Source organism: Heterocephalus glaber, unplaced genomic scaffold (genome assembly GCF_053883595.1).
Source record: "Heterocephalus glaber isolate CG9 unplaced genomic scaffold, H.glaber_assembly_v1.0 deba00001509, whole genome shotgun sequence".
NCBI classification, from domain to species: Eukaryota; Metazoa; Chordata; class Mammalia; order Rodentia; family Bathyergidae; genus Heterocephalus; species Heterocephalus glaber.
The window spans coordinates 30,468,816-30,612,994 of NW_028258325.1; the positions used below are offsets into that span (position 1 = coordinate 30,468,816).

A 144,179-nucleotide genomic window follows, 5' to 3' on the forward strand; every position below is an offset into this window, starting at 1 on the left:
ATTACGTGCAGCTCCCCTGAAATTATCACTGTGTAGCCACCCCGCTGCCTCCCAGCCATCCAGCCCTGGCGACAGGCGACAGATAGTGCGCCCGCCAGGTCCGAGCACTAATGCCAGAAATGAGGAGGAAACACAAAGCCCGAGAACCCGAGGGTGACGAATAGATTTATGGGGGTGGGGGTGCATTTATCGAACATACACACTGAAACTTCGAATCATAGGAAATGTTCTTCCCCCAAAATAAAGAGGCACCAAAGTTCCCCGGGACGACAAGCAAACTAGTTTGCTCCCGGGATTTCCTGTTTCCGGGCGCCGCGGCTCGGGAGGTCGCCAGCAGGATCGCGGTCGCTGGCGCCGCGCGGGGCAACCTCGGTGCGGCCCGGGGCGCAGGTGACGGTGTTGGAGCCCGGAGCCCGGAGCCGCCCGAGCCACGTGACGCCCGGGCCCAATGACCGCGCCAGGCTGCGGGGCGAGCGAGCGCGGCGGGCTCCGGGAGGCGCTGAGCCTGGGTTCCCCGCGCGAAGCCATGGGGCGCCGCCACCCCGGCCCCAGGTAGGGACCTCTCCCGCCCTGGAAGAGGAGGGCAGGGCGCGGCGCAACTGGGCTGTGGGTGGGAGTCCCCGACTTCTCTCGTGGCTCTTTCTCATTTCTTAATTTCCTTCTGCCCTGGGGGGTGGGGGTGCATGTGGGGGCGGGGGTGCCGCAGTTTACTGACTTAAAACGTGTAATTCAATAAAGGCGCGGTAACGGAGGCAGAACGGGGTCGGGGAGGTCTTTTGCAAATACCCAAAACTAAAACCAAGACGTTTGGAAAACTTGGCGTCGCCCTGGTTGCATGAAACATACCTTGCTTTTAAATCTCTAATTACTGAAATTTCAGCAGTGTCTAAGAACTTGAATTAGAAAAATTGCAAGAGATTTCGACTTGTTTCTGTGTCCTCTTCTCGCGTTTAAGCAGCTGAGGGCTTCTGAACCGAGCGGAGATAGAATTGCCGAGCCCCAGTTGAGGTGTCGCTGTGTTCCGGGGTTCGCTCCCCAACCCCGCGGCGGCCGGCAAGGTGCAGTTAAATGGTTACAAGCTGCTAAATATTTAATAATCATGCAAGCATCTCCCAGGTCGATCACTTGGATCTCACTGACCTTGGCAACCCTAATGAAGTGAGATCTTTACGAAACTACAAGCAAGAGTTTTTTCCAGCAGCACAGGGCACAAATCAGTGTTTTTGCCCCAGCACCGTAATTAATCAAACAAAACAAAAACTTCCATTAGTGACTTAGTACGTCTATATATTTGGCCTGAGATTTAGAGGAACGTGACGTTCCATGGGGTGGTTCAAATCATTAAAAACTAGGATGCTTCTCTTCTTCCTGTCACTTGTTTGTGGGAGAGAATTACTCACGGTTGTAGGAGTTCAGGGTGGTTGGTTGTAACCACGCTATTAGGAGGAGTGATTACTGGAGAAAGGAAGAGAAACAGGAAAGTTGAATGAGAAAGAAACAGAAGTGGGTGCTCTTTTTAAAGATTACGGATTCTGTATTTGCTGTTTCTTCTACCATTTAGTCTTGGTTAATACTGTTTTAAGCAGGAGAAAACAGATGTTAAAGCTTTCTGCATATAAACACCAGTGCCTTCTTTACTGATCCCTTGCATAAAATCACTGCCCTGAGGCAAATAATTGAAATAATTTGAAGCTCTGGAGGTAAACAAGAGTTCCTGGGCTTTTTGTACTTCTCTGGAGTGTGAAGAGCCAGTTAACTGTGAGCTGTGTAGGTCACCGGGGAGAGAGAAATGGAGATACTGACCCTGGAAGGGGAAGTGCAGCTTATTTCTTCTCTTCCTTGCCCACTCATGTCAGTCCTCAGATGCAGCTCCTTCATTTATTCTCCAACCTATTTCATGTCCCTGGCTGCAGGGCCTCATATGGTTAATGATTTTAAAGATTTAAATACTTGATGATATCCAAAGATAAATATGGCCAATCTTAGCAATCTGTGTTCCAAAGATCTTTTTGTGTGTGTGTCTGCAATTTAAAACAACAAAAACTGGCCTAATTAAACATATTCTATTACCCTAAAAATGAAATAATTCCCCCGACTTCTCACCTAGCATCTCCCTGAGCCTAGAATCACAACCTTGCTAAGCTCTGGCCAAAATCCAGTCTCAGGCTAACACAGAGCAGGTGCCCTCTACTGTGCTCCTGGAACTACCTGACCCCTGGTGCCCCAGGAGCCCATTCACTAGTACTAAGAAAGGACTCCCGTTTCCTAATACTTCAATACCAACCTTGCAGGTGCTGGTTTCCTCTTTCTGGGCTGTGTTTCAAATTCTTGTACTTGTACAACTTCTTGATTAAGTAGTATGTATAGTACCTTATGCTTATTGGCATCCTTTTCTGACCATGAGACTGATTATCTGGCTGCAGACAGACTTCTCAGGTACATAGAGAAAAAGAATTGGGAGGAGCCAATTGGTCTATTCCAGGGGAAGGCAGGCTTGGAGCCCTTCACCTGTCTGTAGGTCATTCCATTGGTCACTCTGTTGTCCTTTTTACAGTACTTGCTCTTAACCTCTGAGCCATCCTACCTCCCTAGTTATAGCTTTTCTTACTATGCTTGTCCCCAAATGCTACCGAAAATAAAAAACTGAAAATTAAATGTTTACTTATACCTTTTTCACCTGAGAATATTGTGATTGCACCAAGGTTAGGCTTTTCCATAGGATTAAAGTCCATCAAAATGGCCCTATCCGAAAATATACTTAAAACACCACACTGATGAATATGTGTGTATTATGAAACAGATAATTACAATAATTCAAAATTAGATTCAGATGATGTCAGGCATCTTAGACACTCCTGAGGTGCAATGACTGTCACTAACATAAGACAAAAGGACTAGGATGTCTCCCCTTCAGCCAGGAGCTGTCACCCCTCTTCTATGCACTAGTGGCTCTCCGAACTTAAATGAAACTCTGCTGAGCTTGGAGAGAGCACATGTGGAGACCAGGACACACCAAGCAATTGACAAGGTGTTGAGGACACAGGCCCTGTCTTCTGGGATCCTGCAGTCATTGGAGGGTTTTAATTAGGGAAGATCACTCTTCTAGATAGTTCCCTTGGGCTACCCTGGGAAGAATGAAATGAAGAAAATATAAACAAGAACAAAGGCAGCTGCTGCTGCAATCCACAAAAGAGGGAGAAGTGAATGGATTCAAAAGATATTTAGGGAAGCGTTGGTATTTACGACTTCAATTGTAAAAAACTGTTAGGCAACTCATCTTTGATGTTACATTCCATGTCATTTCAAAATATATTTTTCCCGGGTAGTTAAACGTAAGCCACATTTTAGCACAATTCTCTTCCCACTGATTACACTTACTCTAGAGCTACACATAATTTGTTTCCATCACAAAACAAACTTCTTTTGACCAAAAGAAAAAAAAACCCACATATGCATTTTCAACAATCCATTCTTTACATAGACAAGTAGTTGGGCTATTCAAAAAGAATAGTACCTATTAATATCTCAAAATTTCCTTGAATCATTTATGTAATATAGGTAACATTCCCACTGTACAGGAGAAATTATTTTCCCTTGGTTGCAAAGCTAACACCTGGTAAAGCTAGTATTCAAATCTGTGTGTGTGTGTGTGTGTGTGTGTGTGTGTGTTTCTCCAAAAACTACCCCCCAGACACACACACTAAACCAATAGACTTTACAGCTAAAAGTGGGGTCCATGGCCCAGCAGCATCACGGCAACTAAGAGCTTGTTAAAAATACAGTCATCTCCAATTTCCTGTCTATTGAGTCAAAATCTGCATTTTAATATCTCCCAGATAGTGCACAGCTATAGGGGAGTCTGAGAAGTCCTGCACTGCAGGGAGGATGAAGACAGTGACTTGCATTAACATAGACAAAAGAGGGCTGAAGGCTTTCTAAGAACAGAGACCAGGCAGACCACAGGCCCTGAGCCTAGAGTCAGCTCCACAGGTTTGAGGGCAAGTGGTGCGTTTCCCAGAGTACAGGGAAGTAGCATGAGCTGGAGGGCATCCTGTGGATCCTGATGAAGGCTGCTTCTTAGGGAAGCTCAAAAGGAAGGCACGGAGGATGGCTGGAGAGGACAGGCAATGGGCACTGGGACCCCGAGTAGATTTCACAGTCATCCACGTGTGCTGTGAGCACAGCCCAAACTGAGGTAGGAATGAGGAAACGGAGGAGAAAGGTCCAATGTGAACGTCATCTCAAAGCATCCCATCGACTTGGTGTCAGCTTGGATTCTAAGGGGCAAAAAAAGAGAAGGAAATGAGGTTGGTTCTGGGTTGCTATGTTGTGAATTGTGTTTCCTACCCTCAGATGGAAATATTGTCTTTGAATTCTTTGCTACTGAAAAGATACCTTCTAGTCATGGTGGCTTTGTTTGTTTTAAGGCAGATGCTCTCATCCTTTGAACTGTGGCAGTTTTTTGGCTGTTGCTAAGAGGCAATTCAAAATTGAAATTTGAAATCTGCGTAACCATGTAAACAGTGGGAAAGTGGTTTTTTTTGGGGGGGGCACAGACAATTATTTATAATGCAGCAGTTACTTGTGTAGTTCTTGAGTTTACCAGACTTTCTCAACTATCTTGTGACAGGTATTCAGGTGGCATTATTATGCCCCTTCCAGAGTCAGGGACGCTGAGACTTGGAGATGTAACCCAGCCAAAATTTGGACCCAGGTCTACCAACTCCAAGCCCAGTCTTCTGTATTCACTAAAACATTCTGAGATCTGCTGTTTGATTTGGGGGTGGTATTATCAAGCCAGTGAGCCTTTGGTTTGATTTCTTCTTTAACATACACTGAGCCAATCTCAGAAAGATGCTGAAAGGTTTATATTGGTGATTTCGAAGTAATTATTTTGTGGAAACTCGAAAATACTTCAAAAAAAACCTGCTTTCCTTCCCCACCTGATTTTTAATTTTATTTAGTCCATATTGTTGATCCAGTGACAACAAACCACACTTTATATTTCAAACAGTGTGAGCTGTTTGGCCGCCCTTTCCTTGGACGAAAAGATTTTGACTTTTTTCAAATCAATTCTTGTATTTCTTAAGCAACCAAGTTGAGGCTTTATAACTATCCCTAGATGACATGCCAAGCAATAGGAAGACCAAGGCCTAGAGAGAGGAGGGCTCTGTTAGAGGAGATCCCCAAGTTAGGGGTAAGCCTGCAGCTGGGACCCAAGTTTCTAAGGCCCCAGGCCCCTCTCTCAGGAAATTACTTCAGAACAGTTCCCTTTCTTGTGATGGTGTTTGCTGGTGAGTGACAAGCAATGTGGGAAAGCTGGTGGAGCTCCCATTTTAAAACCAGGATGCCCAGAGTTAGAATCTGGGTTTGGTAGCTGCCTGGCATGTCACAAAATGCACCAGCTACAGACAAGCCCAAAGAGAACCATAAAACAGATAATTGGCTAGAAAATCAAGATGGGGTTTACAGAGTACAATTTATTTACAGGTTCCTTTAAATTCAATGGGACAGGTTTTATAATTGTCACTAGGATTTGGTTTTGGTGAAGAGAGCCAAGTGTTCTAGGAGTGGATGTAATAAAAGCTTCAAGGATACACTGCAACTTGGAAAGAGGCCCAGCCCCAGATCACAGGAAGAGCCCTAATCCCTACGCTTAGAAGATGAGGCTTGCTTTCTGCAAAAGGAAAAAGCCAGCACTTCCTGGTGTCTCTGCCCAAGGCTAAGCTGAGGCTCCAGATAGGTGCAGCAGAAAACAGGAAGGTGGCAAAGTCACAGCTCACTGGTGTGGAGCAGGAGGGTTATTTCTTTAATACCTTGCCGTGATTCAAGGATTTAACAGATTCATAATGAGGCCGTCATTCATATGTCTTGCTGCCAGGCGGCTCTGAACCACTGGCGATACACGTGTGACTATCCCATCAGGTGGCGTGGGACAGTCATGCATGTACTCCCACCAGGAACATGTTAATGGGCCAAAAGGAGTCTTACTTTTATGTAATCCCTTCCCCTCAAAAAGCTAAAGTAGGTACAAACTCCAATAATGAATGTCAGCATACTGTATACCTAAAATGTTCCAATAAAATTAATGGGAACAAAAGGTAAAGTAGCTTTGGAGAACAAAATTACTGAAATTGCAATCCTTGACGGTCATCCTTTAAGAGCGAACTGGATGAACAAAAAGCAAAATAAGCAAACAAAGAAAAACTGTAGAATTTACTGATGGGGCACTTTGCAGGGCCCCTGAAGGCAGGTGACTGGGTGAGTCACCAGGACACCCACCTCTAAGTCGGCAATCATCAGGGTCACCCTCTCCCACACAGATCACCATGTACACTGTGAGCATGTTTCTTCCATTAAATCCCTTACTCCTGTTTGCAGGTGTTTGGCATCTCCTTTCTTTCATTAGCACTGGCTCATTGAAAAGAACTGGGAGGCAGAGGTTGTGTCTTATTTTCTTCTTTCTTCCAGTCACAAAGCTGTTTGGTTGCATGGAGCCTCAGAGGAGAGGACATGACTCCTGTTTAGTGGGGCCTGGCTGTTGCAGAAGGGACTGAAATGAGGGCTGACTCTCATCAGGTTTGAATCCTGGCCCTGTTTATTGTGCAGGACCTCAGGAATTTCACCTAATCTCCCTGGATTTATCTGTCACACTGGGAAACTAACTACTTCCTTGAAGGTATGTCTACCTAGCAGAGCCTGCAGCTGGCCAATGCCTAATAAATCTAATTCTAAGCCTCTGTGGCCTCCAGAGCTAGAACATAAAAGGAGTAGTACAGATCAGACTGCAGTCACGGGGGCCGGGAGGGAAGGGGGGTGTCTAGCTCCTCATGTCTTTCATAACTCACCTCACGTTTACCTGTGATACATCCACAGGAAGCAGGAACTTTCAAGCTTGAACACATGGGAGTGCCCCTGAATTTCTAACTAGATACGTTTCCTTATTATAAAATTACCTTGATACCTGCCCAGTGATAGTTTGAAATGCTTATGAAATATAACTATGCTTCAAGCATTGTAAAGAACGTTATGTCAAATTCTGTGTTTGTGTCAGTGTGGAGGAGAATTACAAGGTCCTAGAATGAGGAAATAAGATTAAAGTAGAGTTCTTGGGGAAGACCGACTTTTTTTCATGCTGAAACAGTGAGGATGAGAGTGCTGGAGACACAAAAAACTGTAACAAGGGAAAATGAGAACTAAGGAAGGTGACCTTTCCTTGGTCCTTATTCCAGGCAGAATTTGCAAAATAATCCAATTGAGATTTATAGCGTTTAAAAGAGAGGGCCGTGAACTTACTTGGGTGTTTTATGTATTCCTCACCCTTTATTTTGTGAATTTAGCTGGACTTTTAAAAATATTGTAAAGTATTCTTGCTATGTAGGGCCCATTCCAGTTAAACCTACTACCACAAAAATTTTGGGGGGTGGGGTGGGGGTTGTATTCTTTTATTATTAATGTGGCATAGAATACAGACTAGATGCTCTTTTATTATACAAGTGTCTATGCAGGCCAAGTACCGTGTCAGGTAGTGGGGATACAAAAATGAATAAAACAGGCTTGGACGTGGCCTCAAAGGCACAGGAGTCAGTCCAGTATCTATGCACACATATAGCTCCCTGTCCCAATGTAGCCTGCAGGGAGGGAAGAACCAAGTGCTGTGAGGGGCAGAATGGAGCTATGACCGAAGGCAGGTCAGTCGCCTGACCAAGAGGCATCTGATTAAGATGGGAGGATGTGTGGGGTATCAGTAGTAGTGAAGGAACTGCAGGGATGGAGCAGTGCAGGGCATACTTAGAGAACTGAAGTGGATGGTGTTCCAGGAAGCGTCTGCTTACAAGGAGAACCAGGAGAGACAGGAGGCAGCTGGACTGCACAGGTCCTCCCAGGCCGAGTGCTATAAACTGACCTGTACTTGCTTATCTGGCCCTTTGGAGTTACTAGTCCTGCTTGGTGACTGTTGAAACCTCCAGTTCTGAGGTATGTGATGATATAAATCTTCCTTGCAGCCTTGGGATTTGGCCTTAGATTAGCACATTCCCCCATCAAATAGTAAACAGGAATGAAAACAACTGAGCATCCTGTTTTGGATGCCTGCTGAGGTCCCTCCTGCTCTTTTGGTTTGGTTTTTCCAAAAGTATCTTTCCTGGAAAGTTTGTTGAAGGCACATTGGACTCTCTTGCAAAGAAACATAGAGCTGATCCTAAAATTAAGTTTAATTTTGACCTGGCAGCTGGTCAGGATGGATTTTCAGAAAGGAGCACTGGGAAGGTCCACGCTCCTGGATGACTGCAATCAGCCATGCCCATCCAGGAGTGGGAGTGGTATACTGACATTATTTCCACAGTCAGGCACAACTCACTTCATCAAGGGAAAATAACTGCTAACATCATTTTGCTAACCAAGAAGTGCTTTGTGTTGATGTGAGATAAAGAAGTGAACAAACCACCTCTGGACTGCAACCTTCTGATAACATTCTTACTAACCACCTCTAAAGGATGTCATTTAGTCTGCATCCTAGGGTACAGACCATTAATACTACACTATCTATGCTGGTTAATCTTCAAGCAAATTATAGATGAAACAACCATTGTGGTCATTGGTGTTTATCAAAACAACAGTGAGACGCTATTGAAGGTTTTAAACTGAGGAGTGATAAGATGTACATATCTGCCTGCAAGGTAGGAAATGAGAAGGTAGGACTTGAAGACAAGGAGAGTTTGAAGGGACTGCTGCACAGGAAGATGTTGTTCATTTTCTACTTGAGTAAAGTAGAGGCAATTTTATTGTGAGAAGTGGACGAATTACTAAAATGTTAGGTGAGAACACCATGACCTGCCTATCGATTGGAAATGAGAGGTGAGGAGGAGGGATCAAGATTGAATTTTAGTACCTGCATGTACAAGGAGTTTTGTTGCAGTGTTGTCATTTTTTAAAAAGGCAAAAAAAGATTTATATGTCACCAATATACATTAGTTAAGTACAATTTATTAGTGTATTACTCTGCACTGATTAAAAAATGAGATGCAATGATATAATGGAAAAGAATTCAGGATAAAAATTTGTGGAAGAAAAATGCACTTAGTGTTTCATTTTAATAAAATGTTAATGATTATAATTATTTTGTGTTTCATTCTAATAAAATAGTAATGATTATAATTAGTACCTAATACAAAATATCTGGAAGAATAAATTCCGAATAGAGAGGACAGGGCCATTTGCAATCTGTATTTGACATTTTTGTACTCTGGACTTTTTGCAGTCTCCTCTGTGCTTTTGTAATCAGAAAACAAAACAAAACAGACTTAACAGAAAGTGAGCCAACCACCTTGCATTTACCTGCTTCTACCATGAAAGCCTCCTATCACTGTATCTCAAAATGATTTTTCTCTCTTCCGAACAAAGAATGTTAAATCCAGAAAGGGCTTTAGAGATTACTTAGTTCAATATTCCCATCTCACAGATGAAGAAACCGATCCAGAAAAGTTAATGGCTTGGCTAAAGTCACATGACACTAAATTGATAGCAGAACCAAGACTAGGGCCCAGGAATATGTTGAACTGGACTCTAGCATTCTTTCTAGTACAAACTAGGTCTTCTCTAGCACTCCCTGTATCTGTGGAGAGCTTGGCTTTTATTGGACTGGCAAGTAAATGAACTTGTCTTTCTCCTCCAGGAAACAATGCACTCAAACCTGGAGAGCCAGTGTGGTGTTTAACACATAGTATAAAGCAATCATTAAAACAATTGACAGACTTTGGTTAGACTTCAGATCCAAGACACAAGACTAAAATGGAGAGAAGGAAAAGACTCCCACATTTGTCTTTCACTGGCAGAGTTCTCGCAGCCTTTCTGTCTGTCTGTGTCTCTGTCTCTTCCCCACCCCGAATAAATTAGGGTCACTCACCCAATTGTATATGCTGAGGAATTAGACTTTGGATTTTTTTCTACCATCATAGGTACACTTCTCACTGCAGCAATGTACTGATACCCTGAACTTCCTAAAGGAAATGGCAAAGCATACTTCTAATTCACTATTTCAGTGATTTCCCCAGCGCTGTATTAAGATCTCTCTCATCCCATGACTTCATAGGTGTTTTTCACACAGTGTGTGTCGGAGATTGTTTCTCATCTCACAGAAACACAGCCCACGTGGCCTGATTGTGAGCTTAATGGAATGTTTCAGACCTCTTGATGGGGTGGTGGCAATGGCCAAATGGACACTTCTGGATCCTTATTCACTGGCATATACCTCCTCTTGGGGTAGCAATGAGAATGTGTGGCTTCCTTAGGTTACCCCCAACCTGTCAAATACCCGTGTGTTTTCCTCCCAATGCTGAGGATTGAACTCAGGGACTTTGCGCTGAGCAACATCCCCAGCCTTTTTATTTATTTTTCTATTTTTAAAAATTTGACACAGTGTCTTACTAAGTTACTAAATTGTCCAGGTTGGGCTGAAACTTTCTATCCTCCTACCAGCCTCCCAGAGTGCGAGGATTAGAGGCAGGTCAGGCTAGGGCTACCCTATCTTGTCACGGGAAGTTAACACCCTGGGGGCAATTAGGGAGTCACCCAGCCTGTCAAAAGCTGTGTTGCCTTTGCCTCTCCTGCCTTATTCTTTTCTCCTCCTTCCCTGAAGCCAATCTGAGGACTTTTGTCTCCACTGAGCTCCACTTGGCATCTGGTGTTCATCACCTAAATGAGCCGCTGTCTTTAGGAAAATATTCTACTCTGCTCCCCATTTTGCAAATTTGGTGAACGCATTTCCAGTGTTCTATTAATTTATTTCAACTGAATATTTTCCGTATCCCACTAAACATTTCCATTTTTTAATGTGACGATCTGCTCAAATTTTTAGACTTTGTATAAGCCCTATTTATACAAAGTTTGGTTTTGAACTCTTTCAAGCCACTTTGTCTTCTATTTTGAACCTTGTGTGAGTTGATGGTGCTTTTAAGTATTGAAATTATTCATGTAATGCTTTTATACATTTCTACTTAAAACTAGGAAAAGACAAAACAGTTAAGTATTATAACTGACATGCCTCTAAATTGTACTACACAAACTAGTATTTTGATATACCCTCCCCTTGTTGGTTAGGGTAAGTCTGCTTTCAGTAAGCTCATATTGTACTTTAGACAAATGTAGAAATTTCATTCTCATAAGTATCTTGAATACTAACCTCATGTAGAGGCTGAGTGTGGTCCAGGGAAGAATGCACATAACAGAGCATAGTTCATCATGGCACATAAGCAAGAAGGAATATGATTGAATGGCAACTCTGAACTAGAAAATTCCAAGACAAGTGTAGAGAATTCCAAGATGATAAGATTATTACACATTGGAGAGGTGATTAAGAGAATTGGTATTATCTCTGGATAACCCAGACCTGGACTCTGAGCAGAACGTGAAAAGGTTATGATTTTCACTGTTCCTTTTCAGCTATGCCCAGACACCAGCAACAACTTACAGTAATCTTGGTATGATTACTGAATTCTCCAATAAAATGCAAAACATGTTGGATGGACAATGGGGTGGACTATTTGAATCAGCGTGTCCTGAAACTCCAGAATTGCTATTCCCTGTAGCTTGACCTGTTTCCTGACTTCTTATATGAGCAATGATCAAATTCTTTCCCAGATACAGCCTAGTGTTTTTATGCCAATGCTGTGACATTTGGAGAGATATAGCTTGTATGCCTAAACACTGGAACATTATGATTAACAGAAATAATAACTTCTTATTAGAAATAATAATAACTTCTTATTGGAAATTAAAATTTCCATGAAAGAGTTACTTTATGTCTGTAGGTATAATTAAAGACTAGACTTGTGTCTCTTAGTACAAATTGTTAACAAACATTTGAGTGCTTTCTACCAATTTTTTGCTTGTTTCATAATGTTTTGAAAATATATGAAAAATTAATTATCTCAGAATCAAAGGAAATATTTTCCTGCTAGGAATTCTCAGTTGAAACTGATTAAGAAATATATGTTTCTGGTAAAGATACAGAGGGACCCAAAGAATAAGAGGGTACTGTGCCTTTAAACTTGAAGACATTTTATAATTGTCCTTGAAGTTCCTATTTTCATTTGTTTGCTTTGGGCGGCACATGGAAAAATATTTGCCTACTGTATGGTACTAATCTTCATGCATGTGTTCAACAGTTACCTTTCCCATGAAAAGGTAGTAGGTAATTCACTAGTGATGCCTTTTATTTTTAAATGTTCACAAATGTGTAAGTTCTTCTCTGAAAATTGATAGTTCATTTTACACTTGGTAGTCAGGTCTAAGAGAAGATGGCTCTGTAAAACTTCAAAAGTATGAAACTGCAGAAAATAAACACTGAGTGTTCTAGTTATATATCATCCCAGACGCTACTTCTGTTATGTGATCAGTACTGTCATTATAAGCCAGGTGTTATCAACATTTTAATGAACTCTAATATTCAGCCTACATAACATTGTTTGGAAAGTCTTAATTTTCTTGTCTAAATAGGCCTTTTTTCTTTTTTTCTTTTTTTGGTACCAGGGATGGGACTCAGGTCCTTGTGCTTGCGAGGCAGGCAGTAACTAGGCCTTTTTTTAATGGTTAAAAAAAATCTCTAAATTGTTTTCAGTGGATTAGGGGCAAAGTATGTTTCTTTCCAAGAATAAAAATTCTAATAGTTTAGAAATCTTTATTCACTTGACTAATATGTATTAAGCATTTCCCATATTTCTCATGTGTTAAAAAGTGTATCATCCTTCTTGAAATCTCATAGTGTTTTTCCCCATAAATGCAGAACTTTAATTTGCAAATAAAATTCTCTAATACTGTTTTTCCACACCATGCATGTAGTATTTTTTGAAATAAAACTTTAAACAAAATAATTTTGACAGTTTATAGGAGCTGAGAACAATTCAGGAGCTAAGAACCACAAGAGGATTACAGAGCTCTGCTCCCCAGGGGCAGTGAGGTTTCATAGGATGCAATCCGAATTAAAGTAGGGAAGTAACTTAATTGATTACAGTTAGTGTTTGCTTTATGTGGTCCTAGTCTGATTAGTTAGCTGCCTGCCTCTAATTGGCTGAAGATCAACTATTTGTTACCAAAACAAACAAACAAAAAACTCTCTCAAATTAAGTTTCAGTTTGTTTGCTTACTCTGTTAGTTTGTGCTATAGTTTGTTTTGTAGGAATGCAAAATATGGATATAGCTTCAGGATGTTGGCTTAATTTAACAGTCTATAAATGTATACATCATGTTTATTGAGCACTAATTACATGCTAGGCATTGTGCTCCATGCCCACCAGGATACAGAAGTGAAAACTTCTGTGAGCCACTGTTTCCCGATGTGGCTTATAATAGCCACTGGAAAAATGGAACATTAATCCTTAAATGTAAACGGAATTTAAACTACAGTGCAATAAGGAAAGATTAAAGGGTTTGTTCCAGCCTTTAGGAGTCCCTGGAGACCTGAAGGACGGAAGAAGCAGGGAAGACTTCACAAAGAAAGTGGCCTGCTAATGGGAGCTGAGACCTGTTGCTAGAATCAGAAATGTTAGCATCGCTTCCACGCCTACTGTAACCTCTACCCTAACCAGAGAATCAGAATCTCTTGAACTGAGAATCAGAGTAGAGGCATCTCGGGTTTCCTTTCTGATTCTCTGATCTCTGATTGGTATGACCTGCCACTTTGCTGGGAAGTTCTTGGATGACCTTTTCCAAACCTGTCTACATCACAGCCTGTCCCTGGCAGACACTGGGCACAGTGGGTGGGACTCTGCCCATGTCCATGTCCGCAAGGTCTTCTACATCTGTATCAATCTCCTCTTCATTCTTTATACTCTCAGAAGATAGGGTGTCCTTTTTTATTTCAAAGTCAACCTTTCACATGGATGCTTTTAGGATTCCTCATCCTCTGGGAGAATTACTCCTTTACCCATTGGCTCTGTCTCTGTCCCGAGTCCGTGACCTCTAAGGACAGCAGCAGAAGAAATCAACTCTCAGTAAATGCATACATCTCTTTTCTTTTAATTAAAATAAAATACAAATACAAAATCTTTTTTGAGTCTTTTGGATGCCCTTTCCATACCTCCTCCTTCTCTTTCTCCTTCCCCTTATTAAAAAAAAAAAAATGTTTTAAAAAGTGTACAGAGTTCTTGAATCATTGCTGATTTAAACTGCAATTCCCAATTCTGCACTTCCAGTTCACTCTTAATATATAACTATTCAGTTTCTGTCCACATTGTGACATAAAAATTTCACAGACCAAATGAAATGGTCACATTTTACTCTTTTACCTTATATACCTCCTCACTAGCTTTCAGGCTATGGTTGTTGATACAGCTTCCTCTTTGAAATTATCTTTCCTTCCTTTTAACTTGTTACACTACTGTATTTCTCATTCCTGGCTACTCCCCTGCTTCTAGGACCTGTCCCTATTTCTCTACTACCTATTAGCAAGTCTGACCCTGAGGTTTTCATAATTTGAAATCTAATCCAAGGACCTGCACATATCTCTGCATTGTAACTCTGTCTGCAAGGAAAGACGGACAAAGGACTCAGAGTACGATTAATGGTGCCTGGATACATTGATTCAGTTCCATTGGCAGGGCAGCCTGTGCAAGACTTCAGAATCAAAGATGACCTCAGAATTGGGTAATTTGAATCTTGGGGACATAGATGAGAAGACTGAACCCTTTTTAAGGTATAGATTCCCCATTAAGGCAGTTATACACAGGGAAAACTAGATCCTCAATCCCAGGCTAGCTCTGGTAAAAATGCTCTAAGAAAATAATCCCAAATTTCATGGGAAAGCAAAATTCTTTCCTTATAAGATAGGGCTTTAATTCTTGGAAAATTTAAAATTAAGTGTAAATTTTATGGGCTAAATAAAACCCAAAGAATTTATACTCTTAGATAAATTTGGGAAAATGTCTTTAATAATTCAAATATTCATAATATTTAAGATAATTTGTTAATATGATTAACCTTGTGATTTCTAATTAATACATGTCATTGGATAACAGATTTAGACTTTGGATTTTTAAGTTGAAAATTTTAACAATTTTGCTGTGTTTTATATTGAAATGTTTAAGAGAACTAAAGATTCTTTTTATTTGTGAGTCTGTTTTATAACATAAGTAAATCGCTTCTCAGCCTTTTGGCTAAGATCAAGTGTATAACATAAGTAAGTACCAGACAAGGGGTTACTGGTCACAAAACTGAATCTTTTTTAAAGTCAACTATTTTACATTTGTAAGCACAGTTTAAAATGTTACTTTAGCCAAGTAGAAAGATTATTGTTAAAAGGATTGACAGAGCTCAGAGAATGTCAAGTAAAATATAAGATTTGTAGTTGTTCTCAATTCAAGAAAAGATGTCTCTTTTGGATTTTTAAAAAATATTTTTAAAACTCAAATAGCTGCTGATAATGTCCTGTGGGACCCTAAGGGACACTTGGAAACCTTCATTGCTACTTTGTACTCCTAGTCATTGGTGTACTCCAGTGTGGGTTAGGTTCCTCATCCCTAGTTCTTTCCACTTCTGTAGATCCCTGACCTAGGCCTGGCAGGGTTCGGGTGCATGCGCCACTCATGGCTCATATGACACAGTGCCCACATGCCTGTCCCCAGCCCTGCCCTCTCCCACAGCCATGAACCATTGAGAATGGCTTCCCTTGGGGCAAATCCACCCTGCATGTCTCCATATTTCATCAAATTCAGCTCACCTGGAAATGTACCCATCACTGCTCCAACTCCAGCCCCACTACTTTGCTCTCTTTCTGTTACTGTCTCAGATACTATTAACCAGTGTTCCTTCCCCTCAAGAGCAAAGGCTGTGGTTTGGCTGTCTTTCATTCATTGATTCTTCCCAACCTGACAGCAGTAGGTATTCAATACCAAATAAAACAGGAATGATGTGTATACATGTTGTAGGATGAGTAGAAGACTCCACTATCATATTGGTCACACCTGAAGTTGTCTTTGTCCAGAAAGCAGGAATAGCTAACATTTATCAAGCAATTACTATGTGCCAGATATTCTAGGTGATTTATATACAGTAAGGGGTGGACTCAGAGAGGTTAGGCCAATTGCCCACGCTGACAAAGGTAGTGACAGAGGTGGACCTCAGCTCAATGCTGTGTGACTCCAGAACCCTTTTTTAGTCCCTTTTGTGTACCCAACTTACCTTAGAGAAGCTGCTTTCACTTTAGATTTCCTGGGACTGAAAATGTAACTTTGAAGAGCAAGAGATACTGGGAAATTTGAATGGTTATAAAAACATAGTCAATTTATTTTCATTTCCTTATAAAACATCTTACTTCACATTTTCAGGCAACTCAAAATACCAAAGCTTAATCATTTCAAAGATCAATACTGTCACTTGATGAAGGTACGTCAGCAGAGTCAGCTCTCCTAAATTTCCTGGTTTATGGTTTAGGAAAATTCTTTCTCGATGGTTCCATAGGCTGATAGACCACGAAGAATACGTTTCAGTCAAACTGAACACAAAGTTTGGCTTTGGAGGAAGTACAACCACAGAATGTCTATCAAAAAATAAAATTGAGAAATCGTCCTTCTAAGATTTCCTTCTTCCTTCTCCTTTGTGCAGTTCATAGAAACAATGCTCCTTTTTTGTTGAGTTTGGATCTGAGCACTTCAAACGCAGCGCAGCACAAAATCAATAAAGTAGTAAAACTGGAAGTGCTATCTTTCCCACATCCACCTCACACAGACCTCCAACCACCACTGCCTGCCCGCCCTGTGGTGAAGAATAGTTCCTTCAAATGCAGTCTGCCAAATGCAAGCTAAAGATTGAGATAACAAGGGTCCTTTGCCCAAATAAACATTTTCATAGCATCCTGCTCTATAGTTTTCATTTCTGAATTAATTCTGACCTACTTAAAACTAGCCTATGTCTTCTAAGGTGCTTAATATTTCGGGAACTTTAATTTCTGTTCAGGAAATTACAAACAAAAATATATCACTTTGAGCAATACCTATGAATTATTTATTTAGAAGATCAGTTCTTTGCACTCCTCTGTTTAATTGAGCCACATATGCAAATTTGAAAATTCAAGTGAGTTTAGATAAAGATCTAAGAACTATACATACAATGCCACAGATTAGATTTCTAGAAAGGGGTTCCAGTGAGAGAGAACTTTTTACTAATAATGTTTAACTAGAGCATGCATAATTTTCAGCATTGCTTGTGATTGTAGCCAAAATCCAGACTGGTCTTGTTATTGCAAAATAGTTTTTCCCCAATTTCAAGAAGAAAAAAAAAAAAAGAACTATTTTTTATATAGTGGAAAATCATCACAAAACCTAAATAAAGTATACTAGAAAGTGCGAGGAACAAAACATAATTGCATCATGTTTCCATTCTATTTATCACCGTATCCCTAGGACTGCTAATGTTCTTATATTCCTAAAAAGATAATAAAAACAGAAGTATTTCAAAATCATATGTAGACTACTTAATCTCAGGTCTTCCTTAAATTACTCCAAGTTCATAGAAATCACTTGTCTCTGTTCCTTAATCTCTCAAGATAATATATTGCCTGTTGTTATAATAGAAAAGCCATACTCTTCAGCATCTTCCTCATTATTAGATGCATATTAAATTCTTAAAGGTCAAATACCTTGACTATGTCATCTGATCTTCATGTGTTCATGCATGCACATATCAACTGCTGATGCAGGTTGTTATGGTTTTCTCTGGATGCCCCTCAAAGCCTCACATGCTCATAGGTGGGGCTTTGGGGGAGCTAATTGGATCATGAGGGCATGATATTCATACTGCTGAGTTTATAGCTAAATGTGATGTTGGGAGGTGAAGTATAGTTTGAGGAGGTGGATCACGATAGGACATGGCCTGGAATGGTGTATTTCCCTCCCTCCCTTCTCCCTTGATACCTCTCTCTCTCTCTCTCTCTCTCTCTCTCTCTCTCTCTCTCTCTCTCGTGCTGCCATGCCATAAGCAAGTCTCCTTTGCCATTTGCCCTCCTTTGGAGCCAGCCAACTATAGACTGAAACCTCTCCAAACTGAGCCAAAATAAACCCTTCGTCCTTTAAATTGTGGGTATTGAGTATTCTGTCCTGGTGGCAAGAAAGTAACTAAGACACAGGATAACACTGTGGTCTAAAACACAGTCTTTTATATTCTCTCTGGATTCAAATCCCAGTGTTAGAGCTTCCTAAACTGTGAGTTTCCATTATCTGTAAAATGGGGATAATATCATGCTAATACATACATGGTGTTCCTTTTGACCTAAAAGCTAGGAATCAAATCAGTGCAGCTATATGTAAACTTCTATGACTTCTATAATTAGAAAATAATTTTTTAAAATATATGTTAAAAATAACAAAGTGTACTACTACATGATAGCTACCTGTTAAGGTGACTATAATCAAAATGATGGCAATAACCAGCGTTGGTAGGGGAGTGGAAATATTGGAACACTCTTACACTACTGTTGGGAACTTAAAATGATGCATCCACTTTGGAAGACAGTTTGGCAGTTCCCTAAAAGGTTAAATGTAGAAACACTTATTATCCAGTAATTCGTCTAGCGGGTAAATAGTCAAGAAAAATAAGGATATGTATCCATATAAAAACTTGTACACTAATTACTGTTCATAGAACCATATTCATAATAGCCCAAAAGTGGAAACAACCTAAACATTCACTGACTAATGAATGAAAAACTGTAATCCATCCATACAGTAGACTATTATCAATAAAAAAGAGCAAAAAAATGCATACTGCAACAAGGGTGAACCCTGGAAACATCATGCTAAATGAAAGAAATCAGACACAAAAGACCACATTGTATGATTCCATTTATATAAAAGGTCCAGGATAGACAAATACAGAAATAAGTAGATGGATGATTGCCTAGAGCTAGAGAGAATAGAGAAGTTGGGAGTTGATGAGGAAAGTTGATGGCTATGGGAATTCTTTGGATAGTGATGAAAATGTTCTAAAATTGATTGTGGTGATGGTTGTACAACTCTCTATGTACAAAAATATTAAAATCATGTAATATAAATCGATCAGTTATAAAGTATATGAATTATACCTCAATACAATCATTAAAAAATAAAAGTGATAGACCTCTGAGTAACTTCACTAACCATCTAAGCTTAAATGTTTTTAGTCAGTAGGTTCATAGATCTCTGTTAATTACCCCATCACAGAAGTGCCCTGAAATCCCTGAGCTTTGCCATGTCAGAGGCTTTGTTTGAGAATCCTCTTTGCCTAGAGCAGCAGTTTTCCATGTGTAAAAATAGGGGAACTTCAGCTCTGATCTCTGTTTGGTTCTTTTGTCCCTGAATGTAAAATTTATATACCCACATTTGGAAATGCTCAGAAAAGTATGAGTTCAAAGTAAAAATTCAAGAACACAAGTAATCCTGTGATCTGAGAGCAGTATCCCTCCCTGGCTCCTTTCCAGGTTGGAAAATCTGATTTAGAACTTAGAGACCACATTCTCACGCTGAGTACACGTATGAACCTCCTCTCCACAGAACCATATCTAACATGACCTTTTGGGCCTAAAGTTCTCATCTTTCTATAGGCAATTTCCAGTCTTATGTGGATTGGATAGTGTCCAAATGTAGTATCTATTTGTATTATTTTAAAAACATTCATTCCCCTGCCATACCTTCTTTTTACCACCCTTAGTAGTCATCCACATCCTGCCTCACCATTTATGTGAATTTTTTTTCTTCATATGTTGCTGACATTTGTACCAGGTTGCGCTCTTATTTATTATTTACCAAGTTCCAATTTCTCTGGAAATAATGGAATCAGAAGGAAGTGCTGCCCAGATCTCCAAGCTTGGAATCCCACTCACCAATGGTGGAGTCTTAGTTTGTGTCTGATCTGATACGACAAGTGAACAGAGTAGCCTGTTCTTTAGTAGAAAAAAAATGGATTCATTATTTGGTTTAACTCCATCAAACTAGGATTGGCCCTCAAAGGAACAAATACTTCCCTTGGCTTGGATTGGGCACACCTTAGATAAGGAATCAGACTCTTTACACTTCTGTTTGTTCAAAATGGAAATGCCTGTTCACAATTTGCCTTATAAAATTTGTTTCCTGAGTTGGTTTTTATGGCAAGGAAGTTAATGGATAACAAGATGTGCAGTTTTTCATGGGGCATCCATTTGCATAAAGAAACATGATAGAAGCAATCTCACCTCTGAGCTCCCTCGGTATTTCTGTCTCCCCTTCAATCAACACTCACACTTAAGTTTATTGCTTAAAATTTTTTCATGTGAAAGTGTCTCTCAATTGCTCCAGTGGCTATAATTCTTTTCAAGTGTGTCCTGTAAATATTATTCTTTCCCCCCTCCCACAGAACCCTATTGAAGTTTACACCCTAACTATATCTTGGTTAATTACTTGCTGGTAGGCTCAGCTAGCCTTTCTTCTTGAAGTCTGGGCATTTGTGACCTAGTCATTTAGTTTTGTGTCTTTCTGAGCATGCGATCAGAATGACACAGTCCCCAGTAAAGCAGAAAAGTCACACCTGCACAATAGCTCTTTCAGGACACAATGAAAACATGAAGCAGGTTGATTAAGGTATGTGGCTATGTATTATATTAGTCTCTCAAGTTGTCTGAAAGTTTGAAATTTTTTCAAAATCAAAAGTTTGAATAAAAAAAATGAGTGAAACACCCAAGTTACTCTTCAGAACTTAGAACCAATATCATATCCTTTTTATATTGAACTTCAGAGAGATGTGATTCATTTTAAAGGGTGACTATAGCAAATATAACTGTATGTTTCTGAGAACCCCATACCTTTCCCTTTTAATCCTGCTTACATTCTTTGTAAAAAAAAAAAAAAATTCTTTACATTGTGTTCCAGTAATGTCCTCCTAAATCTCAATCAATAAATGAATGGAGTATCTCACAGAAGTTCTGCAAACGCAGAATATGTTGTCTAGAAGTTTTGGATTCAAGCGTAACCTAATTGTCACACAAATGTAAATTTCCAGTAGTGACAAGTGAATCAATAATAAAAGGATTTAACCCAATAAGGAAAATAAAGGTAAGTTCTCTGAGGAAGAGAGTGAGACTTAACCAGGCAGAAGGCTCAGCATGAGCAAAGGCCCTGCAGTAGGCAGGCCCAAAACAACGTGAGTCTAAAAGCAGACTCAGGAAGCTAGACCCAGAAAGGAAGATAGTTCAAAATAAGCTTGAGGAAAAGGGTAGCAATTTTGTCTTCCCATGTTAGGAGCAATAGGAAGCTACTGAATTATCTTTCAAAAACAGGGGCCTAGCATAATCAGACCTGTGCTGGAAAAAATTATTCCATCTGTGTTGTAGAGAACTGACTGGAGAGCTCCCAACAGGAATGTGCAGACATGTCAGAAAGGCTTTATAATGGACTGCTCGGGAGAGGCTCAGGATACAGGAGCAGGTCAGTAGAGATAAGTGAGCTAATTCAAGATATATTTAGACAAGAAGAATGCCAAGCAGTGTGGTATAGTCCAGGTTTTGATGGAGGTACAGATAGAAGTGAACTGATTCAAGAAATATTTAGTAGAAAAAGTCCTCAAGAGTTGGCAGTGGATTGGAAATTAAGGGAAAAGGCGGTGTCAAAGATGACTCCAGATTTTTATGAGTCATAGTAATAATATATACATCAGCACTTTAAATGTGCTGAGAAGTCCTACAGCAAAGAACCTTGGCTATTTACTCTAGCACTTTGTGAATTCATATGAACTCAGAAGCCTCCTTTTGTTTTTCGGGTAACATTTACTAGCTTCCTGGGAGCGTACTGTCAGACAACTCAAAGTTGTCTCAGAGTCAACCTAAGTTGACTTTTTTATTTTGAGCAAAAAACATCACTCGCATTTTTAAAAATCCCTATGTTAGTCTTCAAGAACTTGCATAACAAAATACCATCAGATTCAAGTGACAGAAATTTATCTTCTCACCGTTCTGGAGGCTGGAAGCCCAAGATCAAGATTTGGTTTGACCAGCAGGTTTGGTTTCTCTGGAGGCCTTTCTCCAGCTGCCCCTTCACCTCCTGGACCCTTGTTCTGTGTGTTGTCTGTGTCTGACCCTTTTGTATAAGGATACCTGATTGGATTAGGACCTACCTTACAGGCTCTTCTTGCCTTCATTACCTCTTTACCAGCTCTATCTCCAAATACAATTACATTCTAAGTGTGTTTGTCCATTCTCTGTTGCTGGTAGCACAATACCACAGAGTTGGTAAGTTGTAAGAAAAGCAGTTTATTTTGGCTTACAGCCTAAGGTTGAGGGGCTACATCTAATGATGTCTTCTTGCCAGCAAAATCTCAGGACATCAAAAGGCAACACATGACAAGAAATAGGGATCCTGTGTGTTTTCTAATCTCTCTTCTTATAGCCACCAGTATTCAATCATGGGGGCTCCACTCTGATAATTTTATTGAATCCTAACCACTGCCCAGATGCTTCCCTATAAACACAATAGTCAGATTATCTCCATACTCTTAATATCTCATAATGGAAATTAAACCCCAATATAAGTTTCAGGAGGTGCAAACCATATTCAAACTATGGCATTAAGAACCTGGGGGTAGGAGCTTCAAGTTGTGAATTCAGCCCATAACATGCCCAGAGGCATAAACTTCTCATCTAGAACTGATGCCACCATTGACCGTCTATACCCCATGTCACATGCAAGTCTGATGGTCCTGTGTCGTGAAGAGTCATCCCAAAATGCTTCTGTCCTTAGCATCCTTCCCAGTGAGTCACAATAACGTGCTGTGGTAAGATTTCTATTACAAACGTTTCTTATTAGTAAACCTGTACCATACCAACAAGGGCAAGGAGAAAGGAGCCAAGAGCATTCCTGATAAACCCCAAACCCATTCATTAAACATGAAGATGGGAGTTCACGAATGGGGATTACTTCTGGATTTTTCTTCTAACCAGGTGAAACCAGCATTTCACCTTAAATCAGAAGAGCACCTAGCCCAGGTGAACACCAGTCTGCCTGCTAATGGTGCCCAGGGTCCAGCATCTGTGCAGCCAGCTCTCCTCTGTATTGGCTACATACTGGGAACTCCATGAGAAGCATGGGAACTTGTAAATTTAAACTCTACTTGCTAAGAAAGGAAGTCATTCCACTCTATGTTTCTTATCATGGTAGAATGACTGGGAGGACTATGTTGATAGAGCATTCTATCTTAGGTAAAAAGAAAACACTCTTTTCATGTAAAAGTAAAGCCATCATTCATGCCATTACATCCAGTGGGTAAAGCAGTGCTGTCATCTGAATACTCTCATCTCCCCATTGTTCACCCAAATTTCAAGGTGGGTCATTTGAGGGGTGATGATGTCATTGGATGGAGCCTTCAAGAATGAGATCAGTGCCCTTAGAAAAAAAGACATCAAAGAACTAGCCATTCTCTGCCATGAGAGGACAGTCTGTGAAATAGAGAGGATCCCTCACCAGGCACCAGTGGTGCTGACACTTTAACTTAAGACTTCCCAGCCTTCATTGCTGAAGAAATACACATCGTCATTGTCATCTTCATTGTTATTGTATATGATTCATTTTATGGAACTTTGTTATCAAAGCCCAAACAGACTAAGACAAATAATCAGGTCATCAAAACAGTGTGGATATATTGCATCAATAATTCATAAAGCCAACCCAAGAAGTGAATATTTTATGTTGCATACTGTTGCATATTCAATATTCTCCACCAGCCCCAAAGTCACCTTCAGATTTCACAGGTTTCTAGTTTCAGCCAAGCCTTTAAATTTCATTACATCATCGTTAGTGGAGTTAAGTCCCAAATGAATCACAAACCAGTGAAAACTGACTGCTTATTTGCTGATTGGATAAAATTTTTGTTAGAGGAAGAGCCAGGATTTCCCCCCAAAATTCTGTTAAGTTTTAGATTCTGTCTCCTGCTTTTTGGAACCTGGATACTACCAGTGGAGTTATTTTATGAAATATGCCCACTACCTCACACTAACTTCACAGGCAAAATAGGATTAGTTTGCACATCTGACAGCTGTTGCCCAAAAGAGTGAACTTTTGACTGGAGTGTGCAAGAAACCAGGGTTCTTCCTGCAAACAGCACAGGGATTCATGAAAATAAAAGGAACTAAACAGATTTCCCTGTTCACTATGAGGTTAGTCCAATTCTATTAGGTTCTACCTGTAAATGGGCAGCACCTAGACACTGTTATATGAATCTGGTTTGAATTGTGGCCTCTAACTATGACACACAGTCAAGTTCATAGACCATTGATATGTCTTCATTCCAGACATACATATACCTCTTTTCCTCCCTAGTGTAATCATTCCTCATATCCTTGTATTCTACATCCATGAATTCAACCAACTGTAGATTGAATATTTTTAGTTTTATCTATTGAACATGTACAGATTTTTCTTTGCCATTATTACCTTAAAATACAGTATAACTATTTACATAACATTTCCATTGTATTAGGTATTATAAGTAATTGAGGGATAATTTCAGGCAGAATAGGCATAAGTTAGGTGTAACTACTATGCCATTTTATTCGAAGGGACTTGAGCATCTATGGGTTTTGTTATCTACAAGGTGTCCTGGAGCTACGCTTCTGCACATACTGAAGGATGATAAGAGATATTCACAGAACTCATATTCTTTCTAGCACTGCCACATCAGCACCTCATCATTTTATCAATGTAAGTGGAAGTTTAAAGCCTCTGATTCCTGTTGTTAGGTAGAGGTGGATATATTTTTTCCTACTCTCTTCTCACATAGCCTGATAGTTACATTCCTTGTTTACTAGTTTCACACAAAACTGAAACCAATCCCAAGCACGCCACCAAGCAGCCTTCAGGGAAATATATTCCAGAAAGCTTCATTGAAACCACTTATTAACTGAGATTCAAAAATGTCTAATCATTCTACTGAGCAAGAAACACTAAGACCAAACTAGAATGCAGACTTTCAAACACCTAACCTTGGTCAGCAGCTTATTGAGAAAGAAAAGCCACAAAAGAGCTGGGGGTGCCTAACTTGGGCAGCCTTCCTCATGCCCCAGTGCCAGATGGCAGTATCATATTGCATCAAGTATGAGTTTGAACAAAGGGAAAAGGAACAAAGTTTTTCTCTGTGTCAAAACAGGATTAAAGTTTCTGTTCCCCTAAGTGACTTATAGAGTGTATCCTCTTTCTAAAATATATTTCCATAGCTAGGTGTGGTGATGCAGAACTGCAATCCCAGCACCATGAGATGCTGAGGCAGGAACGTTGCAAATCCAAGCCTAGGTAGAGCACCTACCTAGTTAGTGAAACTTTGTCTCGTGAGTTAAAAAAATTAAAAGTTAAAATAAAAAAGAAAGCCTGGGGGGTAACTCAGGGCAAAGGCCTTGTATTCAATCCTCAGTACCACAAAAAAAAATCCCTAAAACTTACAAGCACGCACGCACACACACACACACTGTCCTCATACGTTCATAACATATTGGATTCATAAATTCTACTAAAGTAACCATCAAAGATGTTATCTCCCTCTTGGACATCCATTTGTTCTAGTTTCTTTTTTTTAATTTTTTTTTTCCTTTATTGGTACATTTGAGGCATACAATACAGTTACACTCATCATTGGGAATCTTGTATCTTTACATGATCTATCTTGGTTCTTATTTTATTTCCATTCCCCTGCCCTCCCTTCAACCCCTCTACCCCTCCCTATTTACAAAGACTGTTTCCATTTTTTCCTTTTCTCATTTGTTCTAATTTCTGCCTGTCTGTAAATTCTGAAGACATAACTTATCCTGGAGAGTTTTGTTAAACACTAACGGAGCTCTTATTTTCTGTACAGCTCTTATTTTCTCTACCTTCTTATTTTCTCTCAGTGCAATGCCTAGCATACTCCAAGTGTGGCAGAAGTAGGGTCCACTAGGGGGTGATTGCTGGTGGTTTTTACTGAAATGGAGATTAGGTGTATGACATTTCACAATCCATGTATTAAAACAGAGCAAGAATGGCTGGGGATTTAGCTCAGTGGTTTCGCCGCCTGCTGCGCAAGAGCAAGGACCGGAGTTTGATCCTGGTACCAAAAAAAAAAAAAAAAAAACAGAGCAAGAGCCATATGAGATACTTTGCATGTTTTGGAATAGCTTTCTTCCCCTGAAGATAAATGAAATACTTCCAAAAGGCAATAAGATATTCACCCACCCACACTTAGCTTTATTTAGTATGAATAGTTCCAAGCTACAGAAAAGTTCAAAGTATTAAGTGTGAACCACACCCTAACTAGACTTTTTTTGGGGGGGTGGTTGTTGTTGTTTTGGTACCAGAGATTGAACTCGGCTTCACAAGTCTAACTTTTATATACAGTATTTTATTGGTCACTTATTTCCAGTACTTCCCATCTAGCCATCCCTCCATCCATTGATCCATCTTTTGAAAAAAATTATATTTCAGAGTATGTTGCAGGCATCAGTTCATTTCACCCCTAAACACTTTTAAATGAGTAGCATTAGCTATGAGTTCAATCTATATAATCTGTCTTCTTTCCCTTTTCTTTCTCCTTCTTGTTTCTTTTCCCTCCTCCTGTGGTATAATTTGCCTACAGTGAAATTCACAAATCTAAGTATACCATTTGGTGAGTTTTAACAACTCCATACACAGTGTAACCCATGTCTCCATCAAAATATGTAGACAATATTATCACCACACTAGGAAAATCTCTTGAGCCCCTTCCCAGGCAATTGTTGTTCCTGGCCCCACTGAGTCAGTCGCTCTTCTAATTTTTTAAATCTCCACATATTAATTTAGGCCATTGAAAACTTCACAAAAACGAATCCTATGTAAGTACACTCTCTTTTGTATAAGGCTTCTAATTTTATTCGGACGATTTTGAGATTCATCCCTGTTGTTGCATGTGTTTGCATTCTTTTTTATTGCTCAGTACTGTTTTATTGTTTGAGTATACTGCAGTGTTTTGTATTATTGATGGACATTAGATTATTATATCTAGTTTGGGGCTATTATAAATAAGGTTGCTCTTAACACTCTTACGTATATAAATTTTTTTCATTTCTAGGGTAAATATGTAGGAGTTGAATTGTTAGATAAGAGAGATGCTCCATATCCTTCTTACCCAGGTCTACTGGGCTCAGATTTTCTTGAAGCAGCAACACCACAGTCAACTCAAGTCCTGATTTTTTTCACACACAGTAGCAGAACAAGGTGGAAATAACGGTTATTTTTAGGGCCTAAATGTTCTTGTTTTTCTTACTCTTGAAAGCAGTAACATTCCTAAAAGGCCAAGTCTCAACCAGTGTGTAACAATAAGTTGGGCATGAATTGGTGGGGAAAACACTTTGGACACTAGATTCACAATATCTAGCCTGTCTTGTTTGTAAAGCAATCTAGAATATGTGCTGTTTATACCAGACTGTCCATCCTTTGAATAGTTTTCATCATGTGCATCCAGCAGAAAATGAACTCAAGAAACTCCTCTCTTATCATGGACTAGAGCATATGGTTGATTACTGCTATTCCCGAAACATTGTTCAGCCAAATGCATCTTGTGTCAGTTCTCTCTGTTATCCTCTATTGCATCCATTTTAAACTTCTCTCTTCTAATCAGATCTCAGCCCCAGTCACCTTCCACTCTTAGCACTACTTTACAGTAGTGATTTTCAGGGCCACTATTGCCTTCTGGGAACATCTGAAAATGCCTGGAGACATTCTTGTTTGTCACATAGTCAGGAAGCATGATATTGGCATATAAATCATCTGTACTCATCTTCTCTTCCTTCCCTCTTGCTACAAGAATTCATGTCCCTAATTCATAGTGTCTATTCACAGAAATTAGTTATTTCAAGCAAAATGAAATCCCATCAATTAATTTAACATAATTGAATATTGATTTTAATCTAATTTAATATAGGGATAAAATGTTTATAGTATTCTTGGAAGGGCTGAAATATCAGTCTTGATAACTCCAACACACACCTAACCCTCCAGGTGAGCTGCCGGCATTTACCTAATCAGAAAGGAGGGCAACTGGAAATGATCCCTGGAGTTCTTAGTTCCAAGAACACTGCCGTAGCTGAGCTTAGTTTCTAAGCTATACAAATGGCAGCTCCAGAGTCATGCTGTGCCTGATGGATCTGTGTAGGCCCAAAATTACCACAAAATGCCTCTAGATGTCCACAAAACATCTGGACACTGGAGTAAGGCTAAAGACCCTGTGGAACCACACAAGCTGGCCAGCAGAAGTAAGCAAAAGATCCCTACTGTAACACTTCCTTTCACTACTCTTGCACGTGATTATCTCAGTCAGTACAGAAACCCTACCCCAAACAATTCCAGGAAATACGAATGAAGACACAAAGCTATAGTTCACATTATTTGTCTCCCATCTGTCTAAGACTCAATAATCCTTTGCTATCCCCTCCTGTGGTACTTGCTAGTAAACTTTGTTCAATTGATTATCTTGTCTCTTTCCTCTGCCTTCAACTCCTCCCTTTGCTACAACTGTCTCCAGCAACATAACCAAACAATTTGAAGACTTTAGGACAATCAACAAAAGCAAACAGCAGGTAGGATTACATCAGACCAAAAGTTTCCTCATAGTAAACAAAATGAAAAGATAAAGTATGGAGTGGAAGAAAATATTTGGAAACCATAAATCTGGCCAGGGGTTAGGTTAACATCCAAAATATATAAGGAATGCCTACAATTCAATAACAAAGCACTGATTTAAAAATGAGCAAAGGACTTGAATAAACATTTCTCCAAAGAAAACATATAGATGAACATCAAGTATATGAAAAAGTGCACAACATTAGTAACCATTAGAGAAATGCAAATAAAAAACAATGATATGCAATATTACCTCATACGTGTTAGAGTATTATCAAAATAAGCAATCAAAATAATAAATGTTGGTGAAGATATCAAAATATTGGAGTCCTTATATGGCTGCTGTATAAGCAGTATGGAGATTTCTCAAAAATTAAAAATGTAACTACCATATGATCCAGCTATTGGATTTCGATGTCTATGTCCAAAAGAATTGAAATCAGAATCCAGGAGAGCTACCTGCACTCCCATGTTCATTGCAGCATTATTCACAGTAGCCAAAATATAGAAACAACTTAAATCTTCATCAATGGAATAAGTAAATAAATCAATATATATATATACAATATATATATTATTCAGATTAAAAAAGAAGGAAATCCAAATGATGTTTGTGACATCATGTATGAACTTAGAAGACATCATGCTAAGTGAAGTAAGCCAGTTAGAGCATGGTTCTAGTTAGTTCCATGGTTCTACTTACATGCAGTATCTAAAACAGTCTAACAGATAAAGCAGAATGGAATAGGATTAAAGAGAAGGTGAAATGAGGAGTTGTTAATGGGGAATTCTACACATATAAAGTTTGGTTATACAAGATAAGCAGATTCTAGAGATCTGCCATATGTACATTTAAAACTTAGAGGGTTAGATCTCACTGTGAGCAATAAAATATTACAGTAAAATAAAAAAGCCATGTATTAGTCCATATTTTTCCTTTCTAAATTCTTTTATATATTATGATCTCTTTAGGAGGAGGGGAGAAATGTTTTACATTTTTGTTTTTTCTTTGCTTTATTTTGCCTTTGTTTTATTAAGTTTTGGGGTAAAATAGCTCAACAGTTAAAAATACTGTATTCCAAGCTCCCCAGCCTCCATCCCAAGCTCCTAGCGCAGTGAAGCTCAGCCAGTCCCACCACCCAGAAAGAAGCCCCCCCACCGCCATCCCAAGCTCCTAGGACAGAGAAGCTGAGCCAGTCCCAGCACCTGGAAGGAAGCTCCCCTGCTGCCATCCCAAGCTCCTAGGGCAGAGAAGGTGAGCTGCGTTGGAGCCAAAAGCAACCCCCTCCCATCCCGTGGAAATGAGAAGACACATAAACAAGCCTCAGAAACAGACTTCCAGATCACCTACAGAAACTCTGAAGGGAAATGAGATGGAACACTCTGATACTCAACCACCTGGACTCTCTGAGCTGGCATCAAAAGAGGATCTGGGAAAAATGAAATCAGAAATAATTACTCAGATAACAGCAAAGATTGTGCTCATGGTGCAAGACATGATTAATAAATCTAGAGAGGACACAGATAAAAAAATAGAGGAGCTGAGGAACATGATGGAATCCCAACATACAAAACAAATGGAATCCATAAAACAGATACGAACAGATTTCCAAGAGATTAAAAACTCCATCGAAAGTCTGCGCAGCAGAATGAACCAATGTGAGGATATAATTTCACACATAGAAGATAAGATTGCAATTAGTGAGGAGGAAAAGAAAAATTGCTTTAAAATTGTAAGGGAACACGAGAAATCAATCCAGCAGCTGCTAGACGATGCAAAGAAGAATAACATAAGACTGACTGGAGTCAGTGAAGAAAGAGGAGAGAGTGCAGAGTGCAGATGACATAAAAAAAACTGTTCACAGAAGTGATGGCAGAAAACTTCCCAAGGAGGGGAAAAGAACTTGACATACAGATAAGTGAGGCATATAGGACTCCAAATAGCCTTGATCAAAAAAATCTACACATAGGCATATAATAGTTAGGATTCCAGAAATCCAACAGAAGAATAAAATTCTACAAGCAGTGAGAGAAAAGAAACAAATCACATACAAAGGAAAGCCCATCAGAATCACAGCAGACTTCTCAATGCAAACCCTCAAGGCAAGAAGAGCTTGGAGTGATGTATTTCAAGCCCTAAAGGAAAACAGCCTCCAGCCCAGATTGATGTACCCTGCAAAACTATCTTTCAAAATTGATGGAGAAATAAGATACTTTCATGATAAAGAGCACCTCAGGAACTTCATGAATACCAAACCGGCACTCCAAAAAATTTCAGACAATACCCTAGGAAAAGACAATGAGGATCACAACCCCAGGAAACCCAGCAGAATGAATCCACTGGGCGTGACAAATTAAATGCAAAGAGGGAGAATCCAACAAAAATAAAAAGTCATGACAATGCTTTTAAAACTTTTGACTTCATGTCCCTAATGAGTGTATAATTCAATCTTGTTATTGTACTAATTAGTATTTTTCTGATTCTACAATTGCACACCATTCCTTGTGCTATACTGGCTATTTATCATCTTCTTATGTCCACTTTTTAATTGAGTTGTCTATTAATGAGCTCTAAGAATTCTTTATATATTCTGCTCAGGTTATATGCATTGTAAATCTGGTCTGTTTAAGGACTACTTTTCATTTTAATGATGTCATTTAAAGTTCTAAATTTTGATGGAATCTCATTTATCAATTTTTTCTTTTATACATCATGTTTTTTGTATCCTAGGTAGTTTTTGCCTACCCTGAATTGATAAACATTTTCCCTTATAATTTCTTCTTAAAGTTTTATACCTTTAGGCTTTCTTATTTAGGTTCATAGAGCCCTTCAAGTTATTTTCATATATGGAAAAAAAGAGTTGAGGTTAATTTTTTATATATGGATACCAGGTGTTCTAGCGCTGTTTGCTGAAGACATTATCTCTTCCTCGGCTCTTGAATCGAGTTTATATTCTATAAAATGCTAATGTTAAATAATCTTTCAAAACTCAGTGGACCATATATGTGTGGTTCTATTTCTAGATTCTCTGTTTTATTCCAATGATCTATATGTCTTTCCTTACGCCAACACTGCCTTGATTACTGTAGCTTTAGAAGAAGTCTTAAAATTGGGTGCTAAATGTCTTCCAACACTGTTTTTGTTTTTGTTTTGGGGTTTTCTGGGTCCTTTGTACTCCTACATAACTTTTAAATTTCAATATCCAGTTCTTCATTTATAGCAAGTATACACAGACCTGACTTTTTATATATACCTTGTGTTTTCTAATCCTGCTAAATTCAAGTACAAGTTCTAGGGGCTCCTAGAGATTTCTTAGTATTTTCTCTGTAGATGATCATTTCATCTACATATAAAGATTTTGCTTCTGCCTTGCCAATCCTATCATAGTAGTGTCATTTTATTGCCAGACTATTTTGGTTTAGACCTATGTTTCAAAGTCTAATGGACAGATGAAGAGTAGGCATATCTGCCCTTGTTCCCCACTTTAGGGAGAAAGCATTGTATCGTCTCCATTCATAGAAGTAGTTTTTGTTGGAAGTATGGAGTATATGTCTTTGATCTGTTGAGAAGTTTCTGTTCTACTTCTAGTCTCTTGATAGCTTTTACCATGAACAGCTGTAGAATTTAGTCCAATACTTTTTCTCCAACTAGTGACAGAATCATATGGCTTTTTCCTTTCCTCTGTTAAAATGATGACTTTTAGGGGTGGACCTTCCAATGCTGAACCAACACTGCCATCCCTATAATAAAACCACTTTCTACATACTGCCAGGTCTGACTTCTAAGAGTTTCTTTTGTTAAACAAATTTCTATCTGTGTTCATACTTTTTTCTTCTATTATCTTTATCCAGTTTTAGGATTAGCACAATGTTGATTTCCTAAAATGAGGGGAGAAGTGTTCCTTCTTTTTTCTGCTTTAAATGTTTGATATAGTTTATCAGTTAAAATGTTTATGAGCCTGCTGTTGTCATATGGGTAGGTTTTCAAGCTAGGAATATACTTTCTTTAATAGGTGCTATTCAAATTTTATATTTCCTCCAGAGTTAGTTTCATTAATTTGTCTTCTAAGTTACTTCTTAGAAGTTGTCAAATTTATTTCAAAAAAGATTTTTGTAATATGCTTTCTATATCCTTTTAAATTCTATAAAATCTGTGGTAATGTCTCCTAGATCTTAATATTGTAATTTTAAAAATGTACAACTGATACTGTGTAACAGGAAGAAAAGGTCTAAAAGACCAGGGGAATTGGGAGGGGTAGGGGAAGGGAAAAAAGGGAAAGGAAAAAATATGAGAAGAGGAAAAAAATGGAAACAAGGTCTTTGCAAATAGGGAAGGGTGGAAGGGGTGAAGGGAGGGCAAGGGAAGGGGAAAAAAAAATAAGAACCAAGAGATTCATGTAATGGTACAAGATCCCAATGTTGAATGTAACTGTATTTTATACCTAAAATGTACCAATAAAGTTAATGGGGAAAAAAATACTGTATTCCTAGGATGAAAGTCTTTATTTTTTTCAAATGTAAACTATACTATGATTTGGCAACATGTAATATAATGGTTTAACTATAAATATTTTAGTATAAATAGAAAAATGCACTGTAGGAGGCTGAAGCAGGAGGATTGCAAATTGAAGCCAGCCTAGGCAACTTAGCAAGACCCTATCTCAAAAGAAAAATAGTATAAAGATCTGGGGATGTAGCTCAGTGCAAAGGCCTGGAGCTCAATGCCCAGTACCACAAAAAAAAAAAGAGAGAGAAGAAGAAAAAATGAATGAGAAAAATAAAAGACTACATTCTTGGATGAGAGAATTACAGGGGACTATGTGATCTGCTCATAGAGCTCCTATAAGTAGTACATCAACATATTTTCCCATTTTCAGCTCAACAAACATTCATTGAGCACCTTCTCTGTGTGCCAGATATTGTTGAGGACCTGGGATAAAAAAAAAGGAATGAAAATGTGTCCCTAAACCAACTGTGGGACTCCACGATTTGACACTAATACAGAAGTTTTTCCAGCACATCCAGAGTGCCAAATAAATCTAGCAAGGAAAGGAGAGCTTTAGTGTCAAATCCCAAACTGGTACAAACGAGTGTAACCTGAGATTATACCAAATGGGATTTCAATAGTCAATGCATAGTATGTTCCTTGACCTTTTGAGATCAGCCAGACCAAATTTTTCTTGGGAAATTCTCTCCTCTTATATGTCCTATAATTATTTTTTTTTGGTACCAGGGATCGAACTCGGGACCCTGTGTTTGTGAGGCAGGCGCTCGAACCACTGAGCTAAATCCCCAGCCCTGTCTTATCATTCTTAATATCAAGTTATACAACTTTAGAAAAAAAAGAAATATGGGAAAAAAGAGTGTTAGGAATCAATCTAAAGGTGTTCTGAGTCAAATTAATGATTTGCATCTTGATTTTGAGAAAGCAGATCAAAGATCCATGTTCAATGCTCTGCAGCTATTAACGTGTTACTTCTCATAGCCCATATGGAATGACTATTATTATTCTCAATTTATGGATGGGGAACCCTAGGCATAGACTAAGTGACCTACCCAAAGTCACAAAGGTATTTAAGTATTGGAAGGTCTGACCTGGGCAATCTTCATTTTTCTCTTTAACGCTGAGCTCGTGCCCCAGCTCCGCCCACCTCTATTTTAGTATGGTGTTATTAAAGACTTCCTGTTCTCCCTTGGCTTGTCCTAGAGACTTGTACCATGAGTGGCTTGGCTTGTGCTACCTATCAAGATTAGCAATGATTTTACTGCCAACCTTGCCAGCATTTACAGTACATTTTCTTTGTCTCTCCCATATGTTCTCAAGCAGAACTTAACTCTTCGAGATGGATAAATATTAACTTTTAGATCACCACTGCCTGACATCACAGGCCAGAGTCTAAACAGTAGGGAACTTTGGACTCTTCCAGTACCTCCTATCACACAGACAGAGGGAGACAGAAATGCAGGCTCAGGGGTTTCTCAACAAATCTGTAAATGTTTCTGGTGCCTCAGTCTCCTCCATTCAAAACCATTGGGTCGTGACTTTACTACCTGTTACATTTTAGCCACTGAAATAATTAGAAAATTCTTGCAGTTTCACATTTCTGTGTTTGTGTTCGAAAGTACAGGCACAGCTTCAAAAACATACTAGAAACATAGACATGTAGCGTGGTGGTCAGGGGACATTACAAAATATCTAGTCCAAGTCTCTCAGATTATAAAAAAGGAAAATGAGCTCCCCCAAAATCATTTACCAAGGTCACAGATTCTGTTTTGATGAAGCCTTTTTAGCTCTATCTAAACTAGTATACTTCAATTCATTTTTTTAAAGTTGGCCACAATTATATACTAGAATGTATACTATATGTTTGTAGTTATATACGCTGTATACTATAGTTTTAAAAGTTTACATATTTTAACAAGTTTTCTTAAGGCAGAGAAGTCTCCAGCTCCTCTGCCACCCATTCCCTTTCTCAAAGACACCATTTTCAGCTCCCTACCCACCCTTTAACTCTGTTACCTCAATATTGAGTATGTATTGCTGTCTCCTGATTTTTCATTTGTTTGTCTGGGGCACTGACTTTTCCCTATGGAAGATAAGGACCTAGCTATTTAGCCTCTCTATCCACACTTTATCGATTCCCATTCGTGCAAATGAGTTATATCTCAATTTTGATTAGAAAAATACTCAATTTACATTATTCATATTTTTATGATGATAGATGATATTCAGAAATGGGGCATGTCCTAAGTTCCTTCTCTTTCCAGCAAAACTTAACATCCTGGAGTTAGTAATTTTCTATTTGCTTTGTTTTCATCTGTTTGTTTTTCTTGTGCATGTTTGTTTTCATTCCCTTCCTTTCTCTCTCTACCCGCTTCCCTTTTTGAGACATGGTCTCATCATGTTGCTCAGTCTGGTCTCAGTTGATAGGCTTCAGAGATCTTCCCAACTCAGCCTCTCCAGTAGCTGGAACGACAGGCATTTGTCACCACACCAGCTTGTGCTTGTAAAAATGCACTTACCTTTCACTCATAGTACTGAAATATTTGATAGCCGTCTAGTCTCTCAAGATGTTCAGTGATTCTAACCATTTCCTATCACGGGTCTTTAGTTCTGTCAGTGCCATGCATCTGACCTGCTGATCAGGACTGCTTATCTTCCTGCCTGGTTATCCTCAGATCTTCTCACCCCTCTCTGTGTTGGAGCTTCTATTTTTAGACTTCTTATCTCTTTGTTCATTTTTTTGCTGCAATAACAGAATAATCAAGACTGAGTAATTTATAAACAATAGAAGTTTTTTGGGCTCACGGTTCTGGGCACTGGAAGTCCAAGAGCATGGCACGAGCATATGTTGAGGGTGTCTGGAGTGTCATGACATGATAGAAGGACAATCAGGTAGATATGAGACGAGGAAAACTGGGACAAACTCACTTTCATGACAAATCCACTCCTATGATAACTCATTGCTCTTACAATAAAGACATTAATGCATTGATGAGGGCAAAGCCCTCATGACCTAATTACTTTTTGAAGGTCCTACGTTTTAATACCTTTATAATGATAATTAAATTTCAACTTGAGTTTTAGAGGGACGTTTACATCTTGGGATCATGGTTTTCTTTTCTCTTGTTTTAGCCCTCGTTGTTGTGGAGCACATCCTCTATTAGCTTTCAAAGAAAAAAATATATGGAGGAAAAAATTATTTAAGTACGCCACTGTCTAAAAATGTCTCTATTCTACCTTCTCACTTGATTGTTTGAATGATTGCACAGATAATTGTATGTTTGGAATCACTTCCACTCAATTTCTTTTTTCTTTTTGCCTTCAGAATTTTGAAAACATTACTCTGTCATCTACTTGTTCACAATATGACTGCTACATCATTTTCTTGCTTCATGATGCAAAAATAGACAGGTCTATATTTGTTTTATCTCTATGAGTTTTAAATACTTATTGATGTTTTCCTTTTACTCCACAGTTCTTTCTCCTTCCCAATTGTTTTTCATTTTCCTCAGCTACTTGATGATTTATGGTGTGCTGCTCAGAGGGAAGAGTAGAGGACAGAAATCCAAACCTCTGAACAACTTAGGGACAATGGACATGGCATCTGATGAGGGAAACATCTTAACGACCCCACTGAGCCAGTTGTTAGGAAATATCCAATGTTAGGGTCTCAGGTTGCTCAGACCCGTAAGAAGGATCTTTCAAACTTTCAAACTCTTGCCTGGAGGGAAGATCCTGGCTGCCAGTGTTTGGGAGCCACAGGTGAGGAGCAGATAAAGAAGTTGGATCCCTGAAAGAAAGAAAGAAAGAAAGAAAGAAAGAAAGAAAGAAAGAAAGAAAGAAGGAAGGAAGGAAAGAAAAGAAAGAGAAATCTCAGTATGCTGCATGCATATTTTCTTACTCTTCCTAGCTTTATACAGTATCCACCTTCAATATTGACTGGTGTATCCCTCAATCCAAAGAACTGATTTATCCTTCACCACAAAGTATACTTCTAGGATTCTGCTAAGGTGGAGAAGGCATGGTCACCCAGGTGCTTGCAGCAAGGGATGCACAAGAGAGTTAGCTGTTTCTTTAAAAAATCTCCCCATTTGGGTCACAGCCTCACCACTGTGGCCAATCCCAGAGCCTTTTGAGGACCCTCCATTGCTGGAAATTGATCCCTGCCAGTTCTGCTCAAGCTTTCTCAGGGCTGCTGAGTAGACATTTATTGGGCTGCTTTCTGCCTTCCAAAATGCTGTTTTCACCTCCCCTAGTTCTATTATGAAGTATATAGTGGTATCCCAATTCATGAACTTAATTCATTCCATGATTCTGGGGAAGATGGCCATGCTCATGTTTGTATGGGTAAGTGAACAGAAGCATTTGTGAACCGAGGTACTGTGTTACTGTATGTGTGTATATAATTATTTAATATACTATTTTTAATAAGAGTAATAAGGAGGCCAAAATTGATGACTGTGTTAAATCCACTGCCTTTACCTGATATTGCAATACATATTTAAATATATGCAGAGACCCAAGAATATGTAATTGCTTATTATAAATAGGTGTGAATTACAGAATTCCAGTATATTTTAAAAATTGTTTATCATAAAAAAACTAATTCATTTGTTAACATCAGTTTTCCTTAACCCCACTTCTCAGCATATTTGTTTAACGATCATTTTAGGTAGTATTTTTCTTTGTCACATTCTATTCTCTGCTGTTATGCCACAGGCTAGTCTATAGAAAAAATAAATTTATTTCTCACAGTTTTAGAGGCTGGAAATTCCAATGTGAAGGTAGCAGCACTGGTGAGGGCCTTCATGCCATGTGATCATGGTGGGGCTGTCATGGATGAGAGAGATCACAAAGGAGAGGGTAGGAACAAAGGAAAACGAAGGAACCCAAATGTGCTATTGTAAGAACCCACTGAGATCCCAGTGGCCTTTATCCTAAAACCTCTTAAAGGCCCCCTCCCTTAATACTGTTATAGTGGCAATTAAATTTCAACCTGAGTTTTGGAGAAGAAATTTAAATCATTACACTTCACAAGCATTTATCCATATCTGCTTTGCCCATGATACTGTAGCAGGTAATAAAGAGCTTATAATCTTCTGTCTCTTTTTTCCTGAGAGACAAGATCTACTGAGAGGGAACTATCATGATGTAAATGATGAAAATTCAAACTACAAGCCTTTTATAAACTACCTTAGGAATAGATGAAAAAAAGCATTCCTTAAACCACATTTCCCAGCCCCAGAGGGACTATGCATACTGCCTCAGCTGACAAATCCCCTGCTCCTGAGATCTTCACAACACAGGGCAACAGAGATGACAACCAATAGACTGACCTGATTGAAGAAGAGACCAACACTCATGCAGATAGTTTCACTTCAGGACTGAAGTGTTACCACAGAAACTGGGTGAGAGACGACCTTGGGAGACAGATTTGGGGAGGGTAAGAACTGAACACCAATCTCCTGCGATCCCCTCAAAGGCACAGGATCAGCTCAGGAAGATCACGGGGCCTGTATTCCATTAGGAGAGGTTAGGCTTGGAGTATGTCATAGTCAAGTGGGCTGGTCCTGAAGAAGATGACATTTAGTCTAGTGGTACCTTATGCTTGAGCTTTGCCGCCAGATGTAATATATCCAGATATCCTACATCTAGCAGAAATTAGTGGTCTGAAGAACTTTAAGGCAATAAGTGGGTGACCTAATTTTCTTCACTAAAATCAGAGTCTTCTTTGTTCTTGTTAAGGGTTGTTCATGAGTAGTTCCTAGGATTTGTCAGTATCCAGTTGATATTCAATACCATTGTTGTTGAATTTACTCTTACAGCCAAGGTAATATAGTAGTGACTGACAATTGCCCTTCTCTCTGTGTCAATATCTGGATTTCTTAAGGGTCATAAACAATAAAAAATGGATATATGTACACAGGATCATGGGAAAGCAAGGCAATAGAAGACCCCCAAGGTCTTCCAAGTCTTTGAGGGCAGATCAAGGGGGCACAAATAGAAAAGAAAACACATACCAGGAAGCAGAACTCTTCAAGAATGTTATAGAAGAGATGAAGAAACTAGTGAGTTCAAAGAAAAAAGGAACCAAAAATTCATAGAAATATCACTCAACATGCCCAAAGTAGATTTGGAGGAAATAAGTAAAAATAATTGAAGTCCTGACCAAAACAGTTCAAAATATGAATGACAAATTCACCAAAGATGTAAATCCACAAAAAGATATCAGACAGAAATATCTGAATTAAAAAACAGTATAAAATTAATAAATTGCAGAAATGACCAATGTGAAGATGGATTATCTCAAAGTGAGGTCAACATAGTACATTAAGAAGTAGTACTTGGGGCCGGGGATTTAGCTCAGCGGTTTTGCCACTTGCCTCGAAAGTGCAAGGACCCGAGTTCGAGTCCTGGTACCAAAAAAAAAAAAAAAAGTAGTACTCAGTGAAGCTCCAAAAAATAAAAGAGAATAAGAAAAGACTATCTACCAGCTACTAGATGATCAACCTAAGAATAATTCAAGTTACAGGAAAGCTAGAAGATAATACAGATAGAATTATTAATATGTTCACAGAAATCATAGCAGAAAATTTCTCAAATACAAGGAAAGGGTTCAACATACAAGTAAATGAGGCTTCCAAAACATCAAAAAACTATGATGAAAAAAAGAAGCTCACCAAAGCATATCCTTATTAAATTGCCAGATAGCCAACAAAAAACCCCAGAATTTTAAAAGTTGTCAGAGAAAAACCAAAAATCACATATAAAGGATATAAAGGCAAGCCTATTAGAATTGTAACAGTCTGGCCTGGGGATTTAGCTCAGTGGTGCCACCACCTGCCTCGCAAGCAGAAGGACCCGAGTTCGATCTCCGGTGCCAAAAAAAAAAAAAAAGAGAACTCAGAATTGTAACAGTCTTTTCAACACAAATCTTAGAGGCAAGAAGAGTTTGGGATGGAATATTCAAGCCCTAAGAGCAAATAACTTCCAAGCCAGATATACATACCCAGCAAAGCTTTCCTTCAAAATAGATAGAGAAAAAACATTTTATGAAATACTCAGCTCAAGAGATATATGAATATTAAACCAGCACTCCAGAAAATACCTCAGAATATCCTAGACAGAAAGGACGAGACCAATAAAGCTAAAAATCCAGATAAAATGAAAACATCAAGCAAAGTGTTTTGAACATAACAAAATGACAAGAAAAGAAAAATAAAGGAGTAACCAACAGAGAAAGAGTACAATGATAGTAAAAACTCTCCAATTAAAATACACAGATTGGCAAACTGGATCAAAACTCAAAGTCCAACAGTCTGTTGCATTCAAGAAACACATCTAATCCTAAAAAGACATTCATAGGCTAAAAATCAAAGGAGAGAATACAATATATATCAGGACACTCAAAACAAGTAGCAGTTTTAATCTCAGACCTGGTAAACTTCAAGGTAAAATTTATTTATTTTTATTTTTTATTTATTTATTTATTTTGGTACCGGGGATCGAACTCGGGTCCTTGTGCTTGCAAGGCAGGCTGCGGAACCGCTGAGCTAAATCCCCAGCCCCAAGGTAAAATTTATTAGAAGAAACAGAGAAGATCACTTCCTACTACTTAAGAGAACAATCCAACAAGAAGAAATAATATTTTTAAATATTTATGTATCAAATACTGGAGCATTTATCTTCATAAAATGAATACTGCTGAAAGTAAAAGGTCAAATAAACGCTAGCACAATCATAGTGGGGGATCTTAATACCCCACTTTCAGAAAGAGAAAGATCAACTAAACAAAACATCAATAAAGAAATATCACAGCCAAATCACACCCTTAAACATACAGACTTCATAGATAGCTACAGTGTATTCCATCCTACTACAACAAAGTACACATTCTTTTCTGTAGCACACAATGCTTTCTCCAAAATAGATCATATACTAGTCCACGAAGCCTGCTTAAGTATAGAGTTAAAATCACCTCTTGTGTACTATCAGATCACTGTGTAATGAAATGGAAATCATAGAAAATATAGAAGCATCTGGAAAGTTAATAACACACTCCTAAGCAACCAAAGGGTTACAGGAGAAATTTTATAAAATTTGGAAGTTAATGACAATACCTGTAAAACTCACTGGTACATTTGGGACACTAAGAAAGCAGTCCTAAGAAGGAAGTCTTTTGCAATCAAGGCTCACACTAGGAAAATGGGACAAGGTCAAATAAATAACCTTTTGAGGAACCTTAAGATACTTGAGAAACAATAATAATCCAGGCCCAAAATGAAATTAAGGAGGGAAATAATACAGATAGAGCAGCAATCAATAAAATTGGGACTAAAAAAATAATAATATAAAGAATCAATGAATCAAAGAGCTGGTTCTCCAAAAGAATAAACAAAGCAGATAAACCCTTACCCAAACTTACCAAGAGAAAGAGAGAAGAGACTCACCTCAATGCAATTAGAAATGAAAAAAATAGCAATCAGAACAGACACACTATCCACAACATAGTAACTACTATGAAAAACTGTTTTCCAAAAAATTGGAAAATTTTGAAGAAATAGACAAATTCCTAGACTCATATCAATTACCAATGCTAACCCAAGAAGACACAAAAATACTGAACAACCCAATAACAAGCAATGAAATTGACATAGTAATAACCTACCAACTAGAAAAGCCCACAACGTGATAGATTCCCCGCTGAGTTCTACAAAACCTTTAAAGAAGCTATACCATCTAAATTCCTCAAACTCTTCAAAGAAATTGAAAGGGACAACATACTTCCACATTCATTTATGAAGCCAGCATCACACTGATTGCAAAACCAAATAAAGACCCAACTGAAAAAGAAAACTATAGGCTAATCTCCTTAATGATCACAGATACAAAAATCTTAAACTTGGTATTAGCAAATAAAATGCAACACATCATCAAAAAGATCACACAACATGACCAAGTAGGTTTCACCCCAGAGATGGAAGGATGATTCAACATACACAAATCAATAAGTATAATATATCACATAAACAGAAGCAGGGCCAAACATAGATGATCATATCAATAGATGCTGAAAAGGCTTTTGACAAAATCCAAAACTTTCATGATAAAAACCCTGAAGAAAATAAGTATAGAAGGACCATACCTGAATTTGATAAAAGCTACTTATGACAAATCAACAACCAACATTATATTAAATGGTGAAGACCTAAAGGAATTCCCTCTAAAATTAGGAACAAGAGAGGGATGTCCCCTATCACCTCTTCTATTCAACATAGAACTCAAAACATTAGCCAAAGCAATTAGGGAAGAGAAAGAAATTTAAAAAGATGTAGGAAAGGAAGAACCCAAATTAACAGTTATTTGCAGGTGACATGATACTATACATAAAAGACTCAAAGAATTTCACCAAAAAACTCATAGAATTAATAACCAACTTCAGCAATGTAACATACAAAATCACACAAAAATCAATAGCATTTGTGTAGACCAATAATGAACTTAATAAGGAAAGTATGAAAACTACCATTCACAGTAGCATCAAGAAAAATGAAATACCTAGAAATTAAAGTAACCAACAAAGTGAAAAACTTATACAAAGAAAACTACAGTACTCTGAAAAAGGAAATTGAAGAAGACATCAGAAAATAGAAAGTCTGAGATGAGATTGAGTGAGGCCAAAGCCATCATCAACCGCAGAGAGCCCAGTTGGTTCAAATGGACATGATAGGCTCAGGAAGAGGATAAGAATGGGCCCTAAATATCAAAAAAGGAAAGCGATTGGAAGGGAAAAGCCAAAGGACTTCAGCATTTCTGACAATTCCAGGCATCCAAATTTAAGGTGGACTAATTATAGGCATTGAATTTACAATTCTAAAATATATTCTCTCTGAAGAAACTAAAATTGGAGAGTGGAGGGGAAAAGGTTATTTAGATTCTGCAAATATTTGCATGTTTTCTTTGGGATGGAAAAAGCATAGCAATGAGACAGTGATGGGGAAAAGAAAAACTGATGATGCAGTCCTACAAAAGTGTCTTTAATTTTTATAGTAGCCCAGTAGGTAGATGCTGTTATCTTTATTTAATGTGAGTAAAGCTGAATTTAGATGAACCAGATGAACTCAGATGAACTTAGATGACCAGACATTGAAGTCAAAATTGTATTGAACTTTAAAATAGGTCTTTAGAGCATTGAAAAATGAATGTTAATTGAATTAAGCACAGATAAGAGGGAGCTATGTGGGTATCAGAAGCCATAGGCTTCTGCTATGTGTAGATAACAGAAGCCACAGGGCCGCCTGAAGTGGGTGAGAATTAGCTACTCCTCAACATAGTCCCTGCCAGGATGTAATCAAAGCAAATCTCAGATCAAATTCTCCACATAGATTCTTTTTAAAAAATTACAGTGACTAGCAAGTAAACTCAAAGCAATACATCAATCTACTCTGTAAAACTTAAAGTCTCGAGTCTATTGTTTTATATTCTCCTACCATCACCCTGTAGAAAAGATACCATCATCTCTTGGTATCTGCCAAGGATTGGTTTTGTTGCAATACCCCTGTGGATACCAAAATCATATGCTCAAGACCCACATAGTATCTGCATATAACCTAGACATATTGTTCCATGCACTAAATCAACTCTAAATTACTTATAATGCCTAATACTGTGCAAATGCCATCTACATAGCTGTTATAGTTTAGGGAATAAAGCCAAAAATGAGTCTGTGCACGCGCAGTACAGACACAACTGTTGGGAGGGTTGAATTCAAAGATGAATCCACAGATGTCCATATGTGGGAGGTCCACTGTATTTGAGTGAGCCTGACAACATTCCAGACACAGGATGCTATTACTCCCAATAATCACCATCAGGCACCAGAAGTCATGTAATCCACTGGCAGCTTACACGACCAGGAGCCCACCCTCAAGCCACATGCTTAAGAGTCTGGATGGCAGGCTTCATTAGATTCTTATTCCCTTTTATTACAGAGCCCCAGAAGCTCACCTGCATACCTGAATGCCCTAAGTGGTGTCTATTTCTTAAATTTATTTTCCTAATTGTTAAGCTATTAATTTTACCCAGGGAGACCATTTCTGCCATAGATAAGTTCATATTTTAATCAGTAGATAACTACAGTCTCATCACTTCTATGTGTTGACTAGTTCTGATTGGATTCTAGTTGGTCGCTCCTGATGTGTAAATTGTTTACTGTCCCTGGTGTTTAATAAACTAAAATCTGTGCATTTGTATCATGTTCTCGATGGTGAAATAAATTAGAGGTCAAAGCAAAGGAGACCCTGTAAATCTTTAGCCAAGACAGAAGATGCAGTGGAAAGTCAGTGGAAGACTGAGTTGCTATCATACTAAAGTCCAGTGCTATGTTCTTTTGTGCTTAGTTAAACAGATTGTTTCATATGTGTTGGATATGGCTTCTCAATCAGATTATAAAATCATTGGAGAGAGAGGGTAAGTCATATACTTTTTTTATACTTCTATAATGACCAGTATAGTGCTAGATATATAGGTGTGTGTATATATATATATATATATATATATATATATATATATATATATGTATGTTTTGGCTCTACCAAAACAATGTGTGCATTAGGAAAAGAAAAGCTTGTATGAATATTTATTGAGACATCATGAGATTAATACAGGTTACCTTTGGCCTCTACAATTACAAGAGGTGCTCAAAATGGTGGCTGTTAGCTTCCAGGAATTTATTCTTATGGCAAACCGCTGGCAAACTCTGTAGATCTAGAATTAATCCTTCTTAACCATTAAAATCTACATCAATATCTTTCAAAATTCTTGAACCTTAGGATCCTTTTATATTTGCTTTGAAATTCTAAACTATCTCAATAGACTAAAGACCTAATGGTATTGAAAAACTGCCTGACTCACGTGAAATGACTCAGCAAAGTTTGAGACTGCGACGAGTGATGGAAATGGTATACATATTTATGTAGGGTATTTTTTCCCTATCAGTGCCACAGATAATGGTTCCAATATCTTTTCACCTCCATCAGGAATAAGGACAAATTATGAAGCATAACATGCAAACATAAATACTGATATTTGGCTTCATTTCAGAACTTTTTAAAGTAAGTTTGTTCATGTGCATCAAATTTAATTATCTGGACCACTAACTCGCATAACACAAGGTTAGCATTGGGTTGATTTTCATTCTGGGTACTGGTTGAACACTAATGGCTGAAAAGCACTGTAATATTTGAATCTGAAGAATGTTGACTAAAGAGATTGCAGGTTGCCACTCTTGTACTCAGCAAGGAAAGGTACACAGCCCTTAGTATTTACTATGCAATCACCGCACCTCCTAGCAGGGAGTGCTGAGTGTTTGGTCTCGTTAAGCAATAGCAGCTAGCACACAGCCAACCTGCGGCCCCACCCCGCTCCAGAGGGCCAAGGGCTGGGTTTCCTGCTTTGTTTTTAACCATTGCACAACTGTATGAAGTTCTAAGAATCTTGAGATGCAAGATTTTGGTTGCTTTTTAGGGGGAAAGAACTAGCAGAACAGCTCCAGTGCACTTCTGATGAAGTCAAAGCCTCCTAGTGAGATAAGAAAATCCTTAAAACAAAAAAACCCCAGTTCTTTCTGCTGCTGTTCAGAGAGAGAAAGGAGCTTACACTAATTCAGTGTATTCTTCTCCCCGGCGAGGATCATCCCACTACTGTCTAGGAAGCAAGGGTTAGGGCTAAAGTACACTGACCCAATAGATTTCCTTAACAGTCTTTCCAAGTTCATGCACGCACAATGGTATGACAGTGTGAGTTCAGACTCACAGATATTGTTGTTTAAGGAACTCTTCTCATGAACACATGTAGTTCCAGTGTGCCTTGTATAAACTGTACAAGAAGAGAATTCTACTTGGCTCCTGCTTAAGGTTGACACATATACACAGACACACACACTTTTTATTATTACTTTTAAAAATTTAATGTAGGTAATTTGGCTCAGGGCTCATACTTAGAGATTTTCACTTTGACAATTTGCCAGTATTTGGTTTATCATATATTTTACGTTTTTCTCAATTTAGAGTGTTTCTACTTAAAAATCCATATTCTTAGATTCTTATGAAACTTGATGATAAAGCAGCTAGAACCAAAATCTCTTAATTCAAGCGATGCTAAATTTAACAATATATTAACTCAAGTCCTTACCCCCCTTAAAATGTTTCTGAGCTAAATTCCATGACTTCCCCAGAAATACATTGAATTGTCTTCAATAATGTGTTAAGTCACTTACTTTAGATTTATATACTTTAATGTGTAACTATTCTATTTAAAAATATTTCTAGCTTTGAGACATATATTTCTTCCTTTTTGTTTTCTCTCAACCATATGACCGTATACTATTAATTCTATGTATAAGAGTATATTTTAGGTTATTCTGACTCCAGGTGGTTCTGCTATCCCTTCTGTGCTTGAAACTCCTAGTATTTGCTGAAATTGTCTATGGCTTAATTATTAACCCTCAGTGAACCTGAAAACAAAAAAATCATATATATAATATATAATATGTATAATATAATAATATATATAATAAGTGAAGACCAAGAGTATCTTACTCCCTTGAGATTTGGTCTAGTTAATAACCAGGCCCATAGGTGGGTTTTTTGTTTTTTTGTTTGTTTGTTTGTTTTATTCTTAGAAAGACATACTATCATCTGGAGGAGGGGGAAATGGTACAGGTCAGCTTGCTACCCAACCATTTGGAAGAGAGAAAGAAGTTGGCTTCCTCATCAGTGTTTTTTCTATAGCCCCTCACTTAACCTTGGTCAAGTTGAGGGAGAAAGAATGCCATGTGGCAGAGCTACCATTAGGTGTTTTCCCCAGACATATGGCACACTCCATGGCCAAATGCTTTAGTTCATTTAATACAACAAACCTGTAAGATGGGTATTACCCTAATTTCACATATAGAAAAGCAAGGTAAACCTTTTTGGTTTTGTATTGTTTTGCTTTGTCTTTAAATTTCTGCTTTAAAAAGTGGATATAAAAAAGGATCTAAAAAGGTCTAGAATCCTAAAATTAATCATAAATGTAGGACAGCATAATTCTGAAAGTTTCAAAAAGTCTTTGAAAGCTTTTGTCTTCATGTAACAGGATACTATTATCTATATGCATTACACAGAAGGCACCTGAGTCTTCTTAACTTCCAACATCTAATGGACATCTCATGATTCATACATAAAATATGTACTGTTGGAAGTTATCCACTGGGTTCATGCTAAGATTCTCCTGTTACAAATTTATATTGACTTGGTTTTGGTCCTTCCTGAGAAGAAATGAGAATAGTCATCCCTGTCCATGTATTCAAGAAAACCAATTGTGCCTACAATTTCTCAGACTCATGCTGAGTTATATCTGAAATCTGCCTCTCCACTGGGCATGAGGAAGTAGGAAGTGGCACCCTGACTGACTCATACTTGTCCAGGAGTGGAACCCCATCCAGTGATTCTGACATGGTCTTCATGATAAACATCAAGTTATGAGGATCTGCTGTCTCTCAGGCATGATTTTAAAACCTTTGTGTACTTGTCTCTTAGCTTTATCCTAGTACTATGAGCTATATTCTTGCCATTCTACAGGCCAGGACACCAAGTACTGTCTTAAAAGTCACATGACTATGCTAGAGTCATTTTTTTACCTCATATACTTTCCACCAAGTGTTAATATCCTATTAAGACCTTCCAGCCAAGCACCCTACCTCCTTGAGATTGATTAACTCACAAGTGAGGTAACTGGGCCTTCAGGTCATGGTTAATGGGAGGGTAGTAGCCTGTGGCCAAGGGAAAATTGCTTAGGAAATGCATTTGCCCTTCAAGCTCAGAACCTTGAAAGCTTGTACTAGATCCAGCCAGGACTGGCTGTGAGATTTTAGAATTTCAGAAATTTTGTGAGACTTTAATAGTACTTAAAATTAAATTATAATTTTTTAAAAGTTAATATTCAAAGCATTTTCTAAATATTTTTTACTATTTTCTATACTCTTCAGGTTCCTTACTCTATTGTATTTGTATAGGGAAAATACCGTATCATGATGAGTTACTGTACATCTCTTTCCACCTGCAATCAGTACTTAACATGGCTAGCCTGAAATCAGTCACAGCGGGAGCACTTACCCAAGGAAATTGGCGAATACTATAAATCAGGCCTGAATTTTTTTTGCTTGTCTATAATTAAGAATGTGATGAAAATGTCAATGTGAGTAAGCTTAAAAGTACATTGACTCAAGCCAGATGCAGTAAAGAATGCCTGTAATCCTAACACTGTAGGAGGCTGATACATCTCAAGTTGGACCTCAGCTGGGACAACTTAGTGAAATCTTATCTCAAAATTTAAAAAGTGGAGGGGTTGGGTGCATAGCTCAGTATGAAGGCTCCGGATTCGATCCTCAGTGTTTAAAAAATAAAGAAGTAGATTGAATCTATGACTGTTATATGACAATAACACAAAACAATTCCTTGAGGATATTTTTCTTCTATTATCCAAAACTATTATCTGATTCAGCAAAACTTTGCTCACATCATTCACAAACACATGAAACCCCTACATAGGTTCATCATTTCACTTTCTTTTAAATTGTTAAGTAAAAACGTTAACCAACATTCATGTCAGAAATTTAGCTACTCATCAGTTACCACGATATGTTGGCAATAGGTAGAAGAATCTGACAAAACTCATTGAAGTCATTCTCTGAGAGTCAATGGTCCACACAGAATTTATTGTTTTTTAAAGTATCATTTATTATCATTTCTACATTATACTATATATATCATTTATTTAAAGTAAACACGATTATTTCCAGTTGTTAAACATTTGCCAGCACACCACTGCCTGCAAGATATAACTGGTTTGGAAATGTTTCACCCGCCTGAACCACAGAGCGGAACAATGGCTTTCCCCAAACCACGGCACTATTTTGAACAGAGTTGAGATAGGAAGAAAGCTTTCTATCCCATTGTTGAAAAATGGAAGATACAAAGTATGCTGACTACTTCTAATGCATTTTCCACCCTGGTCCACTAGCAAGAATGAATACTGTCAAGAAGTCTTCAGATTAATCAAAAGAAGGTGGCAAATAAGTCATGCATTTTGCTGTGGTGTGTAGGACAAAATGTTAATTTCGTTAATGAAGATTATAGGTTCCATTTCTAGTTATCACTGGCTTAAGTGGTAGGAGTTGCCTCTTCAAAGAACACAGTAGTCTATGCAGATTATATGTTCCTATATCCAGCTTAGAAAGCATAAAGGACTGAAAAATTAGGAATTTAAACCCATCATATATTTACTTTGTTGAATAAATTAAAAGTATGGTAAGAGTTTAATAGATTCTAGTTTTGTTTTGCTTCTACCTTCAACTACTCTCTAGAAATATTCTTGTGATCTGTGGATTGTCCTGCATATTTTTATATACTCAGTCACTTAAGTCTGCTTTAATTGATTTTGGATTGTTTCCACAAACTGTTTCCGCATTACATTCTACACTGCAGAAGGTGGGGCTATTTTGTTGATTTTAGCTTAAAAATTAGCAAACTTTCCTTGACCTACAAAATTTTGAGAACTTCCCTCTTTCCTTGCTTACTCTTATGGAAATGTAATATTTATTTAATAGAAAAATCAATGAGTGAGTGAACGACTAGAAGTCCCTCTAATGTTTTCTGGAAAATTGCTTTCCTTCTATGGGAGATAAGTATTTAGGAAGAAAGGATAAAAGTAATACTTGAGCAAGTTATATTTGATTCAGGTTTGAATAGTCACCTAATGGAGACAGATCACATCTGCAAAGTTCTGTGCTCCCTTGAAAAAGTATGTAGATTCCCAAGCAGGGATGGGAAATACTTATAATGCACATTTACCTAGTCAGGCAGAACTTTCTTCTGGTTTTGATATTCAGCATACACCAGGTTTTTTATTTCCTTATGACCATTTTACCTAATTCATCCTAAAGGATGCTGAAAAGAAACCTGGATGAGGTTTTTGGTCTCTGGATTTTGCCATTCCTCAGGGGAAATATTGCTGGATTTTTTTGCTTGTTTGTTTTTTTTCCAGTGGTATTTAAAGAAGTAAGGCATGAAAGTTTTTTTTCCTGTGAAAATAATTGCTTCAAGCATGATACAATTTAAAGCCAAGGCTGCAGTCTAATCAGAACATGTAGATAATCCTTGTCCTGGAAGATGAACTCACAACACTGATGTTGTGGCACCACAAAGCCACTTAAATTCCCAGTTTAAGTCACCTATTTTCAGGAACATCATGTGAACCCATACCTGCAAGGCCACAGTTGTGGACTTGACTAGAATCGGGCATCTTAACTTTTAAATCATTCCTTGGCCTCTACTTCTTTTAATCTGACCACACTACCTTAAATCTGGTAGTATGGGGGGAGAATTTTAAGGGCAGTCAATTCAAGCTTTATTGAGCACCTACTATGTTTCTGGCACTGGGATAAACACTGGGCAACTCTCTTATGGAACTCACATTCTAGCATTGAACATACTAGAGTAAAATTTTTTTGTTTTTTTCAACTAAAATCAGTAAAATGCCATTATATACCCAACAGTCTTTACATCTTTAGAGTTCAGCTGTGAAAAGTTCTAACTGTCTTTTGTGAGAGGTACAGAGGGTACTGTTGGAGTTGAGAACCAGGACAACCAATCCAGCCTAGAGGTATCCCAGATGCTTTCTGGAAGAGGACAAGACTGAGAAGTCAAGAGTCACCAAAATGCTGAAAGGAAGGCTTTCTAGAGAGGACAGAACACATGCACAGTTCCAATAAAAACTCCCAGTGTGGAAATGTGAAGTGGTTTTGTTCCAACTCTTCTGCCCATTGTTGCTGCAGGAATTTTGCCAATGCAATGGAGACACAGTGATGCCAAGGGCGGGGCCATGAGGACCAAGAAGAGAGAGGGTCAGGGCTCGGCAGGCAGGTGCTGGGCTCTCACCCCAGGCCACCTCTGCCTGGTTTCCTAACCACTTTTCAGATTTGTCACACCTACCGGAGAGGTACCTGGTCAAAAAATCTGTAAGTCACTTCATTTTGATTCCATGATTACTGAGAATTAAAAATCACGACCTCGTTTCCTGTGTTTTTCCAGACAGTCACCCTGAGATTCAGGAAGGGCCATCAAGGTCCCCACTTTATGGGTGAGGGAGTGGGTTTCCTCAGCAGGAGTGGCATCACTGAGCCCATGGTCAATATGGAGCACAAGGATGGACATGTATTTCCTGGGACTTGAGGATATAAGGCAAATTCCTTAGCTTGCTAAACCTTTGGGCTTAAAAATAACACTGACCTCTCGAGCTCGTTGTGAAGATTAAATAAGACAATGCACATAAAGTCCAAGACATTTAGTTAGCACTCAATAATATTTATTAGTATAATTCCATTATGAATAACAGACACTGAATCAGGTTTTGTGGTTATAAAATTAAGACTTGGGACCAGCCAGAGAGACAGATGTCTGCATAACTGACCACACGGCCATGGAACAGACTCAGAGTAAGCAATTATCCCAGACTTTACATGATTCCTCTTGAGGTTGGGGAACAGGCCAGAGCAGAGTGCATTAAGGCTTTGACCTGGGAGATGAAATTTCACTCGTCGTAAAAGGGTAAGCCAAGCTAAAGAGGTGCAATTGTATGAGTTCATTGCTCCATAACAAATTACCCCAAAATTTAGCAGCATAAAACAACAAACATTTGTCATCTTATAGTTTCTGTTGGTCAGGAGTCCAGGCACAACATAATAGGATGACTCTGGTTCAAAGTGTCTCTCCCAGGGATCCCCCGAAGGGTCACCCAGAGCTAAATCACCTTCAGGCTGCACCGGGGATGGAGAATCGGCTTTTGTGCTAGTTCAGTGCTTGCCAGACCTCTGAAGATCTGACTCCACACTCGCTTGCATGGTGACTGCCTCACCTTGGTTGCTCATCATGTGCTTTTTTTTTTAATCCCATAAGGCTGGAGTCAGCAAGATTTTTCCATAGGGGGCCATATAGTAAATATTTTAGACTTTGTGAGTGATAAGGTGTGTGTCTGTTGCAACTATTCAACTCTGCTGCAGAGCTTGAAAGCAACTGAAGACAATATGGAATGGATCGACGTAGCTTTGTTCCAATAAAATTTATTTCCAAAAGAAATACGGTTTAATCTATGGAAAACTTAAGTAATGCATTTCCTCCCATTAATACATGTAGTCTCAATCACTTGTGTGGCTGGCCAGCTGTGAGGCAGAAAGGATACGCTCATGTCAGCTGGACCTTTTCCTACCAACTCAAGAAAAGAGAGGCCCAATAGCCCAAAGACCAGCAGACCAGTAGCAGCATAATCATAGCTCTGATGATAAATTGTTTACCCTGTACCAATACAAAGTATGGTACACAGATATCAGTTCTTAAAATATTTTTTTTTTTAGTTCTTAAAATATTAAGATATGGATACTTAAGGACTCACAGATAGTGACATCCATGTATAAGACACAGTGGAAATAGATTCTCACTGCCTCTCCCAGCCCAGGGTTTCCCTTACACAACTGCACAGGAATCAGACCCTAGTATTTCCTTTTGCACTACATTTAAAGCACACATACAACCTGGTTTTTTGGGATCAACTGTAGGGTGAAATTGAGATCTCTCAGAGGTTGAACAGGTCTAGATGACTATTTTGTTGTTTTTGAGGTCTTCAGTAGCAAAATAATGACAAAATAAGTTTATATAAACTGAAGGATATTTTAAATGCTCACATACATGTTTGCAGTTTGTTCGGCACACATACACAAAGGTGACAGAAATTTTCCATTATCAAGAAAAAGTATTAGTTTATGGGGAAGAGCAGAGGATTTATTACAGAAAAAGGGGAGCTGAAATGTAAAGCTGTATGATGAACACTGTCTTTTCTCAGTGCTGTCAGTGTAGCTCCGGATGGGCATTTGGAGATACTGTGGAGTCTACCTTGGAAGCGCTTCATGAAAGGGAGCCGTGGGTTAATTGACCTCATTTGTCCTATGTTCCCTGCCTACTTCTGTCATGATCAGCTTGACTGCATGCAGAAATCATAGTGAATACTCCATGGCATAAATGAAAAGCCTTCAACTGAATCCTTGCTCTGCCATTTACTAGGTACAGTAGTGTGTTACCTATGAGAGTTAGTTAAGCTGGCCAAACCAATTTCTTTATCTGTAAAATGGAATTAGCAATAGTTATAAGGGCTGATTGAATATGTGGTGTTTAAATATTTATTACAGTAAAAGACACATTGCCATTAATCCTCTACACACCCCCCCTTGCTTTAAAACACACTTATCCTATCATTGGCACATTCTGAAGCCCCAGTTCTGGAAGTCCTCTTTTGTGTCTTTATGAGGCATGATCAAAAATACAGTGAATGCTGGCACCTGCCTCGAAAGGGCAAGGTCCCAAGTTCGATCCCCGGTACAAAAAAAAAAATAGACAGTGAATGCTGCTGCTGAGTATCCTTGAATGGAAAGGCAGGCTCATAAAAACACTTGGCTATGGACTCATCCACCTTATTTACTAGATCTGACACTGTATGACTTCTGGCTCTTCCCCAAAGTCAAAATGATGATGAAAGGTAAATGTTCTGAATTGATTTATGATATCAAGACAGCTACAACAGCACATCTAAAGATACTTATGAAGAAGTACTTCCAGAACTGCTTCAGAAAGTGCCAGGAACATTGAACAAATGTGTTTGAAGCAAGTGGGAGGATTGTGAAGGAAACTGATGGCAATGTGGCTGTTACTGTAATAATTTTTTTAATTTAAGCATTCACCGTAGTAATTTTTATCACACTGCCTATTTCATAGAGTTGCTAAGAAGAAAATGAGATAGCAAGTGTGAAGTGTTAAACATACAGTGGATGCTCGAGGATCAGAAATCATGACTGCTTTCACAGTCACTACCACCAACACCACTACTACCAGCCCATCACCAGCACCATTACTATTACTATTACCACCACCACCACCATCACACCTGTACCACCACCATCTAGAGCCCCAAGCCATGGTCCCAGTGAGGAGCACTGTGGCTGTCACCTCCTTGAGCACCCTAAATGATTCGCCAGTACTCCCAACTGCAGTGACTTAGTCCCTGGGTTCTGCCTCACTCAGTCCACTCCCACTCACCCTCTCCTGCCCTGGAAAGGATCATGTGCAGGACAGTTTGCATGTCTGTGACAAATCTCTGAATGCCCTACCTCTGAGAAAATGAAGACAAAATAAGGACTTTATAAATAGAAAAGATCATATCCAAAGGGCATGAAGTACCTACAGATTTACAAGATGACTCCTACTGCTAAGATAGACACACTTTTCTGTCTCCCACTGTGAAGAGCTTGTGCTTAAAGACTTAAGAAGAGTTGAGAATTGGCTTGGATTCCCTGCGATCTGTTGTGTGGGGTCTTAACCTATTTGGAACTGAAAAGAAAAGTTTCTGCCTGCTACAGGTAATTGCAGGTTTTCCTGACCCAGAGTTTGGAATTGTGGATCAAACACTCCTGGCTTGTGGTGGAGGAACTTCGCCTTTGGGCTGTTGATTAATTACCTGGTCCTGTAGTCATCTTTACTTGATGACAGAAGAAAACTATAAGAGAATGGAAGGGCAGGGAAAATCAAAATCATATCACACATTAAAAATATGTAATGTTTATAGTCAGCACTGTGGATTTTGAACTGGAAAACTGCAAGGAAAGTGACTTTGTCAACAATGGGAAGTTCCAAAATGTTGTGCTCTGGAAAAGAATGTTTAATTAATTGATGCCAGGTCACTCTGAGTAATTTGTAGCCCTTTAAAATAATCATTATGAATATTATATATTCTCAAGCGAAAGGCCATGTTACCAGGGACTTGGTCAAAGGCCTGAATCTGGTACCCAGCAGTCTAGATTTATTTGTCCTCTCACCATCAAGAGTATGAAAAAAGCCCATAGAAGTGGAAAAAGTAAGTTTATTCACAGTTTGGCTAAATTGAGAGGGCAGCTATTCTGTCCTTCCTCCCAAGTACTCCCATTTATAGAAGGAGTAGAACAAAAGTCAGAAAATATGCATATACAGATTTAGCCAATGTTGGGCTCAGAGGGTCCAGGAAACATGGACTTTTTCTTTGTGCCAGGGCTACCAGCAGGGGAAGTTTCCACTCTGAGCATCAGAACCTGGAGAGATAGTTTATAAAATCCTAATTTTTAAAGATCCATTTTAACCTCTCAGTTATAGCCAGAGGTATAATATTAAGTGGGAAACAGTAGGACAGAAAGTAGTTAAATACTGTGTAAAATTGTTATGCAGGTGGACATAAATTAAAATATACCATGGGAGAGATCGAACACATCACAAGATGAGGTAGTTATGATTATGTTTGACCTTTTGTCCACTATTTCCCCAACATTTGTGGGTTTATATGTATATGTGCATGTATACAGTAATATCTATTTTATACTTACATTGGATATCAGTTATATATTATGAATGTTCAAATATATAGACACAGCATAATATATATTTTTTAACAAAACAAGGTCTTTAAGCATTTGGAAAATATGGGAGCTGTTTATAAGCAGAATAGATGCAGAAAGAAACAACATTTTTGTACCTTAATAAAAATACTTAGAATTTGACATATACTGAGGAAAAAACTTAAAATCCATCACTAGATAAGCAAATTTTACACTGGATATTGCAGAATATAGAGTTTTACTTCAGTAACTGGGATCTTTCTTTTTCTGTAGCAATTCTACATATAAATCATAATTTTGTTCCCCTGGTTGAAAGGATGGACCTCTTTGATCATGACTTTGCAAAGGAAAAGATATTTCCTTATGCAAAGTAGTGGTTAACTTCTCATAACCTCCAACAACAAAGGCCCCTGTGTGAGGCCCAGGAATTCCTCTTGGAATAGAAGGTCAACCCCCACTGAACCCTTTCCAAGGAAGATGTTGCAAAGCTTGCACAGCTTGTTCTGAAAAAGGAGCCCTGCATGCAGTCTTTTCTTTCTATTCAGATATTGACCCTGCTTGGGGGTGGGGGAGGGAGAAAGCCATCAAAGGAAAACAGAAAACAAACCTGAATGCATTGACCAATTACAAGGAAAAGTGAAGTCTTGCAGCCACACTCTGTGCCAGCTCAGGCTTCTCATACTGAGATTTGAATCCTGTTTGGAGAGAAGTGGGTTGCAAGTCAGAGAAGACTGTAGACAGAGATTGTCCACAGTGCAGTATAAACTCGGGGTAGAAAAATCCCTTGAGTGTGGGCTGTGTGGGCCGGCTCAGTTCACCTCTGTCTTGCCCAGCAGGGAGACCAACATGTGCCGTTATCACAGGCTGTGGGCCCTTAGTATGGCTTTCGGGGCCCTCTCCACACCCACATTAGCCCATCCTCCTGGCTTTCCCTCCCACCATGCTGCTCTCCCATCACCCACACACTTCCCCTCCAGTCACCTTCCCTCATCCTGCAACTCCTCCCAGACCACGATGGGAGGATTTATGGGGCTTGGAAAATGTCAGTGAACTTCACTCTCCCCCTTCTTTGAACAGAAATTCCCCTTCCTATCGTAGGTACTTTAATACTTGGGCAATGATAAATCCTTTAACGAAAGCTGGAAAATAAGGTAGTAGTAAGAAAACAATCAGAAATAAGGAGATCCTGCCCTTGGAGCCTGCTTGTTACATGCTGGAGATGAACAAGAATGGCAGCTACCGTCTTTTGCATCTACACCTGCCTGTCCCAGTTCACCCTTTACGTATACAACCATGTGAAGGAAGAGATCCACAGAGAGGTTGAGAGGTTTGTTTGAGGCTACACGGCTCATAAGTAGTAAAGGTCAGATGCAAACTCTTGCTCAAGAGCTCACCCCTGCTTCCACTATGCAGAAATGCCTTTCTGAAGATTTGTAGGCTTCTGATCACCAGCAACATTTGCCTTGACTTCTGTGGCTAGTTAAATAGTATTGCAAGCAAGAAATACCCCTTTCTCTGCAGCTCCAGGGGTGGCTTCACCTGGAAGCTAAACTGCTAGCAAGGTAGAAATTCCATTCCATGTCCAGATGTTAACTTAGCTAGTTAAATATAAAGCTCTGCAAGACTACTTACTAAGAGACCATGGAATGTGATGCCTCCAATGTTGCACTTGAATATGCCCCCAAAAATCACCATGGCAGAACTTCTAGACCAGAATATAACTCTCTGCAATGAGGAGGATGTTGTGTCTCCATGGTTCAGGACAGTAACACCAGCCACACTTGACTTTTGAACACTTGAAATACAGCTGGCTTTGAATTAGTGAACTTTGAATTATATTTATTTCTGAATAATTTACATTTAGATAGGCACATATGCCTAGAAGTTACCATATTGGACTGAGCAACTCTAAAGTATTCTGAAAGGTTGACAGCGCTTTGTCTGTCATCTCTATTACAATACTAGGTCATACATATTTATTTGTTTATGTTTTGCCCATCTCATTAGACTAAGCTTGATGTCTTGTTAATTCATCCTGCTATGATCACCTGTTAGCGCATGACCTAGCCCAGAGCAGCAGCTGTTTAACAATAATTGTAAATTAAATGAATGGATGTGGATTGGCTTTTTCAGAAGCATTGCTCTTGCTGCTTGCAGTCATTTAGTTTAATCCTTCTTATGACTTTGCTTTTATGACCAGACCGGTTCCCAGACCTTCAAATTAAGCCTAGACTCCTCACCTATGAGTACGTTTTTCTTTTCTAAAAGGAAATCACTTTTGAGCTGATTATTTCGGTATTTACCTTCTACTCTCTAAAGTAAGACTTCTATACATTTCTTATAGTTTTTTTCCAGTTTTAGGCATTATGTTCCACTATGATAGAAAGCCATTCTGATCCGAGATCTTTATACTTGATTCAGCTGCCACCTCCTGCCCCCACCTATAAGGAAGGGTCCCATCCCCCCTAAACTGCCATTGACTAATTTTGTTTAGGTGAACATTTACTGTAACTATGTAAATATTTTTCACAACTAAAGGAGGTGCAGTAAAATCTAATTATATGTCCTTTCCTATACAATCTTTGTTCTGGGGGTAACAAATGACTCAATTTGCATTTACTGAGTGTTTTCTATAATCACCACTGATTCAACCCCAATTCCTTCCCTATTACATAAATCTCTCTTGGAGACACTTTAGTCTTTCTCTCTCTGTGTCTCTGTCTCTGTCTCTGTCTCTTTCTCTCTGTCTCTCCAGCACTGGGGATCAAATCAAATCCAGGGCCTCATGCACGCTAGGCAAGTGCCCTGCACTGAACTACACCCCACCTGAATTTCATCTCTTCAAAGGTTGTCCAGAGCCTTACCAATCTATGAGCTGGACTTTCTGTTAAGTGCTACATAACATAGTTCTGGTCAGCAAAGCATCACCTATACAATGGTGATCCTATTATAAGATCTATTATAATCTATATAATAATCTATATCTATTATAGTCTATTATGAGATTATAATAGAGCTGGAAAATTCCTGTCACCTAGTGAGATCATAGCCATCAAACATAATTGGTAGTGTGGGCAGGCTTAAAATTAGTGTGTGTGTGTGTGTGTGTGTGTGTGTGTGTATTTAATGAGTCTAAAGCCATTCTGATCCCAGTTCTTTATATTTGATCTCTTTTTCTTTCTGAAAACCTATAGAATCTTCACTTTGCTCCCAGTTCTGAATGATCTCAATGACATGTCTTAGTGTTGGTTCCACTTTTATCTATTGAATTGGGTCTGTTTTTATCTATAGAATGGGTAATGCTGTCTTTTTACTCATATCCTTCAATTATGTGAAATTTTCTCCAATTATTTTATCAATGAATCCTCCCATCATATTGTGTGTCTTTCTAAAACTCCAAATCTTTCTATTCAGTTTTCTACATCTTTCTCTTTTGTTAAAAAGAGATTGCTCAGCTTTTTCTTCCAGATTCTCTACTGAGATACGCATTTTTGATGTTTTAATCTCTAAGAACTTTTTTGTTGTTATTTTCTGACTTCTTAAAAATATAGCTTTCAATTCCTTCAGATGCAAATGACATAAGGATATCATTGTTAGTTGTTTTGCTTTGGTTGGTTGGTTGGTTGGTTTCTGTCTCTATCTTTGTGTTAGGGACTTTGCTCCAACATCCTGAGGACAACGTGAGGGTGGCTGTTCCTATTCCCAGAAGGGGGAGAGGCAAAGGCCCCAGCTCAGCATCCTTTCACTCAGCCCCCTCAGTTTTCAGATGGAATCCCCACCCTCTACTCTGAGTCCTCTCCTGTGTTTTGGGTCCAGAAACCCCACTTTACCATCTTCAGACACAAAACCTATATTCTTCAGCTGAGATGGAGAGTGGAAACCATCTGAGGCCAGCAGTGCAGAAAAGGATTTAGGAGCCCAACTTCTTAGACATTTTCTTATTTTTTTAAAATTAATTTTATTGGTGCATTTTAGGTATACAATATAATGACATTCATCGTTGGAGATTTGTACCATTACATAATATATCTTGGTTCATATTTATTCCCCATTCCCCTGCCCTCCCTTCAACCCCTCCATCCCTCCCTATTTACAAAGACTTTGTTTCTATTTTTTCATTTTCTCATATTAAATCCATTCCCTTCTTTCCCCTCCCAACTCTCCCACTTGCCCTTCCTCTTTGGACCCTTTCCTCCCACTTCACACCATCTTCCATACCTTTTGATCCGAATTTACACTTTCAGCTTCTCACACCAGAGAAACTATTCAGGATTTACATGTCTGTTCTATTTATTTCACTTAAGACTATGCCCTCAATGTGCATCCATTTAGCAATAAATGTCTCTAATTTCTCATTCTTTATGGCTGAGTAGTACTCCATTTTAATAATAATTTTTAAAACACACACATTTTCTTTATCCAGTGTCTAGTTGATGGTCAATTGGGCTGTTTCCAGTTTTACCTATTACAAACTATGCTGCTATCAACATGGGTGCACATATATCACTGTGGTATGATTCTTTTAATTCTTTTGGGAAGATACCCAGTAGAGGAATAGCTGGGTCAAATGGGACCTCTAATCCTAGTTCTTTGAGGTATCTCCATACTGATTTCCGCAGTGGTTGCACCAGTCTACACTCCCACCAGCAGTGGAGCAGGGTTCCTCTTTCCCCACAGCCCCGCCAGAATTTGTTATTGGTTGATTTCATGATAGCAGCCATTCTTTCTGGGGTGAGGTGGAATCTCAGCATTGTTTTCATTTGGATCTCTCCAATGACCAGTGATGTTGAACATTTTTTCATATGTTTATTTGCTATTTCTACTTCTTTGTCTGAGAAATGTCTGTTCATTTCAGATGCCCATTTTTGGATTGGATCTTTAAATTTGGGAAGTTCGATTTTTTTCAAGTTCTTTATATATTCTAGACCTTTCTCTAAGGAACAGCTGATAAAAATTTTTTCTCACATTGTGGGTTATCTCTTTATGCTGTTGGTGGTTTCTCTTGCTGTGCAGAAGCTTTTTAGTAAAAGATCCCACTTATTGTAAATAAGGATTAACATGAATAATTGATAATGTGAAATAGGAAGAAAAGGTCCAAAGGGGTAGGGGAAGGAAAGAAGGGAAAGGAAAAAATATGAGATAAGAAGTAAATGGAAACAAAGCCTTTGCATTATGGAGGGCTGGAGGGGTTGAAGGGAGGGCAGGGGAATGGGGAAAAAGTGAGAACTGAGATACATCATATAAAGTTACAAGTTCCCAATGATGAATGTAAATGTATTGTATACCTAAAATGTACCGCTAAAAGAATTTAAGAGAAAAAAATAAGGAGATCCCAATTGTTGATTCTTTGTGCTAGTTCACCTGAAACTGAGGTTTTGTTCATGAAATCTTTTCCTACGGCAGTGTCTTCAAGAGTTCTACCTAACCTCTTTTCCAGGCAGATTAGTGTTACTGTTTTAATATTTAGATCGTTAATTCATTTCAATTTTAGTTTAATGCATGATGAGAGATATAGGCCTAGTTTTAATTTTTGGCAAGTTGAAAACCAAATTTTCCAGCACCATTTATTAAAGAGTCTATCTTTCCTCCAGTGAGGGTGTTTAGCTCCTTTGTCAAAAAATGAAGTGGTTGAGTATGTCTGGAGATGTTTCTGTATCTTCTAATCTGTTCCACTGATCTTCAGATCTGTTTCTTTGACAGTACCATGCTGTTTTATCACAATAGCTTTGTAGTATAGTTTTAAGTTGGGGACTGTTTCATTTTTTGATTTCAGTTTTTGATCTTTTAGTATGATATTGGGTGTTGGTTTTTCATAGATGGCTTTTGTCAGGTTGAGCTAGAGACCATCTATTCCAATTTTCTGTAGGGTTTTTATCATGAATGGGTGTTGGATTTTGGTGAATACTTTTTCTGCATATAGATCATAGGGTTCTTGTCATTGGCTCTGTTAATATACTGTATTACATTGATTGATTTGCATATGTTGAACCATCCCTGTATCCCTGGGATGAATCTCACTTGGTCAGGCTGTATGGTCTTCTTGATGATCTTCTGCATTCTGTTTGCCAGTATCTTTTTGAGGTTTTTTGCATCTGTGTTCATTAGGGAGATTGGCCTATAGTTCTCTGTTTCCACTGGGTCTTTCTGTGCTTTTGGAATCAAGGTGATGCTTGCTTCCAGGAATGAATTCGGGAGTATTGCTTCCCTTTCAATTTCATTGAAGAGTTTAAACAGTAGTGGCAATAGTTCTTCTTTAAATGTTTTGTAGAATTCAGCAGTGAATCCATCAGGACCTGGGCTTTTCTTCATTGGTAAGTTTTTAATTAGGTTTTCAATTTCATTAATTGATATTGGGTTGTTTAGAATTTTTAGGTCTTCTTCATGCAACTTTGGTAATTTATATGTATCTAGAAAGCTGTCCATTTCTTCTGTGTTTTCCATCTTATTGACATATAGGTTCTCAAAGTAGGCACTGATGATCCTCTAGATTTCTGCTGGGTCTGTTGTAATTTTACTTTTTTCTTTCCTAATTGCATGGATTTGGCCTTTTCTTTCCTGTTCTTCATAAGGCTGGCTAAGGGTTTGTCAATTTACTTTATTCTTGTGAAGAACCAACTCTTTGCTTCATCACCTTTTTATGTCATTCTCTTAGTCTCCATTGCATTGATTTCTGCTCTGATCTTTATAATTTCCTCCCTTTTATCAGCTTTGGGTTTGCGCTGCTCTGCTTTTTCTAGAAGATTGAGGTTCACCATTAGGTTGTTTATTTGAGCTCACTCTGTTTTCCTAATATGAGTATTCACTGCTATGAATTTACCTCCTAAGACTTCTTTCATTGTGTTCCATAGATTCGAATATGTTGTATTAGCATTGTTATTTAATTATAGAAATTTTCTGATTTCTTCTTTAATTTCCTCTGTGACCCATTGGTTGTTCAGAAGTGTATTGTTCATTTTCCATGTGTTTATGAAATTCTTATGGTTTATTCTGCTATGGAATTCCAATTTCATTGCATTATGATGTGATAACATACAGGAGATAACTTCAATTCCTTTGCATTTACTTAAACATATTCCATGAGCTAGTATGTGGTCTATTTTGGAAAATGACCCATGTGCAGCCAAAAAGAACTTGTATTCTGATTTTGTGGGGTGAATCACTCTGCAGAGTGATTCAAGTCCATTTGTTTAAGAATTTGGTTAAGTTCTAGTATTTTATTGTTTATTTTTTATTTATTTTTGGCGAGGGGGGGGCGGTGTACTGGGGATAGAACTCAGGTCCTTGCGCTCGTTCAGCAGGCAGCAAAACCACTAAGCTAAATCCCTGGCCCCTATTGTTTATTTTTTGTCTAGTTAATCTATCTATTTGTGACAGTGTGATATTGAGGTACCTCACTGCTGTTATATTAGTGCATATTTGATTTTTCATGGCTGTTAATGTTTGTTTTATATAGTTGGGCTAACTAGTATTTGGTGCATATATATTTATGATTATCATCTCTTCTTCTTGGATTTTTCCCTTTACAAGGATGTAGTTTGTCTCTCATAATTAGTGTTGGTTTGAAATCCATTTGGTCTGCAAATAGGATAGCTACTCTTGCTTTTTTATGGGTTTCTGTCATGTGGAGTATTGTTTTCCATCCTTTAACTTTTAATCTATACATTTCTTTTTGAATTGTGTTTCATATATGCAGCATATTGTTGGATCTTGATTCTTGACCCATTTTTCCAGTCTCTTTCTTTTGATTGGTGAATTGAGACCATTAATATTGATGGTTATAATTGATTATATATTGACATCATTGTCATGACACTTTCTGTTGTTGGAATCCCCACTTTTGCATTTAATTTCTTGTCTTGCCTGATTCATTCTGTTGGGCTTTGTGGGGTTGTGACCCTTATTGTCTTTTTGTAGGATACTGTTTAAAATTTTTTGGAGTGCTGGTTTGATATTCATGAAGTTCCTCAGGTGCTCTTTGTCATGAAAGTATCTTATTTCTCCATTGATTTTGAAAGATAGTTTTGCAGGGTACATCAGTCTGGGTTGGATGTTGTTTTCCTTTAGGGCTTGAAATACTTCACTCTAGGCTCTCCTTGAATTGAGGGTTTATGTTGAGAAGTCTGCTATGATTCTGATGGGCTTTCCTTTGTATGTGATTTACTTCTTTTTTCAACTGTTTGTAGTATTTTGTTCTTCTGTTGGGTTTCTGGAATCTTGACTATTATATGCCTAGGTATAGATTTTTTTATCATGGCTAGTTGGAGTCTTACATGCTTCATTTAGGTGTTTGTCACATTCTTTTTCCCTGCTTGGGAAGTTTTCTGCCATTACTTCAGTGCAGTTTTTTTTTTATATCATTTTCACTCTCTTGTTTCTTCATTGACTAGGATCAGTCTTATGTTATTCTTCTTTGCATCATCTGGCAGCTGCTAGATTGATTTCTCATGGTCCCTTACTATTTTTAAGAAATCTTTTTTTTCCTGGTCATTAATCACAATCCTGTTTTCTATATCTGATATTCTGTCCTCACACTGCCTCATTCTGCTACATAAACTATCAGTGGAGTTTTTAATCTCCTGGATATTTATTTGCATCTGCTTTATGGATTCCATTTGTTTCCCATGTTGGGATTCCACCATGTTTCTCAGTTCCTCTATTTTTTTTTTATCTGTGCCTGCTCTAGAGTTATTAATCATGTCTTTCATTATGGTCACAATCTCTGTTGTTATCTGAGAAATTATTTCTTGTTTTATTTTTTCCAGATCCTATTCCTTTGTCAGTTCAGGGAGTCCAGCTGGTTGAGTACCAGATTTTTCCATCTCATTGCCCTTTGGGGTTGCCTTAGGTGATCTGGAAGTCTGGTTTTGAGACTTGTTTATGTGTCTTCTCATTTCAACAGATGCAGCCTGATGTGCCTGTGTTGTGGTGACTTTTTGCTCACCCAGTGGTCTTCTATTCTCAGCAAGCCACCAAGAGGTCTTTTCTCTGGTCCTCACTACTGCACCAATTCCTGGATTCAGAATGGTGGCCTTCTGGATCCCTACTCTGCCCTATTGTCTCGGCAGGGTTCTGCATGGGGCCTGTACACCCTTGGAATGGAAACTGGGTGGGCCTCTGGCTGTTGCTTGCCTACCTGCATAATTCTTTTCTAGGTGAGTCTTTGGGCCCAAACTTCTGGGGTCTGGTGTGGCCCTGGCTGGGACCTGTGCCCACCAGAGCAGCTCTGGTCCACTTAGGCTTCTTGCTGGGATCTGTGCACGCTCACAGATGGAATCTGGGTGGACCTTTGGCTGTTGCTTGTGCACCTGTGTAGCTCTTTTCAGAGTGGGACCCTGGCTGGAAAATGCAGGCCCCTGTGCAGCTCTGGTCCATGCAGTTTCTTGCTGGGATCTACACACACTTACCAATGGAATCTGGGCGGGCCACTCTTCTTAGACATTTTCTAAATTTTCTTTTTTTCTTTTTTTTAGGCAGGGTCTTCCTATCTCACTATGTGGTTCAAGATGACCTTGAACTTACCAGGTAGCCCAAGCTGGCCTAGAACTACTAGTGATCCTCCTGCCTCAGCGTCCCAAGTGCTGGGATTACAGGCATGTGCCTGCATGCCCAGAAGTGCTCCCCTCTTTATTCTTACTTTTGTCAGGCATTTAAGGTTTCCACCAACTAACATCGGCTAATTCTTCATTTACAAAATTGCCAGTTTCCTAGGTCATTTAATTCACATTCATGGGCTTTCTGTTTTTACCTTCTTTCTTCCTCTCCCTGTGGGTTTACACCTTTTTAAAATGGAAAGCAGTTGGATGTTTGTTCCGCTATCACATTTCTGTTGTCATCTTCCCCTCCATCATTTCAATTAAATGCTGATTCAGGATCTGATATGTCAAATACTGCCTATGACCATCCTACCAACTGGGCCCTGTATATGGAACCACCCTTCTTCCCATCAGTCAGCCCCCAAAATCACTATAATAATTCCTTTCTTTTGTCACATAATGCTTTTCTTTCATGGAGATCTGGCTTTTTTTAATTCTGAAAATTCAGTATGTATTTGTAGAAGTCCTACTTTGTATTCCTTTTTGAAGAAACAAAGAGATATGTTCATTGGATTCAAGAAACTTCCATTGCAGTGGCAGGGAGAAAAATAGCTGAACAAATGATGATGATGATGATGATGACAATAGTGATCAGTAAAGAATCATTGCCACCACTGAGAACGTATGTAGTACCAGCCACTATGCTCAGTGCCTTAATGCATTCTTTCACTTACTCCTAACTACTTGTTGAAAAATCTATTATCGTTATTTTATGCATAAGGAAACAGCTCAAAAGGCAACATATCTTTTCCAAGACACTATATATATATATATATATATATATAGTAAATGCATGATCCAAAATGCTAACAGTAACCAGGAGCAGTAGAAATTAATGCTAACTAAAACATGAAAAAAATAATGAGAAAATGGTTTTCCAGGGCTGGGGTGTACCTCAGTGCTGAAGTGCTTGCTAGCATGTGTGAAGCTCTGGATTTGATCCCCAGCACTACAAACAATAACAATGACATTTTCTAAGTTTGCCCTTTCCTTTGGATTCCCGTCACCACCACCATACACTAGGTACCCAAATGGTCAACTCTTTGCAAGTCTTTTTGTACCCAAATCTTAATTTTCTCAACTTGCTACTAATAGCTGACATTTGCTAACATATCACTCTCATTCTGTCATTTGTACATTTAGTTTTCTGGGCCTACTTGCAATGGCCCCAGTAACCTGACCATAGATACCATTTCCACTTTGTCACCCTAAAATCCACAACATGGGGCACTTCATTGTCTATAGTCTTTCTTACTCTGTTTTAATGAAAAGTGTCCTCTCTAATTTCTGTGTTCTCTTATGGCCCCATTTTTTGATAAAGCCTTTCTTAGCAGCTCAATCACACTGAGAGTGGTGCTTCTCCCAAAATCCCACAATGGTTTAGTGCTGCCCAGCTGTGCAAGAAATAAGATCCTTATCATGTGAAAGCTAATGCAGTGTCAGTGCCAGCTTGACTCATATGCAAATTAGTCAGACTCATTTCCATCTGTGGAAATATATGTTTCCAAAGCACCAGCGGTATACCCAAAATATTTCCTTTTTAAAGGGTTTATCTTTCAGAAAGTCATTCTGGGGAAACTCATAATTTTCTTGAAGCATCATATGCTATGGTCATTACTGTTGTTTTGATACATAATAATCATAGTGCATCAAGCTCATAATATCCTTCCATCTCTGGGTGTTCTTAGTTTCATGATAGAAGATTCTTGGATAAATTCATCATGTATTACTCTTCTTTGTATAATTTACATCGAGTAGGTACAAGCTTAATATATGTTATTTTTAATAAAATTTGTGCATAATATTTTTCGGAGATGAACTGCAATATAGTATTAAATGTCATATTACATCAAATATTGGATGTTATCTATTATAGCATTTACCATTAACTTATGTACCATGAGGATAGAAAACAATGCTGCCAAAATAACCATGATTTGGCAGTGATCACAGTATGGATTCCAATTCCAAAGATGTTAAAAGTCAAGTGAATACCTTGGTATTGTTGCATTATGTGATAAAATATGGCCGCTGTTAAATTATAATGTAATACATTGGTACTGGGCATCTTAAAATTGTCAGTAATAATCCAGATATTTAAAAGACATGCACTGTGCCATCTACATGCAAGTCATCATGTCAGAAGATACAATATGTGCAAATAGTGATATAACCATGGCCCTGCTCTAGTTTACAGTCCAATGGAAGGGACATGGAATGCTATATAAATAAATTGCTATAATCCAAAACAGAAAGTGATCAGAGCTCTCTAAGAGCTTAAAGTAATTAAATTTAGTTTGGTTTGGGGTTTCTTTTTTAAATTATTCCTGGAAGAAGTGCTGTGTGAAACAAGTTTTGAAAGATAAGTAGAAATTTGTAATTATTCACAGGCATGAAGGCATGCCACCCGGTAGAAATAATATGCACAGAAGCATAGAAACAGGAGAGGATTGGCATGCTTAAAGAGCAGCAAATAACTCAGATTGGCTGACAGTAGAATTGCCTAGCATTTCAGAAGTCACTAGGCAAGCCCTTATGTGCCTTGTCCGGGAAGGCCTTGTGTGCACAGCTGGAGACCTTAAAGCCTTTGCAGGCCATGGAGAACCACTTACAGCTTCTTCCCCGGGGAGTGGCTTGATGAGACCTGTTCTTTGCAAGGTCGCCTCTGTCTCAGGTTTTGAATATTAGTTGAAATGTTCTTCTCTCTAAGTGGAGGCACAACTGTAACTCCAAATGGCCACGTCCAGTCCTATGGAGCACTTATCACTGGCTGCTCCAATACCTGTCGTCCAACCATATTATAAGTTCCATGGAGGGGCAAGGAACATGATCTGTTCCCTTTTATACTCCCAGTCCTTAGCACGCCGCTCTGCTTGATGACCTCTCACTACATGTGGAGACATCTAAGAGTAGCTTCTACAAGTTCAGTACTTCCCTCAAAACAATAACAAAGATTATGTGAAAGTATCGATTCCTCTGAGATAGGAAACCAGGAAACACATCCTTTTTCCTCACAACTGATCCCTTATGTGTCCTTGGATAAGTCACTAACATTCGAGCCCTCTGTGTCTTCCTTGAAGTTGTAGGCCTGCTGTAGCTGACTGCTGAGGTCTTCTTGTCAGAAATGCTGCATCTCTGATAGGCAAAGTAGGGTCCGATGTGAGGATACAAAGGAATGGCCACAGAGGTTCATTTCCAATTTGTTCTACAGGGATACAATATAACTGAAGGGATGAGAAGGGTCCATGTGTAAAATTGCTCCTCTTCTCTGTGCAGCATTGATTCCCTGGGGCTGGCTCCTCTTCTCGAAGACCTTTTCCTGCTCCTTCTGTTTCATTTACCCAAAACCTTTTAGCCTTTCATGCAGGTGTCCAGACCCGGTGGTTCTATCTTCTTCCCTCTTCTCCTCTCCGTCAAGTAAGTCATCATTCCTCTTGAGTCCCCCCACTGCTTTGCTCTTTGAACACCAAGAATCCAGAACAGCATACAAGGCTGTCATTCCACTCTGTGGTACTTCACACAGTGTCCCCTTCGCTGCATTTCCTGGTACTTCTCACCGGGCTTGTCACAAAGTAATCACTTGTTGGCTAAATAAATAATAGTCCATCCATTCCTGCCTCCTCTTTGTCAAATCTCTCCTCTGCCTAAAAGCCACCTGGCCATGATGAGTTTCCCATCTGCCCCTGTTCCGCTCATCTCTCCACTGCTAATCTCAGAATGGGCTCAAAGCTGCTCATTCTACAATCTCTCAGGGCTGAACCTCCTTAGGATTTTATTGGTTTTTTTCTTTTTCATGGCATTATTTGTATCTGTGTAATATTTTAATCATTTGTCAGCTCTTCTTGCTCCCTTTCCAGCTAGATAATTGCCTTCCTATGGACATGAATTTGGCCTTTCTCATGTCCTGATTACCAATAAATACATGAATTAAATTTGAGTTCTATGGTAAAACATTAAGAATAATACAGTAGAATTATGTGACACTTGCGCAATGTTTTAGATTTTAGGAAGTTGTTAAATAACAAAAAAATACTAAGTGAAAAGATGTGGCTAACAAGAATATGAAATTGTCTCACTGAAAGTATGTAACCATTCCAGTATTGGATGGTAAATTTGAGGCCACATTCATTATCTCAGTATCCAGTGTACTTGGGAGTAGAGCATTCCTCAGGGAAAAAAGTTGTGTTTATATAAAATATTCTAATAATCATTGAGAAATTGCTAAAAATCTGAATATTTGCTTCATCCTAGGTGCTACACATTGTTTTCATTATAAACAAAGATATTTTCTAAGTTATATATCTTATTGAACAGTTATACATTTACTCATTGAAACTATGCTTGATATGTCCCCAAGGAGCAAATTCCTTAATTTTTCTCTTGCTTTGCTTAGTTGAAACTATGCCCATCAACAAAGAGGCACATTGTCACGTAATATTTATCAACACTGTTAACAACTAGAGTATAGCTATTAATAACTAGAGTATCTTAGCTTTTCAGGCTGCTGTTAAAAGTGCCACAGATATATGTGTTTTTGTTTGGTTGATTGCTTGGTTGATTGGTTCATTTGTTTGTTTTTGTGGTACTAGAGATTGAAACCAAGGTCTGTGCACTAAGCTATATCCATACCTCTTTTTCCCTTTTGAGACAGACTTGCTAAGCTGTTACATTGAACAGGTTGGGCTCAAGTTTACAATCCTCTTGCCTCAGCCTCTCATGTGTGCTGGGATTAAACTCATGTGCCACCATGCTCAGTTTAGTGGATGGTTTATAAACAACAGAATACATTTCTCACAGCTCTGAGTCTGGAAAGTCTAAGATCAAGGCACTAATAAATTTGTTTTCTGAGAAGGGCTGCATCCTAGGTGGCCATCGCTTCACTCATCTGACCTAAGGGCCAAGGGATCTCTCTGGAGTCTCTTTTGTAAAGGCATCAGTCTCATTCATGAGGACTCTTCCTTCATGATCTCATCACCTCCCAGAGGTTTCCCCAGTCTAGTACTATCACATTGAGAATTAGGCTTCCACATAGGAGTTTTATGGGGAGACACACACATGCAAACCAGAGTAAGGAGCTTTGGGTTATTGAACAATTCCAACAAGTGATAAACAGCTTACCCATTGTGCCATTTAAATCTCATTACAATCTTGTTTTACGAATGAAGTACTAAAATGTTGGTTAATTGTTAATTAATTGCTATGTGTCAAGAGCTGGGCCGCCAAGTCGGGCCTAACAAATTTCAAACCTCTCGCCTGCCTGGCTCAAAGTTCTGGGCCAGGGACGCCATCCCCCACATCCAGCCCAGCCCAGCACCACACCAAATAGTGTTGTCTTCCCTCACCTTCCTGACGTAACCTGACTGTGAGAAGGAGGTAACACGGAGACCTCAATTCTCAACTTTTTGTTGTTGCAGGGAGAGAAACTGAACTACTAGAGAAACCTTATGGACAGTCTCCTCACTGGGTAAGCTATTTCCTTTTTCTATGCTATGGAGAAAAAGTCTATTTGCACTTTTCCACTTTCCATTAAATTTTCTATCCATTTGTGCTAGTTTTTATCATCTAAAACATTAGAGCCAGTGGATGGAGCAGTTTCCCCGAAGTCTGTTTCTTCTTGGCTCATCCGGGTTTGCGTAGACTTCTGTGCTTTTCTTTTCGCTTTTGTTGTTGGGGGAGATGATTCGAAAACCTGGGGGCAAGGCATGGCCTGTCCACATCTTCATGCTGAAGGATTTAGTCAGTATGTCCCCCCGGCATCTGGGGAGTTCTGCAGTGCGGACTGTGCTCCAGAACAGTGGCTCTCGTCCTAGGAACAGCAACCCCAAGCCCTCCAGGAATGTGTTAGAAATGCAGTTTCTCTGTTTCCACCCTGGACCTACTTAATCAGAAGCTGGGATGATGAGGTCCAGCCTTCTGGGCAACTCCAGTGTATTCTCAAGTTTAGGAAGCAGGTTGTGGAATTACAGACTTTCCTTCCATTTATTTCTCTCTGGTTTTCCCCAACACCCCCATCACGTTCATGTTCTCCATATTTTACTCTAGTGGATCTAGCCCGCCCCCAACCCTAGGTATTTCCCAAAGGCAGTGGGCACATTATCTTTGTTTCCCTTTTCGAATTTCAGGTCCTCCAGCTGCCTCCGTTGTGCAGAGCCTCTTCTTCCTTTGGGAGCTCAATTTCATCTGCCTGTTCTGCCCTTTCCTCTACTTATTGCTATGGTTGGGGCACTTCCCAGCTACTCTGTATCATTCAGCACCCCAGGCTCAAAGCCCTCTTGACTTTCTGCATTTAGTCATTCTCAGCTACATTTCCATCTCCTTCCACAGCTACATCCTAGACATAAATACTGGTACAATACAGATACCATCTCTCAGCATTCCAAGTTTCTTATGCTTCAGGATGCCAGGTTACTGGCTCTGGTTCTTCTTCCCCCCTTCTTTCTAACCTCATTAGGATCTTTGGCCCCCAGGATTCACATTAAATAATTAGTTAAATAAACTATTTAGGGGATGCTAAAAAGGCAAGATGAAAGGTAAGATGAGAGTAGGGTGGTAGGGCTTGAAACTGAGGTCAGAAGGCAAAAGAAGTAGCCAATGAGAAGTCCTTGACCCTTTTCTGGCAGAGAGATGCCTTTTATATTCTATATTGATGTTTTTAATAAAAATTATGGTGGTCCTTAATATAGTTATCTACCCTGTCCTAGAAAGACACTTAAATTTAAAGATTTAAAAGAAGGCCAGTATGGCTGTGAATAAAAATGAGATGATATGCTAGAGGGTTGTATATGCCATAAAGAAGACCTTGTTTATTTTTTAAGATTCTTACAAGTTCTAAGTGAGTTACTGCAGTCGGCACTTATAATTTCATTATGGTTATGTTCTATAAAGTTGCCTCAAACAATGAGCTAGTGAATATGGAACCATTGGTCACAAGGGAAATACAGGTGTAGGTTCCCGTGAATCTCACATCACAACATTTTCATCAACCAATCAATGCATACACTCACTGTGTGTGTGTTTCTGCTTCAGGCACATTATTTAAAAATATGTTAATTCACTGACTGGGTTCAGAGCTAACAGCACCATGTCTCATACCTGAATGGAGCTATTCAACACACATACTTTCTCTGCAATGCATAATACAGCCTTCCTACACTTATGATCTCTAGACAGCACTCCAGCACTCGGCTTAGGACCTTTGAAACAATGAAACCACTAAAAAAAGAAGAAAGCAAAGGGAGGAAGGAAGAGAAAAGGGAAGGGGGGGGAGAGGGAAAAAATGCACCAAAGAATGACACTAAATAGATTACAAAAAGACGTTTAGAGCATAAGAGCTAAAACAAGGAGGCAGACAATCAGTTGTCTTGTTTGAGCTTAGGTAGAAACATGTACATCAGAGGACTCACAGTTTTTGCCATTCTGTACATCCAAGAATGAGCACACAAGCACTGTCAATACTAATTTGGGGTTACTAATAAGTCTGATCAACTGAGTGAATTCACAAATACAGAATCCACAATTAATGAAGGTCAGTTGCATATGTAATTTCAGTATCTTGTGTATAAGAAGCTCTATGTAAGTTTGATATTCTTTTGTTACTATGTGTTGCTAAATATCCCGAGGGCCCGGGACACCTCTGAAAAGTTTCATGGAGAGGGAGTGACAGTGATTCAGGTTTGTAGTCTGAGAAGATCCTGTGACTTCTGGGTGGCAAATGTCTTGGAGGAGACACAAGTGAGTGGGTAAGGTGACAGCACAGTGATTGCAGTGAGGAGACAGTAGGGTCTTAGGATACTGGCAGCGCACGTAGGAGGAGAGGCTTAGGATAGCCTGGCAGAGGTAGCATTCGTACCCCATGCCAGAGCCCCCCTGGTATGGACCCTGGAGATCCACCACCAGCCCCAGCTGCAGACCTGCACTGGAAGCGTCAGGAGATTACTTCAGGGCTCCTTGCCCTACACAGCTTAAGCACTTTATATTACTGTCTGGAACACATGGCTTCTGAGAGCAAATATGTGGGACTTTTGCACAGCAAGCAGATCCTCCAACTCCGGACACCAGCTGAGTGTCCTAAAATTTCATTCAGTTCTGTTTCTGTCTGCCTGGAGCTGGTTGCCATCAGATGCTGCGAGTTAAGGGCTCAGTCACACAAGACTGCTGCACTTCATGGTTTTTAGACTTGTAGATGTATGATAGGTATGTATTTTGTCTGATTATAAATGGTCTTAGTTCATCATGATAGTAGTAAAATAATGTATTATGAACATTCATTTTCAAGTTTTCTTATTTTATAAGAATTTTACAGAAGAGCTGTACTTTTTTTTTTTAATTCTTTTATTGGTACATTGTAAGTATACAACACAATTACATTTCTCATTGGGAATTGTACCTTTACATAATGCATCTTGGTTCTTATTTTTTCCCCATTCCTAGCCCTCCCTTCACACCCTCCACCCTTCCCTATTTACAAAGACTTTATTTCCATTTTTTCCATTTCTCAGCATTTTTCCTTTCCCTTCTTTCCTTTCCCCTGCCCCTCCCACTACCCCTACCCCTTTGGACCTTTTCTTCCTATTTTACATTATCAATTATTCATTCTAATCATTGGTACATTTTAGGTATACAATATAATGACATTCGGGCCGGGGATTTAGCTCAGTGGTTTCGTTGCCTGCTGCGCAAGCTCAAGGACCCGAGTTCGATCCCCGGTACCAAATATATATATATATAATGACATTCATCATTGGAAATTTGCACCTTTACCTTTAGTCTCTCTTGGTTCTTATTTTTCACCCTTGCCCAGCCCTCCCTTCAACCCCTCCAGTCCTCCCTGTTTACAAAGATTTTGTTCCTATTTTTCCATTTTCTCATATTAATCCCATTCCCTTCTATCCTTTCCCCTAGCCCTCCCACTTCCTTCCCCTTTGCCCCTTTTCTTTCTATTTCACATTACCTATTATACATTTTGTCCTTATCTACACTTTCAGTTTCTCACACCAGAGAAACTATTTGGTATTTATACATGTGTGTCCTATTTATTTCACTTAAGAGTATCACCTCAATGTGCAACCACTTAGCTATAAATGTCTCTAATTTCTCATTTTTTATGGCTGAGTAGTACTCCATTTTATAAAAAAAACCCCACATTTTCTTGATCCAGCCTCCAGTTGATGGGCATTTGGGCTGTTTCCAAGTTTTAGCTATTACAAACTGTGCTACTATGAACATGGGTGCACATATATCACTGTGGTATGATTCTTTTAATTCTTTGGGGAAGATCCCCAGCAGTGGAATAGCTGGGTCAAATGGGACTTCCAGTCCTAGTTCTTTGTGGTATCTCCATACTGATTTCCACAGTGGTTGCACCAGTCTACACTCCCACCAGCAGTGGAGCAGGGTTCCTCTTTCCCCACAGCGCTGACAGCATTTGTTATTGGTTGATTTCATGATAGCAGCCATTCTTTCTGGAGTGAAGTAGAATCTCAGCGTTGTTATCTCGAATCTATAAAGAACTTAAAAAGATCAGACCTCCCAAATTTAAAGACCCAATCTGAAAATGGGCATCTGAAATGAACAGACATTTCTCAGACAAAGAAGTAGAAATAGCAAATAAATACATGAAAAAATGTTCGACATCACTGGTCATTCGAGAGATGCGAATGAAGAGCCGTACTTTTCCAGAAGGTTTACAGAAGAATTTCAAAGATGGTACAGAGCGATTCTACACATGCTTCAGTCTGCTTCCTCGGATGTTACTAGCTTTCATACCATGCTCCATTTATCGAAACTAAGACGTTAATATTAGTACTGTACTTTTTCTCCACTGTGGCCCCTTTTCTAGGATCCAGTCCAGGATAGCATATCTCAATGAATCGTTGAGCCTCTCTGAGCTCCTTCAGTCTCTTTTTCTCACTTCTCAGTCTTCTATGACCTTGACTCATCGGATGAGCCTTGCTCAGATACTTGGTAGAATGTGATTAAACTCGTGCTTATGCTAATAAGGTGATTTAGGCTGGGGCCTTGACAGCTCAAGGTAAGGACAGTCACCAGAAAGGCCAAGTAACAAGAGGCTTTAGCTTTCAGTCCCCTTGATGGACCTCTGGTGGGTGGGTGGGAGGATCTGAGTAAAACTCTCTAAACCCTCACAGACTCTCTCCAGTTGGCCAGGTTGGTAAATGCACCTTTGCGGGAGGGTGGAGCACCCCTACCCCACAAGAAAGAAGCTCCTGCTCTTGACCTTTTTGGACTTTACCTTAGACATTTCATCACCTCAGTGCTCATCCTTATCTGTTACGACTCAGCGTATAACAAACCAGCAAATGTGAGTAAAGCATTTCTCTGAGTTCTGTGAGCCATTCTCACAAATTATTGAGCCCAAGGCAGGGGCTATCTTGGGAACCCCAAAGATGCTCCTGGGACTGAGGAAATCCGAAGGGCTTGGGAGCTCTCTGTCAAGAACCAAGAAGAAAGACTGAATGTAGTTTTTTTTATTGCATCACAACTCCTGATATGATTTTATATGGGTAGTTCGTTTGTTCACTGCTTAGTTGTAATTTCAGGGACTAAACCTGAACTAAAGCCTTTTGACTGAGCTACATCCCTAGCCCTTTTAAATTTTCATTCTGAGACAGGGTCTCACTAAGTCACAAAGTTGCCCAGGCAATACTTGAACTGGAACACTCCTGCCTCAGCTTCCCATAGTGCTGGGTTTATAGGTGTGCACCACCGTGCCCCACAGATGTGTTATTTATTTATTTTTTGACCAGTTGGTCCTTCTGATATTGAAGCCATAGAAATGAAGGTGTAAGGTTTTCTCTGACACATTTAGGCAGATACCCCACCAAAGACTGGGCATGCTGAATTTGCATTGCTACCTGAACCAAAGTGTGGTGAATTAGTCTAAGAAGCTGAGGTAAGGTGAGTTTCATCAGATGATCCTATTACAGTGATGGCCAAAGCATAGCAGAAGAAGGTCCACTGAATCCACATGGAAAAGATAGAACTGTACACACTGAGTGGGCAAACGTCCTCTTCATTCAGACTTTAGAAGTCATCTTCTCATGTAGACTCTGCCTGAGAATTTTCCGGGGCACACACACCCATTTTCTCAGAAACTAAAAGCCATCCCAGTCATACCCTGGCTCAGCACCACTGCAGTGCTCTGGTAATGATCCCTGAACTACAGGCCCAGTTCGCAGATCAGTTCTGATTCTTCCCCAAACAGTGCCCTACCTGAGTAGCTAAATTTAGGGCAGACTAGGTGATGGAAATCTGACTGGATGTGAGATTGTGTGTGTGAATGGTTGGCTCTCTGCAAGGTCTCAGGCACTTTCTCTTCAGACCCATCTGTGATGGCTTGCATGACTCTTTCAGCATACATGCATGGCTCTCCATACCCATGGGTTCCACATCTGTGGCTCCTACCAGACCCAGATGGAAAGTGTTTGGGGGAAAATGTTACACTGCTGCTGACATGCACTATCTAGTTAAGCCTTCAGTGGGTGCATCTGTACTGAATATGTACACACTTCCTTGTCATTAATCCTTGTTGTAACACTATTTACATAGCTTTCCATTGTATTAGGTATTATCAGTAAGACCTAGGGATAATTTAAAGTATATCATAAGCAGCCAACCATGGTGATGCACACCTTTAGATCCAACACTCTAGGAGTCTGAGGCAGGAGGATTGCAAATTCAAGCCAAACCTGGGCAACTTAGCAATTTATTAAGACTCTATCTCAAAATAAAAAATAAAAAACAGTAGGGGAGGTAGCTTAGTACAAAAGCCCTGGGTTTAAGGTTCAATCCCCAGTTCATTCTCTCTCTCTCTCTCTCTCTCTCTCTCTCTCTCTCTCGATAGAGATATAGATAGATAAATTGCAAGGGAGGATATATGTAGGTTATATGCAAATACTACACCACTTTTCTATAAGGGACTTGAGCAGCCAAGGATTTTATCACCTGGATCTTGTGGAACTAGATCCCTATAGACACCAAGAAACAAGTGCACATCAAGAGCACATTGATAAGCACATGAAGATATCTTGATTACCAACTCCAGGAGTTTTCAATTTTTTTCTTTAAATAACTGAATCAGACTTTCAATGAGGTACTTGGTGGGGGGGGTGTTAGAGATGAATTTCCTGCTGCTGCATTGATAGTGGGGCATGGATTATAGTGCCCGGCACCCCTGACCACCACTCACACCCACTGACGATGCTGAAGAGCATCACAGTATTATGGAAGGTAATGTGAAGGTTCTTTTGTGCTCACACTTTCTCCAGTGGCAATTTAGGATATCTATTTAAAAGGAGCTTAGAAGCTTGGAGAGACACCGTGAGACTCGCCCTGAAGTGACTGATGAGGGGCCAGCAAACTTGATGGAAATGATTGAAGCGCGGATGTCCTTCAGTGTTCAGTGGGCACCCTAAGCCTCCCCACCCTCTGACCTGTCCCATGTCAGTTCTGCAGCAAACACAACATGCGCGTCAAATGACACTGACTTTTACAGAGTCACACTGAGTCACTCACTTAGCCCGAGCACCTTTGGCCAAGATGTTAACTATTAGGTAAGGTCCATCTAGGAGCAGCAACCTGCCCTTTCTGACAGGGGATGGTGTAGGGATGGTCATTTGGTTATGCAGGTGTTGGAAGAGCTGAGAAGCCAAATGAGATGGTGAGGCGACACAGGCTGCCCAAGCGGGGAGACCTTTGTTCCCGCTGTGGTTTGAAAATATGTCCCCTCCCCCAACTCGTCTTGAACTTTAATCCTCAAAGCAGCCATGCTGGAAGGTGGGGCCACCGCAGCAGTGTTTACACCAGGAGGGCTCAGGCCTCATGGTCAGATGAGTGTGGTTATCCCAGAGCAGATTCCTGACCCTAAGGTGACTTACACTTGCCTTCTCAAACTCACCAGGGCCCCCTTCTTTCTCTTTCACATGTGCACCAGTTCATACCTGCTGCCATGTTGCAGTGTAGCAAGGAGGCCCTCATCATGTGGAGCCTCAGACCCTGAACTTCCCAGCCTCCAGAATGGAGAAATAAATTTGTTTTCCTTATAAATGACCAGATCTGCATATAGCAGCAGAAAGTGGGCTGAGACACCACCCAACGCCAAGAGACAGAAGCAGCCCCTAAAGCCATGGAGAAGGGCTGCAGAGTTGGTGCCACGGAGGGAGGAGCTGTTGGGCATCTAGAGCTGTGAGAAGATAGAGACAGGGAAGAGAGAGAAAGGAAGGAATCCCCTGGATTCTCCCTTCTTCCCCTTCCAGTCTTCACCAGCCCTTTCCACGGGTGGAAAGTAGACCCAGAGGGCAAGGGAGCCTCAGCAATATGGCGCCCTGACAATCTGAGCCAAGCAAAACGAAGTCAGGAAATGGATCAGAGAGCAAACTGGCCATGGCAGTACAGTGTCTCGGGTTTGTTCCAGCCACTCCTCAATCATTTAATGTTTAGTTTGTTCAAACGAATCCCATATCTTTAGATACTTGGCTCATTCCAATTTTTCCCTGTTACACCCCCATAGACAAGGATAATAAGGTAAATATAAATTAGAACATAGAAATAAGCAAGTTCTGGAAAAGAGATAGTTTTTAGACATTTAAGACATTGTAAAAAACTGCACCAGTTGTGGATGTGATTGGAACAGTTACTACAGGTAATAGTTTCTGCCCCAAACAATGTTCTAACCAAGTGGTAATGTGGGTCAAGTTGGTTTGGCCCAAATCGCTTGTCACCAAAAGAATCCAGCACTAATGCTTGTGACCTCACCGTTTGCCAGATGCTCACCAAGCCACAGGCTTCTTAAGATGTTGACCTCCCTCTTTAAAGAAAGTGCACTTAAGCCAACCAGCAACTTAGCAAAACAAGGAGGCCTGAACTGCCTTCCTACCTTTACAGCACAAAAACAGTGGTTCGCAAAGTACAGTCCCCAGGCAGCCTCAGCATCATCTGGGAGCTTGGTCTCAGGCCCCCTACAGACCCAGGTGGGTGCTTAAAACCCTGTGCTCTGCACTCTGTGTGACTTCTCGGATCCTCAGCCTGTGCCCACACACCCAGCCTTTACTCAGTAACGACCTGGATCTCACCTACTCCCTGCAGGAGCCTACTCAACAGGGATTAATATCCAGGCAACAGGGACCTACCTGGCTTCTCAGAACTTAGCCAGAACAGCTGGCTGTGGTGGCACATCCCTGAAATGCCAGCACTCTGGGAGGCTGAGGCAGGAGGATGACAAATTCAAGCCTAGCCTGGGTAACTTAGCTACTTAGTGAGACCCTATCTCAAAATATAACATAAAAAAAAAGACTGGGGATGTAGCTCTGGGTTCAACTCCCAGTACAAAACCCCCCAGCAAGTGTCCAAAGGGCTGACTGTGACTAGCAAAATTGGGCAGTTCTGTGTACATTCTGATACATTCTAAGCTAATCGTTCATTAAAATTTTGCCATTTCATATACAATATTCTTAATAAAACACAAATAATAAGCATTTTTCCCCTTAAGCCCTTCCAGCTGGGCCACGTTTACTTTGTGGTTTTTACCTCCCAGTTCACAGCCTTGTGCCCTCCCCTTGCTCACACCATGGGCAGCCACAGGGCTGCGAGCAGCACCGAGTGGGCTGCAGGGAAGAGCAGCCTCGGGAACTGGCCCAGCAGCCTCCTGTCCACCAGGAGGGAGAGCTAGACCTGCCCACACTCCACACGCTCCTTCCTGCCTCAACCCCTTCCACAGAATGTTCCCCAAACATATGAGGGTGGAGACGGACAGCGACCCAGAGGTTTGATGAGTGCTTGTGTGAAAGGAGCCTGTGCCTGGTTACAGGAGCCCTTTGAATCTGCCATGCTCTGCCCCGGCTACGGAATAAACCCCATATGCCTGTCCAGTGCTGCTGGAAGCCCTGCCAGATGGCGGTGCCCTGGCCACCAGGACTTGAAGGTGACAGTAACTGTCTACAGTATTTACCATGTCACCTGCTCCTAACTTTGCCAAGTGGCTATTTGTGCCACAGCCCTTGAGTTTTTGAGGCCCTTTCTCTAAAGTCCCGCCCTTTAAAATAGAGCAATAACTAGTAAATACCGCCATCTGGTGGTGAATGGGTGAAACCACACCTATAAAATTGTGTCAAAAGCCAAATCAAAAGTTGCGTAAGTTACTGGCACACAGACTGCTTCTTGTGGTATAATCCGGTGAATTCAGAAAAACAAACAAACACCCAGAACCTACCAAGAGAGATGCCAGGACATAATCCTAATATGAAAACAATAACCACAATATTAATGATAGGAACACTATCCCACTGTCTAAATTTATAACCTTAGGCAAGTAGTATAAACCTTCTGTGCTCATTTGCTTATCTATAAAATACTGATCCCCAAGCAGGCATGGTAGTGCACAACTGTAACCCTAGCACCCTGGAGACCGAGGCAGGAGAGTCACCACAAGTTTGAGGCCAACCTGAGCTACACTGTGAATTCAAATTCAGCCTGCACTGCATAGAAAGACCTTAACACAAAACACCAAAATAATAATAATAAGTAAAATACTGCTCCCACTTAAAAGAGTTGTTGTAAAGTTTAAATTCATGAGTATGAAAAGTCCCTGAAACACCTTGATACATAGTAAACACACATGTTAACTGCAATGTTGATTACACACACTGACAATATGCCAGACATGATAGTAAATGCTTCACATATTTTTATTGTATGAACTTAAAAAACAACCGTGATAAGCCGGGACTGTTATCATTCCTTTTTGCAGATTAGACAACAGGAGTTCACAGAACGAAGAAACTTGCTGAGAAGTCACTGCCTAAGCCAGCCACATGGTGCACGCTTGTAATCCCAGCACTTAAAGAGGCTGAGGCAGGAGAATAGTAAATTCAAGCCTAGTTTAGGCAAGTTACAGATTTAGTGAGACGCTGTCTCAAAACAAGAAAAAAGTCCCCATCTATCCTTCCAGCACTCTGGGAGACTGAGGCAGGAGGGTGGCAAGTTCAAGCCCTGCCTGGGCAACCCAGTGACTTAGCCTATGTCTCAAAAGAAGAAAAATTTTAAAGAAGTCTGGGGATATTGCCCAGTGCAATGGCCCTGGTTCAATTCCCAATGCCAATTTAAAATTTTAAAAAGTCACAGGCTAATAAGTGGGGCAAGAACTCAAGTCTGACTTCAAAGCATTCACTGACTACTGTGCAGGGCTGCCCGTGTGGTGAGAGGACTCTTTCTGGGGTTTACATAAACTCCATCTGCTCCCTACCTTTTACCTGGTCCCCTCCCTCCTTGCATGCAGGCATGTGCGCAAACACCATATGAAAGTATTGTGTGAAACATACAACTCCCCTCATGATAACAGCTATCATCTTGATAGTAGTTTTCCCCAAAGTATTCCACAAAACATAATTTCTGCTGGTTGCTAATAAGTTTGTTATGAAAAAATTTCTGTGGTCAAATAATTTTGAAAAATCCTGGTCTAAGCCACCTGCTGGCAAGACATATGAATTACAGCCCCATTGTGAGCGTGTTGAGCAGAGTGAAATAGTTCCTCTGTAATACCGTGGATGTGTTCATTTTAATTTCCATTGTTCCAGGCAGGATACCAGCCAGCCCCTTTTGGAGAGGAAACCTATGACTTTACCTCTGTATACAAATGCCTGGTGCTAGGTGGCGCTAACACCTATGTATGGTAGCACATCAACTATTGAGAATGCATAAAATGGATTATTTGATGGTGCTGATAATAAAACCCTTAAGATAATCTTTCTCCAAAACAATCAAATCTCAGCCCCTTCAGGAGAAATATAAACATACCAAAAATGCTTGTCTGTATGTTTTCAAAGCTTGCTCAAAAAGGAAGAAATGACTCTGCCAGAGGAAATAAGCTGGGAGGACTGCAGTTTATCTTCTAGTCCAGGAATGGAGAACCTTTGAGAGCTTTCAGTGATAACCAGCGGCCTGCTGCAGTGTGAGTGGCACAGGTTCACCACCACTGTCTCTGTCCTTTTTCACCAGTGCCCTGTGTATTGTCTGGGAAGCTGGACCCACAGTCTCTAATTTTAGTTATTTTCATTCATTCCTCTTGAGTCAGGAGCTCTGTACCCATACCCGGCAGTGGTTCATTAAATACTTGTCAACTTCACCTGCTTGCCAGATTCCAGAAAATCCAGTATTAGGCTTTCTAAACACTAGCAAGTTGGGGTTTTTTTTGAAAGCAGAGTTGACATTTAAGCATTTCATTTTATTATAGGCCTCTTGCAAATACTCCAATTACCTGCTATAAACTCCAACTGCTTCCCAGCAGGTGCTTTGAGGTCCTGTTTAACATAACCCTTGAAGCAGAATGTCCTTGACCCTTGGAACTGTGCCAGGGAAGGCTGGCTGTCTGCCCAGCTGGGAAGGGGGAATCAGTCTCTCCCATCCCTCTCAGGTTGTGCCTTGGCCTATGGCTTGGGAGCAGCAGGTCATATAAGTGTGAGATTTGATCATGGAAAGGAACAGACCCTCTACTGGAATAATTTATAAAACCTAAGCACTGCCCACTTATTCCCATCAGTCACTCACCAAATAGTGCTTCCTTTGAATAACTTGCTCCATGTGAACTGGACTCAGGCTTGTAGAGGCATTTCCCGTGAGCAGCTTGTGTGCCACTTGGGGACACAGACTGTGACCCACACCAGAGCACTGGAATGAGAGTCCCTCTCTGGATGGAGCAGCAGCTTGAGGACAGCATTCTGACCCCCTATTGCTTCCAGAGTTCTAGTGCCTAGGACTGTATGTTGGGCGAAGTCTCTGAAGAGATGCACACAGTGACACCCTGTGAATTCAGAAAGCCTGGTAGTTTTGTGTGCTCTTTTCCAAGATCTTTTTCCATGGCCTTCTTTAAACAGAATATCTTAATATCAGTATTTTCCTAGAGGTTTTTGGGTCCTAATCCAGAATGAGAAGAATAAGAACTGATGTTAGATCAGTGCTTTTTCCCTCTTACGCTTTTGACATTATTTTAGGCTGAACAGAGAAGTTGTAAGAAAAATGCAAAGAGCCCCCATATATCCTCTACCAGAACTGCTAAATAGGAACATTCTCTTCCATAACCCTAATGCAACGCAAGAAAGCAGACAGACTATTCCTTTGGCTCTCATAATAATATTAGAAAATTAACATTGATTTAATACTATTACCTGCACACTTTATTCACGTTTCTCCCACTTGTGCTAATAATGCCCTTTATCAAGAAAACTGTGTAGTACATTCAGTTGTTATGTCTCCTTAGTCTCCTGCAATCTGGAATAGTTTCTTTGTCTATCTTTTTTTTTATAGAATTACATTTTTCTTTTTTTTTTTTTTTTTTTTTGGTGCAGGGGATCAAACTCGGGACCTTGCACTTTCAAGGCAGGTGATGGAACCACTGAGCTAAATCCCCAGCCCAGCATTACATTTTTTAAACAAGACAGACCAGCTGGTTTACAGAATGTCCCTCATGTTTCAGTGGGGTGTAAGCAATTTGGGCAGGAAAATCCCAGAAGGGATAATGACTTCCCAGTGTACCCTGTCAGGAGCTCTAATTGATTAGTCTCATTCTGGCTACATTACATTGATCACCTGGTGAAGAGTCAGTGTACCAGGTGTCTCTACCCTAAAGATACCATTTCATCCTTCAGCATGTTGGATAGGGGTGTGAGAAGACACTTTGAGGCCACCTATCCTGTTCTCAAACTCTCGCTCATTGGCCCCAGTATCCACTATAATTCTTTTTTGAATCAATTATTATGATGAGAAAAGTCATATGATGATTTTTCTAGCTCTCTTGTCCCTTGTGTGTCTGTTAGCAGGATTTCTACTTGTAAGGCAGAGCAGGCCTTTCCATTATTTATCTCATTGTAGACCCATGAATCCTTGTTACCTTTGAGGGACTGTAATCTTTTCTATTAGTAGTGTTCATTTTGGTATTCTAATGGTTCCAGACATGGCCAGTAAGAACCCCTCCAGTCCAGCTTCTGTGTTAAGTACATTTTTGTCTGTTCCTGTCACTCTTCACAATAATCACTGTTTAAAGGCAGCTTTTTCTGGGTGGATCGAACCCTTTCCTCTATTCCCTGCACTTCCTGATGAACACTGTCCATTTCTCTGCCTGATTAGAAAACTTTTGCCTCTTCATAGTCTTCCTCCTTCCCCCACATCCCTCATTGTGAAACAAGGAGACTCTACCAGTAACTGATGAGCATTAGCATGGGCATCTTCAAACACGGAATTATTTAATTCAACACAAAACTCAGGACAGTCAACCCCCCACACAGAGTCAACTCCCAACACAGGAGCAGGTGGCACGAGCAGTGGAGAGACACAGCCACCCTAATGGTATTTGTTTTTGCCCTGTGTAAACCAAGTGATGGTTGTGAAGGATTTGCCCTTTGCTTCCCTGTTGCTTTTTTATATTCCAAACAGAAAGCAAATTTTGATTCTGCTTAGCAATAAAGGGCACACAACAATCGAGTTCTTAACTTTAAGCTAGCTGTTGCCAAAAGGGAAGCAGAGGAGAGCAGGTAAACTGCTCCGTTGGGACTCAGTCTTATATTTTTTCTACTTTCATGTGACCATGCTGGATGAGGAGTATTTCCTTTCTGCCCCTGGACAGAAGAGAAGTCCTTGCTAAAAGTACTATGTGGGTATGTGGTGACTGAAAAGGAAAGTGAATTGAATTGGATCTACCACATCACATGAGGAAGAATAGGTGCAGATATGGACATGCAGGGACTGGGACTGGTTGCCTTAGTCCCTCCCTGCCCACCAGCAGGTTATACAACCTTGGACAGTAGAGCTGTCTAAAGAATGTTGCTGGAGAGGAAAACACAGGGTGATGAGAGGGCAGAACCTGGAATCAGGAAGAGTCTGCCTCCACTGAGCTCTATACGGTACAGAAGCATGGCCATCCGGTAAGGACGGGGTCTACAGGAAACCCATATGGTGAGCCTGAAAGGGAAGTTGGGTGTGTGTTGGGGACCAAGCTAGGAAGCAGATCCTGAAAGGGGAAAGACTATGAAAAGCCTGGAACGGCATGACTCTGAAGAGCAGTATAGATCCTGTGCTTTTCAAGGGAGGAAGGGGAGACTGAAAGCCACCTATGTCTAAGAAGCAGGGAATGATGATGTGGGAGTTGGGCTCTTAAATTCCCGCAGTCAGATAGGCTCTGTGCCATCGGCCCCAGCAGCACGATGTTGGAAATAGGGCCTCCAGCTTCAGCTTGGATAGGGGTCCTCAGGCCCAGCCTCTGGGAATCCAGGTTATCAATCACGATGTACCTCCTTCCCTTCCTTCTCCCCGTCTCTTCCTCCCCTCCTTTCTTCATTCCTTCCCCTTCCTTCTTTTCTTAACTTTCTTCCCTCCTCCTTTCCTTCTTCCTCCCATTTTTCTTCTTTCCTTCCCCACTTACTGCTCTTGAACTCAGCACCATAAAGCTGACCTGAAATTTTTCAATGATTAATATTTTACAATGGCTACAATTACATTATCACAATCCACAATCTGCCCTCTTTGTTTCTCACACACTTCTGAGCCCCTTTCTTCTTTTCTTGAACTTTTTCTTTAATACCTCCGCTACTGCTTGCTTTCCTTAGAAGAGTCCTAGATGAGCAAAGGCATTGCCAGCAGGGAAAGGGTAAGGATCTCAGAGCCAGTGCAGAAGAAGGAGAGGATGAGACAGGGGGAGAGGAGTTGAAGCTGAGGAAGAGGTGCCCATGGTCCATGTTATCTATCCTGTTTGCCCATCTGACCTATGAGTTAGCAGCAGAACATGGGGGCATAAGTGGGGAGCTGGGGCTGGGAATAAAATCCTGGGCTTTGAAAACTGGATCATTTAACTGAGAGTACTTCAAGTCTCTCAGTAATTTCTGTCTCTGTGGAACTGATGTTGTGCCTGGAGCTTATGTCTTGTAGATGTGTCAGAGTTGATAGAGATATGAAACTTGCCCCTTACTCCAGAACCGAAGACTCTTGGGCATTGTTGATACTGTGATTAGTGTTATTAGTCATACCAATTAGACTGTATCTTTCATAAGTGCAAGGTGTGCATCTTTTTGAAAAAAATTTAATATGCTGTATTTAGCAATGCTAGATAATAAGTGATTTATGCTTACTCTGAATATTAACTTGGGTGCATCCCAACAATGCTATCAGATAGGTATATTGTTTATCCCTGTGTAGAGATGAAACAGCTGAGACCCAACCAGGGATTTCTCTTCCAGCACCTACTCATAACTCTTAGGTGACATGGTCACCATATGAGAAATGTCTTGATTGGTCACAGGTTCCCCCAAAGGCTTACAGGTCCTGTCCTCATTTTTAAGCAGTAGCCATTAGAAAATCCATTTGCTCCACAGGTATCTGTTACATGTCCCCAGTGCAGGCCCTGTCCCCAGAGCTGAGACTCTGCTATAAGAAAGGCCCTGCCTCACAGCACTCCCTTCCTGGTGTACAGAGTGGATCAGATTCAAACCTGTGATTAAATGCCCTGTAGTAGTAACACCTTCTAGGGAGGAAAAGGAAGGACCATCAGGAGAGGAAGGTGACAAATGATGTTCGAATGACACAATGGACAATCTACTTATTTGTTAGTCTTCCCAGGAAGAGTTAAACAGAGGATTTGGTGCCCAAGAATGGAGTGACTTGTAAATGTGTTTATTCCCTGTACTGCTAGAAGAAATTATTACAGATTTGGGAGTTTAAAGCAACTGAAGTAATTTTCTCAAGGGCCTAGGGGACGGAAGTCTTGAAATCGGTGTCACTGTGCTGAAATAAAGGTGATACCAGGGCCATGGTCCTTCTTAAGTTCTAGGGGAGAATCCGTTCCTTGCTTCTTCTTTGGCTTGTGATCTACTTGCTCTAATCTTTGCCTGAGAGATGACATTGCCACCTCCTCTGCAGTCTGTGACCAAGGCCCCATCTCATAAGCACACATGGAATTGTACTCCGGGTTTACCTGATAATTCAAGCAAATCTCTCTATCTTAAGATTCTTAACTTAAACGCAGCTTCACATCTGAGAAGACTTTGTTATTCCTTGTTAGGTAATATTCACAGAGTCAGAGATTAGGGCAGAGATCTCTTTTAGGGGTCTGTTTTTCAGCTTTTAACAAGTTATTTGCGGATTTTATTTTTCAATGTAGTAAATATAGTCCCTTGTAACCAACTAACCAATCTATTACCCTTAAGTGCCTAGTGTTCCATTTTTGGAACACCCATAACAATAGAACATAAGAAAACTTTCTCTTCAAATTCTTGTTCCTTGAATTTTTCTAGGTAATATATATATGAATTTCATGTAAAGACTCAAAAATTGCAATCTTTAGTGTAATGGTTTAATTTTTTTATTTTAAGGAAGAAACTTCATTGAAAATAATATCAAATATACAAGAAGAACAGTCATTTACATAAGACTACATAATTAATATTACATAATTACAAATTTGAACTGAGGATTTATTAGCAAGGAAAAAAGAACAAATCTTTTCAGCCCTGGTTTTTTTAAGTTAATTTCCTATTAGAATAAAAGTGATACCAAGTATCTGCTCTGTAGACCAAAAGAAAAATGACAGCACTTAAGCAAGTGTCATTTTTAAAGGATCCTTATTCACTAAAAAATTAAAATATGCAAAAATTATAACTACCACCATATTACAAATACACATCCTTCACCCAGACACTACATGCATGAAATGGAAAAAAAATTATATTAACAAGAAAAAAGAATCTACTTACTTACGTAATATTGCTTAGAGAGTACATACAGAAATACCACATTTCAATGCTTCTTTGCAAAAGTAGAATTCAAATGCACATAGATCTACATTAAAAATGACCCAGTGAGTGCAGTGGCACTTACCAATAATCCCAGAACTCTAAGAGGCTGAGGTGGGAGGATTGCAATTTTGAGCCCAGCCTGGGCAACTTAGAAAGATTCTGCCTCAAAATACAAAATAAAAAAGGTTTGGATATGTAATTCAGTGTAAAGGCCCTTGGGTCCAATCCCCAGTACGCCCCCCCCCACACACACACACAGGCACACACACACAACCAGTAATAAACATAATGTATTTATAACTTTCATTGTAAGTTTTTCAATGCCTTTGATTAGAATAGAGAGGACAGAAGATAGTCCCATATTTTGACATTTATTGGTATCTTTCTATCTATGCATTTGCTTTTATGCTCAAAATGTTCTGTGAGAAAAGAAAAGTTTTCCATCCTCCCTGTACAGGATTCTTCTCCAGTATGCATACTATCATGAATCTGAAAGGAATTGAGATGTTTCAAGGCTTTCTCAAATTCCTTCTTTTCATAGGGCTTCCCTCCAGTATAAGTTATTTCTTGTATTTGAAACTGAGCAAAAGTAGAGAAGGCTTTACCATACTATGTCATAATGCTTATGTCAGTGAATTCTTTTTTATTCAGAATTGAACTGGCACTATAAAGTCCCATCTCACATAACTCACATTCACACGGGTTAGTGCCAGTGTGTAACCACATTTGTTTTAATTCTTATAAGAGAAGTGCTTTCCCATATTTCCTATAATTACAGGATTCCTTTCCACTTCCAATTCCTGCCTGCTTTAAAAACAAACTGGCAGAATCAATAGATTCTCCTCATACCTAGCATTCATAATCTTCAACTAAATCCAAGAGGAGTAAAGTCATTCCATGTTGCCTGCTTTTATTAATAGGGTTCAACAACAGTGAGCCTTTCCTGCATGTGAATGTAATTGAAATAATACGTTTTATTATATTGCCATTCATTTTATTTCTTTCCAGGGTCTGTTATTCCATGTATTTGAAAGGAATTAAGAGCATGAAAGTATTCTTCACATACTAGATACTTGTAAGGCCTGTGTCTAGTGTGCATTGTCAAACATATTTGAAAGTTTAGACCAATTAAAATTTCTTCGTATTTCTTTCACTAGTAGAACTTATTTCAGGAATGGGCCATTGTGTTTACCTAAAGAAAGAGCCAGGAAAGCTTTCTTACATTCCTCTCATCCATAGGAGTTCTCCCCATCAATTCCTGTGCTCAAAAGAAATTTGAATGTGTCCAGGCTTTCCAGGATTGGTTACATTCATGTTTGGCTCCACGGTGAGTCTTTTCATGCACTTGAAAAGAAGCAGAATCCTTGAAAGCTTTCACACATTGCTTACACCCACAAGCTTTCACACTAGTGAATATATTAAAAATGGGGGGGGGACCAGAATGAGCCAAGGCTTTGACACACAGATGAAGGTCATAGTTTTCTATCCAGTGAGGATCCTTTCATGGACTTAAGAAGAGTAAGAATCCATGAAGACTTTCCCGTATTCCTTTCCACATTCTTACCATGCTGATTTTATTTTTTTGGACTTTCTCTCCAGTGTGAATTATTTCACAGACTTGATAAGGTCCACAATTCCTGAAAGCTTTTCTGTACTGCTTACATAAACAGACTTTCTCTAAATTGAGAATAGTTTCATGAACTTGAACCAAAAAACCTGAGTCTTCACATTCCTTACAGTTATAGAGATCCATCTATAACTGAGTTATAACTATTCATAACTAAGTTTTTTATTGAGTTCTAAAGGAACTAGAAGAGATGATATGAAAGAGATTCATGCTCCAGTTTGAGTCTTTTCATTGACTCAAAAAGAATTAAAATCCCTGAGGACTTTCCCACATAGTTTACATTTATAGGGTTGATCTCAGCTGTGAATCCTTCCATAGATTCTAAAAGTACTAGAAACCCTGAACACTTTCTGACATTCCTTATATTTATAGAGTTTCTCTCTAGAGTAAATATTTTCGCTAACTTTAAAAGAACTAGGGTCACTAAAGGAGTTCCCATGTTCTTGACATTCATACAGTTTCTCTCACTTATGAATCCTGTCATATCTTCTAATGGGCCTATAACATGTGAAAACTTCTCCATGCCATTTGCACTCATAGGGTTTCTCTCCTGTGTGAATCCTTTTATGGGCTTAAAAATGACCAGACTGTGCAAAGGCTTTTCCACACCCTATAAATTCATAGGTAAACTAATTCATTTAATCTTTCCAATGAGATCCTTCATGAACTTTCAAAGAACCAAGGTCACTGAAGAATTTCCCACGTTGTGCACAATGACACAGTTTCTCTCCAGTGTGAATCCTTTTATGACTTCCGGTGGTCCTAAAATGTGTGGAAGCTGGTCCATGTTTTTCACAGCAATATGGCTTCTCTGCAGTGGGAATCCTTTCCTGCATTAGAAATGAACTGTAACTAAAAATATCTCTTCCATGCATCTGACATAATGTCAGTATGTCTTGTGTGACTTTTAAGAGAATTGACTGATTCTGCACATTCATTAAAATGGTATGTGTTCTCTGCCCTGTGATTCCTTTCATGTCTTGGAAAGCAGTGGTGATAAGTGAAGCCTTTACCACATTGTTTATAGGTATATGATTTGTATTCATATTCTTGATTCTCATACTGTTTGTACCAGGTGTCAGTCACTATGCAGCTCTTAAGAGATGAGGGACACATGGAGAGTACTCCAGAAAACTTGCAATCATACGGTTTTACTCCAATGGGAATCTTCTTGCTAAGACTAAGATTAGAAATATGGGTAAAAATTTTCCAGAATACCAAACATTTTTACTTTCACAAGCTTTCTATACATTGCTATTCACAAATTAACCATGTATCCCATTTCATAAGGCAGCTTTCGTGTGCTTTGTAGTCCCACCTAGTCAGGAGGCTCAGGTGAGAGGGTCCCTTGAAGCAAAGAACTTGAGACCAGCCAGGAAAACATGAGATCCCATCTTACATTTTCTTTCCAGTTTTTACACCAAACTTACAAATTATTATCTTCTAACTTTTTTCTAAGAAATATCAAGCTTGTAAAGATTCCTGACATCAATCTCTATGAAATTTCTGCTGTGTGGGATCCAGCAGTGCCCATTCCTCCTGAGTGAAGTCTACAAACACATGCTCCAAGGCCACTGAGTCCTTTCCCAGCTTCCAGGGTGTTCTGGAAGCCTCCCCATAGTTCCCATGGTCAGTGAAGGTCACGGCTGAACTGTGAGAGGCACCCAGAGTTCTTATGGGTAGAGGGAGACACATTAGAAAAATCATTTGATCAGATGCTGACCTCCATGCAGTGTAATGAGATGAGCAGCACCCCACAATCCATTCTTAGAAAGCAACAGTAATTTTCCTTGTAGGAAAAGGCATATAGGGTAGCATCCTAAGAAATACAATCATGATTGAAAGAAGAAGGGAGAACTCTTGGCCTGATACCGGGCTTGAGTGAAAACTGAACACTTGACCATGGGCCACAAGATCACCATGGACCTGCATTGCTATCATGACCTGGGTACTATCTCATCCCCCAAGTCATATGGTTGGAGATGCACAGCAATAGTCTATCATTAAATGGAAGGGATATATGTGTGATTGACCCAGATCAATTCCAGAGGGTACAAGTAAGTTACATGAGGAAGTTGCCTAGATGCCTATGGCTCCTATGCCAGGTCTATTGCCTTCTGTTTCCCAGCATGCACCTATGGCCCCATGAGGTGGACCATAAGATCAGCTATCAGAGGAAGAGTAGGCTAGGACCTGGTTTACGAAGGCTCTGAATGTTATACTGGCACTACCCACACATGGACAGCTGCAGCATTATAGCCCCTTTCCACGACATCCCTGAAGGACAGTGGTGAAGGGAAATCATCACAATGGCCAGATTCGGGCAGTAAACCTGGTAGCATATTTTGCCTGAAAAGAGAAATGGCCAGATGTGTGACAGTGTATTGATTCATGGGCTGTAACCAATGATCTGGCCAAATGGTCAGGAACTAGAAAGGAGCATAACTGGAAAATTGGTGACAAAGATATTTAGGGAAGAGGTGTGTGGATAGACATCTCTATAAGGGCAAAAGCATGTAAAAATATTTGTTTTCCTTTGTGAATGCTCACCCCAGTGTGACCTCAGCAAAAGAAGACTTTAATAATCATGTGGATAAGATGACCTGTTCTGTGAATAGTGGCCCATCTCCTTCTTTAGCCACCCCTGTCATTGCCCATTGGGCTCATGAATAGAGTGGCCATGGTGGCAGGGTTGGCGGTTATACACAGACTCAGCAACATGGACTCCCACTCACCAAGGCTGATCTGGCTATAGCCACTGTTGAATGCACACTGTTCCAGCAGCAGAGGCCAACACTGGGTCCCCAACATGCCAGCATTCCCTGAGTTGACCAACTTGCCACCTGGTGGCAGGTTGACTATATTGGACAATTTTCATCATGGAAGTGACAGTATTTTGTCCTCACTGGCAAAGAGACATATTTTCAATATGGATTTGCCTTCTCAACACATAATACTTCTACCAAAACTACCATCTGTGGACTCATAGAATGCCTTTACCACCATCCTGGAATTCTGCAGAGCATTGCCACTGACCACCAAGGAATACATTTTACAGTCAAAGAAGTGAGGCAATGGTCTCAGACTCATGGAATTCAGTGGAACTGGAACCGGAATTCACCATGTTCCTCACAGCCAGAAGTAGCTAGATTAATAGAAAGTTTCAATTGTCTTTTGAAGACACAGTTACAGCACTAGCTAGGTGCCAATAGCTTGCAGGGCTAGGCCAAGGTTCTTCAAAAGGCTGTATATGGTTTGAATCAGCATGTACTACAAGGTACTGCATCTCCCACAGCTAGGATTCACAGGTCCAGGAATCCAGGGGTGGAAGTGGGAATGGAACCATTCAGCATTACCTCCAGTGATCCACTAGCAAAACTTTTGCTTCCTATTACTTCAACCTTATGTTCTGCTCACTTAGAAGATAGAGTCTTAGTTTCTGAAGGGGAAGGTTTATACCAGGAAGCACAATAATGATACCACTGAACTGCAAGCTAAGACTTCCCCATGATAATTTTGGTCTCACTATGCCTCTGAAAAAACAAGCTAAAAAAGGAGTCACAGTGTTGTCAGAGGTGATTGACCCAGACTATCAGCAGGAAATTGGACTACAACTCCACAGTGGAGGAAAAGAATATACTTGGAGTGCAGGAGGAGATAATGCCTCTTGGCATTATCATGCCCCATTATTAAAGTCAAGGGGAAACTACAAGACCCTAATCTAGGCAGAATGATAAATGGTGCAGACCCATCAGGAGTGAAAGTATGGATCACTCCACCAGGGAAAGAACCAATGCCTGCTGAGGTACTTGCTGAAGGCCGAGCCAATACAGAATGGGCACTAGAATAAGCTCATTCTAAATACCGGTTTCAAACCCATGATAGCTACGGAAATGAGGGTTGTCACTGAACTATTTCTCTCCAAATACCGGTTCTATGTTATAATGTTCAAGTTATCAAATGTTAGGAACAAGCATCACCCAGAGACAACTTGTCTTCTATTCTGGGGAGGGAATCAGTGCCTTTCTGTTGTACACAGGATAGTTCTAACATGTTAGGCATAATTATGAGCTTGTCTTTGCATCTGGATGCCAGATTAAAGAAATGTGCCTGGTTGCCAAGTTGACAAAGGGTGGATTGTGATGGTTTATGGATTACGTCAGTTTAGAAATTGGGTAAAGAGAAGCTTAACTAATTCCAGCCCCTTGGGCCTAGAAGACCTAACTAAGGGTGGCTCTTGCATGCCTCACCCTTGGGTGATTCTTGGCCTGGATGTTGGAAAAGGGAAGCGAGGAAGGACACTGCTGCTTCTGTTCCTTTGGAGGAGCCCCAGTCTTCACCTGGGAGGTCATCTCCTGCCTTCTAGGGGACTCTTCCACTTCCAGCCCACATCCAAAACCCCTCCAGTGTAGACTCTCAGTCTTCCACGGTAGACTCATCACCCTCTTCATATAAACTGCACTCACTTGGGGCACAGCAGTGAGCTCCAGATCTTCAACTAAATCCTCAGGTCTCCAGTGTGCAGCCAGACCCTCTGCACTCTTCCTCATCGGACTCAGCAGGTGTTCACTGTAAGTCAATTTTGTAAAGTCATATGTATTTGTATAGTTTGTGTTATAACTGTAAATTCTGACTGATAGGACATAAAAGGAGGGAAAGTTTGTTTTGGCTCATATGATCAGTTGACCCTGTTGTTTGGGGCATATGGTGATACAACTTGTGGCAGAGGAGGGCTGCTCAATTCATGGCACCTGGGAAGTGAGAGAAAGAGGACTGGCCAAGATCTCTGCCACTAGGACTGTATGATCCAGCAGATCGATGTCAGAGAGGTGACATTGTCCTGGGTATACAGTGCCCTCCCTGATCCATATGTTACCCTTTGTTGAAATTTTCAACTCTTCATTTTGAGCATTTGGGAGAATAAAAGCAAACTGAATTCCTGCTACCATGCCATTCATGATGTTCTCTCCTTTCTATACTTTCTTTTCCAGGTGGTAACAAAAATTAATCCAGATGGGGTGTAAGTGCTGTAAAATGATACAAAGGTAAAGTTGAACAAAGCCTTGATTCAAATGGAGGAATCTGTGCTTATTAAGTCACTTTCAAAGACCATGCATGTAACAGCAGTTCAAAATAATAAGAATATTATCAAAAACCTCTTACATACAAGTATGAAAATACCATGTTGAAATCCAATATGAGATAAAATTAACAGACATTAGCAATATATTAAAACAATAATCATAACCATGATGATAAAGGCCATGAAGGCATTCAGTGCATTTAGATGGCCTGGGTTTCAATCCACAGTGCTATTCATTGTGAATTTGGCATGATTTTGATCCCAGAGGACCTGCCTGTGTTCTAGATTTTTAAACTTTTCCTCACTGCCCAGAGCATGGGGCAATCGCTGTCATTCTCTGTGACTGGGTTCAGTTTGGATCAAATATCCATTTCTCCAAAGAGCTTTAAGAAAAGAAAAGCTTGGTTTTCAGATGATGCCTGAAATGGGATCTATGAAAATAAACACCCCAGGTACATATGTACCTTTGTTTTGTCTGTATTATATTTCAGAAAAATGTAATATGAATCCCAAAAGAAGGGAATGAAATTAACTGATAACCTTGCTTCCTTAACAAATACTCCACACATACACATATATGTTTTACTGTACCATGGTCATGTGATATTTGGCTCTATTCAGATATTATGCCGGGCATGCTGATGCATATCTGTCACAACAGCACTAAAGAGGATGAAACAGGAGAATTTCCATAAATTGAAGACCAGCCTGGACACATAGGAAGTTCGTGGCCAGGTGTATTGCATAATGAAACACTGTCTCAAAAAAACAAAATAAAGTAAAATATTGGTTAGAAGTATATTCAGTCCCCTATAACCATGGGTTCCGTAGTCATAGAACCAACCATAGACAGATCAAAAATATTCTGAAAGAAATTACATCTGCACTAAACACATAAGCACTTGTTTCTTTTTATTCCTCCCTAAACAATACACTGTGATAGGTATTTATGTACCATTTACATTGTATAAAATTTAAGTAATGTAGCACTGGATTATTGAAGCAGAAGTGAAAATGTACATAGGTCATATGCACATGCTGCTCCATTTTCTGTAGACAACTTGAGCATGTACAGATTTGGGTCTTGAAGGCCATATAGGCAGTTCCCCACACATAGTGAAGGAACAGCTGTTTTCTTTATGTTGCTACAGATTTCACACTTATTATTTAAGGACTTCACAATGTTGCATTGAAGTGATGTAGCTTCAGTACTTAACACTTGCTTTTCCTCTTAGAGGACAGCTGTTCCTCTTAGTTTTATTTTAAAATTTTGTGAAAAACCTTGTACTTTTCCATTTCCCTCCTTTTAGATCTCTTCTTAAGCTCTCTTTCTAGTAGTAGGACATTCTTATACCAAAAATGTCTCTGATTTAGACATAGGATTAAAAGCGTAATTCCAGGAGCTAGGGCACATGACTGTGGGCTTCTCCATCATGATGCAAAACTGACTGATTTTTGTTCCTCTCACCTGCAGCTACCTCTGTGACCCAGCTCAAGTACCGTCCCCCGATTATGTGAATGAAGTAAGCAGTTCCAAGTTGGATGAAGACCATACTGTTAAATTAAAAGGCCATCTGAGCAGCGAGGTTTTGGTGCATAACAATGCCCTGTCCAGTGAGGGCTTGAGGAGAACTGAGAGCAGAGGCAGAGAAGCTGGCCCACAGGAGCCCTGCAGGCCTCAACAAGGATCAGTCTCTCAGGAGGACATGGGACATGGACACTGTGCCAAGCCTGGAGGCACTGCCAATGGCATCGTGCCCAGAGCCTCTCCACAGTTCCTCAGGAATCCCCAACCCAGCTCTTGGGTCATCACTGCAGAAGACATTCACCCATCTCAGCCCTTCCTGGAAGGCAGGGATACCAGGAGCCAGGACTGTGTGCTTCCCTCCTTGGAAGAGACTCCAGCCATGGGAAAAGGAGACTGCAGAGCTCCTGCTGAGACAGAGAGTCCAGTCTTGGAAGAACAAGGCCACAGCTTCCTGTTGCCAATGCCGGATTACCCTCCACTGTGGGACCTGGCTGCAGACAGCCATGGGGAGGTGGGGGATGAGGATGAAGCGGTGGCAGAAGCCCTTGCAGCATTAGAAGCAGCTACTGCAGGAGAAGATGTGGATGAGGCAGATTAGCAGGCAGAAGTGCTGTGGCCAGTGAGCCAGTGCCATGCTGAGTAAGAGGAGAGGCCTGTGCTCCTTGGAATGCAAGCTGAGCATTGGCCAGCAAGCCCTAGTGTGGTTTAGGAGTTGTTTACATCCAGCATCTGTTCCTATTCTGGGTGCCTGAGCTGTGCTGCTTCTCCAACAGTTGTAGCCTCACTGCATCAATGGGCCCTCACTGCGGACAGGAGAATGAACATCAGAGTGAGCTGCTGTGCCCCTGTCCATGGAACATGCAGAAACTGAGCACCCTGCTTGCCAACTGTCACAGTCCTTGGAACATCTGGTACAGATGGCAAGAGAATGCTATCCTGTCCCCACTCCCAATCCCAAGGAAACACAATCACTGAGCATCTGGTTCAACTGTAAATCCTTTGCCTTGCTTGTGAGAGCCAAATTTTGTACCAAGCCTAGTAAAGGTAACTCCCCCTTCAAAGTGCCTACCATATTCAGGGAGACACCCAGGGAATTGATAGCTAACCACTTGTTGGACACCAGTTAGGTTGAGCAGCTTTCAGGAGGACTGGAAGTGAGCAGGAAACAAATGGTTAGTCCTTAGTGTGAAAGGAAAACACCTGGACCTTAATGTTTTTTACACTGTGACTTTTTAAAAATCTCCTTTGTGACTGGGGAGCTTGGGCAAAATCATTGTGAAAACTTCTTGTCTCATATTTGGGCATTAAATTCGTGAGTTTTAGGAACAGGAAAACCATATATGGATAGTTTTATGCCATTAAAAGTCTGATCCCAATTAAAATATACCATTTTCTTTGTCTCGGTATGACTCAGGTGGTTCTGACATAGCTCCTTGTAGAACTGAGAAGAGTTGAGATGGTCAAACTTGTAGAGAAAAAATATAAACATGCCAGGTATTTTAGTTTGCTGTTTTGTAACCTAGGCCCTGAAATTTCACTGACCTGCAGCAAATAATTCATCTTTTCTCATTGCCTATCTGTTAAGTGAAAGCCTAATAATATGTACTGTAAAGATTCACACACTTGCCTGGGACACAGTAGGCAACCAGAAATGATATCTTATGAATTAGATTTATAAAGATTTTTACAACCTCACAACTGAACACTATAATATGGTGAAGTATTTACACTGCTCTCGTTTCATTTCAGTACTTATTCAACAGTTATAAAACATGATTTCAAGTGTTCTAGCATCTTTAAGGATGGTGCTCTTACAGATGCTTAATAAAAAATTCACAGCCTGGAGTTGCTTGGTATTGCAATGACAAACCATCTCTACGTACCTAGTTTCTCAGAGCCCTTCAAATACAAACTATTGGCCTTATTTATTGCATTCCATGTGTATTTAAAATTGGACTTAGTATATCAGATGCGTAGGAATTCTGATTGTGTGTTACTTCCCACAGTTTCCCAAGTTCCTCAGCTGAGATTCTGTGCAGTCACATGTGCTGAATGGAAGTCTTTTCACCTCTAAGAGGAGCAATCCAGCTTAGGAGAGCAGACCTTGAATCTGTGACTTCCGTGCTCCTCCTGTCATGATAGCTTCCTTTTAGTTCCTCATGATTCAATTTGACCCATGCCTATGGCTCCCTCATTTGAAAATGAGGCTCAAACCCAGACGTTACATATGAGAAAAAGATGAAGGGTCAAAAATACTTTTCTCTTTAGGACTTTCCACGTGTATAATTCACACTTTCCACTTCCACTTCATTGGTCTACATCTGGGTATTTGGCCACATTAGCTGCAAAAAGAATTAAGAAAAGCCATCATTCTAGCTGGGGGTTTGACTTTCCCAAATTCATTTGAGATATATTTACAGAGAAGACCAAAAAAATGGATTTTGAGTGTTTATTGTTTTGGGGTTGTGTTTGTTTGTTTTGGGGGGGTTGAGGTGGTCCAACTTACACTCTACCACACCAGACTCTCAAGTCCCAAAGGCCTGGCATACAGCTGGTTTACAATAGGTTGAAAGTTTGTGTTCATATTGAGCATGACATAGAAGGAGATAAAGACTTCCATTCTAGGGAAGAAGGAATGGACACCTCCTGCCATCCCAGCTTCCTTCTGGTATCTCCAAAATGCACGGGAGAAGAATATTCAGATAAGGGGTATTGGTCCAAACAGAACATCCCTTTCCAGAAATACCCTTCTGCATGGCGCACACATACCATTTGACATTTGAGAGCTGCTGCAAAGTGCACATAACTGGCAGCTCTCTTAAGTGGCAAAGATTCTCTGTCAGGTAACTAACTGCTTCAAAAGGTTAAACAGCCAGCAAAAATCTTAATCTTTCTTAAACATATCTAACCCTTTTCATCTTTATTGCAATACTGAAGCTGCACCAGATGACCTCAGAGGAAAAGTCAGGATATTTCGTTGAAAAGAAATTCCAAATTGCAGCTTTATCTAGCAAGTAGTCTATGGCTGTCTGAGCATCCTGCTCTGTGTGGTGTCTTCTGTTGTAGCCTGGTGCCACCTCCTTCAGAAAGTGATGATGAACATAAATGAAGCTTTTCAGATATTCTGGACAATTATAGACACAAATGCATTCTGACTGGGAAGCACTAAGTATCATTAGGCCCAGACTTCACAATTCTCTACTCGTCCTGGCCAGTTACATGGCATGTTGTTTCTTGATTTTGATTTAAGATTATTTTATTTCTCTATTTTAAATGAAATAACATTTAAAAATACATATAAAATTCTCTTTTACAAGGGAATTTAAACTATCAAATAAATATGAAAGGAAGTGTTTTTCCTTGGTTGCCAAGGCAGAGAGTAGTGAATTGTTATACCTCACAAATCAGATGCATAAATGTGTGAGAAGTGGAGGTGTCTAACAGATGACATGCCCATTTTCCATGCTCAGTAAGAGTGGCCACTGGTCATTTCCCTTTCTACCCCACCCTACCTCTCTGCCTTTCTCGGTTCTCTACCTATCTCACCCATCGGTACCAACTCTTGCTCTTGACCTTAGGTTTAGGTTTCTTAACTTTTCTGAGCCTTAGTTTCCTCATGTGTAAACTGAAGATCCTTCCAATTTTCTAGCATTGACAGGAGTGCTTGCTAGACCAGCAGATTTCTGGACCTCACTTCTTTTTTTTTTTTAATTAATTCTATTGGTATATTTTAGGTATATTATATAATGACATACATCATTGGAAATTTGCACCTTTACATAATCTCCCTTGGTTCTTATGTTTTCCCACATTCTCCTGCTCTCCCTTCAACCCCTCCATCCCTCCCTATTTACAAAGATTTTGTTTGCATTTTTAAATTTTCTCATGTTAATTCCATTCTCTTCTTTCCTTTCCCCTACCCCTCCTACTTCCCCATCCCCTTTGCCCCTTTTCTTTCTATTTCACATTATCTATTATACCTTTTAGTCCTTATTTACACTTTCAGTTTCTCACACCAGAGAAACTATTCAGTATTTACACGTGTGTCCTGTTTATTTCACTTAAGAGTATCGCCTCAATGTGCATCCATTTAGCTAGAAATGTCTCTAATTTCTCATTTTTTATGGCTGAGTATTCCATTTTATAAAACAACCACATTTTCTTTATCCAGTCTCCAGTTGATGGGCATTTGGGCTGTTTCCAAGTTTCAGCTATTACGAACTGTGCTGCTATGAACATGGGTGCACATATATCACTGTGGTATGATTCTTTTAATTCTTTGGGGAAGATCCCCAGCAGGGGAAAACAGGGTCAAATGGGACTTCCAGTCCTAGTTCTTTGAGGTATCTCCATACTGATTTCCACAGTGCTTGCACCAGTCTACACTCCCACCAGCAATGGAGCAAGGTTCCTCTTTCCCCACAGCCCCGCCAGCATTTGTTACTGGTTGATTTCATGATAGCAGCCATTCTTTCTGGAGTGAAGTGGAATCTCAGCATTGTTTTCATTTGCATCTCTCGAAGGACCAGTGATGTTGAACCTTTTTTCATGTATTTATTTGCTATTTCTACTTCTTTGTCTGAGAAATGTCTGTTCATTTCAGATGCCCATTTTTGGATTGGGTCTTTAAATTTGGGAGGTCTGATCTTTTGAAGTTCTTTATAGATTTGAGATAGTAGACCTTTGTCTGAGGAAGAGCAGGTGAAGATTTTTTCCCACATTGTGGGTTGTCTCTTCACCCTGCTGGTGGTTTCTCTTGCTGTGCAGTAGACTTTTAATAAGAAGAGATCCCACTTGTTGATTATTTGTGCTAGTTCATGGGCAACTGAGGTTTTGTTCATAAAATCTTTTCCTACACCGGTGTCAAGGATTCTACCTAACCTCTGTTCCAACTGGTTCAGAGTTTCTATTTTAATATTTAGATCTTTAATCCATTTTGATTTTACTTTAGTGCATGGTGAGAGATACAGGTCTAGTTTTAATCTTTGGCAAGTTGAAGCCCAATTTTTCCAGCACCATTTATTAAAGATGCTATCTTTCCTCCAGTGAGGGTGTTTGGCTCCTTTATCAAAGATGAGATGGCTGAGTGTGTCTGGAGTTGTTTCTGTATCTTCTAATCTGTTCCACTGGTCCTCAGGTCTGTCTCTTTGCCAGTACCATGCTGTTTTTATCACAGTAGCTTTGTAGTAGAGTTGCAGATTGGGGATTGTGATACCTCCTGCCATGTCTCTGTTAACTAGAATTGCTTTTGCTATTCTGGATCTCTTCTTGTTCCAAATGAATTTTGGGATTGTTTTCTCGAGGTCTATGAAGTATGCTGCTGGGATCTCATTTGGAATTGCATTAAATCTATATAGCAGTTTTGGAAGTATGACCATTTTCACTATATTAATCCTTCCTACCCAGGAGCAGGGGATGTCTGTCCATTTTCTGATATCATCTTCAATCTCTCTTTTCAGAGTGCCATAGTTTTCAGAGAAGAGGTCTTTGATTTCTTTCATTAGGATGATTCCTAGGTATTTCAGTTTTTGGATGCTATTGTGAAAGGAATTATTTGCCCTATTTCTCTCTCAGTGAGTCTGTCATTCATGTAGAGGAAAGCTATTGATTTTTGGGTGTTGACCTTGTAACCAGCTACTTGACTGAATTTGGTTATTAAGTCTAGAAGACTTTTGGTGGAGTTCTTGGGGTCTTCTTTAAAGAGTACCATGTCATCTGCAAATAATGACAATTTGACTTCTTCATTTCCTATCTTTATTCCTTTTATTTCTTTCTCTTGTCTAGTTGCCGTGGCTAATGTTTCCAGAACTATATTGAACAAGAGTGGTGATAGTGGACATCCTTGTCTTGCTGCTGATTTGAGTGTGAAGGATTTCAGTTTTTGACCATTTAGTATGATATTGGCTGCTGGTTTTTCATAGATAGCTTCTATAAGTTTGAGGTAGAGACCATCTATTCCAATTTTTTGTAGGGTTTTTATCATAAATGCATGTTGGATTTTGTCAAATGCTTTTTCTGCATCTATGGAGATAATCATAGGGTTTTTGTCCTTGGCTCTATTGATATAGTGTATTACATTGATTGATTTTCATATATTGAACCATCCCTGCATCCCTGGGATGGATCTCACTTGATCAGGGTGTATGATTTTCTTGATGATCTTCTGCATTCTGTTTGCCATTATCTTATTAAGGATTTTTGCATCTATGTTCATTAGTGAGATTGGCCTATAGTTCTCTTTTTCGGTTGGGTCTTTCTCTGCTTTGGGGATCAAGGTGATGCTTGCTTCCAGGAATGAATTTGGGAGTATTGCTTCCCTTTCAATTTCACTGAAGAGTTTAAACAGTAGTGGGAGCAGTTCCTCTCTAAATGTCTTGTAGAATTCAGCAGTGAAGCCATCAGGGCCCAGGCTTTTCTTAGTTGATAAGGTTTTCATTACATTTTCAATTTCATTGCTTGATATTGGGTTGTTCAGAATTTTTAGGTCTTCTTTGTTCAACTTTGGTAATTCATATGTATCTAGGAATCTGTCCATTTCTTCTGTGTTGTCCATCTTATTGGCGTATAGGTTCTGGAAGTAGGTATTGATGATCCTCTGGATTTCTGCTGGGCCTGTTGTCATTTCACCCTTTTCATTCCTAATTGCATGGATTTGGGCCTTTTCTTTCCTTTTTCTGACAAGGTTGGCTAAAGGTTTGTCAATTTTGTTGATTCTTTCAAAGAACCAACTCTTGGCTTCATTGATTTTTTTGTATCGTTCTCTTAGTCTCCATTGATTTTTTTGTATCGTTCTCTTAGTCTCCATTGCATTGATTTCTCCTCTGATCTTTATAATTTCCTCCCTTGTATGAGCTCTGGGATTGTCCTGCTCTTCTTTTTCTAGAAGCTTAAGGTTTGGCATCAGGTTATTTAATTGGGCTCATTCTGTTTTCCTAATATGCGTATTCACTGCTATGAATTTCCCTCGTAAGACTGCTTTCATTGTGTTCCATAGATTCCGATATGTTGTATTGCCATTATCATTTAATTGAAGGAACTGTCTGATTTCTTCTTTAATTTCCTCTGTGACCCATTGGTTATTCAGAAGTGTGTGGTTCAATTTCCACGTGTTTATGAAATTTTTGGAGTTTCTTTTGCTCTGGATCTCCAATTTCATCGCACTATGGTCTGATAATATACAGGGGATAACTTCAATTCCTTTGCACTTAACTTAAACATGTTCTATGTGTGAGTATGTGGTCTATTTTGGAGAATGATCCATGTGCAGCTGAGAACAATGTGTATTGTGATTTTGTGGGGTGGAAGACTCTGTAAACATCTGTTAAGTTCATTTGTTCAAGAGTTTGATTGAGTTCTAGTATTTCATTACTTATTTTTTGTCTAGTTGATCTATCTATTTGTGAAAGTGGGGTGTTGAGGTCCCCCACTACAATTGTATTAGTGCATATATGACTTTTCATGTCCGTTAGTATTTGTTTTATATAGTTGGGTGCACTAGTATTTGTTGCATAGATATTTATGATTGTCATCTCTTCCTCTTGGATTCTTCCCTTTACAAGGATGTAGTGTCCTTCTTCATGTCTCTTAATCAGTGTTGGTTTGAAATCTACTTGATCTGTGAAGAGGATAGCTACTCCTGCTTTTTTTCTGGTTCCTGTCGCATGCAGTATTGTTTTCCACCCTTTAACTTTCAGTCTATGAGTTTCCTTTTGAATGAAGTGTGTTTCTTGAATGCAGCATATTGTTGGATTTTGCTTCTTGACCCATTCTGCCAGTCTATTTCTTTTGATTGGTGAATTGAGACCATTAACGTTGATGGTTATAACTGAAACATATTGACTTGTCATTGCCATGACTTTTTCTTTTTGTTGGGTTCTCCCCCTTTACATTTAATTTCTTGTCATGCCAGATGGGTTCATTCTGCTTTGCTTCCTGGGGCTGTGATCCTCAATGTCTGTTCCTAGGATATTGTGTAAAATTCTTTGGAGTGCTGGTTTGGTATTCACAAAGTTCCTAAGGTGCTCTTTGTTATGAAAGTATCTTATTTCTCCAGCCATTTTGAAAGATAGTTTTGCAGGGTCCATCAATCTGGGTTGGAGGCTGTTTTCTTTTAGGGCTTGGACTATGTCACTCCAAGCTCTTCTTGCCTTGATGGTTTGTGTTGAGAAGTCTGCTGTGATTCTGATGGGCTTTCCTTTGTATGTGATTTGTTTCTTTTCTCTGACTGCTTGGAGAGCTTTGTTCTTCTGTTGTGTTTCTGGAATCTTAACAATTATATGCCTATGTGTAGATTTGTTTTGATCAAGGCTATTTGGAGTCCTATATGCCTCACTTATCTGTATGTGAATTTCTTTTCTCATGCTTGGGAAGTTTTCTGCCATTAATTCTGTGAAGAGATTTTTTATGTCATCTGCACTCTCTCCTGTTTCTTCATTGAGCCCAATCAGTCTTATGTTATTCTTTTTTGCATCATCTAGCAGCTGCTGGACTGATCTCTCATGTTCCCTTATAATTTTGAAGCAATTTTTCTTTTCCTGGTCACTAATTGCCATCTTATCTTCTATATCTGAAATTCTGTCCTCACATTGGCTCATTCTGCTGTGTAGACTTTCATTGGAGTTTTTCATGTCCTGGAAATCTATTTGCATCTGTTTTATGGATTCCATTTGTTTCCTATGTTGGGATTCCATCATGTTCCTGAGCTCCTCTCTAGATTTATTAATCATGTCTTGCACTAGGGGCACAATTTCTCCTGTTATCTGAGAAATTATTTCTGATTTCATTTTTTCCAGATCCCCTTTTGTTGCCAGTTCAGTGGATCCAGGTGGTTGAGCACCAGAGTGTTCCATCTCATTTCCCTTTGGGGTTGCTCTAGGTGATGTGGAAGTCTGGTTTTGAGACTTATTTATGTGTTTTCTCATTTCGACTGGGGCGGGGGGCTGTTAGCACCTGCACAGATTACCTCCTCTGAGCTGGGTGAGGTGGGCCAGGGGCCGGGAGCAGTGGTAGGGATGGTGACCCAAAAGCCCTTTCCTGTGGGCTGGGAGCAGTGGGAGGGATGGTGGCCGGGAAGCCCCTTCCTCTGGACCAGAAGCAGTGGGATGGCGGCTCAGAAGCCCCTCCCTCTGGGCCGGGAGTGGTGGGAGGGATGGTGGCCTGGAAGCCCCTTCCTCCGGGCCAGGAGCAATGGGACAGAAGGTGGCCCAAAAGCCCTTTCCTCTGGGCTTGGAGCAGTGGGAGGGATGGTGACTGGGAAGTCCCTTCCTCTGGACCAGGAGCAGTGGGACGACTGCTCAGAAGCCCCTACCTCTGGGCCAGGAATAGCGGGACTCAGTACCTTGGTCTGGTGGTCTGGTGTCCTCTGCGTCTTTGTAGTGTGGAACCAGGTGGCTGCCTGTCTGCAGCGGAGTGATTCGGTGTCTTCCGCGCGACTCAGGACCTCAGTAGGGGGTGCCTGTGTTCACTATTGACAGAAACCCAAACCCTGAGAGGAGAAGAGGAAATGTCCTGGACATGTTTAGGAATCACAGAAAGGCAGCTGTGCCACAGGCTCCAAAGCAACCAGGACCTCCGTCTTTCCTCTGCAATTTCCCTTCCTTTCCAGATGGCCTCCACCAGCCCCCAGATCTTGCCATCAGAAGTATCAGCCACTTTCTCTAATTGCCATTTGTATATATCCCAAGGAGGTGCTCCTTCAAGCCTGATTGTAGCTGGGTACCACGCTCACCCTGGCCATGTCCACTTTTGGTCAGGGGAGCAGGGCACCCAGGGTCTTCTAGCAAGAAGGAGAGCAGCTTCCCAGAAGGGGCAGTGTTGGGCTGATAGGGTCTCAGCATCTGCCTGGACACCCTGCCTCATCATCCTCAGGTCTTCCTTCTACCCCTGGCCTGTGTGTCTTCACAGTGTGGACCCTCCTTCACTCTGTGGTCAACTATGATGACTTCACATGCTGACTGGCTATGTTCAGAACAAGAGACTTGCTGGCTCGGCTAGATCTCTAGACAAAGCTAATATGCAGGGCCACTCACTGTCCACTTTTACCATCTGTAGAAGTACAGAGGCACAGACTCATTACCAAGCACTATGGCCTAAAGGCACACTAAAATTTTATTTATTTCCAGTGTAAGTGTGTTCAGGAGGGGTGGACCATGAAGAGGTAACTTGGACATAGTGGCTCCATCCACATAAGTGGATTGGTGCCTTTCTTTAGAGTCTGTTAAGTTGCTTGAGAAATAATTGCTTCCCTTAGGATTACATTTGGTATTCTGAGTGTGCATTAGTTACCTGGAGAGCAGGTTGTTACAAAACAAGATCATGCTGGTGTTTACTCTTCTACACATGCTCATTTGGCCCTCTGGCTCATACTCCTACCATATGATGTGACTTGTCTTGCTACCATGACACAGCATGAAGACTTCAACAAATGTGGTTTTACAAGCTTGGACATTTGTCCTCTAAAATCACAGGGCAAAATAGACCTCTTTTCCTTATAAAGCCCTCAACACCAGGTATTTTGTTACAGCAACACATAAGTCACTGACTACGACTTCCAACGGAGGTGACTTCCAGACACTGATATGGACATTATGGCAGACACTATAACTTTGCATGCATGTTTCCAGGCTTAGAAACCTCTATGAGACAGGTCATTGTGAAGAGGAAGACATTGAGGCTCAGAAAGATTAGGCAGATTCCCCGATATTACAGGAGTGCGTGGCAGAGCTGGGTTTCAAATTCAACAGCAAAAGTTGGGCTGCTTCTTTGAAACAAAATTGCTTTGAATAGTCACATCAATTCCATGAACAGATTCATGGGATGGTCTTCCCCTGAAACGGAATGCAGTTATTTTTGCCAGTATCCAAAGCAACACCCATAGCAGACAGGACACCAGGTAAGATATTGAGCTTCTGATGTGAAAAGCAATAAAGATGGGCTGGCAGTGTCAGAAAAAGGGACTGAAAAGCTCAAACTTGATATTTTATCTCATAAAATAGCTAATGATATTGTTTAATGCTTATAGGTAAAATTTTGTTTATACAGTTATATATTTTGTTGTTGTTGTTGTTGTTGTTAAAAAAAAAATCAAGGGTGCTTTCTGCACAAGAGGGCCTGAAAAGGACAGCATCACCAAGAAATAGCCAAGAAGCAATCTCCCTGCAGTTTTCAGTTGTGGCCAGTAGATGGGGCAAAGTTCCTCTGTGTGCAAGGTGGATGATTGGCCCATCTGGATACCTGCTCAACCAGGTGAACAAGGACACACCTGGGCAGCTGATGTTGCTGTACAAAAGGCCCCAGGTGTCCTTTCATGTGCTTGTAGACACAGTGAGGGAGCCCCAGGGAGATATGATAAGAGAATGGGAAACGTGGAAAGGAGAAAATACTTGGATAAAAGTCACCCTGCTCCACCAAAAACAAAAGACAGAGGATGCAAGGAGTGGAAAGGGGACCCCCATGTGCAACACATCATGTGGATGGCAGCCAAACACTCTGCAACAAGAGTTTAATTGTGTGATCCCACTGCAAGCCCCCAGCACTCAGCTGTATGGGCTGGAAGCCCTCCCTGTCCTGGCTTAGAACAGAGCAGCATGGCTAAGTGGCCAGACATGGGATGAGAGTATGGGAGCAAACCAAGCAAGGCCAGGGGCAGACCCCCTGACAGAGTTACTGGGAGCTGCCAGTGTGCTAACATGAGGAGTTGGCAGAACAAATACCCCAGGCCTGCATGGCCAGTAAGCATGCATCGTCGTCTACATTTGCAATTATGCCCTACTCCCCAAGGCCCTGAGAGATGACAGCTAGTGACTCATCACCACCCATTCTGCATTGGTCAAATTGGCTGACCCCTTTCTACAAAGACATGGTGAATGTCAGTCATTTCTGAAGCCGTGCCTCATGCTTATATTTTAGATCATAGGGAGCCAACCACATCAGTTTTTCCAGTTACACACACACACACACACTTCCAAATCAACTTTCAAGGAGACATGACAAAAGTGACCTTTGCTATATCTACATTTAAAACAGGATATGAATTTTATATTACCAATAGTGACAAATAACCCTGTTTTACAAGGGGATTATGTAACTCCACTGGAGAGGATTGAAATAAAAGAGCCATTCTCAGTCATGTTAGCAGAGTTCTGACTGGATACCTGAAGGCTAAAAACAAAAAGATGTGTGTACCTGGACTAAATTGATGAACATATTTCTCAAGGCTGTATATGTTCAAACTCTATGTAGGCTAGGAATGTTAATACATTTCTTATTGCTGAGACATAATACCACACACAAATTAAAGGAGTTTATTTTGGCTCATTGTTTCAGTCCACCGGGCAGTATTCAATGCAAGAATGACAGGGGATAGGGCCCAAAGTGAAGTACAAGGTGTTCAATAAATGCCATTCAGGAAGCTGAGAGAGAGACAAAGAGACAAAGAAAGACAGACAGAGAGATAGAGACAGAAAGACAGAGAGAGCGAGGAGTCAGGAACAAGAATACACTCTTTCACATCATGCCTACATTAACGGATCTCTTCCCCTCCTCAAAGCTAATCAGTTACAGGACTCATCACAGGATGAAGCAATCAAAGATTTCAGTGCCATAAGATCCAAACACTTCAAACACACATGAGGGTTTTGGGGGACATTTTAGGTCTAAAATATAACATTAGATATGCACATGCCACTGACATACTGCATATAATATATCCAGGTTTTCTTACCATATGTTGTGGCTTCTGTTTAGATGTCCCCCAAAGCCTTGTGCTTTTTCAGAGGTGGCTGAATCGAGAGTGTGTGATTGATTTATGGTGGTGCTAAGCCCAAGAGCACTAGGAGTAAGTGTGTGAGTGCTACACACCCTAAGTAGTCTGAGTATGATAAAAGGGGCAGGAAGATGCTGTTAAGTTCCCTGGTTGTTTTTCTACCATCTGTCTGCCAGGATCTGTTGCCACTCTGCACCCATACTTGGAGCCATGAATGAATCCTGTGATACCAGGCTGCCTGGCTTTGACTCATCACTATTTTGGTGATAACTCCAAACAAGATATTTCAACTCTACTTAAGACTTTCAACTGCAAAATGAGGTACTAAATACGATCCAGCTATTGCTGTCATATGATTAAATTAGTTAACACGTGGAATGGCCTGTCTATGTAAGTCGGGTGCAGAGGACCACAAAATCACAAGTTGGGGACTATGATACCCCTTAACATGTCTCAGTTGCCTAGAATTGCTTTTGCTATTCTAGGTCTCTTCTGATTCCAAATGAATTTTGGGGTTGTTTTCTCTACTTCTGTGAAATATACTGTTGGGATTTCAATCAGATTTTCATTGAATCTGTATAGCAGATTTGGAAGTATGGCCATTTTCACTATATTGTTTCTTCCTAACCAGGTATAGGGGATGTCTTTTCATTTTATTTCCTCTTTTCTTCAGAATCCTGTAGTTCTCAATGTAGAGGTCTTTCATTTCCTTTGTTAGATTGATTCCTATATATTTCATTTTTTGGATGCTATTACTAATTTCTCTCTCAGTGAGTCTGTTATTTGTATACAAGAAGGCTATTGATTTTTGAGTGTTTACCTTGTATCCAGCTACTGTACTGAACATGTCAATTAAGTCTAGAAGTGTTTTGGTGGAGTTTTTTGGGTCTTCTATGTACAATATCATATCATCAGCAAATAATGACAGTTTAACTTCTTCCTTTCCTATCTTTATTCCTTTTATTTCTTTTTCTTGTCTAATTGCTGTGGCTAATGTTTCCAGAACTATATTGTACAGGAATGGTGATAGTGGACATCCTTGTCTTGTTCCTGATTATAATGTGAAGGTTTTCAGTTTTTGATCATTTAGTATGATGTTGGCTATTGGTTTTTCTTAGACAGCCTTTATCAGGTTGAGGTAAAGCCCTTCTATTCCAATTTTCTATAGGGTTTTTTATCATGAATGGGTGTTGAATTTTTGTCAAATGCTTTTTCTGCATCTATTGAGATGATCATATGGTTTTTGTCCTTGGCTCTGTTAATATAGTGTATTACATGTATTGATTTACGTATGTTGAACCATCCTTGCAACACTGGGATAAATCTGACTTGATCAGGGTATATAATATTCTTGATGACCTTCTGTATTCTGTTTGCCAGTATCTTCCTGAGAATTTTTGCATCTAGGTTCATTAGGGAGATTGGCCTGTAGTTCTGTTTTTTGGGCGGGTCTTTCTCTGCTTTTGGAATCAAAGTAATACTTGCTTCCAGGTATGAATTTGGAAGTATTGCTTCCCTTTTGATTTCATTGAAGAGTTTAAACAGTAATGGCAGTAGTTCCTCTCTAAATGTCTTATAGAATTCAGCAGTGAAGCCATCAGGACCTGGGCTTTTCTTTGTTGGTAAATTTTTAATTACATTTTCAATTTCACTGATTGTAATTGGGCTGTTTAGAACTTTTATATCTTCTTCATTAAGCTTTGGTAATTCATATGTATCTAGGTATCTGTCCATTTTTTCTGTGTTTTCTATTTTGTTAGAGTACAGGTTTTCGAGGTAGGTATTGATGATCCTCTGGATTTCTGCTAGATCTGTTGTGACTTCACCTTTTTCATTCCTAACTGCATGGATTTGAGCCTTTTCTTTCCTTTTTTTCATAAGGTTGGCTAAGGGCTTATCAATTTTATTTATTCTTTTGAAAAACCAACTCTTTGATTCATTGACTTTTTTGTATCATTCTCTCAGTCTCCATTACATTGATTTCTGCTCTAATCTTTATAATTTCCTCCCTTGTATGAGCTTTGGGTTTGTCTTGCTCTTCTTTTTTAGGAGCTTAAGGTTCAGCATTAGGTTGTTTATTTGAGCTCGGTCTGTTTTCCTAATATTAGTATTCACTGCTATGAATTTCCCTCATAGAACTGCTTTCATTGTGTCCCATAGATTTCTGTATGTTGTATTTGCATTATCATTTAATTGTAGAAACTGTCTAATTTCTTCTTTAATTTCCTTTGTGACCCAATGGTTGTTTAGGAGAGTGTTATTCAATTTCCATGTGTTTGTGAAGTTCTTGTGGTTTCTTATGGTATTGATCTCCAGTTTGATTGCACTATGGTCTGACAATATAAAGGGGATAACTTCAATTGTTTTGCATTTACTTAAACATGTTTTATGAGCTAGCATGTGGTCTATTTTGGAGAATGACCCATGTGCAGGTGAAAAGAATGTATATTCTAATTTTCTTGGGTGAAACACACTGTAGACATCTATTAAGTCCATTTGTTGAAAGGCTTGGTTCAGTTCTAGTATTTCATTGTTGACTTTTTGTCTAGATGATCTGTCTATTTGTGACAGTGGGGTATTGAGGTCCCCCACTACAATTGTATTCGTGCTTATTTGGTTTTTCATGTCCATTAGTATTTGTTTTGTATAGTTGGGGGCATTAGTATTTGGTATATATATATATATATATATATTTATGATTGTCATCTCTTCCTCTTGGATTATTTTCTTTACAAGTATGTAGTGACATTTTTGTCTCTCTGAATTAGTTTTGGTTTGAAATCTACTTTGTCTGCAAATGAGATAGCTACCCCTGCTTTTTTCTGGGTTCCTGTTGTGTGGAGAACTGTTTTCCATCCTTTTACTTTCAGTCTATGAATTTCTTTTTGAAATAGGTGTGTTTCTTGTATACAGCACATTTTTGGATTTTGCTTCTTTTTTTTCCCCTCATTAAGTTCATTGGTACATTTTAGGTATAAAACACAGTTACATTCATCATTGGGATCTTGTACCTTTACGTGAGTATCTTGGTTCCTCCCCCCCCTTCCCTTGCCCTCCTTTCACCCCCTCCAACCTTCCCTATTTGCAAAGACCTTGTTTCCATTTTTTTTCCTTTTCTCATATTTTTTCTTTTCCCTTTTTTCCTTTCCCCTACTCCTCCCACTTCCCCTGCACCTTTAGACCTTTTCTTCCTGTTACACAATATCAATTATACATTTTTAAAATTACAATATCAAGATCTAGGAGACATTACCACAGATTTTACAAAATTTAAAAGGATATAGAAAGCATATTTCAAAAATCTATTTTGAAATAAATTTGACAACTTCTAAGGAGTACCTTGGAAGGCAAATTAACGAAATGAACTCTAGAGGAAACATCAAATTTGAATAGCACCTATTAAAGAAAGTATATTCCTAGCTTGAAAACCTACCTATATGACAACAGCAGGCTCATATACATTTTAACTGATAAATTATATCAAACAATTAAAACAGAAAAAAGAAGGAACATTTCTCCCCTCATTTTAGGAAATCAACATTGTGCTAATCCTGAAACTGGATAAAGATAATAGAAGAAAAAAGGTATGAACATAGATAGAAATTTGTTTAACAAAACAAACTATTAGAAGTCAGATCTGGCAGGATGTAGAAAGTGGTTTTGTTATAGGGATGGCAGTGTTGGTTCAGCATTGGAAGATCCACCCCCAAAAGTCATCATTTTAACAGAGGAAAGGAAAAAGCCATATGATCCTGTCACTAGTTGGAGAAAAAGTATTGGACTAAATTCTACAGCTGTTCATGGTAAAAGCTATCAGGAGACTAGAAGTAGAACAGAACCTTCTCAACAGATTAAAGACATACTCCATACTTCCAGCAAGAACACCATATATGAATGGAGAAGATACAATGCTTTCTCCTTAAGGTGGGGAACAAGGGCAGATATGCTTACTCTTTATCTGTCCATTAAACTTTGAAACCTAGTCCCCACCAAAATAGTCTGGCAATAAAATGACACAATTAGAATAGGATTGGCAAGGTAGAAGCAAAATCTTTATATGTAGATGAAGTGATCATCTACAGAGAAAATACTAAGAAATCTCTAGGAGCCCCTAGAACTTGTACTTGAATTTAGCAGGATTAGAAAACACAGGGTATATATAAAAATTCAAGTCTGTGTATACTTGCTATAAATGAAGAATTGGATATTGAAATTTAAAAGTTATGTACTAGTACAAAGGACCTAGAAAAGTTAAAACAAAAACAAAACAGTGTTGGAAGACGTTTAGTACCTAATTTTAAGACTTCTTCTAAAGCTACAGTAATCAAGGCAGTGTTGGTGTAAGGAAAGACATATAGATCATTGGAATAAAACAGAGAATCTAGAAATAGAACCACACATATATGGTCCACTGAGTTTTGAAAGATTATTTAACATTAGTATTTTATAGAATATAAACTCAATTCAACAGCCGAGGAAGAGATAGTGTTTTCAGCAAATAACACTAGAACACCTGGTATCCATATATAAAAAATTAACCTCAACCCTTTATTTCCATACATGAAAATAACTTGAAGGGATCTATGAACCTAAATAAGAAAACCTAAATGTATAAAACTTTAAGAAGAAATTATAAGGGAAAACGTTTATCAATTCAGGGTAGGCAAAAACTACCTAGTATACAAAAGACATGAGTCTAAAAGAAAAAACATTTGATAAATCAGATTCCATCAAAATTTAGAACTTTAAATGACATCATTAAAATGAAAAGTAGTCCTTAAACAGACCAGATTTACAATGCATATAACCTATGAGCAGAATATGTAAAGAATTCTTAGAGCTCATTAATAGACAACCCAATTAAAATGTAGACATAAGAAGATGATAAATAGCCAGTACAGCACAAGGAAAGCTGTGCAACTCTAGAATCAGAAAAATACTAATCAGTACAATAACAAAATTGAATTATACACTCATTAGGGAGATGAAGTTAAAAGTTTTAAAAGCCTTGTCATGACTTTTTCTTTTTGTTGGATTCTCCCCCTTTGTGTTTAATTTGTCATGCCCAGTGGATTCATTCTGCTGGGTTTCCTGGGGTTGTGATCCTCATTGTCTTTTCCTAGGGTATTATCTAAAATTTTTTGGAGTGCCGGTTTGATATTCATGAAGTTCCTTGGATTTTGCTTCTTAATCCATTCTGCCAGTCTGTTTCGATTGGTGAATTGAGGCCTTTAACATTGATGAGCATAACGGATATATATTGACTTATCCTTGTCATGTTATTTTTCTGCTGTTGGCTCTTTTATTTTTTCTTTTTCCTCATCTCCCTTAACTGCAAGAGTCCTGAGCAATACTTGCTAAAATACAGCCTGAAATCATTAAATGATCACAGGGCCCAATATCCCAGGAAGAGAACAGGATTTGGAGGATTCAAAAACCAAAGTGAATCTAGGTTGAAAATTTCAGCAGATTTTTCTTAATTTGTTTTTCCTTTTTCTCAAATTCAATTTGTTATATGTAAGGTTTTATATACAAGCAGTGTCTGCTCCTGGTCCAGAGGAAGAGGCTTCCGGGCCACCATCCCTCCCATCACTCTCGGCGCAGAGGTAGGGGCTTCTCAGCCGCCATCCCACTGCTCCTGGTCCAGAGGAAGGGGCTTCCCAGCTACCATCCCTCCCGCTGCTCCCAGCCCACAGGAAAGGGCTTTTGGGTCACCATCCCTACCGCTTCTCCCCGCCCCTGTCCCACCTCTCCCAGCTCAGAGGAGGTAATCCGTGTAGACGCTAACAGCCCCCCGCCCCAGTCAAAATGAGAAAACACGTAAATAAGTCTCAAAACCAGTCTTCCAGATCACCTACAGCAACCCCAAAGGAAAATGACATGGAACACTCTGATACTCAACCACCTGGATCCACTGAACTGGCAACAAAAGGGGATCTGGAAAAAATGAAATCAGAAATAATTTCTCAGATAACAGGAGAAATTGTGCCCCTAGTGCAAGACATGATTAATAAATCTAGAGAGGAGCTCAGGAACATGATGGAATCCCAACATAAGAAACAAATGGAATCCATAAAACAGATGCAAATAGATTTCCAGGACATGAAAAACTCCACTGAAAGTCTACACAGCAGAATAAGCCAATGTGAGGACAGAATTTCAGATAGAGAAGATAAGATGGCAATTAGTGACCAGGAAAAGAAAAATTGCTTCAAAATTATAAGGGAACATGAGAAATCAATCCAGAAGCTGGTACATGATGCAAAGAAGAATAACATAAGACTGATTGGAGTCAAGGAAGAAACAGGAGAGAGTGGAGATGACATAAAAAAACTCTTCACAGAAATAATGGCAGAAAACTTCCCAAGCAGGGGAAAAGAGCTTGACATACAGATAAGTGAGGCATGTAGGACTCCAAATAGCCTTGATCAAAACAAATCTACACATAGGCATATAATTGTTAAGATTCCAGAAACTCAACAGAAGAACAAAGTTCTCCAAGCACTTAGAGAAAAGAAACAAATCACATACAAAGGAAAGCCCATCAGAATCACAGCAGACTTCTCAACACAAACCATCAAGGCAAGAAGAGCTTGGAGTGACATATTCCAAGCCCTAAAAGAAAACAGCCTCCAACCCAGATTGATGGACCCTGCAAAACTATCTTTCAAAATGGCTGGAGAAATAAGATACTTTCATGACAAAGAGCACCTTAGGAACTTTGTGAATACCAAACCAGCACTCCAAAGAATTTTACACAATATCCTAGGAACAGACATTGAGGACCACAACCCCAGGAAGCAAAGCAGAATGAACCCATCTGTCATGACAAGAAATTAAATGTAAAGGGGGAGAATCCAACAAAAAGAAAAAGTCATGGCAATGACAAGTCAATACATTTCAGTTATAACCATCAATGTTAATGGTCTCAATTCACCAATCAAAAGAAATAGACTGGCAGAATGGGTCAAGAAGCAAAATCCAACAATATGCTGCATTCAAGAAACACACTTCATTCAAAAGGAAACTCATAGACTGAAAGTTAAAGGGTGGAAAACAATACTGCATGCGACAGGAACCAGAAAAAAAAGCAGGAGTAGCTATCCTCTTCACAGATCAAGTAGATTTCAAACCAACACTAATTAAGAGAGACAAACAAGGACACTACATCCTTGTAAAGGGAAGAATCCAAGAGGAAGAGATGACAATCATAAATATCTATGCAACAAATACTAGTGCACCCAACTATATAAAACAAATACTAACAGATATGAAAAGTCATATATGCACTAATATAATTGTAGTGGGGGATGTCAACACCACACTGTCACAAATAGATCAACTAGACAAAAAATAAGTAATGAAATACTAGAACTCAATCGAACTCTTGAACAAATGAACTTAACAGATGTTTACAGAGTCTTCCACCCCACAAAATCACAATACACATTGTTCTCAGCTGCACATGGGTCATTCTCCAAAATAGACCACATACTCACACATAGAACATGTTTAAGTAAGTGCAAAGGAATTGAAGTTATCCCCTGTATATTATCAGTCCATAGTGTGATGAAATTGGAGATCCATAGCAAAAGAAACTCAAAAAATTTCATAAACACATGGAAATTGAACAACACACTTCTGAATAACCAATGGGTCACAGAGGAAATTAAAGAAGAAATCAGACAGTTCCTTCAATTAAATGACAATGACAATACAACATATTGGAATCTATGGGACACAATGAAAGCAGTCTTACGAGGGAAATTCATAGCAGTGAATACGCATATTAGGAAAACAGAATGAGCCCAATTAAACAACCTGATGCCAAACCTCAAGCTTCTAGAAAAAGAAGAGCAGGACAATCCCAGAGCTCATACAAGGGAGGAAATTATAAAGATCAGAGGAAAAATCAATGCAATGGAGACTAAGAGAACGATACAAAAAATCAATGAAGCCAGGGGTTTGTTCTTCGAAAGAATCAACACAATTGACAAACCTTTAGCCAACCTTGTCAGAAAAAGGAAAGAAAAGGCCCAAATTCATGCAATTAGGAATGAAAAGGGTGAAATGACCACAGACCCAGCAGAAATCCAGAGGATCATCAATACCTACTTCCAGAACCTATACGCCAATAAGATGGACAACACAGAAGAAATGGACAGATTCCTAGATACATATGAATTACCAAAGTTGAACAAAGAAGACCTAAAAATTCTGAACAACCCAATATCAAGAAATGAAATTGAAAATGTAATTAAAAACTTATCAACTAAGAAAAGCCTGGGCCCTGATGACTTCACTGCTGAATTCTACAAGACATTTAGAGAGGAACTGCTCCCACTACTGTTTAAACTCTTCAGTGAAATTGAAAGGGAAGCAACACTCCCAAATTCATTCCTGGAAGCAAGCATCTCCTTGATCCCCAAAGCAGAGAAAGACCCAACCGAAAAAGAGAACTATAGGCCAATCTCACTAATGAACATAGATGCAAAAATCCTTAATAAGATACTGGCAAACAGAATGCAGAAGATCATCAAGAAGATCATACACCCTGATCAAGTGGGATTCATCCCAGGGATGCAGGGATGGTTCAATATATGAAAATCAATCAATGTAATACACTATATCAATAGAGCCAAGGACAAAAACCATATGATTATCTCCATAGACGCAGAAAAAGCATTTGACAAAATCCAACATGCATTTATGAGAAAAACCCTACAAAAAATTGGAATAGATGGTCTCTACCTCAAACTGATAGAAGCCATCTGTGAAAAACCAACAGCCAATATCATACTAAATGGTCAAAAACTGAAATCCTTCACACTCCAATCAGGAACAAGACAAGGATGGCCACTATCACCACTCTTGTTAAATATAGTACTGGAAACATTAGCCACGGCAATTAGACAAGAGAAAGAAATAAAAGGAATAAAGATAGGAAATGCAGAAGTCAAATTGTCATTATTTGCAGATGACATGATACTCTATATAGAAGACCCCAAGAACTCCACCAAAAGTCTTCTAGACTTAATAACCAAATTCAGTCAAGTAGCTGGTTACAAGGTCAACACACAAAAATCAATAGCTTTCCTCTACACAAATGACAGACTCACTGAGAGAGAAATAGGGCAAATAATTCCTTTCACAATAGCATCCAAAAAACTGAAATACCTAGGAATCAACCTAACAAAAGAAAACAAAGACTTCTTCTCTGAAAACCATGACACTGTGAAAAGAGAGATTGAAGATGATATCAGAAAATGGACAGACATCCCCTGCTCCTGGGTAGGAAGGAGTAATATAGTGAAAATGGCCACACTTCCAAAACTGCTGTATAGATTTAATGCAATTCCAAATGAGATCCCAGCAGCATACTTCATGGACCTTGAGAAAACAATCCAAAAATTCATTTGGAAGAAGAAGAGACCCAGAATAGCAAAAGCAATTCTAGGTAACAGAGATATGGCAGGGGGTATCACAATCCCCAATCTGCAACTCTACTACAAAGCTACTGTGATAAAAACAGCATGGTACTGGCAAAGAGACAGACCTGAGGACCAGTGGAACAGATTAGAAGATGCAGAAACAACTCCAGACACACTCAGCCATCTCATCTTTGATAAAGGAGCCAAACACCCTCACTGGAGGAAAGATAGCATCTTTAATAAATGGTGCTGGAAAAATTGGGCTTCAACTTGCCAAAGATTAAAACTAGACCTGTATCTCTCACCATGCACTAAACTAACATCAAAATGGATTAAAGATCTAAATATTAAAATAGAAACTCTGAACCAGTTGGAACAGAGGTTAGGTAGAATCCTTGAAGACATCAATGTAGGACAAGATTTTATGAACAAAACCTCAGTTGCCCGTGAACTAGCACAAACAATCAACAAGTGGGATCTCTTCTTATTAAGCTTCTGCACAGCAAAAGAAACCACCAGCAGTGTGACGAGACAACCCACAATGTGGGAAAATATCCTCACCTGTTCTTCTTCAGACAAAGGTCTACTATCTCGAATCTATAAAGAACTTCAAAAGATCAGACCTCCCAAATTTAAAGACCCAATCCAAAAATGGGCATCTGAAATGAACAGACATTTCTCAGACAAAGAAGTAGAAATAGCAAATAAATACATGAAAAAAGGTTCAACATCACTGGCCCTTCGAGAGATGAAAATGAAAACAATGCTGAGATTCCACTTCACTCCAGAAAGAATGGCTGCTATCATGAAATCAACCAGTAACAAATGCTGGCGGGCCTGTGGGGAAAGAGGAACCCTGCTCCACTGCTGGTGGGAGTGTAGACTGGTGCAACCACTGTGGAAATCAGTATGGAGATACCTCAAAGAACTAGGACTGGAAGTCCCATTTGACCCTGTTTTCCCCTGCTGGGGATCTTCCCCAAAGAATTAAAAGAATCATACCACAGTGATATATGTGAGCCCATGTTCATAGCAGCACAGTTTGTAATAGCTAAAACTTGGGAACAGCCCAAATGCCCATCAACTGGAGACTGGATAAAGAAAATGTGGTTGTTTTATAAAATGGAGTACTACTCAGCCATAAAAAATGAGAAATTAGAGACATTTATAGCTAAGTGGATGCACATTGAGGCCATACTCTTAAGTGAAATAAATAGGACACACATGTGTAAATACCGAATAGTTTCTCTGGTGTGAGAAACTGAAAGTGTAAATAAGGACTAAATGTATAATAGGTAATGTGAAATAGGAAGAAAAGGGGCAAAGGGGAAGGAAGTGGGAGGGCTAGGGGAAAGGATAGAAGGGAATGGGATTAATATGAGAAAATGGAAAAATAGGAACAAAATCTTTGTAAATAGGGAGGACTGGAGGGATTGAAGGGAGGGCTGCGCAAGGGTGAAAAATAAGAACCAAGAGAGACTATGTAAAGGTGCAAATTTCCAATGATGAATGTCATTCTATTGTATACCTAAAATGTACCAATGATTAGAATGAATAATTGATAATGCAAAATAGGAAGAAAAGGCCCAAAGGAGTAGAGGTAGTGGGAGGGGCTGGGGAAAGGAAAGAAGGGAAAGGAAAAATGCTGCGAAATGGGGAAAATGGAAATAAAGTCCTTGTAAATAGGGAAGGGTGGAGGGGGTGAAGGGAGGGCTAGGAATGGGGAAAAGATAAGAACCAAGATGCATTATGTAAAGGTACAGTTCCCAATGAGAAATGTAATTGTGTTGTATACCTACAATGTACCAATAAAAGAATTTAATAAAAAAAAATACAAGCAGTGTGCAATGGAACACTTTGTATTAAAATCAATCAAGCTTTTCTAAAATGTTCACCTAGCTGCATACCATATTTGACAACATTACCAATACAAAAAGAGAAAACAAATGGATTCATTAACTTTGGGCTGCTTAGATTCTGAGAGTGTCATATACCTATCCTTTTCAACCAAATATGTCTGAAAAAAATTTTTCCAGAGGATGAAGTTTAGATATTGATGCTTTGTCCTAACAACTACAGCTTCTCCTTCATCTGCATTCATAAATCAGCATGACTCTGCCTGTTAATAAAACACTGTGGTCAAGAGTTGCATCATTTTGCTGCAAGTGCTAAACAGCACTCAATTTTCTTGTGACTTGTGCAACAAAAGCATGAAACTCAAAGGAATTAAAATCATAATGATAATAACAATAATAACAAAAATGGAGGTGTTTCTTGAGTGCATAAGTGCCCCAAACAGGTCTAAAACCTTTACCTGACTCACTTTTTGAGTCTTCACTGCAACCCTATGAGGTGAGTATGACTGTTATTCTCACCGTAGGCATGGGGAAACCGAAGCACAGAGCTTCAGTAACATTTGTAAGCAGTAGTGCAAGGATTCAGAGGAGGTGGCTGCAATGAATCAGGCCCCTCTGGCCAGAGGTTTGTCAGTAGTAAAAGAAGGTGTCTTGGTAACAGCTTTTTCTCAGTGCTTCTCCTGTCCCCAGCCTGGGCCTCTCCAAAGGGGCCCTTAGGAGTGAGCTCCCTGCAGGAGCCTCAGAACTCTAACTGCAGGAACTTCAAACATGGTTCATATCAGGTTAATGTGCTCCTCAAATTGCAAGATGTTCTTTCACAGGGAAGTGGTACTTAAGGACTGAGAAGCCCAGGACCCAGTGGAAGTAAAACAGAAGGAAGCAGTCAGCTCAGTTTGCTATGAGCTGATGTAGCAGAGACTGCAGCGTGCCAGATCCCTCTTGTCTCTTTTCCCTGGCACCTGGCAACAAGGGATTTTCTGCCTGTCCACCAGCCAGGTGTCACCAAGTGCTTCATTCTAAGAGTGACCTGTGAGCCACAGTGACATGTACCACTCCCAGGACTATCTTGCTAGAAATCCCTGGTGCATAATTCTCCATAAACCCTCTTCTGCTCACAAACCTGGTCCAGCCATGGGAGGAAGGAGCCTGGGACTGGAAGAAGCTGATGTGCCCACACTGAGCTCCTCCAGGGCAAAGGGCTGTGAATGCCTTGTCTAGCCCAGTACTCAGCACACAGCAGGCACTCAATACATGCTCCTTTTTGGAAAAATGAAAACTGTACATTTATCCTTAATTATGAAGGAATGTGGTGCACAAGGACCATAACCTAGAATCAGAAATATAAAATTACATTGTAGCTGGCATGCTCACACAAATTGTTCTTAATCCCCATATTAAGAAGGCTATTTCAATGCCCAGGTACTTCACATTCTTTCTAGCAACGTAATGAAGTCAACACAAGACAGGATTATCTCCATTTTACAGATGGAGGACAGCAGCTCAATGTGGTCAGCAAATTCACTGAAGCATGGAAGTTCCCTTCACATATTAGATACTTGTAAAGTCTCAGTACAGGATACATTATCAGATATATGTGAAAGTTTAGAGCACTTAAAATTTCTCTACATTTCTTACACTAATAGGTATTCTTTCAGGAATGGATAATTGCATGGACCTAAACAAAGATTCAGGAAAGCTTTCCTACATGACTTGCATCCATAAGTGATTTCCCCAGGTGACTCAACTCCTGTACTCAAAAAAACCTTGAACATGTCCATGCTTTCCTGTAGTGGTTACATTGATATTTGGCTCCATCCTGAATCTTTCAAGGGACTTAAAATGAAACAGAATCCTGGAAAGCTTTCATGCACTGCTTATACCCATAAGCTTTTGCTCCAGTGAATATATTAACAAATGCAAAAAAACCAGAAGGAATTACAGCTTTGACACATAGATTAAAATCAGCATTTTCTATCCAGTGGAAATCTGTACGTGGACTTCAGAAGTACAAAAATCCCGGAAGGCTTTCCCTCATTCCTTTCCTCATTCTTACCATACTCATTCTAGTTTTGGAGTTTCCCTTCAGTGTGAGTAATTTCATGGACCTGATAAGGTCGACAATTCCTGAAGGTTTTTCTGCATTGCCTATGCAAACATAATTTATCTAAACTGAGAATATTTTCCTAGTCTTGAAAATAAAAAGCATGAGAGACTCCTCATAATCCTTACAATTATGGAGATTCATCTAGTCTGAGTTTTTTCAAGCTCCAAAGGAACTGGAAGAGGTGATGTGGAAGAGATTCATGATAGTCATAGGGCAACTCCAGTAGGAGACTTCTCATGGAATCAAAAAGATTTAAACTCTCTGAAGCCTTCCCTACATTGTGTACATTTACAGGGTTTCTCTCTACTGTGAATCCTTCCGTAGATTCAAAATGTATTAGAAAACAGAAGTCCTTCTGATATTCATTATATTTACAAAGTTTCTCTCTAGTGCAAATCCTTTCATGAGCTTTAGAAGAACTGGAATCATTTAAGGAGTTCCCATATTCTTTGCAGTCATACAGTTACTCTGTTATATGAAATCTGTCATGTCTTCTAAAGGACCTATAATATGTGAAAATTTTCCATGTCATTTGTGATCGGAAGATTTCACTCCTGTGTGAATCCTTTCATGGGTACAAAAATGACCCAACTCTACAAAGGCTTTTCCACACCCTTTAAATTCATGGGTAAATGAATTCATTTAATCTTTCCAATTTGATCCTTCATGAACTTCAAACGAACTAAAGTCACTGAAGAAGTTCCCATATTTTTTTTACAATAACTTGGTTTCACTTCAGTGTGAATGTTTTTATGTCTTCCAGTGGTCCTAAAATGTGTGGAAGCTGGTCCATGTTTTTCACAATAATATGGCTTCTCTGCAGTAGGAGTCCTTTCATGTATTAGAAATGAACAGGAACTGAAAAAGTCTTTTCCATGCATCTGCAATTCTTAAGGTCTATCTCTACTGTGCCATGTCATGTATGTCTTGAGTGAGTTTTGAAGAGAATTGATTGAGTTTCCACATTCATTACAATGATATCTGTTCTCTGTCATGTGATTCCTTTCATGCCTTGGCAATCATTCATGGTAACTGAAGGCTTTACCACACTGTTTATAGGTACATGGTTTCACTTCCTATTCCTCATTATCATATGCTTTCTGTTCTGTGTCAGTAACTGTGCACCTCTGAAGAGATGAATGACACAGGGAGAGTATTCCACAAAACTTACACTCATATGGTTTTACTCCAATGAAAATCTTCTTGCTAAGACTTAAATTAGAAATGTGCCAAACATTTTCCAAAATAACAAACCTTTTCACTTCTACAATCTTTCTGCACAAGGCTATTCACAAATTAACCATGTATCCCACTTCATGAGGCAGCTTTCATGTCCCTGCAGTGCCACCTATTCAGGAGTCTGAGGTGAGAAGGTCTTTTGAAGCAAGGGACTTGAGACCAGCTAGGGAAACACAAGACCCCATCTTATATTTGCTTCCCAGTTTTTATATAAAAGTTCCAAATAATTATTTTCCAAATATTCTAAGAAATATCAAGCATGTAAAAGATTCCTGACATCAATCTCTATGAAGTTTCTTCTAGAAGCTATCCAGAAGTGCCCATTCCTCCTGAGTGAAGTCCACAAACACATGCTTCAAGCCACTGAGTCCTTTTCCAGCGTGTCGTGGAGCCCTCACCCATCGATTCCATGGTCAGTGAATATCACAGCTGTACTGTAAGACACACCCAAACTTCCTATGTGTAGAGGGGGAAACATTAGCAAAATCATTTGATCTGACAGTGACCTCCATGAACTGGGAAGAGCATGACTGCACAATCTTAGAAAGCAACAGTCATTTTTCCTATAAACATCCTAAGAAATAAAGTAGCATCCTAAGAAATCTATCCATGACTGAAAGAGAAAGAAGAAAGAATGAGGGAGGCAGAGATAGCAAGTAATACCTAATTTCTTCCTGGTGTGCATAATTTTAGAGACAAGGAGTTCAGTGCTTTGATATTGTGGATGGTTAAGTTTAATTGTGTCAACTAGAGTGACCTGGGAACTGCCTGAGGGATCGGTGGAGCATACTTTTAGTGAGTCTGGGTGGGTCATGATGATGTGACCTTGGGTATTATATCTGGTCACTTGCCCTTTCTCCTCTGTACTGTTCTCATGCTGTGTTTCTTGGCTGTCAAGAAATAAGAAGCTTTGCTCCTCTATGCCCTTCTACCATGATGCTCCTGCCTTGGTGCAAGTCAGCCAGGTACTGAGACCCATGAATCGTGAACTAAATTTAACATCTTCTCTGTGTTGTGAGTGTTGGATATTGTGTGCCAGCAATGGGAAAGCTGACTAATAAAGTATTGCTGTTATTCTTTTTAAAAGCATGGGAATTAAAATGAAGGCTGACGTAGACATCCTTCCACACAAATTTTTGATTATTTTCTAGATAGATCAATGTGGCCAGTTTTACATAAAGTTATTTTGTTTAGAAGTAAATGGAGTAGGTGGGATCCAGCTTGGTAAAATGCAGGGGGCAGTTGGCAGGTGAGAACTGAGTCTGTCTTTGCCAAGAAATCCCAGAGATATTTCCTTGACCTGCAACACAACAGAGTTCAGAGATCATAACTGGATTCGCATTCCCTCAGTAATGGGAAACGTGCACATCAGTATAGAGAAACAACCTGGCTTCCATGAAGTGAATAGCTTTGATATAGATAGTTTTTCCTGCCATGATGCACTCCAGGACACAGAGCCAGAGCTATGGTAAGATGAACCAGGGACTGAAACCTCTGAAACCATGAGCTAAATAAACCTTTCATTCATTTGTTTATTTCAAGTAATCTGTCACAGCAACACAACCTAATATACAGCAGGAGTGAAGGTTTATTTGGGCTCACATGGTCAGGGGACCCTGCAGATTTGGGTAAATAGTGGTACAACATGTGGCAGAGGAGGCCTGTTCACTTCATGGCAACAGGGGAGTGAGAAAAAGAACAGTGGCCAAGATCTCTGTCACTGGGTCCATATGATGCACAAGATCTAATGGTACTTTAAGTGTCACTGGCTGGTGGAGACTGGGTTTGGAGTCTCTGGCATGGTCCAATAGGTGAATCACAGGAAGGCCTTTAGAATTCTGTGGCCGGTCTCTATCATCATCTGCAGACAGTTACTTTCCCTTTGAAAAACAGCTCTATGTCTACCAGTGGGTTGAGTGGAACTTGTACACTTGATTATGGGACACCATGTCCCCAAGCTACCTGTGTTGTCTGTCATGACTTCGATACTATCTCCTACACTGAGTCATATGATTGTACATGCACATCTACAGCCTCCCATTAAATGGAAGTGGTATATATGTAATAAATCCAGAGCAGGTCCAGAGGGTGCAAGTAAATTATGTTAGGAAGTTGCCCAGAGGCCTGTGGCTCTTATGGCTGGTTTATTCCTTCTGCTTCCCAGCATGTACCTTTGGCCTCTGGGGTGGACCATAAGATCAACTGGCAGAGGAAGAGTAGGCTAGGACGTGGTTTACTATGGCTCTGCATATTATGAAGGCATTACCCACTCATGGACAGTTTCAGCATTGCAGCCCCTTCCAGGACATTCCTGAAGGACAGTAGTAAAGGGAAATCATCACAGTGGCCAGACTTCAGGCATTGTACCTGGTAGTATATTTTCCTTTGAAGAAGAAATATCCAGGTTTCTGACTGTGTACTCGTACATGGGCTGTAACCTTTGAACTGGCCAAATATTCAGGAACTTGGTAGGAACATGACTGGAAAATTGGTGACAAAGATGATTGGAAAAGACGTATGTGGATAGATGTCTCCATACGGGCAGAAGATGTACAAATATTTGTTTCCCATGTGAATAATCCCCAAAAGTGGATCAGCAGAAGAGGACTTTAACAGTTAAGGGGATGAAATGACCCATTTTGTGAAGTGGCACACCTCCTTCTTTAGCCATCCCTGTCATTGCCCAGTGGAACTATGAAGAGAGGGACCATGGTGGCAGGTGAGGAGGTTATGCATGGGCTCTGTAAGACCTACGTCCACTCACCAGGGCTGATCTGGCTATAGCCACTGCTGAATGCAACTATTCCAGCAGCAGTAGAGACCAACCTTGAGTCCCCAATATGGCACCATTCCCTGAGTTCATCAACCTGTGACCTGGTGGCAGGTTGAGCATATTGGGCCACTTCCATCATGGAAAAGACTGGGCTCTGTTCTCACTTGTATGGACACCTATTCTGGATAAGCATTTGCCCTCCCAACATATAATGCTTCTGTCAAAATTACCATCTCTGCACTCACAGAATTCCTGGGGTGATTGACTCAAACTATCAAGCAGATATGGGACTACAACTCCACAATGGAGGAAAGGAAGAATATACTTGGAGTTCAGGAGATTCCTTAGGGTACCTCTAAGAATTTCCATACACCATAATTAAAGTCAAGGGGAAACTATAAGAACCTAATCCAGGTAGAACAATAAATGGTCCAGACACATCAGGAATGAAGGTATGTGTCACTCCACCAGGGAAAGGACCAATGGCCTCTAAGGTACTTGCTGAAAGCCGAACCAATACAGAATGGATAATAGAAGGAGGTCTTTCTAAAGACCAGCTATGACCCCTTGGTCAGCTACAAAAAGGATTGTACTATTGCTCTCTTAATATGGGATTTTCTGGATTGTCAAACCTGTTATAATATTCAAGTTATGAAATGTTAAGACTAAGATCACTCAAAGAAAACTTGCCTCCCATTCTGGGCAGGAAAGCAGTGCATTTCTGTTTGTATGTAGGATAGTTCTAACAAGTTATGCAAAATTATAAGCTTGTCCTTGTATCTATAGACTGATCTAAAGAAATATATCCATTGTCAAGTAGCCAAAGGCTGGATTTTGATGGTTGCTGGTTTCATCAACTTGACAACTTGATTAAGACAAGCATATGTAACTCCAGGCCCTAGGGCCTAGAAGATCCACCCTAGGGGAAGCTCTTGTACCACCCTGGGGTGGGGCTGACTCACCCTAGGGGAGCTCTTGGCCTGGATGTTATAAAAGGGAAGCGAGGAAGGACACTGCTGCTGCTGTTCCTTTGGAGGAGCCCCAGTCTTCACCTGGGAGGTCATCTCCTGCCTTGTAGGCCACTCTTCGGCTTCCAGTGAGCATTCCACAGCCTTTCAGTGTACACTCTTAAGTCTTCCTCCGCTGACCAAATACCCTACTGATATGCAGTGCACTGGCACAGGACATTGCAGTTAGCTCCAGACCTTGGACTTAATCCTCAGGTCTCCAGTGAGCGGACAGACCCTCTGCACACTTCCTCATCCATCTCTGCAGGTGGCCACTGTGTCAATCTTGTAAAGTCATATGTGTTTGTATAGCTTGTGTTGTTTCTCTAGTATATTCTGACTGACACAACATAAAAGGAGGGAAGGTTTATTTTGGCTCATATGGGCAGTTGACCCTGTTGTTTCAGGCATATGATGGGTATAACGTGTGTCAGGGGAGGCCTGCTCATTTTATGGCACCTCGGAAGTGAGACAAAGAAGAGTGGCCGAGATCTCAATATCACCTTTGCCGGCATTCCCTGCCGCATCCCCTCAGACCCAACTAGCTAAGCTCTAGCAAGGTGTCATCTCAGAACCTCCTGCAACTCCTGCAGCTGTGAAGTGGGCTGTGCCCTAGGACATCACCTGGGTCCTCCACAAGTGGCAATATGTGAGGCACAAGATAGGCCCACTCTCTTCCTAGCATTTTTACATGCGTATTTTACTCCTCTGTAAAAATGGGGATAGAATACTTAACTCATAGTGTTGGAGGCAGGGTCTGGAATAGACCAGTGTCAATAATCTTGAAGAAGTCTGAATTGGCCATGTCAGAGAGATGATGTTGTCCTCCGTATCCACTGTTATCCTCCTTGATCCATATGTTGCTCTTTGCTGAAATGTGCTACTCGTCCTCTTGAGCATTTAAGGGAATAAAAGCAAACTGAAGTCCTGCTACCAGGCCATTCATGATGCTGTCTCCTGTCTATACTGTTTTTCCAGGTGGTAACAAAAAATAATCCAGATGCAGTGTAAGTGCATTAAGAAGATACAAAGGAAAAGTTGAAAAAAGACGTTTTCCAAATTGACTGATCTGTGATTTTTAAGTCATTTTGAAATACCATGCATGTAACAGCAGTTCAAAAATAGTGCTACTATTACCGAAACCTTTCATATACAGGTATGAAAATAAAGGGCCAGGGATTTAGCTCAGTGGTTCTGGCACCTGCCTTGCAAGCACAAGGTCCCGAGTTTGAGCCCTGGTACCAAAACAAACAAACAAACAAACAAACAAACAAAAACAGGTATGAAAATATCATGTTGTAATCTAATATTTCATAAAATTAACAAACAGCAATATATTAAAATAATAATCATAAATATGGTAATAAAAGCCATGAAGGCATTCAGTGCATTTAGCTGGCGTGGGGTGCAACACATAGTGCTGTTTCTTCTGCATTTGGCATGATTTTGATCCCAGAGAACCTGTTTTTGTTCTAGATTTTTAAACTTTTGCTCAATGCTCAGAGCATGAGGAGATCACTGTCATTCTGTGTGACTGGATTTGGATTGGATCAAATATCCATTTCTCCAAAGAACTTCAAGAAAAGGAAAGCTTGGTTTTCAGAGGATCCCTGAAATGAGATCTATGAAAATAAACCCCCCAGGCACATATGTGCCTTCACTTTTTTCTTTATAGCATATCAGAAAAGTGTAATGTGAATCCCAAAAGAAGGGAATGAAATTAACTGATGACCTTGGGTCCTTAACAAACACATGGGCATATACATGTATGTTTTCCTGTAGCAGAGTCATGTGATGTTTGACTCTATTCAGAAAATACTTATTATGCCAGGCATGCTGATGCATATCTGTCACACCAGCACTAGAGAGGCTGAAGCAGGACAATTGCTATAAATTGGAGACCAGCCTGGGCTACATAGGAAGTTCATGGCCAGGCATATTGTATAATGAAACACTATCTCAAAAAAAAAAATCATAGAAAAGAAAATTAGGTTTAGGTAACATAGCAATGGATGTTAAAAGCATAAGGGAAAATGTGTGTAGGTCATAAGTACATGTTACTTGATTTTCTGTAGACAACTTGAGCATGTACAGATTTTGGGGTCTGAAAGGCCATATAGGAAGTTCCCCTCACATACAGAGGGACTGCTATTTCTTTATGCTACTGCAGATTTCACACTAATCATTTTAATGCCTGAATATTATTCCATTGCAGAGTTGTATGTTGAGTACTTAACACCTTCTTTTCCTCTTAGAGGACAATTGTGTCCTCTAGTTTTTATTTTAAAACTTCATAAAACACCTTATTTTTTATATCCCTAACCTTGTGGATCCCTTCTTAAGCTCTCTTTCCAGTGGCAAGACATTTTTGATACCAAACAAGGTTGAATTACAGGAGCTGGCCCACGGGATGCCTGTCTTCTCTGTCAGGAAGTGAAACTGCTTGATCTCTATTCCTCTCACCCCCAGCTACTTCTGTGTCCTACCTCAAAATCTATCCCCAGACTATGTCAGTGAAGTAAACAGCTCCAAGTTGGATAAGGACCACACTCTTCAGTTAAGAGGCCAGGTGTTGGAGCATAAAAATGCCCTCCCCAGTGAGGGTTTGAGTCAAGCTGAGAGCAGAGGCAGGAATGCTGCCCCACAGGGGCCCTGCGGGCCTCACCAAGGATCATTCCCTCAGGGGGACACAAGACATGGACACTGTGCCAACTCTGGAGAAAGCATGAATGTCATGGGCCCCAGAGCCTCTCCCCAGTCCCTCAGGAATCCCCATCCAGGCTTGTGGGTGAGCCCTGCACAAGGCATTCACCCAGCTTGGCTTGCTTGAAGGCAGGGAAACCAGGAGCCAGGACTGTGTGCTGCCCTCCTGGAAAGAGCCTCCAGCCATGGGAAAGGGAGACTGAAGAGCTTCCTGCTGAGGCAGACGGGTCAGTCCTGAAAGGACAAGCCCAGGGCTTCCCGCTGCCAGACTGGAATCACTCACTGCTGTGGGACGTGGCTGTGGGCAGCTATGGGGATCAGGGGGAGAGGAAGAAATGCTGGTGGAAGCCCCTGCATTTTTAGAGGCTGATACTGCCAGAGAAGATGGAGCAGCCAGAAGTGCTGTGGCCAGTGAGCCAGTGCCATGCTGTATAAGGGGAGAGGCCTGTGATCCTTGGGACCCAAGCTGAGCATTGGCCAGCATGCCCTGGTGTAGCTTAGGAGTTGTTTATCTCCAGCATCTGTTCCTATTCTGGGTTCCTGAGCTGTGCTGCTTCTCAAAGACTTGGAGCCTCACTGCATCAATGGGCCCTCACTGGGGACAGGAGAATGAACATCAGAGTGAGCTGCTGTGCCCCTGTCCATGGAACATGCAGAAACTGAGCACCCTGCTTGCCAACTGTCACAGTCCTCGGAACATCTGGTACAGATGGCATGAGAGTGCTGTCCTGTCCCCACTCCTAGTCCCAAGGAAATATAGTCACTGAGAAACCTGTTCCACTGTATATCCACTGCCTTCTTTTGATAGTCAAACATTGACCCCAATCTAGTAAAGCTAACTCTCCTTTCAAAAGTTCCTACCATGTTCAGGGACACTCACCCAGGGAATTGATAACTACTCACTTGTTGGACACCAGTTGGGTTGAGCAGCTTTCAGGAGGACCGGAAGTGACCAGAAAACAAATGGTTAGTCTTTAGCACGATAGTAAAATGCCTGAACCTTCACTTTTTTACACTGAGACTTTTTAAAATCTCCTGTGTGATTGGGGAGCCTGGGCAAAAGCATTGTGAAAACTTTTTTGCGTTACCTTTGAGCCTTAAGTTCATGAGTTTTGGGAACAGCAAAACCATGTATGGAGTGTGTCATGCCATGAAAAGTCTGATCCTAATTAAAATATAACAACTATTTTGTCTCTGTGTAGCGACTCAGGGTGGTTCTGACATAGCTCCTTGTGGAATTGAGAAGAGTGAAGATGGTCAAAATTGTGGAGAAAACATATAAGCATGAAAGTTACTTTAATTTTGTGCTTTGTAACCTAGGCCCTGAAATTTCACTGACATTGGGGAAAACATTCACCTTTTCACATTGCCTACCTGTTAATTGTAAGCTTAACACTATGTGCTGTAAAGATTCACATGGCATGTTGAATCTTGGTTTTGATTTAAGATGATTTAATTTCTACATAATAAATAAAGGACCATTTTAAAATACATATGAATTTCTCTTTTTTAGGGGAAACTAATCTAGTCAAATAAAAGTGAAAGAAGTGTTTTCCTATGGCAGAGAGTAGTGAAATTTTATACCTCAGAAATCAGATGCATAAATTTGAAGAGAATCTCAGGTGTCTAACAGATGACAGGCCCATTTTCCATGCTGAGTAAGAGCGGCCATTGGTCATTTCCCATTCTGCCCCAGTCTGCCTCTCTGCCTCCCTCCATTATCTTCTGACCTCTCTCAGCAGTACTGACAATTGCTGTTGACCTTGGGTTTAGGTTTCTCAACGTGTCTGAATTTTACTTCCCTCATCTATAAAAGGAGAATCCTTCTTATTTTCCAGTATTGAGAGGAATGCTTGCTAGACCAGCAGATTTCTGGGCCTCACTTTTTAAAAATGCAGATGCAGTAGGTCTGGCAGTGGGTTTGGGTGGGCTGCATACTCTGTAATTCCCTAAACAGCGTTAGAAACTCTAAGGGCCAGCAACAGCTAGTTAATCCTGTGCTGATTATCATTAAACATGATTGCACCCTCACTGCAATATATGCGTGTTGTAAGTAAATGTCCTGGCCTGTACTAGTAAAAAATAAACATTATAGAGCAATATCAGAAAGAGACAATAATTATCTACCAGAGATTTGGTATTTTCTTCCCATATTCCTGGGGGATAAGAAAACTTCTTTAAAAACCATTAGTGTAGAAGTTCAAACAAGCTAGTATAAAATCACTTTGTCAATAAACACAGTGAGGCTAAGATTTTTTAAAACAATACAGCATGCACAAGTGTGTGACCCATGCACTAGAGGATACAAGTATGCTTGAAAATGCACACCCTTAGGCCACTCATCTGCGACTGTGCACACTCACCTGCATGGCCCTGGAGCCTGGCTTTTAGGAGACTTCTGTATCTAGTGCTTTTAGGCATTTTAGAGAAGTTAATATCCAACAGGGGTAAAGGATGACACACAGACCCAAATGTAGTCCAAGAAATTTATTCTTCTCCCTTGTGATTGCTACACCATCCAAAATAAGGGGAAGGAGTCTGTTGAGGGATAGGCTGGTTCAAATGTTTGTTTAGCAGAAAGTCCATAAGCACTTACCCTCAGTCTGTCCTTAGAAGCTTCTGGTCCACAGAGTTGAGTCCATAGATGGCTGAAAACATCTGAGTGCCAAATCTGTGCTCTTTTGGGAGCTGTAATAGTGAGACATGGGCCAAGTCAAGGAAACTTATGGAAGTAGATTATTCTGAGAAGAGGAAGGGAAAGGGGTTGGATGAGAGCCTTTCAGAGCAGAAACACACCATGGCTGGAACTCCTGCCCACAGATGCAAGGCAGCCCTGGAACCTGTCAGCATGGAGCTGGGATCCAGGGCTTCATGATCACTGAGCCTCCATTACTCTTCATAAACCCATTTCTCTGTGAACAGTGCATTGGTCCAGAGTTTTTGTGTTTGTCATTGTTTTTGTCATTCCTATTGTTGGTGGTGCTGCTGTTTTCATTATTGACAGAAACCCAAATCCTGAGAGGAAAAGGGGAAATGTCCTGGAAGTGTTTAAGAATCATAGAAAGGCAGCTGTGCCACAGGCCTCCAAAGTAACCAGAACCTCTGCCTTCCCTCTGCAGTTTCCTTTCTTTCCTCTAGCCAGCTGGCCTCCACCAGGTCCCAGCTGTTGCCACCAGAAAAATAAACCACTTTCTCCACCTGCAGGTTGTGTAAATCCCAACAAGGTGCTGCTTGAAGCCAGATTGCAGTTGGGTAATGTGCTCATCCTGGCTATGTCTACTTTTGGTCAGGGGAGCAGGGCACCCAGGGGTCTTCAAGGACGAAGCAGAGCAGCTTCCAAAAGAAGTTCTGATGGACTCCCCCATTCTCTGGACCACCTGCCTCTTCAGCCTCAGGTCTTCCTTCTACCACTGGCATGTGCCTCTTCACAATAAGGGCCTTCCTTCACTCTGTGGTCAACTATGATGACTTCACATGCAAACTGCCTATGTTCAGAGCAAGAGGCTTAATGGCTCCATTTGATCTCTAGAAAAATCTAATGGCTGGGGCCACTCGGTGTCTACTTTCACCAGCTGTAGAGGGACAGGTGCACAGGCCCATTACCAAGCACTATGGCTGAAACCCAGATTAAAATTTAATTTCCAGAGTACCAATGTTGTGGGTGAGGATGGACCATGAAGAGATAACTAGGAAAGAGTGGCTCCATCCACATAAGTGGATTAGTGCCTTTCTTTAGAGTCGGTTGAGTTGCTTGAGAAATGATTGCTTCTCTTAGGAGTACAATGAGTGTTCTGGGAGTGCAATAGTAACCTGGAGAGCAGATAGTTGGAAAACAAGATCACCCTGGGGTTTTCTCTTCTGCACAAGCTCACTTGGCCCTCTGGCTCATGCTCGTACCATCTGATGTCTCTTGCCACGTTACCATGACACACCATGAAGACTTCCACAATGTGGTTTTCGCACTTCGAACATTTAGCCTCTAAAACCACAGGGCAAAATAAACATCTTTACCTTATAAATCCCTCAACACCAGGTATTTTGTTACAGCAACACATAAGTCACTGAGTATGGCTTCCAATGGAGGTGACTTCCAGAGACTGACGTGGACATTATGGCAGACACTGTAACTTTACATGCAATTTTCCAGGCTTGGAAACCTTTATGAGACAGGTCATTGTGCAGAGGAAGACACTGAGGCTCAGAAAGATTAGGAAGATTCCCCAATATCACAGGAGTGAGTGGCAGCGCTGGGTTTCAAATTCAGAGCAAAGTTTGGGCTGCTCCTCTGAAACAAAATTGCTTCGAATAGTCACATCACTTCCCTGAATGGATTCAAGGGATGGCTCTTCCTCTGAAAGAGAATGCAGTTAGTTTTGCCAGTATCCAAGGCAGCACCCACAGCAGACAGGACACCAGGTAAGAAATTGTGCTTTTGATGATAAAACCAATAGAGATGAACTACCAAGGTCAGAAAAAGGTATTGAAAAGCTCAAACTTGATATTATATCTCATAAAATAGCTAATGATATTGATTCATGCTTATAGGTAAAATTTTGTTCAGTTATTTATTTATTTATCAGCTTTAGAAAAAAACCAAGGATGCTTTCTGCACAGGAGGGCCTGAAAAAAGACAGCATCACCAACAAATAGCCAAGAAACAATCTCCCTGCAGTTTTCAGTTGTGGCCAGTAGATGGCGCAAAATTCCTGTGTGCAAGGTGAGATGACTGGCCCATCTGGACACCTGCTCAACCAGGTGAACAAGGACACATCTGGGCAGCTGATGTTGCTGTACAAGAGGCCCCAGGTGTCCTTTCATGTGCTTGTAGACACAGTGAGGGACGCACTGGGAGGTATGATAAGAGAATGGGAAATGTGGAAAGGAGAAAATACTTGGATAAATAACCACGTGTTCCACCAAAAACAAAAGTCAGAGGATGCAAGAACTGCCATCTTGGACCCCATGTGCAAGACATCATTTGGATCACAAACAAACACTCAGTAGCAAGCACAAAACTGTATTATCCCACTCCAATCCCCCAGCATTCAGCTGTATGGGCTGGAAAGCCTCCCTGTACTGGCTTAGAGAGGAGCATTATGGCTAAGTGGCCAGACCTGGGATGAGAGTATGGGAGCAGACCAATCAAGGCCAGGGGCAGACACCCTGGCAGAGTCACCCCCGAGCTGCCAGTGTGCCAATGTCAGGAGTTGGCAGAACCAATACCCTAGGCCTGTATGGACAGTGAGCCCATGTTATTTGCTATTTTCCCGAATGGCCCCTGACCCCCCAAAGAGCTGAGCAGATGACAGCTAGTGACTCACCACCACCTATTCTGCATTGGTCAAACTGGCTAACCCCTTTCAACAAACACATGGTGAACTTCAGTCATTTCTGAAGCCATGTCCGGTGCTTATGTTCTGGATCATGGGGCAGCAATCATGTCAGTTTTTCCAGTTACTCACACACACACACACACACACACACACACACACACACACACACTTCCAAATCAAAATTCAAGGGGACACTACAAAGAGTGACATTTGCTTATATCTACATTTAAAACAGGACATGAAAGTTATATTGCAGACAGTGAGAAATGATTGTTTTACAAAGCGTTCACAGAGCTTCACTGAAGAGGATAGGAATAAAGAGAGCAGTAATCAGTCACGTTAGCACAGTTCTCACTGGATACCTGAACATTAAACACAAAGACGTGTTTACCTGACCTACACCCTTAGTCCTAACTATATTTCTCCAGGCAGTACACGTTCAGACTCTAGATAGGCTAGGTATGTTAATACTTTTCTTATTGCTGAGATAAGATGCACACACAACAGAAAGGATGAGCTTATTTTAGCTCATCATTTAAGTCCACAGGGCTGTCTCCAAGGCAAGAACAACAGAGACTCGGGGCAAAGTGAAGTAAAATGGGCTCAAGAAATGGTGGACAGGAAGCTGAGAGAGAGACAGAGAGACAAAGAAAGACAGACAGAGAGAGACATTGGCAAAGAAGAGTCCAGGACAAGAATACAGTCATTCACATCATGCTCCCAGTAACCTACCTCTTCGCCTCTTAAAGGCAAATCAATTACAGAACTCATCATAGGATGAAGCAATTGAGGACAGCACTCTATGATCCAATCACCTTAAACACACATGACACTTCTGGGGGACATTTTAGAGCTAAAATATAACATTAGACATGCATACACCATAGAAATATGGTAGGCAGTGAATCCAGGTTTTCTTACCATATGTTGTGGCTTCTGTCTAGATGTCTCCCAAAGCCTTGTGCTTTTTCAGAGGTGACTGAATCTAGAGTGTGTGATTGATTCGTGGTTGTGCTAGGCTAGAGAGTACTAGGAGTAAGTGTGTGAGTGCTACCCACCCTAAGTAGTCTGAGTATGATAAAATGAGCAGGAAGATGCTGTTAAGGTCCCTAGTGTTTGCTACCATCTGTCCACTGGGAACTGTTGCCACTCTGCAACCCGTCCTGGGAGCCATGAATGAATCCTGTGGTACCAGGCTGCCTGGCTTTGACTCTAAGCTCATCACTTTTTGCTGGTAACTCTAAACATTTGACTCTGTACTTAAGACATTCACCTCTGAAATGACGCACTGACACCCATCTATTGCTGTCCTATGATTAAGTTAGCACATGGAATGGCCTGTCAAGCTATGCCAGGTGCAGAGGACCCCAAAAGCTGCATCATAATTACTTTCTTTCTTGGATCATGGGCATTCCTATAATGCTCTCTGCTTTCCATAATAAAAGTTTTTATTTTTAATTGCATAATTTCAGCAAGCTGGATGCTCAGAGTAGACCCTTTCTAGGACCAGTGTGTACACTGTGGATAACGACAGCACAACAGTCTGAATACCCTCTATAGGGCATCACCTGTATCCCAGGCACACCATTGGCATTGCCTTAAATCAATGTATTAATAATTTTATTTCAAATCCAGGAGAATAAGGGTTAAGGGCATTTAAGTACAATTTCCAAATAGTGAAGCTCTCCAATCCTCTTTTACATAATCCTGCGGGATGACAGTGTGCTTTGTAGACAATATCAAATGGTAAACAAGTTATATGTGGTTGAGGGTACAGATGATTACCTCAGATTCCCATTGTCAAAGGCAGACAGAATTTGGGCCACAAAGCCAGGTGAGGAAACCAAATTCCTCCCAACTTTCACAATTTTGGCCATGGTCTAATCCAGGGGAAATGTGACAAGAGGATCGATCACCTTTCAGTTCCTGCCAGATTGTGCCCGGTTCGGACACAAACAACCTGCTCCGTCGCTCAACACCCTACCTGCCCAGATAATGACCCCATCTTCACACACTGTTTATCACCCACACTTTCCTGGCAGCTCACCTGCCTGGGCTTCCTCACTTTGGACTTGAATAGACACTTCTCTTTCCAGACAAGCCCTCCCTGACTTTAATAGGGATGATTTTCTAATTTACCACGGTCATTCAGGAGTCCAAATCTAGCACCTAAGGTACTTCTTTCTCTTCTCCATAGAACTTCCTGTGATGACAGAAGTAATCTGTATCCAAAGGGCCAATTTGTATCCTGGCCTATTGTGGCTGCTGAATTCTTGGATGTGACTAGTGTAAGTACTTTTACAGGCCCAGGCAAGTTGGAAATATAGAGATGTGCCACATTCTGAATTAAATTGAGTCCTTTATTATGGTCATAAGCCAGCAATGGAGAAGGGATCATGCCAGAAATGCTTTGGACAAAGAAAGGCAGTTTGCAGGGGTCCCTTTAAGGGTTCTTTTTTTTTCATTAAGTTTATTGGTACATTTTAGGTATAGAGTAGAGTTACACGCGTCATTGGGAACTTGTACCTTTTCATGGTGTGTCTTGGATCTTATTTTTTCCCAACTCCCCAGCCCTCACTTCAACCCCTCAACCATTCTTATTTATAGACTTTGTTTCCATTTTTTCATTTTCTCATATTCTTTCCTTTCCCCAACCTTTCCCACTTTCGCTTCCATTTTAGACTGTTTCTTATCATTTCACATTGTCATTATTGTAATTGCTTCAAAATATTTGCTGGAAAGATTAATACTGTTAAGGAAGGTATTTCAGGAAAAAGTTTCTATTGAGGTTATTTTCTTTGATGTACCACATGGAAGATAACTGGTTTCCAATTCAAAGAATAAAGTATTGGTTCATTTGCTCCAGCCTTTTGCAAATCACACTCTACTCACAATGATGACAACAATAATTGTGATTTAGACTGAAAGATTTTTGTATATCCTTTTATTGGTACATTTTAGGTGTACAATATAATGACATTCATCATTGGAAATTTGCACCTTTACATACTCTCTTGCTTCTGATTTTTTCCCCCTTCCCCTGCCCTCCCTTCAACCTCTCCACCCCTCCCTGTTTACAAAGACTTGTTTCCATTTTTTCATTTTCTCATGTTAATTCTATTTCCTTCTTTCCTTTCCCCTACCCCTCCCACTTCTCCTTCCCCTTTGCCCCTTTTCTTCCTATTTCACATTATCTATTATACCTTTTAGTCCTTATTTATACTTTCAGTTTCTCACACTAGAGAAACTATTCAGTATTTACACATTTATTGCTAAATGGATGCACATTGAGGCGATACTCTTAAGTGAAATAAACAGAACACACATGTGTAAATACTGAAAGATTTTTTTAATGAAAATTTAATAAGCTGCAAATATTTATCAATTTATTATTTCATTTTTTAATATTCTGGTTTTTATGTCACTTTTTTTCTTTTGCTTGGTAACAAGACCCAGGCACTTCCTGCCTGTGGTTTCTAGCTCACTCCAGACCCCACCATTGCATACTGCTGTAGCATCTGTGCCCTCTAGGCTCATGGTCATGACACCCAATCCCCTGAAGGCACTGAGTCAGTGGCCTCTGTGTGAGTGCAAACGTGTGACCACTCAGCCCCCTCAGCCTTCCAGAAACGCTTTCCCATTCCCTGTGCAGGGTCATTCCCATGTGGCACAGACTGGCACAGGCTCTCAGCACCTCTGCCCACCGTGCACCACCACACCCCACAGCTGCCAAACTACAGCTCACCTTGTACTCTGTGCCACTCGGATCTCTCTTCAGCGGTGTCACAGGCACCTCCCCCTTGTCACTTTCAGTCCCTCTTCCAGACATCCAACTTCTCTATTTCTTGTGGTTTGACTTGTGTTTCACTTTTGTGACTAAATCTGAGGAGGCAAAAGAGGCGGTCTGGGCTGGGTGACATTGATGAATCAGTTCTACACACTGCTACCCATGTTGCACACCAGCAATAACAGAGACACACCTCAAAGGGGACTGTTTTTCTTTTTTCTATTCTTCTCTCTCACTTCTATTTTCCTCGTCTTCATTCCTCTCCTATCTTGTTCCTGGTTTTGAACTGTTATGCTGTTTTTCTTTTCTTGAATGTTCTTATTTTCATAGAGTATGAATACAGTGTTTAGTTTAGTTTTGCTTAGTTTCTTCTGTGCTTGTCTGTGTTCCTTCCTTGTCCCTTTTACTCCAGTCTTCACAATTTTCTCAGAGTTTGTATGCTCTTCCTGTGTCCTCTAGCTCTGTTTCTAAACTCTCCTTCTCCTCCTGTCTCTCTAACTCCCCCAATTCCTTCTAAGTCTTCTTTCCCTGGGGTAAAACCCCTATACTGAAGGACTCAGTTACTATAAACATACCTCTGGTTGGTCCTTGATTGCAATATGTAACCATGAGTCCAGTTTACATGGACAAATGTGTAAGAGTAATTGCTACCACAATTTGTCATTTTCCAAACTGTGTTAGATTCTATTGTTGATGCTGACTGTATTACTCTGGCCAATGTGGTGGGATTGCTGTAGTTAGTTGTCCTTCCTGGTATAACAAGACTGAGATTGCTTAAGAGCCATTACACGCTCACAACACAAAAGCCAACTATAAGTGCAAGACAATCCGAGAAGTAGTTATTCCCTAAATACTAGAAATAAAGTTATTTGCAGTAAGTACAAGAGCTGTTTTTCTGGGAGCTATTCTACTTAATTTGGGGGACAAATCATTTCAAATTTAAATTGTGATTAGGTCAGTCTGAGGCCTAGTCTTCTCTCCCGCAATGGGACTATGGCATGGGGAAACATAATTCCATTGTGCCTCAGGTCACAGCTGAGGCCTCAGTAGATCCATGACTCTCTGAAGCTCAAAGGCAAAATTCCATCTGCTGAAGACATCCTGGTTCTCTGTTAACAAACAGTAATAAAAAAAGAGAACAGTTTGCATCTGGGGTGGGACAAATTCCTTATCAGTTTAACTTATCCCACATACTGATGTAAGGACAAGGACCTTTTGCTCACTTCACTATTCTAATCAATTGAAGCTCCTCAATGACCTGATTTCCTCATCAGCACAAGATCCTCATTGTCATAGGATTACCACCACCCTGCCAGTCCTCTGATACTTCCTCCTATTATAAGATGCTCCTCAATTTAGCATTATGAGGGCCCCCAGAGTCATTGATACTCTCTCTGAACCCAATAAATTGTGTCAAGCTCACAGTGTTTTTCTCTTTGCCGGCTCTGAGGCACTGACCTGCTGGCCCCCCATACACTTTGAAATTATGCAAGTCACTATTGTCTTTTTTCTTTAGCTCTCATCATCTCTCTTTCTAGGCAATGGAAGGATTGATTGACCTCCAAGAGTGATCTGATAGCTTTGCTTCTCCACCTAACAAGAATAGTGAGTGAGTCAAAGAGTACTTATCTATACAGTCCATAACAAACTCAGCCAAATGTTAGGACAGCAGTGGAAAACATATTCAACAGGAGGGACATTTCTCCCCAGCAAGTCTCTCTGGGCCCTTCCCATCCCTCCCACTCCTTGTGACTTTAACACATCACAGGCTACACTGGTCGTTTTACATTGTATGAAAGTGCATTAGAAACAGATATTCAAATATTAAACAGCCTCAGCATTGTGCTTTCTAATAATGTCATGGGTCTTAACAATAGTTTCTTTAAACACAGAAGACTGGAGAAAAATATAACTGATTAACAAACTAGACAGTCGTAACCTAATGAGGCAGTAGTAAACAACCTCACAAAAATTCTGTCAGATAGTTTTAGATTAGTGCATACATGGGTGCGTGTGCACATACACATGCACGCACACATACACAACAGAAATGTGTTCACTCAGTACCAGCTTGTAGTAGGGTTGGGGGTTTGTTTTTGTGTGTTTCTTAAAGATCAACTTTTCCTTAAAGATTAAGAAGAAATATTAAAGAATTGAAGGAAGACATTTTCATTTTAAAAATTAGATAATTTTCTAGACTATTATAATCAAATTTTTACAGTCTTTCAATGGTATTTCTTTTTAGTTCTGCTCTAAATGTCCTTTAAAATGATGTGAAATAAAATTCTTTTCCTTGGTCCTAAATGAAATGACCAACTAAGAGGATGCAAATGAGCAGGGAACTATTGGATACACAGACCTATTCTGTTCAACTGAAAGACCCTTGAGCAATTCCTGCTGAAATACCAAAACCCTATGTAGTGGGTAAGACCGTTATTCTCACCGTAGGGATGGAGAAACTGAGGCACAGAGCCTCTGTAACATTTGTAAGCAGTAGTGCAAGGATTCAGAGGAGGTGGCTGCAACAAATCAGGTTCCTTTGGCCAGAGTTTTGTCGGTAGTAAAAGAAGGTACCTTGGAAACAGCTTTTTTTCAGTGCTTCCCCTGTCCCCAGCCTGGCCCTCTCCAAAGGGGCCTTAGGAATGAGCTTCCTGCAAGAGCCTCAGAACTCTAACTGCAGGAATTGTGATCATGCTTCATGTCAGGTTAATGTGTTCCACAAATTTCAAGATGTTCTTTCACAGGGAAATGGTACTTAAGGACTGAGAAGCCCAGGACCCAGTGGAAGTAAACTGAAGCAAGCAGTCAGCTCAGTTTGTTATGGAGCTGATGTGGCAGAGATTGCAGAATGTCAGATCCCACTTGTTTCTCCTCCCTGGCACCTGGCAACATGGTAGTTCTTGACTGCTTACCAGTCAGATGTGACAAAGTGCTGCATTCTAAGAGTGGATTGTGTGCCACAGTGACATGTGCCACTCCTAGGACTATCTCAGTAGAAACCTCTGATGCATAATTCTCCAGCAACCCTCCTTTGAACACAAACCTAATCCAGCCATGGGAAGAAGGAGCCTGAGTCTGGAAAAAGGTGATGACCGAGCCACACCCTGTTCCTTGATGCTGTGCTTACATTGGCATAACAGAAACAAAAGGTTTAGGCTTTGTATAGCTGTGGTTCAGAGTTCAGAGTTCAGAATCCTTTCCCTTAATTAATAAAACTTCTCATCTAGCAATAGCTACCTTTTGGGAGTCTCGCATTACTGAAAATGTCCAGATCAGAAATCATCCAAAAGCTCACAGGTCTAATCTGACCAATGCTTAGGAGCACATACTCCACATTTAACCCCTAGCAACCCATGCAAACCAGGAGAATTCTAAAGGACCTCACCTGCCTACAGACAGGACGGTGATTTCCCCTTGGTGTCATGGTGGTCAAGTCTCTCTGGATTTGTTGGTGGGTTTTATGAAGTACAGGCGCTTGTGCCTGCCCGGCAGACGTACATCTCATGCCACAGATCCAGACACAGTGTCCAGATGGTGGCCACAGATGTGCTTCCCTGAGGGTGGCCCCTGGTAACAAGGGCCCTCGACACATAGGGCTTCTGAGGGTGGCATAGGTCAGAGAGCTATGGTGGCTAGCAATGTCAAAGGAAATTTCATGAAATTTCATGAAAGAAATCCCAGCCAAAGTATTCTTTCCCTGTCATGTAAGAAGTATAATTCAAGTGGAATTAAAAAAAAAATTGTACAAATGGACTGTGGAGACTAATCTCAGACACAGGAACTGAGCTCTCAGGAAAACACACTGACAGCTCATTTCAGATAATCATAATGTGATTTATCATATTGAGAACTCAATGAATTAGCTACAAATAAACCATCACTTCTAATGATGACACAGTGGTTGACTTTGAAGTATGAGTTTTCTTTTCAAAACATGCATTTCCCTTCTCATGCAGTCATACTAGTTGCTCACACACAGCTCAGCATCTTCCTAGAGCTCTCAGCAGAATGATTCTCTGAACATTTATGCCCTGAGAGACTGAAAAACTGAAATTTCAATGGAATTATCAGAGGATTTCTAATTATAAGACTATTCAATCCAATGGGACTGTTGCATCAAAGGAAGAAAGCTTCAGGTCTTGTTATCAGCAGTGATGCTCAAAACAGATGCTGATGGTGTGGATATTAATAATGAAAAATTAAGATTTAGAATTCCAAGAAGTTTATGTTAAGGCAATTAGTCTTTATAAAACCTCATGACGTAACCATTAATAATTTTCGTACTTAAAATGGAACAGTGGTTTGGGCGTGGTGGCACACACCTGTAATCCCAAAAGCTGGGAAGCTAAAATCAGAGAATGGTCATAAGTTTGAGGCCAGCCTATTCTAAGTAGTGAGTTTACAAGCAGTGTGAACCACATAGTGAGACTCTAGCTCAGAAAGAAAAAGAAGAGGATTGTGGGGGAGGATATAGCTCAGTGGTAAAGGGCATGTTTAGCATTTGCAGGCACTGGCTATCATCCCCAGGACCACAAAGAGTAGAAATAAAACTGAGGCCACTCAAGCTTGGAGAAGCTAAGTAACGTGCAAAGAAGTGTGGATCAGAGATCCAAACCTAGAAAGTTGAATTGCAGGAACCACAGTGTCACTGAAAAACCTACATGGTGCTTCAGAAACATTGGAGACCACTTCTGTTCGTGTGTAAGAAATTTGGCCAGATCAGCTAAAATATAACATGCAGGTGTATGTAGGCCAGATTTGGCTCCTTTTAAATGCACATATCCAGGCTCCAGCCATTAGAAGAGGAAGGATTACAACAGGACAGGGTGAGACTGAGCAGGATTCAGCCTCTTTAGCATTACAGAGCCAGGAGCAGGAGACACAGAAAGAGACGGAAATGCACGGAAGGCACACAAAGGCTTAGGGTTGTTGACACCTACCAAACCC

At 40.1% G+C, this 144,179-nt stretch overlaps 1 protein-coding gene across 12 annotated transcripts; it reads left to right on the forward strand.

Moving 5' to 3' along the window:
• The first annotated feature begins 316 nt into the window (after positions 1-316).
• Positions 317-97,642, forward strand: LOC101711294 (PDCD10 and GCKIII kinases-associated protein 1). 12 transcript variants are annotated; one of them, XM_087187441.1, is made up of 6 exons: positions 335-552; positions 61,887-61,929; positions 64,518-64,770; positions 70,626-70,675; positions 94,617-94,670; positions 96,183-97,642. In XM_087187441.1, exons 5-6 carry the CDS (start codon positions 94,639-94,641, stop codon positions 96,832-96,834), a joined length of 684 nt encoding a protein of 227 aa, XP_087043567.1. In that variant the 5' UTR covers positions 335-552; positions 61,887-61,929; positions 64,518-64,770; positions 70,626-70,675; positions 94,617-94,638; the 3' UTR covers positions 96,835-97,642. The 12 variants fall into 12 exon arrangements, with proteins under 12 accessions (XP_004867733.1, XP_087043571.1, XP_087043570.1 ...); XM_087187442.1 differs by lacking the exons at positions 61,887-61,929; positions 64,518-64,770 and adding an exon at positions 6,472-6,679; XM_087187443.1 differs by lacking the exon at positions 64,518-64,770.
• The last annotated feature ends 46,537 nt before the right edge of the window (positions 97,643-144,179 follow it).

What these genes read in the sequence shown, in the direction of transcription:
- LOC101711294 (XM_004867676.3), top strand. Translation starts at nt 94,639, where the DNA reads ATGGGGTGTAAGTGCTGTAAAATGATACAAAG. An exon ending in TGCTGTAAAATGATACAAAG is followed by an intron (nt 94,671 to 96,182) that starts GTAAAGTTGAAC and finishes TCTCACCTGCAG; the next exon opens with CTACCTCTGTGACCCAGCTC.